Source organism: Denticeps clupeoides, chromosome 17 (assembly GCF_900700375.1).
Source record: "Denticeps clupeoides chromosome 17, fDenClu1.1, whole genome shotgun sequence".
Classification (NCBI taxonomy): domain Eukaryota; kingdom Metazoa; phylum Chordata; class Actinopteri; order Clupeiformes; family Denticipitidae; genus Denticeps; species Denticeps clupeoides.
In genome coordinates, this window is record NC_041723.1 from 1,638,876 (window position 1) to 1,761,432 (window position 122,557).

Consider the following 122,557-nt stretch of genomic DNA (forward strand, 5'->3'; position numbering starts at 1 on the left):
GCAGACTCACTCTACCCTGGAAGGGGGTCCCTCTCTGTATCACTCTTCTGTGCAGAAGAGTCAAGCGTGGGGGGTGTCAACTGTAGGACCTGTCAAAGCCCATTGAGACATACTGTATATAAGAAATAAATGTTGTTGTTGTTATTGTTAATGTCATCCCTACAGTGTTAGTGCCCTACCGGGTGCATTAAACTTAGAAAAGACGATCACGTTTCCTTTAATGTGACTTAGTATGTGCTCTTAAAGAGGAAGAAATATGGCATGGCACCTCTATAACCACCTAAACCTGAAGTTCCCCATGGGTGCCATACAATGTGCCCCTAGGGAAGTTAAGGGTCCCACAGAGTGACTTTTAGCAGTCGTAAACGAAAAAGATGTCCCTCATATGCATTAAGTGCCAGCCAAGCCTTTTACTCTCTACTCTCTATCACACCGCCTCACCAAAACTGGAGGATGAGAATCATATTGTATTTTTTTTATCTATATACTTTCAGCGCAGAAAGTTTTGTACAGAGCAGGTTAGTAGAACCGTTTTTACTGGCACGTCGATGTTTTATAATTACGCCATCGGCCTGTCAGTCAACGGCGTGATGGGGTGTCGTAAAACGAAACGCACGTGCCGCTGGGCTCAGGTGCAGGCCAGCGGTTTCCCAGAGCCGAGCCTCTCTCCATCAAACGCTGTTATGACTCTGGCCCTCCTCCCATCGCTGGGAGCCGAAGTGGGTGAGGTGACTTTCTGGAACGTTCCCTGCGGCGACAGCGATGGGCTGAACTGATGTAATAATGCAGCGTGCAGCGTCCACACCCTCACCTCTCCTTTACACTCCATATGTCAGCCCCTCGCTCCGGACCAGGGAGCACAGAATCATCAAAGAGAAATGAAAAGCATGTTTCAGAACACATCACATGAGATTCCCACCGGCCTTCACACTACAATTCTGGATGAAAAAGTCTTTCAATATAAAATCTGTGCATAAAAATGGCAAAAATCTGGAGGCATCTACCCCACTGTAACCTAAGGAGATCATGATAAGGCTCTTTCGAGTATTTGTGATGAATTTGTAGAGTTCTCTGCCCTTACCTTCATGGCTGCTCTGCACACTGCTGATCATCCACATCAGTGATGGAGAGGAAGTTCTTTCAGGACTGTTGGAGAACGTTCTCCATTGCCTCTCTGAAGGTGGTTCTGAGTAGCAGATAACCTCAGCAGTGTTTTATTGAGGTCATCAATAGTTCATAGAAAATGAAAATAAATAAATAAATAAATCAGTAGGAGTCTACTCATTATGCAGCAGTGTAATAGGGTCACCATTTGAAGGAATGTCCCCAAAGTTCCGAGGCGACCCCACCCAGTTCTTAGGAAGCCAAACCGGCAACACAGGCCAGCTTCACTCTGGTGAGCCCGCTTTTCCGTCGGATTTTCTCCGGATATCGGCGCCAGCGGGAGCGGGTGGCGGCCCATTCTCGGGGTGCAGCGCTGGCATTGTGGGGTAACGGCGTGTATATTTACAGAGTGACTCAGCTTCCTGAGCTCTCCACTTCCCAGCGGGCCCGGACTGTTTACAGAGCAGCACACGACAGCGAAGCGCCCGACTTCAGCCCAGCCCAAAAATTTCCATTTTTATGGAAATGTCTACGGTTTATTTCCTTACTGCCCCTCTGTCGTATTAAATAAAGAAAATGGGAGTTTCCAATTCAAACAAGCATAACCATAAAAACATATGTCATCAGATTTTCTGTTTCTATGTGTTCATGTAGCCTTTTTGCGGAAAACATTCACTTCTGACCTGTAATTGTGAGGGATTCTACTCAAAAGCATCATTTTGTGCTAATATGTTTCATTGGCGTTTGTCGGAGTGACGTTGCTTGTGATGCACTCTTCCGTTTGTGTTTTCTTGCCTTTGTAATAATTTGTGATAATTCAATTTAAAATAATTTTGCATCATTTTGTTTGCCGATCGGCATGTGCTGATATCTGTCATCATCCTTCGTGCAGCCTAATGTGAACCGTTCAACTTCAAACATTTTAATACCAGGCAGATGCTGAAAATGGCGGAAACGTTCCATTAAGTGAGATCGTCAGTGTCAGCTTTCCTCTTTTTACAGCCTCTTCCTCCTCTTATCACAGTCTCTCATCTCTCTTTTAAAGTTTTCTCTGTCTGTCCATCAGTCTCTGTCGGTCTTAACCCTCTTTTTAACTCCCGCTATTAGTCTCGCTCTCTCTTCAAAGTCCGGCCCTCGCTTTACCTCCCCTGTTTGCAGCACGCGGGATGCATGGCGGTGGGTGAGGACAGGGTGGGCCGGGTGGTCCGGGGGAAGAGCGAGGAGGTTTTAATGAAGTCCAGAGGGCCCGAGTCGGGCAACGCGAAGCAGTAACTCTAAGTCCTCGGCCCTAAGGCCTGAAACAACACGCAGATGGGGTGGATTGGGGGTGGGGGGGTCATTTGGCTGGGTTTAGGTGGAGGAGAAGAGCGCCTGTGGTGTTTGGGAACACGGCGCGGCGTGGGCCGGACTGCTGGAGTTGTTGGGATTGGCGGCGGCTACTGGAACGGTTGATTAGTCAGGGCCTGCAGTGGACCAGTTATTAGATCCATTCAATCACACTCAATCAGGGCGTTTCCACAGGCCATCTCCAAATATTCACTCTGCCCGGCAGTCACCCCGATTCACTCCAACACCCCACCACCATCACACCTGATCAGCAGTGGTGCTGGGGACTGGCTGGACAAGGCATTTAGCAGCATAGCTAACGCAGGGTCGAGACGACTAACAGTCCGGGGTCGCGACCTTTCTGTGTACCACGCGCCTCGCGGTCCCCACTTTCAACATCGTCAGAAACCAGACAAGGTGCTGGACGATCACACTGCCCTCGAGGAAGAGAGGAGCAATCAGAGCGCAGATGATGATTGTTTTTCTACTTTTAGTAGAAAACTACTACTTTATTTATGACCAGAGCTTGCATAGACACAGACCGAACATCAAAGGCCTCCTACCGTGCATTTATTAGTTTTGTAATAAACTTCTAGTCACAAGAGAACATCATAACCTAAATACATAAAGAACAAAGATGAACGAAACAAAATTAAAACAGCATTTTTCTGAAAATCTCTCTATTTTTCATACTTTTAATACACTGGATAGCTGACTTACATTTTATACATACAGAAATGCCGTCTTTGTTATGCAATGCAGAGAGAAAGATAAACAATGACCTACAGTCGACAATGATTGTCTCAAGATGTGCGTCTCACATCACTGTGTTCACACATAAATCATTCATTAACATAACCAACACACACAAATTTCCTGCTTTTTTAATTATTGCCACACCCAGGAGGCAAATTAAAAACCAACATTTTTGCTTTGTGTATTTGTTTGCAAATATATATATATATATATATATATATACACACACACACACACACACACACACACACATACATATATATACTGTATATACATATATACATATATATATTCATGCATATGATGTGTTAAACGTAAATGTGTGTATGTGTTGTGTGTGTGCGGGGGACTGACATAAAACAAGACTCCGCTGTGTTTAGGATGAGTATAGACAGAGCAGCGACCTGCCCGGATTAATGGTCGCCTTTCAAAAGAAGCCAGAGCCATGTGGCACATGCCGTGCAGCACGCAAGGTCAGGGGTCATGGGAGAGAGCGGAGTACGGCCACAGCTGGGGTAAATATGTTCCCAACACCTTCTAAATGCACTGCACGACACTCACTACGTCCCAAACACAGCGGCACGTGTAAATAAATAAGGACGGAGACGAAGGATGGGTGGAGCCAGTTAATCGCGTCCCGAGAACGTTCAAGATGGAGATGAGAACATGAAAATCCTCCAAATCTGGGGCATCATATGTAAGACCATCTATTCCAGGGTCCGGCTAACAAAAGCTAATGAAACACTCAGTGGAACGTCTACCTAGCCAACAGATACCAGAGCTAGATTCCTCCAGCAGCCAACAAGAGCAATGGGCTTTACATGCGCATTACTCCAGTCCCCGTCACTTTAAATCAGTAGGAAAAATCTGCCGTAGAAACATTTCCATAAATTTTAAACAATTTCCGCTCACTGAGGGCGATGGGTTAAATGCAGAGGAGACATTTTCACCGTGTGCTGTGCTGCAGTGTATCACAATGACAAAAACAATCACTTTCATTTTCTCCACCAAAAAAAACAAAACATTTTTCATCCAGCACAAAGAAATAAGTTTTATGCTGTATTTCATTTAAATGTACAGGCTGCATGACGTCCTGTAACATCACACTGTACGTAGACCATACATCAGCAAAATGTCACTTTTGTTTAGCCTAAACACCGCTAGTGCTACAGTAAAAAGCTTTTATGAGCTGTGGGTTTAATCCGTCTAGAAAACCCAGTCGTTTATTTATGTGTGCAGCACTAGAATTAAATCAAATTCTTGTCAATTAGAAAATATGCCATAATGCGAATCGTTCCGCGCCCTGCATGCCTCACAAAGACGTAAACAGGACGGCCCTTCGCGAAAACCAAATGACAGATTCCGCCTGTGTGGTATTCCCTCCTCCTAATTTGGGATACAGACCTCTCACAGCGGCCATTTATTCCTCAGAAACCATGAAGGTGCAGCTTAGACATTCAATACGGATAATGGCTTTATTTCTGGGCCTCGGTCGCCGGTGCCGTGCGTTCGCCACATCAGAGCGCGCGTTCCCGCACTGGGGCATGAAAGCATGCCGGGCGAGTTATGGTGGTCCCGGTGGTCCGGGCCTCTCAGCTGGATAAAAGCCTTCCAGTTCAATTTAAAAGTCCCCAGTCCGCCCTGGTGTGGGACTGGTTCTGACGACCAGGACCCGCGCTTGTAATTCTGCAGCAGCCGATCTGGATCAGGTTACTGCGGCATCCTCCTCCACAGCAGGAGAAGCTCAGAACAAGGGAGTCTATTCATGATATTTTCTTTCTCCTAAATTAGCCATGAACATAAATCACTTAAAGTAAATTGTAATGCACTAGGTTATGTGGATCAATCCATTGACCTATAAGAAAGGTAAGATAGGAAAATTAAAATGTTAGCTATGCTAGATGAAATGCTAGATGAGAGATAAACAGATAATTGATCCATTTACATTTACATTTACATTTATAGCATTTAACAGACGCCCTTATCCAGAGCGACTTACAATCAGTAGTTACAGGGACAGTCCCCCCCTGGAGCAACTTAGGGTTAAGTGTCTTGCTCAGGGACACAATGGTAGTAAGTGGGGTTTGAACCTGGGTCTTCTGGTTCACGATGGACACTGAGGGTAGGGAGAAAGGAAGACAGTTTATTCGGAGTGCTGATCACACTTCCCTCGGCTTCTGGCATACGTAGACTCCGTGTGGCTTGCTTGCCACTGCTGCCTGCTTGGCCGATGTCACGAGTCCAACACCTTGCACACGGCCATGAGAACCCTCCAGAACTCCTGCAGGTCAGCAAACCAGGACACACACAGCTCCTGGCAGCGGAAGACACAGGGAACTGTGTCTCGGGCTGCATGTTGGAGAACTGTTCTGCCCCATCGAGGGCGCAGCCTGGTGACATGGAGCCCCAATCACTGTCAGCTGGGCATGATCAGGGCTTGCTCCTCAAGTGTTCCTGCACCCCCAGTGGTGTCCAGGGGGAGCTGAACGTCACACATATCAAATTAAAACTTTATTTGTTACATACACAGTAAAACATGGTATGCATATGCAGTGAAATGCTCAACTGCTGCTGACCTCAATATTAGAAACATATTACAAATATTCAAATATTACAAATATACAAATATTGCAAATATAAACAAATATTACAAATGTATGTTTTCAAACATACATTATACATAACAAGTAGGATAATATTTTTAGTAAAATATTTGTTGCATAGTAAAAATGTGTAAAGTGATGTTGTCAAATGACTTCAATGCTTATACAGAAATATTTGTAGCAAAACATTTGTATTGGCGTTAAGATGTGCAAATGTTCCATATGTCAGTCCAGAAGTTGTTTGAAAAGTGCAGGAGTGTATTAGTGCTCTGTCCTGCGTAGTGTTGCATTAGCATTAACTTGAATAAAATACTCAGAAATATTATTCATTCCTGAGTGAATAAAATGATTTGTATTCACAGTTGGGTCCTAGTGAACCAGAACTGATCACTTCATCCATGGTAACATGGAAGCACGTTGTAAGTCGCTCTGGATACGGGTGTCCGCCAAAAGCCTCACATGTAAATGTGAATGTATTTTTTGTTGATTATAATCCACATTTTAAATTAATAAATAAAACAATTTTGTGAGTCTTCGAATTTTACATATTTGCATGCAATATCACATGAGATAGATTCTAAAAGAAATGTGATAGGAAACTAAATGTAACAACTTCATTTATCAGCTCGGAATTGATTAATTTAGGCCATTAGTTTATGATGGGATTTGTTAATTAACTCATTAAGTGGAAGTAAGTTAGGTTATTTAAAAGACATAAGATATAGCTACAGGCATGGTGAACTGGCAATGCCCTGTTGGGAAAAGAATGTTGGAGTGGATTCCAGCTTCCCCCGCGGGGTTTGGTTAATGTAAGGGTGCATGACTGGGACCACACTTGCAGGTCTGAATGAATTCCTCTCGTCTCCAGGATGATCCATCTCTTGAATTAAAGCCTCTGCTCTTATAGAAAGTTTATAAATTGCCTGCTCCGACCGTGCTAATGCACTGCATTCCCCACATAGCTCTGTGCGGTCTCCCACCGAGTGGCGGCGTGGCAGAAACTCCAGGCTAAACAGACCTCGGGGTAATGCATCCCTTCAGTCGTTTGGAGCAGCGGCGAACTTCGCCCTTCGACAGGCCGTACATCACCACCTTCCATTGCAAACAATTACACAGCCACTCCGAGGGATTAGCCTAGCACTAACCTGTCCCTGGAGGTCGGCCGTTATGGGCTCCGTGGGTCCATAGGGCGCTGAAGGTTTTATCAGATGCTGAGGATCTGGCCTGAGGAGCTCTCTTCGAAGAACTTTCACTGATGTCTGCTTGTCGCTATTTCATTAAGAGTGACAAAGTTAAGTTTTCTAAAAGGTGCTTGAGTGTTGCAGGAATAGCGTTGCAGTGGTCAGAGTCCATTAGTAACCAGGCTTTGGAAGGTGTTAAAAGCACCTTACTGGTCTGTACAATGTAAACAGGGCACGTGAGTTTGGACTTTGTTACAGCCGTACATCAAACGAGGTGACACCTTGGTAGGCATCTCCTTTAAAGTCGAGGCAGAGGGAGCTCTCAGCAGCACCGGAAATCGATCGGGGACAAGGAGACGTTACTGTATCCATGGCGTCAGATGGGTGGGCTCTGCACAGAGACACGGATCGGGCTGCAAGATCAGTGGACCGGCCCGGCAATAATTCCATTAAAAGGCAAAAAAAATGTAAAATAAAAGGAGAAACTGTGAGCCTACTGGCAAATTTCGGGCATATTACTTCACCATCATATCTATAACAGAAACTTGAGTCAAAGTCAACTTCACAACGTGTTTCCCAGAGTGCACTGCAGTCATGCCTAGAAATGTTTGTGTCTCTCTGAGAATCAATTTATTAGTCTTCGGGGGTTTCTCCACGTTCTTCTGGCCTCTACCTCAAGTACAGCAGAGCACATCCACACAAGTTCACCTCTAGAACATATATACCATTCTTGCTGACTTCACTACTTCTATTTTTCATGATGAAACAGGTAAAGTACAGAGGCAAATTTACAAGGCAAATGAACGGAACTGATTGTTTCATGTAAGGGAAGCATGTACGGCCCAAGAACTGATCCTTGGGGGACCCCATAAACAAAAGAAGTTCTTGACCCATTAATGCCAAGAAGAAAATAGTACTTACTCAGCGGCGAGTGGTGGAGACCAAGTGTTCTCAGCCAATCAGGATTAAGATGAGGCAGTGGATACATTTAAATAGATTCTGGATATATATGCACACACAACAAAAACACACAGTATACATGCATACATACCCAAACGTCACTCAAACGCACAAATTCACCTGCATAGAAAACTACTGGTAACCCTGAAGAAAATTTTTTGTTTTTTTGGAAATGCATGGACTGGTTTTTGGAGTATTTGGAAAGTTCTGAGACACTTTTGCAAACGTGATTATCGCTTTTCCCTTCTTACAACAAATCTCACTCCAGGGTAGAGTGTTAACATGGAGCCCCACTGACCAGACACTTCTAGAAACTGCTGGACGATTCAGCTGCTGTTCCTCCAGCTGTTCCCTGACATCTTCACGCAAACAGGTCAACCGGTACACTTGTAAAAAAGCTTGAAGGACACGTCCGTCTCGCTGTGTTACTATGTGTGTGTGTGTTTTTGTGGTGGACATTCTTTAACCTTCTCCAGCTCAGTGCTGACTCTTGGGGACTGGGTGAGTGTTTGAGTCTTCAGTGAAACGTGGGGCAACACAAATACACCTGGATTCATGGTCAGCCTGTCTCGACACACACACACACACACACACACACACACACACACACACACACACACACTTTCATGTGGTTTCTTTTAAGTTTTTGGTAGCCATAATGGCCGGTTCAACATTTTTTTTACAGGAAAAATAACATTCTCCTTATTGGGGTCGCATAGCAAAATATTATCGATATCAGGTCTTCAGATTAGATTTTTATCACGCTTTTGCCACATCTGGTTTGAGGTGGACCGCATAGGCGCTTTCGATTTGATCCGTGAAACAGATATCAGCGCAGATGCAACGTTGCACCACACTGCGGAAACTGCAGCCCTGCACACCATCACGCTTACGGAGGGTAACGCGAGACGCGGGGATTCGAAGCGTACGAGTCCCTAACAAACAGGGCCTTTGGAGGGAAAGAAAACGGGTGTGGTGTTGGTTTCAGTTTCCCGTAATGTCTTCTGCTTTCCGTGGTTATTTCGTTGGAGGACTATAAGTTCACGAGCACCTGTTTGCTCAGTGGGTCTTCTCCTCGTGCTTATGGGACGGGATGTCTGACAGGTGAGCAGACGCCTCGGCCCACGCTGAAACCGCACCGTCGTCCGGTAGCTCCGCCGACTGGGCCGGAGGTGAACCGTGCCTCGGGAACCGCAGCGATGAGGCTGAGCTTTCTTTGGCCAAGTCGGGCCGCTGAAGTCAAGTGTTTGCACAGGACGTGCCGACGCTTAATCTGTTCAATGATAAGGGGCAGCGGCGAGCGGTGGTTCAAGCTCAGATTTACGGGAAATGTGCATTCGGTCGCGATAACAGAGTTTTGTATATCTAGACAGTGTTCATTTATTTCACATTTTAAAACACACAAAGTAGCTTTCTGTACTTTAACTCGACAGATAAACACATTTTGCAACAGATTTCTCGATCCAAAGTGGGATCATTGCAGAAATAGTCCGTTCATGGTGATTTTGTTGTGTTTTGTTGTGCTGTTTTGCCGGTAATAGGTGGCTTGTCAAATTGTACTATTAGTGTGTATTAGTGGTTTTTCTTGGTACATTTATTATGATGGGTGGAGGTATCAGTATGGCCGCATATTTCATGCCAGTGAAAATTTGTATAACCTGAGCAGGTTATACTTTATGAAATAACAGTAATAATTATTATTGCTGCTGTGGTACACATTGTATTGACAGGACTGTGTGTGTGTGTGTGTGTGTGTGTGTGTGTGTGTCCAGATGACGCACACCTGTGTAAACTGTGTGTGTGTCTGACCGAGCTTTCTGAAGTGAAAACAGAGCCGTGTTTGAAGGGGGCTTTTGTTGCCTCTGCAGCAGTACCCCCCTGAGCTGCTGGTTTTGAGCCCCATTCACCGGGATTCCAGTGTGTGTGTCTGTCTGTCTGTGTGTGTGTGTGTGTTAGGACCAGACGGCCCCCTGTGTTCAGTCGGGTGTTAGTCTGCCACTCAGAGACTGCAGCGGATGTAATCCCAGCATTAGCAGAAGGGAAAATATTTTCTCTGCATTATGTGAGCATGAAAGCGAGTTGGTGAGCCCGGCTTGGGGAGGCGGGGTCTTATCGGAGCATTAAAACAAATGTGAGACATTAGCGTCCAATGAAACAGCTGCTCTCTTCTGTGTGTGTGTGTTTCTTACAGGAGGCTGAGTGGAGGCTGCTGGGGGGTATAAATTCATGGCAGCCGGGGCTGAGAGCCGCTCTGATTGGCAGCAGAAAAGAGATTTTAAGTGCAACACTGAAGTACAGTCGGATATTAAAAACATTTGCATATAAATGGGTTTCAGGATTCACAAAATCAATGACATCTGTAATATTTGAAATTTTTGTAATTTGTTTGTCAGAGTTCCTAGTCGTGATTGATGTCATCATGAAAAAAAAAGAAAAATAAGCAGAAACAAAAAGGGAAACAAGGTCAAAATATGGACATTATTTTATAGGCACATATCCAGCTATGCAACATGAAAAAAATACATAAATAAATATATATATACATACACACACACACACACACACACAAGCTGAAGACACAAGTATGAATCTGACCCCGAAATGTAAACGTGGGATACATAGACAGCATACAAAGTTCACACAAGCACTATGCCATACGCTGGGCATATATGGCGCCATGCAGCATCGACCCTGGCAAGTGCTGATCTGGCTGCTTTTGTGTTGGTCGTGGTGACAAGGTGTAGGTGGTGCTGATCAGAACATGGAGGCTCTGCCTATTGTTGTGTATAGGACATGCATTTAACAATAATGTATATTAGTTATTAAAATTTTTTTTGCATGTTGCACTCCCACAAAAATAATAAAAACAGACCCGTATCCTGCAATTAGGAAAGCCGAACTGTTCAGAGTCGCAGACTCTGGCAGATGAAATGAGGTGTTAAAAAGCGACAGCGGGTGCGGCCGCATCACCGCAGGGCTCTTGTCGCTCTTAATTGCATCCATTGCGTTGTGCGACTGGAAACGTTTCATCATTCTTTGGTAGGAGGCGTCGGTGATGGGAGGCCGGCGCTGGAGTTCTCTGGAGGAGAAAATGTCTGACAGGTCTTCTGGCAGGACGCTGCTGGTTCTGCTTTCATCGAGCTCCTGCTTATGTGTGGCATGAAGAGGTTAAAACAACATCAGACAACGTGCATCACAGTACAAACGACTTTGTGGATTACTAGAGCGTAGAAAGATCACGGTGTCGGGGGGGTTATGATGTCAGCATCGAGGCCATCCCTCTCTGCGAGGGACCGTAGATTACAGGGTTGGTTAGTGGGGTTCCTGGCAGCATTTCAGGGGTTTTGAGTGATCACTGTTATTAACAGAGAAAGGGAAATGTGCAAATGGATCATTTGAGGGAGCGGGGGGCTCTGAAGATGGGGGTCTGTGCCTGACAACCACCCCAAAGTGCTGCCATTTACTGTAAATCCGTGTGGTTTTGAGCGCCCGTTTCATGAAACAGAAGTGGCCCATGGAGCCACCAAACAAGAATAGCACCCAAAACCCGTCTTCACTTTACATTTACGCCCTTATCCAGAGTGGCTTACAATCAGTAGTTACAGGGACAGTCTCCCCCTGGACACACTAAGGGTTAAGTGTCTTGCTCAGGGACACAGTTGTAGTAAGTGGGATTTGAACCTGGGTTTAGAGCTGGTTTTTAGAGCTGGCGGGTCAGAGAGAAGGTCTACGGAGGAGCAATGCCATCCAGAAGTCCAAACTAAACCAGACAGCCTCTGCAGGACCTGTCCTGGAACCAGAACTACCTGATCGCTGATTGGCATCAGGGTTTCTTCTGCTCAACCATTGATGGGTGAGACCTCAGACCAGAGACTATTGTCTTTTCCTCGGTCACATTACAAGCACATAGGTGACAGGCTCTTTGCAGTGGCCATCCCACGTCTATGGAATGACCTGCCAATCAGTGTCAGACAGGCTCCATCAATCATTTAGATTAAAACTCGTTTAAAAACTCATTTTAGCACCCTGACTTTTAACCCAGTGTGAGGTGCTTCTTGTACGGTCTTCTTATGCAGTCTTTTATGTGGCTTCTTATGTAGTCCTTTCTTAACTCTTTTAATATGTTGTCTTAAATATTCTCTGTTTTATTCAACCCTTTGTTTAATTTAAATTGCTGCATGTTTTATTTTATTCTGTTTTTCTTTTGTTCTTAATTTTTATTTAACTTTTTGTCCATGTCTGTTTTGTTCCTGGTAATTTAACTTATTTTATTATTCTAATGTCGAGCACTTTGTGAAGTGATTGCCACATGTGATACACAGCAGCACAGCACACGGTGCACACGGTGAAATTTGTCCTCTGCATTTATCCCATCACCCTGAGTGAGCAGTGGGCAGCCATGACAGGTGCCCGGGGAGCAGTGTGTGGGGACGGAGCTTTGCTCATTTGCACTTCAGTGGCACCATGGCGGCTCTGGATTCGAAACGGCAACCTTCTGATTACGGGGACGCTTCCTTAACCGCTAGGCCACCACCGCCCCTGCTAGGCCACCACTGCCTCCTTTGTTGTGTTAAAGTGCTTTATAATTAAATATGGTATGGTATGGTATGGTACATACCAAACAAGGAGAGAAGGGGCTTACAGCGCCACTTAAAGGAGAGGGTTAAAACTGCATTCAGGACGTCCTCTGCATCTCTGTGTGGATCAAAACACTGTTTTTTAGAAGCCGGTTTTAGAGAAACGCGTTCTCTTGTGCCATTCAAGAGGCATTCAAGAGGCATGCCAATCGGTCCCGGTAAACTCGCCGCGTTGTCGAAAGAAAGGTCCGTAGAGCATCAGAGGGAAAGCTAGTCTCTGATTGGCAGTTGTTGAGCAAATTTCCCCTAAACGAATCATCATAATCGGGCCGAAAAGACTAATCGCGATTGTAATGGCCTGGCCCTGGTCTCCTTCATCGTGAGTGTTCGGTTACGTCAGAGAGCGGAAACGTTATACAACCGATGACATTTTTTTATTTTTTACGTAAATATTGACGTTTTCGAGAAGCACATTTCAGTGCATTTGGAGATTTGGCTGAAGCGGGTCCTAATGGAGGTGATTAAATTAGCATGAGGTCATTTCGCCGCTCGGAGATTTCATTACCATTTCCCGCGGACTTACATCGGGGTGAGGAGTCCATCTCTTCCTCGCTTCCACCCCCGCCCAAAACAGCACATTCGCAAACGTGCAGGGATCAGGTTCCGAGTTTCGACCCGTCCGTGACGGCGGGGCCTCGGGGAAGAGATCTCAGTTTCGTGGGCCGCGAGCTGAACGAAGATCTCATGTTCCGACTGCCCCAACTGTTCGCCGAGTGTTTGGCGCCGCGGCCCACCGTTCATCTTGCGCTCAGTTACAATCTTTTTACTCCACCTGTTAGTCAGCAGGCGTCTTCCGTCCATCGAAAATAAATTGGCAAATGTAGGTGACGTTAGGTTTCCTCTGTCACGGCGCCACAGCGACGTCTCGCTTCAATGCAGAAACTTACATATGCGACCTAGACAGAGACCTCATGACCGTTTTGGTACAGTTGACAGATTTAACTGGACTGGTATGTCCTGCTGTACACGTCCTGCTGAAACCACCACCGTGTCCCAGATGCTGCAGAATGAAGATAAGCGCTGAAATCGGATCTTGACTTTTCTCACAATGCATCCGCGCCGCGCTTACACAGCTTCCTCGTTTTCAAGCTGAGCATTTCCACCAGCAGATCTTCTGCAGACCAGATGAAAGAGAGAGAGAGAGAGAGAGAGAGAGAGAGAGAGAGAGAGAGAGAGAGAGTGAGTGGTTGGCCAAGGTCCATCCCAACAGCAGGCGAGAAGGAGGGTGGACTGACCGCCGAGCGGCACGTGGAGCTGCAGTTTTTCACGCCCCCTCCCACTGAAGCAGCGATGCAGCCTTAAAAAGGACAAGAGAGAAAGAACCATTCATGTCCCAAAGTAAACCAGAACCCTCACATGCAGACTCTCTGCTTGTCTCTCTCTCTTTCTTGGCCTCATCAGCAGCAGCTTGTCGTGACATGAGGGACGGTCACCGGACAGCAACTTTTTACTGCCTGCAGTCGTGCCGGCGTGACGTACGTAGCTGTCTTGAGTTGAGGAAGAGGAGGAGGGCGAGGGAAGAGACAGAAATCGAGCGAGGGAGAGGGAGTGGGGGGGGGGGGGGGGGAGAGAGAGAGAGAGAGAGACAGAGAGAGAAGGAGAGAAGAAGAAGAAGTGGAATAAGAGAGAGAGAGAGAGAGAGAGAGAGAGAGAGAAGGAGAGAAGAAGAAGAAGTGGAATAAGAGAGAGAGAGAGAGAGAGAAGGACTAGAATAAGGGGGGGCGAGAAAGAGGAGAGGGAGGGAGAAGGAAGGTGGACGGAGAAAAAGAAGGAGTGGCGCAGAGAGAGAGGGAGGGGATGAGTAGAATAGAGCGAGAGAGAGAGAGAAGGAGAGAAGAAGAAGAAGTGGAATAAGAGAGAGAGATAGAGAGAGAGAAGGACTAGAATAAAGGCCGAGAGGCAGGGCGAGTTTCTCATTAGCCTGAGCGAGGGATGAGCCACACATCCATCTCTCTAATAGCAGCTTACAGCAGCTGAGACACACCCGCACGCTCTCATACACACACACACACACACACACACACACTCGGCGTGGCTCTGGAATGCGTCTGCTGTGTTGTGGAGTGACGGGGGCAGCCAGGCACAACTGATTCACCGCTCCTCTTTTAGAGAAACTCTCGGCGCTCCCTGCAGACAGACACCCTACTGGCAGCTCTGCAGAGCGACAGCTTGCAGCACCCACCCACACACACACACACACACACACACACACACACATCCTCTACAGAAGGAGTTTCTTCAGGAGCTGGCCAGTGCCGAGTAGAAGAGGGAGCTGTGAAGACTTTGAGGATGAGGAGCGTTCCGAGCGCGCGCCCCCTACCGGACCCCCAGTGAGGACGAGCGGATCAAGCAGACAAGTGTGCGACGGTGTGTGAACGTCAACGACACAATGGCCGTGGACACCAGGACGCTGTGGGTGCTGCTGCTGGTGTGTGTGTCTCCATGGAGTCCGGCAGAGGCGACCAAGAACATCCACCCCCGGCTACGTCTGTCCTACAGAGGTAAGGCATCAGGTGTGTGTGTGTGTGTGAGGGGAGTGTAAGGGGTTAATGTAACACAGTGGACCATGTAGCAGTAGTTTTGTAGCAGCCTTTGAACCAGATGACCATAAAGTTGCAGAATCGTGTCTGGAGGTGGGGTGGGGACTGTCCCTCTGGATCAGGGGCATCTGCGAAATGGCAAAAATGTCCGTGACAAAGCGACTGATTGCCTGGCCGAGCGGTTGATAACGCGCCTGCAGGTGCATCCGCGTTCGGCCCCGTGTTTAACCTTTCGCGGTGACCGCGGTACGCGAAACACACACAGACGGGCTCGATCTGTACACCTTGCAAACCACATTCACTACCCACCGAGGTCCGTCTTACCTTCTCCTCCAACAGAAATTTTTTCTTGCACTTTTTTAATTCTATTTTATTTATCTGTGTGTTGGACTGCTAAGACTTTGCAAATAAAAATATTGAAACCTTGAAAGACTTTCCAGTAATATATTGCTTTATACAAAATGTCATGTATTCCGAATACTTTTGGAATACATATGCCATACATATATGATATCTGTGTGTCTAGCTGATAAATTTGTCTTTTTGCATATCATCAGCACCAGCATGGAATGCTATGAATAACCATAAATCACATATAAGTGTGCAAAGCAGATTTAATATGTATATATATTTGTATAGCAGTAGATCTCTTCTACTCATTCTATCAATTTTTTTTCTGGAATCTGAAACCATAATCACCATATACCGTTATATTACAACCCAGCGATCTCCAGATCTCTTCCAAATGGTCCATCCATAAACCCTGGCTTCATACACCCCGTGTGGGACTCTACAGGGACTCATGTCCTCTGGAGCAGTTTGCATGGTGCTCTGTCCACAGCCGAGTGTGTTTGCTGTGGGCACCTTCATTCACGGTGCGGCAATAACCAATTGTAAAAAAAAAAAAAAAAACACGTTTGCATGTCCATCGTGATGCGAGCTCTGTGTCCATCTTCGGATAGACCGTGGAAAGTGTGCGGTGCCTCGTTACCGTCCAGCCACATTTAATGACTCCGTATTTGTCGCCACAACAGAGAAATGCTCCAGATGAAGCTCTCCACGGCGGTTGGCTTTCTACAAAGCGCCTCTTTTTGGTGTGCTGCGGGCTCATTGATGGAATGTGGTCCACTTGGGCTGTTATGGTGGCGTCTCGCTTGATGTTTACAGTAGCGCGGCGGAGGATGAGGGCCGGCTTTGTAGATGACTTCGCCGCGGCCTGTGCTCTGTTTCTTTTCTGACTTGATCGTGGCGCAGTGGTAACAGTGACATTACAAAAAAAGAAATAAATCCCATAATAAGGAGTCTGTGGTTGACAGTGGGCCTGGAACATCTGGGATCTCCTTGGCGATGTTTCCTGCTCCTCATCAGAGAGACTAAATCACCGCCAGGAAACGAGGTCATTATGATTGACGCCGGTGCCGTTCATCGCTCACGGGGAGTCCCGAGAGTCAAGGACGCCTTTCGCATCCCATCATCCCCCTCTACTTCAGCCCTCCATCCGTTTGACACGTTCCTTTTGTTCCTCAGCCTTCCTAATTCTCTTTGTAATTTTCGCTCCTTAGGATTTCTGCTGAAATTGTAATATTCTTCCTTATCTCAGCCTTCATAAAAATAATAACTGGGGACCTTGTTGGCTTTTGACAAGTTTCAGAAAGACTCTTGCAGTTGTTTCTGTAAGTCCTATGACATTCATGTTTCATAATTGTTGGAAAAGTAATTTTATCAGAATTTTTATTTTTTTTTTAAATATTAATTGGATAAGATCAGGGACTTTAGAATTTCCAATGGTGGATGGAATGAAGCTTTTTTAGACAATATTTCAGTTATAACATTGACCATACACTGATGAAAATATGTAATTGCAGAATTGCAGCCTGTTAAAATAGTGCAGCCTGTGAAAGTTTCTTGAGTGAGTTGCATGATTTTTATGATTCTATTATCATGTTGGAACTTACTTGGAACTATGAACTATAATTATTGGTGAACTGAACCATATTCCACCGAGTTCCACCGCAGTGTTTTTGTGGCTGTCTTGGTATTCGCATTAAATGAGAAAATGCATGGGTAATATGAAAGGTACTCAGTGAAATGAAATTGAAGCGTTTTGATCAAATGTTAAGATTAAGTCTACATTTAAGTAGGGAATTTATTTCTGCAGGGGGAGCTATTGAGTGAACCTGCGCCCACATGGGACCCCATGGGTCAGGTGCCCCGCCCCCCCAGAGTACAGAGTGGGTAATGGGACCAGAGTTCTGCCTTCTGGTTGTAATGTTCTCTACGGTAATGAACCTTTTTTTTTGTTTCTGCCACTGACCTGCAGGCTTGTGTTGAATTTGCCTGTGGACGGAGTGGCCCGGTCCACCACCACACCTCATTAGTTTGACTGATGAACATCTCAGCGCACACCTGCTCAGGCTGAAACCTCAATCCTCCGCCCGGCTGTTAATATCCTCAAGATATTAATAGAAATATTTACTCTGCGTGTTACTTGGAGGGTCAGACACAAAAGACATCTATCTATCTACCTACCTACCTACCTACCTACCTACCTACCTACCTACCTACCTACCTACCTACCTACCTACCTACCTACCTACCAACCAACCAACCAACCAACCAACCAACCAACCAACCAACCAACCAACCAACCAACCAACAAAAACAACAGTCGGCTTCTGTTCTCAATCTGCCTTATTCCGTGTGTATGCTGTGGGATTTTTGACTTTTTCCCCATATCTGGCCTGGGTTCACTTAAGTCGGTAGCACTGCTGCAATTAGTCCCAGTCACCGCAGAGAGGGTGTGTGTTTCTCTGTGTGTTTAACTGGAAGAGCCCACTTGAGCAGGTTGATGACAGGGTCCCCATGAAATGTATATTTATCCTAAAATGAAGGCAGCGTGGACCTTCTTTTTTTTAAAAGTGCTTCCACCTGGAGGAGATGTTATGACGGAACGTGCATTAACCTGCGCAAATAAACCACGTCCATTACTCAGTGCCGGTTAAAGGGGAGATATTTCAAACATCTTTAAACAGGGCAGGTACGGCGGTATACGGCCTGGAGAAAGATTACAGGTGGGTGTAATTATCTAAATTGGGAATAAATGGGCAGCCTCTGCAGACTTGAAGGTTCAGTTGGTAATGAGCGGAGCACAACACACACACACACACACACACACACACACTCCCTCTCAAAGATGTAATTTTGAAGCCATACAGTGATCGCGGCTTTGAAATGACTTTGCTCTTGGTCATTTTGGTGGAGAAAATCCCCAGGTAGGGGAAAACCAGAGATGCCTGAGCGGCATCTCCATCCACTCAACAAAAAACCTTTTTATTGTTTACTGGAATTAAATTTTTTTGGGCCACTCGGCCACCTCTGCCTGTGATTGTAGGGCGTGGCCATCCTGGAAGCCTCCCGCAATCATCAGACAGTACTTTCTTTCGATTTATATTAATCTGCAGTGACATTTCACCCCCTACACCTAGTGCAGAAAACATGATTTCAATTCTGATCAAGAGACCAAAATCCCAGATCCCATCGATGGTTGCTCAGAGATCAGTAACAGGCTGACACTGACAAAGAAGTTATATACATTTACATATACATATTACAGTATTAATCAGACGCCCTTATTCAGAGCGACTTACAACCAGTAGTAACAGGGACAGTCCCCCTTGGAGACACAATGGTAGGAAGACGCAATGGTAGGAAGTGGGGTTTGAACCTGTGTCTTCTGGTTCACAGGCGAGTGAACCACTAGGCTACTACCACCCTCTGGAATCTCTACGTGTGAACCAACTCATCCCATCTATGATGGCATGTCTAGCAGGTTAAATATCTTGAATAATCCCCAACCACCTACAGCCAATCAGAACGCAGAACACTGGATCCAAAAAAAAACGGAGGGCGGGGAACTTCAATCTTTGTTTGCCAGTCCATCTCTTCACTCATATCTTGCTTATGACGCATATCAACCGTATCCTAAAAGAGTCGAGTAGAATGTCATGTAGTCTGAATTCATTGTAAGTCATCAAGTGACCCAGAACACTGAGTGATTGAATGAGTTCTGAACACCTTCTCCTTCCAGAACTCTGGCAGCTGCTTCGTATTGCATGGAAGCACAAAGCCATCCGTTCACCCAATAATCTCCTGACTTCCTCTCCGAAGGAGCAGCTGCCCGGTTGCCATGGAAATGATGCCGATGGCACCAGCCGCAATAAAGCCCCCCGGAGTCTCGCGGTCTCCCAATAACTCCCTCAGTGTTACCTAATATTTGCCCCGTACAGTGGAGCTGTGGGAAAGGCGGTAAAACATAAATCGGTTGGAGCACAATGGGCTTTCACATCCACGGAACCCTGAGCAACACCGAGTCGACCTCACAGAGCATGCCGATGCCACGAGGCTGGAGTGTCCTCGGGACCTCATGATGGCCCCTCCACGTCATCGCTGGCACCGCCTCTTTAATTAACCCCGTTCTGTGACATCAGTGACAATCAGAGCGCAGAGCAGAGGGTCCTAATGATGCTGTAATTTTGTGAAGTGAAGTGATACACAGCAGCACAGCACACGGTGCACACAGTGAAATGTGTCCTCTGCATTTAACCATCACCCTTGGTGAGCAGTGGGCAGCCATGGCAGGTGCTCTGCTCAGTGGCGGATCGGGATTCGAACCGGCAGCCTTCTGATTACGGGGCCGCTTCCATAACCGCTAGGCCACCACTGCCCCATGACATCCTCGAGACGTGGAATCGTGTATACATTTACTCAGTCATAGAATAAAACCTCTAGAAATTATCGAATTTGGCGAATCTGGCCTTGTTGTTACTGCCTTTTCAGCACCCCTCACACCTTCACGCCTTCTCCACGCCTTCTCCTGGGAACCCGTCTGCCCATAAAAACAATCCCTCAAGTCTTCTAGTGAGCATTCAGTATGAAATTAAAGAGTTTATTTTTTTGTTCTGTGAAGCAGAATCTCCCTTGCCGTCTTTCAACTCTGGGGCGGCGAGTGTTGAAAGTCTTGTTAGACCTCGACGTCTCCGAGTCGGCTGGGGGCACGGCGGGTTCCTGCACGGCTGAGGACTTTCGATTGTCCCAGACGGGGAAAATGATAGAGTCGCACGAGCAGGAAACTCCCTCAGCGGCCTCTTCAAACGCAGAGCAGGCACCGTGATTTGCTTTTATGGCCCTTTAACGCCAGAGCCACTCAGCGGAGGCGGCGTGAAGGAACACGACCCAGGTCGTGTGATGTGGAAGCGTCGCGGCTCGAGGGTGATTTATCGCAGAGAAGGTGCAGCGTAATTTATGGGTTGAAGTGCTGAGAATAATTTCGACACTTAATATAAAAAAACTGCAGTGAACACAGAGCAGGAATTTACATCTGCTACATTGGGGCAGTGGTGGCCTAGCGGTTAAGGAAGCGGCCCCGTAATCGGAAGGTTGCCGGTTCGAGTCCCGATCCGCCAAGGTGCCACTGAGCAAAGCACCGTCCCCACACACTGCTCCCCGGGCGTCTGTCATGGCTGCCCACTGCTCACCAAGGGTGATGGTTAAAAGCAGAGGACACATTTCATTGTGTATCACTGTGCTGCTGTGTATCACAATGACAATCACTTCATTTTATTCACTAAGGCCTTTAACGAGTAAACAGAACGCCAGCGGCTAGCACGTTTGTGTGTCCACTTCCAGGTTTTACACTGTCCATCGGGAACACAACGATGGCTGAACGGGATTTTTTTGCTAAGTCGATGACTTGCAAAGTTGATGAGGCAGAAATTATCTTTGGTAATTTAAACTCTGTTACCATGGCCACTTAGACCATAGAGAAAGAATACTGCATATCATGTATAAAAGTTTTATATAAAGAAGCTGCAGCCAATTCGCACAACGTTGATGAGTTAAGAACCCAATTGTTGTCCGAGAAACAAGACTTCAATCTGGCAACGTTGTCATCTGCCGTTGAACTTCAGCTTGTTTTAGGACACACGTTGGTGCTGGTGTAGGGTGCCGGGCTGTAGATGCTGTGTGTCAGGGCAGATTTTTGGGCAGGTTTATGCCTTTTAAAAATTGATGTCTGTCAGAGGAGCGAATACGTCACCTCGGATCATCTTCGAGTGAGCGGTCAGTGATGGACGCCGGGTGAAAGGTATTTCATTCCTTTCTGATTGACTGGATGAAGAGTGTGTGAAGTGTTGTGCGATGACAGGCTGCTTGATTAAAGCGCACATGCGTCTCCGTACCGTCTGGCAAGCTGAGTCCTGCATCCTTCTGTCCATCCGACGCACATACCTCTACTTGTTGAATCTGGACAACTACATTTCCTGATGTACATTCTACACACACACACACACACACACACACACACACACACACACACACACAACATTTTCTCTTGATGTATAACAGGGTGTGTGTTTGCCTGACTGTCAGTCACTGCTGGGCGCCTCGTATTTTTCCTTCTCCTCCGAGGTTAATTGAAGTTTATCCTTTTCCTCGGGGGGCTTGGCGGTGCTTTGCTCTCCTTGCGCTGGATGGGTCAGGGGTGGGATGCTTGTCTGTCTGCATTAGCCTCTGAATGATGGAATGAAAAGGCCCTGAGACATTTTGCTGCCATTTGCCCATTAAAACTGAAGATGTGCTTTCCCTGTTTGAAGGCCTCTCCAAGAACATTATTTAAATACAATGTTATTAAACTGTCATAAATTGGTTCATTTCTAACAACAATGCCATTCCCTCATGCTGTGACAGAATTTCTATGAAAAACCGATGATGACACCAATGATGGTGTCACCATCATGACCGAAAAGGCTGTAACGTAACAATAATTATTTGATGCATTTGCAGCCTTACTCTTTATTTGAAGCTATTTGAACCTAAAATGGATCTGTGTACAGCAGGACCTCTTAGCTATTCTTCATAAAAGTGCCCCACAGATAAATAAACATGATATAAAGTCTGTGTTCATATTTGTAACGATTTGAGCTTCAGATTTTGCCGTTCATGTCTCCATGCTTTCGTACTGGTATGTGTGGCGTGGGCTCCAGGTATCTGATATCTGCAGGCCTTTATCATTCCAAGACTAAACATCTCCCAGCACGGCGTTGACATGGTGCGAAGGCCGGCGGTGGATCCCCAGCACGGGAGCGTGGAAGACGCGTCTCTGTTGAGCCGAGCCGCAGCTCGTCATTAAACTGGTCAGAGGTGGAGGCCGACCCCCACCTGTCAAAGCACATCCACTGTCGGCGGAGCTTATTAGCCTCCACCTTGCCCGGTGGTCCCTGCGTAAAGTTGTTCGACGATGTGGCTGTCCATTGTGCATATTTAAGGAAGGAAACCATGCCTGTCTGACTGGGGGATTATGGGTAATTACAGGAACTGGGCCCATGCCTTAGCACAACAACGGTCCGTGGCATTTGTGTCAGAAGCCCACAGCGGTGACAGTGAAAAACAAACTCGGCCATAATTGGACCTCAAATAAAACACGAGCGCACATGAGTCTTATTACGTCTCCATGGCGACCGGAGATGAGGAGGGACGACAAGACGAGCCGCCAAGGCTGAACAGCAGGAAAAAGGTGACGGCTCTAATTTGGCTAAGGGGAACCACACATTCTAACACCTCCACCTACGGCTGGCGAGAGAGAAGAGAGGTTGACCTTCACCCTCAGCACTGAGCCGATAAAGTGATAATGAAAGCTGATTAAACGGCCAGACATGAGCTGTGATGTAAAATACATGCAAAGTTGTCCAAAAAAAAAAAAAACCCTTCCTCCTGGTCCTGTGTGGACTGCATTGCAAAATGAACGTCCGAAAATGACAGTTTATCAGTTTATACAGATTTTCACTGTTAACGTATCTGGCCAACCACTCTTTCAAACTGCTGTGGCCGGCCCAGCTCCGGGACTTATCAAGCAGAATACTGATCTGTGTTTATTACAGTTGGTCGCACACCACCTGATCAGATGATTAATGGAGATGAATGGGTTCATTTGACTTTTTTAGGCAGTAAAAATGTGTTTTTAGATCATTCAGGAATTTGGTTTGACACCACCATGTCTCATGGTATTAGAGATCAATATTTGATCAATTATTTAAATTATTTGCCAGTAGAATTTTTGCAGAACCTAAACAAAGTCAATATTTCAGCACATCGGCACGCAATGTTGTGGCAGTTCACACTGGAAAACAGTCATATTTTCATAGTTCACACTTCCAAAAATCACGCTCCCCTTTTTCCTTTTTTTTTTGTCAAGTCACTGGTCTCTTCATTTGAGTCATAAAACCTATTCAAACGCAAATTTGTCTATAGCTCTTGTGCCAGCAAGCGTCGGTGCACGATCTGTGCCAGCTGCACAGACACACGTCCTTCAAGAGTCGCGAAAATTACACCGACAATACTGACACTAAATTATTTACTCAGTTCAGTGTCCACAATAAATATGAACTTGCCGAATGAGCAGCTGTTTAATTCTCTGCCAGTTTTGCTGCAGAGCTACGAGCAGGTCCTTCAACATCAGGCTTTCAGTCTAAAACAAGAGTGAATACCAATATGGTTGGTCCGTGTGTGTGTGTGTGTGTGTGTGTTACACACAGACTTTAAGCCCCCCAGGCCTTGAGCGATTTCCTGCACGTGAGTAAGTGTTACATGTTGCTGAGTCTTTCGCCGGGCCGCAGTAAAAGCTACGAAGAAGAAACGGAATTTACTGGCCGCGAAGTGCAGAAACCGCTGCGGTCACGGCGCTTCGCAGCAGCGGCCGACCGGAGACGCCGGACGTTTCATAATGGACGAGTGCAGTCATATGTTAATCACGGGGCCGAGGGGTTAACCCAATCAACATGCTGCACAGCGGAGGAAACGAGAGACGCCGCGCTCCGGAGTTAAGACGATTGAACTTACAAATGAGGTAACGTGAACACTTTGTCCTCGGGACAAGGTTGTCCTGTAGATGCTGATGTTTTTTTTCTTTGTACTTATGAGTTTGGGGGGGGGCGGGGGGGGATGGATGTGATGTCTTTGGACCCCGTTCAAGAAACATAACGTGTGAAAGTGTAGGCCGTTGCGGGCCGTTTCCTCGTCTTTCTTTAAATGTGGAACTGCAAACGTGGTCAAACCTTCTCTCGCTGAATCACAAGTGACACTTCAAAGCGGAAAGAAAGACCCCCCCCCTTCGCCCCACGAAACATGAAAGCCTTTCCTTATCGCAGACTCCCTTCAGCGTCCAGAGAGGCTCCCTCTAAATCTGTCCCGTCTTCGCAGAATTAATTTTGGGGCTTTTATGATCTTCGGGGGGACAGGACGGGACTCTGAGCTCCTTCCCGCCTCCCTCTGTGTTAAAGGAACAACCAGCGTGAGCCCAGGCCGGACGTGCTGATGGTAAAAATGATGCGGCGAGTGCGTCTTATTCAGGACAGACGGCGAGGAGTCCGTCTCTAAACTGTTTTTGAAAGGATAATTGTGGCGCCCAATTAAAACATGGCCTCCAGGAAAACCGGGGCGTGCTTTTAGCGCCCCGTCGTTTGGTAAGGGTAAAGGTTTTGGGGTAATTGGTGCCCTGCCCGTGCCCTCTGGCCCCGGGTCCAGAGCCCAGGGGACGGCTCCCGGTGACCCGGCCCCGAGGCCCTCGGTTTACATCCCAGCTTGGCCCGCATGTGATCACCGACCTGCGGCGCAGATCTGGAACACAATAAACAAGGCGGGGGCCGTGGGGGACGTGTTCTGGTTCGAGTTTCGCCGCTGTTATTGAAACCGCGGGCGCGGTCCTGCGGTCCCCGGCGCACCGTCCCAGGGGACATCACAGCGTCCTTTAAAACCGTGCCGAGTTTGAATATGTATGCGCCGTGCCGGGGTTCGAGGGACTGCAGTTAAATGGCTTCCCCGTGTTTGTTTTACTCACATGAAGAAGTCGCCGTGCAGAATCGTTTCAACATGTTACAGCGACAAGACGAATGTACGCTGGAAATAAAAACGACTGTTATGTTCACCGTGCCTGAAGGCGCCTTGGCGATGACCCCGGTGACGGTTTTCCTTCGTCGTATTAATGACTTGTGGACGAGCGTGAAGAGACACGCCGGCGCGAGCTGCTAACAACGCGGAGCCTTGAGGTGTCAGCGCTTAACAAGGCCTACCTGACCGCTACCCGTCGCTTAGCAACAGATGGAGCCCCTTTTCCATTGCTGAAGATGCTTCCAGCCGTACTACAGCCGAGCTTGCGCTTCCATCGGCTCAGGGGTCTTATCATGAATATTCTATATATATACACAATACATACACCTGTATATATATTATGCCACTCGACAGGTAAATGGTGGTGGTGGCCTAGCGGTTAAGGAAGCGGCCCCGTAATCAGAAGGTTGCTGGTTCGAATCCCGATCCGCCAAGGTACCACCGAGGTGCCACTGGCGCCTGTCATGGTGCCCACTGCTCACCAAGGGTGATGGTTAAATGCAGAGGACAAATTTCACTGTGTGTACCGTGTGCTGTGCTGCTGTGTATCACATGTGACAATCACTTCAATGTAAAAAAAAAAAAAATCATCATGATATTCCAACGTAGCCAATTAAATCCCGAATATCAAAAATCTCCAGCAATTAAAATGCGATTCCTTCATATTCATAATTTAAAACCGGCCTCTGAAAGTGCAAAGACGTTAAATGTTTAATCAAAAACACAGCTGCCAAATAAATTATGAAAAAAAAAAATGATCAAAAGATGCTGTCAAAAGCAATTTCATGTAAATTCTGGAACAAATCTGGTCAAGTCAGCACTTTAAAAATGTGTCAGTTGTCACGTTTCAATTTGATGTTTTCTCGGCGAAATCCTCTCATTTCCGTTTCGCAGCATCAGCATTTGTGTTGTTCGGATCTGTCCAGATTTCATCCCGAAATCTGCCGGTTCTCGAGGTCACAATGTGATTACGTTCCTTGCTCCTCCTCGCTCTTCTCTCCCTCAGCATCCTCAGGCCAAACGTCCTCACCGGGCCGCCCTGAGCCTCATCGGATTGTCCCAGACCCAATCCAAAGTAACGCGTACTAGTTCTTTAACCTGACGCATCCGTCCACAGGTGACTTTGCTCGCTTTCCCGCCATCCCCTCAACCCGACACCCCTCCTCCACACCTCTCTCCCGGGACGTCCCGCCCTTTCATTTCGGGCGGCCGAGAGAAAATCGCGAACGCACATTGTGACCGAACGTTCCTGTTCCTGACCGGGGGTGTAGCGTTCGCTCGGAGGAAATGAGGGGGTCGCGACCAAGCGGCCTAAAATACGTGCCCTGCGGGGAACCCTCCACACACACACACACACACACACACACACACACACCCATACAGAGGAAATTAAAGTCTTTTGGAGCAATTGGTGGTTCTGGAACACACGTGCAGAGCAGCTGGGATGTCCTGTTCTCGCTCAGGCCGCAGTAATTAGGTCAGGAACATCCTCGCTGTGCAGCCTTCTGACCGGGCTAATTGTGATCAGGTCACCCATGGATCTTGAGGGAGTCCCATCGTCCCATCAGAAGAAATCGCTGATATCATCAATCACTGAATGATCATTGACCTGATTTGTGTGTGTGTTTTTGCAGAGCTGGTGGAGATGAACAGGACGTGGGTGTTCCAGGGCTCTGATGGAGCTTTGCAGAATCCAGCCCTGCTATTGGACGAGTACCAGGAGAGGCTGTTTGTGGGGGGGAAGAATGTCCTCTATTCCCTCAGCCTGGACAGAGTTAACGCTCAGCATAAAGAGGTGTGTGCGTGTGTGTGTGTGGGTGTGTTTTTAAGTTCTCTGCAGGTCAGAAGATCAACAGGATCTCAAAGGTTGTTTTATTCTGTGTTGCTGGATGATTCTTTACAGTTTTTCATTTAATTATGTGAAAATGGAACACAGAGCACCTATATCACCTCCCAGACGGACACACACACACACACATTCTGCAAAATGACTCAAATTGTATTAAATGATGAAAGTAGATTTTCAGCCTGAACATTGTTGTCTGAGTTCAGCTGCAAGACGTAATATGAGTTCCATGCTCCTCATGCATCTGACCCATCCTGTTTGCTGGACTTTTCAAACATATTCCTGAATCAGTTGGCTTTGTTGTCTGATTTACTTTTGTTAATCATAAAATAATAATAATCACCACACATATAGCGTATTAATTTAATGTTAAATGAAGGAAAATGCAGACCAGTGGGGTGTGAGAGGATGAAAGGCTTGCTGATTGTGGTGATGTGAAACATTCTCCTCGCAGATCCACTGGCCGAGCTCCGATGACCAGGTGGAGGAATGTCTGATGAAGGGACGGGAGAAGGTAGAGCCCTAATCTTCCTGCCACGCCCATTCTATTATTACACATCTGCAGTGGGGAGATGCCAGTAACGGCACTGGGTCGTTTATGGATGTGGATATATTTAGCCAGCTATGGTTGGCTGTGTGACAGAGGTGGACAATAACTGTCCTCATTTTTTGTTTTGCACTCAGTTGTGCTCAGTTGTGCTAAAAAAGGGAAGGTTTCATTTTTATAAATTAAATTAACCACATGGACTCAAACTGATATTTAAACGTTTCCAACGAAAGACGTCACAGTTAAAAGAAAATCATTTGAATATTGTAAGAATATAAAACATGATATTTTGGGTTCAATGTCAATTATGTTTCATCAACTTAAAAGCATTTGTTAGTTAAATAGATTGAAATGGATCATGTGGAACAAATAGGGGCAGTGGTGGTTAAGGAAGCGGCCCCGTAATCAGAAGGTTGCCGGTTCGAATCCCGATCCACCAAGGTACCACTGAGGTGCCACTGAGCAAAGCACCGTCCCCACACACTGCTCCCCGGGCACCTGTCATGGCTGCCCACTGCTCACTCAGGGTGATGGGATAAATGCAGAGGACAAATTTCACTGTGTGCACCGTGTGCTGTGCTGCTGTGTATCACATGTGACAATTACTTCACTTTCACTTTCTTTCAAATGCCCTCTACCCATTGCAACCCAATGATCTGGATATATACAAAATAAAGAAATTCCTGCATCCCTGAAACTTTTAATTACTTCCTCGTGCATTCTGAACTGTGCCCTCGCTGTAAATTCATGATCCCTTCATGTACAACAAAGGATCATTCAGTAATTCATCATTTTAAAGCAAACGCAGTCACATAACCAGCGTTTCTCCCACTCTGCGTCTCTCTCTCTCTCTCTCTCTAAGCCGGAGTGTGCGAACTACATAAAGCTGGTCCAGCCGCACAACCGCACCCATCTGCTGGCGTGTGGAACCGGAGCCTTTAATCCCGTCTGCACCTACGTCAAGGCAGGCCACTGGAAAGAGGTGAGAGAAGCACACCAGCCTTTTAAATAACTAACAGCTGAAATCTGGAAAGTTCTATTTATGTTTCTCACACTTGATTTTACTTAAAGGTCCCCACTTTTTAAGGTTATTTAACATTAATACGAGTTCCCGAGCCTGTCTATGGTCATGCAGTGGCTAGAAATGGCGAAAGGTGTAAAGAGTGCTTTGGTCATTCTGCTTCACGGTTCAGCAAGCAACAGCTCAGACCGTCGGATTTGGAATTTGTCCCCTTAAGACGTCATAAGGGGAAAGTGCCCCTCTCGTTTCTCATGTTTTTTCCCACCCCTCCCCTAAATCATTATCTCCACCGACCCTCATGGCTTCCAAACATGTGAAGCGTTGCAGTTGCTCGGTGACTGGATGTAAAAATGAGCACAAATAAATTTTGCTCCTTCATGCAAGACTCCGAAGAACCAGTGGGTCAATTTTATTTCTCTCTGAGAAAACGTAGACACTTCCTGTCTGCGCCAAACATTGTGTTTGGTGAATGGTGTTGACGGCCACTCTCCTCCCAGTCCCGCCTCTCTCCTCCTCATTAGCATTTAAAGCTAAAGACACTGAAATGTCTGATACCTCAGATACAGTATTAGGGGACACTAAATATCAGGGAACCTTTAACAGCCCAATGGGTAAGTTCAGTGAAAGGAATCAAGAAAATTCACCATAAATATCTCCGTGTCGCAGTTCAGAGGTATTTTCTGTGACTCAAGTTGATGAACCATCATGGTAGTATTGGTCTAAGAGGGCAGTGGCGTCAATGTGACTTGCCGTGACTCATCACATGCCGGCGTTGAGCTGGGAAGCATTGTTTTTGTCCAGACACGTCCAACCACACCACGCCCCACTGTCCATAAAACCGCATTTCCTCTGTCTCACCCTAAAAACTTTTACAGAGCATTCATGCATTCCCAAAAGAAAAGAAAAAGAAAAATTATTGCTGGAGACCACTGCAAACATCACTGGCCACTTCCTGTACCAAAGTCCATAACACAACACAGTGACACTTCACCCAAATGGAGACGGGGTTCCAGTCCCAGCTGCTCCATGGAGGATATGGGATCTTCAAGTTGAGAAAACATCTCACCCTTTGCCTGTGCAACGATGGAGGCTTCATCTGATGAGGAAGTGAGGAACTGGATGTTTATTGGAGTAGCAGACGGCAGATGATGGGCGTAATGGACGAGGGTCCAGCTCCAGACTATTTGACCCTGCTATTTGTTATTGTAAATTCAGAACCGACTCGGTTCTGCACATCTGCATCGTTCGCGTAGCATAGAGCCCTTCAGGTCTCCGGCCGTCGTCAGAATGGTTCCAAGCTGTCTGGGTCTGTGTGTTTATCCCCTCATTTCCTCCCAGGCTTAATGACACTTAACTGAAGCTTCCTGAGCGGGCAGTGCAGACCTTCACACATCCGAGGGACAGAAATCTTATCATTTTCATTGAGAGGAGATCCCAACAGCAGGAAAACAGCGATGAACCCAAACAACCTCGTCCTCTCCAGGGATCCGTGGTCAAATTAGAGAGAAGCAAAATGAGAGAGGAAGGGAGAGGAAGAGGAAGAAGAAGAAAGGAGGCTGCCCACTTCTGCACTGCCAGCCTGAGGCTGTGATTCTTTGTGGTCTTTCTTCTTTTTTCTCCTGGGGACAAATATACTTTCACAAAAAAATGAAAAGCAAAAACAAAACAGAATGAAACACACAATTAAAAGTCTGAAACCTACTTACATTTACTGAAGTATTGTGCTTTAGAATAAGCAAGTTATTGGATATTACTTTTAAAACGCCAGATGGAATGTTCTGGAAATGTTCTGGGAACGTTTAGTTTAGGTTAAGTTGAGGGACTCAAGGCTGCATGTCTCGGGAGTTCAGGGAGGGAGTTCTTCTCTGGGTGAGGACACATAGAGGACAACTGGCTTATACCACAGAGACAGATAATGTAGATAATATGGAGAGGGAGCGCTGGGTCACTGATCACAGCTGCCTCCACACACACACACACACACACACATTCTCTCTCTCTCTCAAAATGTCTGATAGACGCATACAACAGACACATGCAATCGTTCCGACTTTTACATGATCACAAAACTACACATGCATATACACACTCACAGAAATGCATGGCATGCACCACTAATACACACACACACATGCGCAGTTGGGGTGTAGGGGAGAAGCGTGATTCGGACTGGAAACACTGTGCAGAAGTGTGGAGCTGACAGTTCACCATTTGGATGACCCTCATCCAGCAAAGAGACACTCATGGCAGGGTTATACTGAGCAGATACAAACACACACACACACACACACACATACACAAATTCAAACCTTCACTTTACACAGAGACCTCAGATCAGTTTATTGGAGGGATACACTGAACAGGCACTCCTGTACACACTAACACACACACACACACACACACACACACACACATCTTTACAGCCCACAGCATGCAGAGACACTTAAAAATGGTAACTACTGTGGGATTACACTGAACAGAGCATAACTCACACACACACCATACATCACACACACTAATCTCTCGGTTCTCCACCGTAAAGCCCTTTCAGGCCTTCACCCTCAGCCACACCCACCCCGGCCGTGCCACAAACACCCTGCGGAGAGACTCAGATTCTTATATTCAGCCCCCTGGGCTCCAATGCCCCGCCCCTCCATCCCCACTGACCCAACCCCAGAGGGTACCTGGCGATCCCATCGCCTCAAACCACACACACCCGCCACCTAACACAAAACACATTGCCCCCTGAAAAGCTGCTTAGGGGTTCGATGCATGTTGAGCTGACAAAATTCCCAACGCCACATTTGGAATAATCTGGGAATCTGATCTGTTGGGACAGCATGAAACCAGGACCTACAGGAAGTTCGACATGCTCGACACGAAGCACCTCCGACGGCCCATCAAGGTCGTTCAGTCTCATTCGTAATGTGAGGTGTCGGCTGCTGGAATGAAGAACGCCCCTGGGCTCCGTCCCACCATGGTCCCGGTTTCTGACTGGCAGTAAAGTGGGTCACTTGCACCCTTCACCGTCCCTCTGCTCCCGAAACCCCATACCTCGAATTTGGAATACTCATTAAGGCCCACTTTCCTTCTTCCCTTCATTCAGCCTGAGCAGGGGTCTTCTGAAAGGACGTACGTAGACCTGCCTGAGGACTCGATATGAGCCACCACCAGTAGTCATGGTGGGATGAGAGCTGGTCTTCAGATTGGTTCTACAAAGTAGGAACTTCTGGTTCCACATTGGCCTACATTAGAAAATAATCTTACGATGTGAATCCATGAAGATGGTTACACGAGACTCTTGAAATTTCATCTCATGGATGTTCGGAAATTTATTCTCTCACCTTCTTGACTGGTTAAATTTAAGACAAGCTTGTGATGTTGGAATTACTGGGACTGGATTTTCTGTGTGTGTGTGATTCTGATGTTCTAGTTTGAACTGGACGATGACCATGCGGAGAGTGGAAGGGGGAGATGTCCGTACGACCCCAACAGCTCAGTCACGTCCACCGTCTCCCGTAAGTCCTGCTAAACAGCAACATTGTTCCAAGTGTGTGATGCTGCAGCGTTTTCTGCAGTTCTTTTACCACAGCCCTCTCCCTCAACAATTTCAGTTAGGTCTCGTCCTCTCAAATTCCAGCCACTTCAAGCCGAATTTAATCAGAATAGCAGATGAAGCGTCACTCATCAAACTGGCTCATTAATTCACCGCATCCCCGCCGGCACTAAACATGCCCGCATTACTGTTTTCACCGTCAGTGCCTGTCTCAGAAGGCTCATATTCCGTCCAGTTTATGGAATAAAAAACGCATGTTTACTGAAGATGTGCGGCTATTGTAGGCCTCGTCGCTGTTTCTCTCGTGTTCCTTGCTGCCAGGATGTGTAATCTGCTGTTTTTTATTTCACTCTGCTCCCCCCTGGTGGCACCATAACAGGCATTACATGCACCACAGTCCACGTGCAATACTTCAGACAGACTCAAGTGATTGGATAATGGATTTAATTGTTGGATTTAATTGTACAATACCAAGGTGTTTAGAGTTGACTGGGTAAAAATGAGTAACACAGGTTATCATTGGTGTAAAAAAATTAAAAAGTTATTAAAAAAGTTAGAAGAATTATGTGAATATTAAAATGATTACACAGATAATTAGTAATAAGGAATATTTGATACTCATGAACATCATAAGGTTAACTATAAGGAAAAGGGAAAATTACACGATAGTCTGTGACACTAGTGATTGGTTAAGACATGCAAGATCTGTGCCAATCAGAAGCAGAGTCTCTAATTGGAGGGTGGAGCTATGAAGAATTAAAATCCATGGAAATGAGTTCAAGAAGACTTGCTTGTCTGCTCTGATATGAAAAGACTGTCAATTTTTTCCCAGTAGGAGTCAGCATAATAAACGGGATGTAAATGTTTTAACTTTTTTCTCTTCAGGAGGCGAGCTGTATGTTGGTCTTTACACCGATTACTGGGAGAATGATGCATCTGTCTGTCGCCTGGGAAACCAAAGTTACACCAGGACGGAGAGGGATGACCGACAGCAGCTCAACAGTGAGGAAACACACACACACACACACACACACACACATTTATATTCACACTTGGCAGAAACCACACTTTTTCAGCGGCTTCTGACCCTCAGTCTGTACGGTGTGTGTGTGTGTGTGTGTGTGAGATTGTGTGCGTGTGTCGGGGTCACTATCGTTGCCAGGTATGCATGTAATAATTGGTCGGGTAGCGAGAATCCAGGGGCCTTTTCATGGTTCGGGGTAACAGGTCGGGGTCTCTGTTAAACAGATTCAGCCCATTAATCATCAACCAATGGGGAGAGGCGAACCTGACAGGTGTCGTCCATCTCTGCCAGCCACTAACAGGACATTCAGTCTGTGTGTGAATGTGTGTGTTTGTGTGTGTGTGTGTGTGTGTGTGTGTGCTACATGTTGAATAATACACCAAACACCCTGAAAGGTGTTAACAGTTATGGCCTCTTAATGATACCTTCAGTAACGAGCTGCTAATGAGCTCGCTGGCACTCAGCCTGTGTGTGTGTGTGTGTGTGTGTGTGTGTGTGTGTGGGAGGGAGAGTTCAGGCTGTGTTTAAAAAGATGATTTATTTAAAGTCCTATCAGTGATGTGGCGGAGGTCCAATTCAAACTCCCCAGGGCGGCTGAAGTTTTTGAGATATATGCACTAGAACTGGGAATTTATCTAACAGTGCGTGGTGGTGTGTGTGTGTGTGTGTGTGTGTGTGTGTGTGTCAGAACCCAAGTTTGTAGGGTCGGCAGTGATTCCTGACAACGACGACCCCGGCGATGATAAGGTCTACTTCTTTTTCACCGAGCGGGTGTCGGACATGGACGGGGGGAACAGGGCTGTTCACACGCGAGTGGCCAGAGTTTGTGCTGTGCGTTACACACAATTCATCCACCTATCAATATTTAACACCAGAAACGAACCATAATCAGCCATAACTTGGTGATATGCAACGGTCTGTATTCATCAAAATACTGTAAAATTTAATTCTGATTATGATGATGATGAAATTGTTTTACTAATAACCTTAACCCAAAAACAGACTCCTAACTCATAAATAAAACTGTTCATACTATATTACCATACAGACAACAGTGATGATAAATATTAATAATAACTACTTCTAGTACAAGTTCAAATTTATTCATAAAGCACTTAAAAACAACACAGTTGACCAAACTATATTTTACCAAAACATTGTCCAGCTTTACTGTTTGTCTCCTGTAGGCCATGACTGACCTGTAATAAAACAATAAAAAATATTACTGCATGTGTGTACGTCCCTCAGAATGACCTGGGAGGCCAGAGGATGCAGGTGAACAAGTGGAGCTCTTTCCTGAAGACACGTCTGATCTGCTCGGTGGCCGGGCCCAACGGCATCGACACGCACTTTGATGAACTGGGTAACTGATCCAACATCCTAATCTGGCCCCAACAGATTTGGTGCCCATGGCGCCTGCTTGCATCGCAGTAAATTCCACTGCTAGTTAGTGTTGTTTTTCGTCAACAACATTTTTGACTAATGTTTTTCGTCAGCAATAGTGACAGAATAGAGACAGGACACAGTGTAAATATAATGAAATATATCATGTAATTTTGTTGACGAATAAACAAATTTGAATAAACGAAATTTCTCTTCTTTTTCCTTGAGGAAAACTAGATGAGACTTTATTTCTTCTTGTTTAACTGCAGTTGCATTTTAATGCAGTATTTCTGTATTTCAGTATTACCTCTGTCTTTGTTGCAATTTTCCTCCCTTGGGCAACAGATAACTTAGGACGTTTGGAAATGTTGAGCTTGTTGACACGTCGAAATTTACCCACGTAGCAGGTAAATGCTAATTAGATGCGGTGGCCTCATAGGAAATGTATGTATCATTATTATTATTACTACTACTGCTTAATAGGCTTTGCTAAGCAGTTAATTCACGTGGGCTTGTTCTTTTGATTTAATTTAAATGAATACCAATGACTTTTAAGAATAGTGAAATATTAACATTCTTTTCTTACTCTGTTTAACACCCCCTGGATGGATGCCACTCTTGGCATTTGCTTATATAGTCTATGCCACGGGCCGGCCCTGGGTCCAATTATTCCCCTGATCATGACAAAAAAAATCTTGATAAATGCTTTACATAGAGTAGGAAAAAAGGTCTTCTCGCTCTGTTAAGTGTGAAACGAAAGATGGATTAGCCAGACGCGTAAAAGATGGAATCTCACAGGAAGCATCCCAGAACAGGCCTGCGGTGTAGGTGCCGCCATGCAGGCCACACCCTTTCCTGCAGTGGCTGTCAGGATGAAGGGACCCCCGGGCAGCGGGGAAATGTGAACCACCTGCAGCCGCCATGAGACAAATACTGCTTGCTGTTCTGAAGTGTGTGTGTGTGTGTGTGTGTGTGTGTTTGTGTTTCAGAGGATGTGTTTGTGCTGAAGAAAAAGGACGATAAAAACCCAGAGATTTTTGGCCTCTTCAGCACAACCAGGTGAGTGAAACAGAGTTCATGTACATGCACACATAACATCATGATATTGGTAGGCCCAATTAGGTTATATTTGCATATGTTTTGGATGACTATAGGTCTGGGTAGACAATGAGTATGATCGATAAAATTTACAAAACGATGCACTCGTTGTGGTTCAATGGAATTCACAGTTTTAAGTTTACGGCACAATTTTCTCACGAATGAGCAAAAGACAGAAATCTTATGGCAGAAATCTTACAAAATTTTGATCAAAACTGCAACTGAAATAGCATTTCATAACAAAAAATGGATGTTAAGTTACAACTGTGAAAAACATGATGGCGTACCGTTACATCGCTGTGGTCTGATGTGAAAGTGAATATGAAGAACTTTGCAGTGACCATGTGCGCGGTGTCTCTCCCGGTTCCAGTAACGTGTTTAAGGGCTACGCAGTGTGCGTTTACAGCATGGAGGACGTGCGCTCCGCCTTCAACGGCCCGTTTGCCCACCGGGAGCGTCCCGAGCACCACTGGAGCGTTTATGAGGAGAAGGTTCCTTTCCCGCGGCCAGGATCGGTGCGTAGAACCATCACGTTGACAGTACAGTAGTCTGTACAGCGTACCTACACCAAAAACATCTTCTCATGTTACTATTATGAGTAATAATTGCATCGAATGGCATCTCACACACACACTGCATCCCACACTGAAAAAAGTGAACACTGGCTAAACGCACCTAATTATCAACCCTGCGGTAACTTGGTTAATATTATCAATGCTAAAATACTCTGTGTGGCATATGACTTTTTATACTGTAAGTGTTCACTTTTTTCAGTGCAATAAGATCCATTTTAAGCTCTACATCTGAAAATGTGCATTTATGCTAACTGCCTCATGACAAATATCCCACTTGCCTTTACTAAAATAAAAAAAAAATTGAGATATATGCACTATTTGAAACTTAATGATGTTGACTAATAATAATAATAATAATTATACTAATATTTCAGAGTCGTGGTAGAAGTAGCAGCAGTAAATAAATGTAAAGATAAAAGTTTGTTGATACAGAGTTTATGTTAGTATTAGATTATTACATACAGGTAATTACACCTTTATTAGAATACAGAATGTGTGTGTGTGTGTGTGTGTGTGTGTGTGTGTGTGTGTGTGTGTGCGTGTGTGTGTGTGTGTGTGTGTGCGATGTCTGGCCCTGCCTGCCCCCAGTTCCAGTTACGAGTGGGTTGATTGGAGAACGCTCCTCGGTTTATTTTTGGTTCTGGGTGGTTAATGGCTCCCGCACCAGCAGCACAGGAACAGTAGCGCAGAAACCAGATCAGGCCGTATGATCATCTGCAGATGTGGGCTTCTTTCTGCCCTCTTCCACAGACCGACCCCATCCTGCTGGTTATTTGTGTTTCTGGAGCTCGGGCTGAATGCATTCGTCCAGCGCGGCTTATTGCAATTTGAGTGGCAACAGTGTTGTTTCATAAATTCATGACCGGCCTTCTGACAGGTGACCTCAGGAGAGCAAATTTGACGAATTCCCTGAGATCCACATACAGGCCAGAAACCTAACTAAATATGAGCTCATAATTAATATCCTGAAGTACGAGTTCAGACGTATCAATTTAACACCTACATCAGATGATCCAACATTTAGATAAAGGAGTTCTGGGTTTGTTATATAAATGTGCCTCTTTCTGCTCTAATTCTCCCCAATCTTCGTTGCTCTTGTTCCTCCGACCCGCAGTGTGCCAGTAAAATTAACGGAGGACAGTTCTCCAGCTCCAAGGACTTCCCTGATGAGGTTCTACGCTTTGTGCGCTCCCACCCGATGATGTTCCACGCAGTACGGCCTCAGCACAACCGTCCCGTGCTGCTGGAGACGGGCGGTGGCCGGACCCTCACACAGCTCGCTGTGGACCATGTGGAGGCTGAAGACGGCCACTACAACGTTCTCTTCATCGGGACGGGTGAGGACGGAGCATAACTCGCGAGGAGCATTGACAAAATAAAATGAGCTGAAAAATAACCTTTCTTGATTTAAATACGAGTGACTAATGTAATTAGGTTCCTTAGACATAATCAGGTTGGTAGTAGCCTAGTGGATATAAAAGTGAAGTGATTGTCACATGCGATACACAGCAGCACAGCACACGGTGCACACAGTGAAATTTGTCCTCTGCATTTAACCCATCACCCTGAGTGAGCAGTGGGCAGCCATGACAGGCGCCCGGGGAGCAGTGTGTGGGGACGGTGCTTTGCTCGGTGGCACCTCAGTGGCACCTTGGCAGATCGGGATTCGAACGGGCAACCTTCTGATTACGGGGCCACTTCCTTAACCGCTAGGCCACCACTGCCCCATAACACACTCGCCTATGAAGGAGAAGAGTCAGGTTCAAACCCCACTTACTACCATCGTGTCCCTGAGCAAGACACTTAACCCTGAGTGTCTCAAGGAGGGGACTGTACTTGTAACTACTGATTGTAAGTTAAAAATAAGGATAAGGGCGTCTAATAAATGCCATAAATGTAAATGTAAATGATTCAAATATTAGTCTCTGATAAAAAATGTATATGTTTGAGTTGGAAAAAGATTAAGTGGAGTCTGGGTTCATCTACACTTCATATAAGGGACTATCCGCAAACTACTGCAAGCAGTACAAAGAGTTTACAGAGAAGGAAACTGGTCCAATTATCTCCATTGCATAAATTTGCATTAATCAGACAAGATGGGAAATCTGCATCACAGAGATGCAGAAATACATACTGACGCATGGAAATGCTTGCTTTGAGTGCCAAATAATTCAGCAAATCTATTAATCTATTCAGCATATGACACATAGTGGCATTAAACCAAGTTTCTCTTTCCTGTATTTCCATCTCTCACATACTTGTTTTCAGAATTATAGATTTTGTTTACTTTATGCACATTTTTTACTGCCTAGAAATTCAAATAAATTCATGCTGATATGCTGAATTATTGATGTGGTTTATTTGCTGACAAAACTACACTGCCAAATAACCCTAGCAGTCTTAACACAGGACACATGGTTGTGTCAAGCGTGTCTCATATGCCCAGATATTAATAAATCCATGAATCAGGCTAGAACATGTATTGTCTTGAAACGTTGATTTATCACGAAATGTTTGTGCTGGAGACGCATGGAAACTCATCCCGATGCTCTGTGCTCATCATCAGATAACTCTGTGGTGCTGAAAGTCATCACCATATACAACAAAGAGGCCGACAGCATGGAGGAGGTGCTTCTGGAGGAGCTGCAGGTTTTTAAGGTAGTTAATTAGGCACATAGTTGTTGTGTATGTAGGAAAAGTGGCTCACAGTTTCTTATTCAGTTAACAAATTCACCTTTTTCTTTTCATTTACAGATGCCAGTTCCAATCACTGAAATCTTGATCTCATCTAAAAGGGTGAGAACATGCTGCTGTGTGTGTCTGTACTGGGTTCATCTTTATTTTTTATGCACACTGACCACTAGAGGGTGCAAATGAGCCCAAAATTTTGAAACGTAAGACTTTTAAAAACTTCCACAGCAACAGCTGTACGTGGGGTCAGAGGTCGGGGTGACCCAGCTCCGTCTGCACCAGTGTGACCTGTACGGCTCCGCCTGCGCTGACTGCTGCCTGGCCAGAGACCCGTACTGTGCCTGGGACGGGGTCACCTGCTCACGATACTACCCCGCTGGACACTACACCAAGAGCCGGTACTGACACACACACGCACACCCACAACAGCAGCTAGCGACATTTTCATTGGTCCATACTGTGAAATGTGATAATGAACACATACACACCTCCACCAATGCTGCTGCAGTGTTGGGATTCACACGCGAGGCAGTGGTGTGAGAATTCCATCCATTTCCTTCTGCGTTGGGATTCACACGTGTCTGTGGTGGTTATGCAGAATAAGATATTTAGTGTTAGTTGTATCAGGAGAATGATGAAGCTGTTTTTTCAAAGTGGACTCTTTTTACCTTCATTGCTGCTTTGTTCACCGTCATCATCAAAATGTCATCATCAAAAGCTGCTTAATGAGATGCTTATTAACATGAGTGAGTGATAGGAAAGTGTTCAGCATGAACCTTCAAGACTGCTGGTACCCGTCCCCACTGTCCAACTTAAGGTGGTGGAGAGAAGACAAGAAGCCGTGAGATGCTGCCATCACAGCAAAAGCTCTCTGCTTTAGAGACACGCAGATCTTCGACTTTTTACATTTACAACATTTAGCAGCTTTTACCAGACGCCCTTATCCTGAGGGACTTGTAATCAGTATTTACAGGGACAGTCCGCCTGGAGACACTCAGGGTTAAGTGTCTTGCTAAGGGGACACAGTGTCATAAGTGGGGTTTGAACCTGGGTCTTCTGGTTTATTGTTACTTTGTCTCGTACAGACATTTGAAGAAGACAGCACCTCTCAGACTCGCAGCTCGGAGTGGCTGTCAGTCACGCGTCCCGTCACGCAGGGGAGAGTAAAGCTCCTTGTCTTTCTCTCCTTTGCATCCCATCATGCCTTCATTTGTTTGCATTTATGATTGCAGGCGATCCCGGAGGCAGGACGTTCGCCATGGCAACGCCATCCAGCAGTGTAATGGTCTACAAATCAGTGGTGCGTCCCCCTTTGAAAAATTGTGTATGAAAATTGGTGATCACTAGTGACATGACAAAATACAAATATACCTAGTATCGATCTGCATTTTATAATATTTTATTTGATGATTTTGTGTCACTAACATCTAATTCTCGAAATCTCAGCATGTGCTTTATCCTTACGTAGCCAGGTTAATGTAGTCTTGGATAAATTAATTTGTAAGGGGAAGATAAAATAAAAAGTCCACAGCATTTCTTTGGAAGAAGTCTGCAATTGCCCTCAGCCTTATGAACATCAATGAATCATGCGTTGAGAATAGAAGAAAAAAAATCCCTGATTGTTTATTATGGCGGTCATAATAAAAAATGCAGTGATGCAGAGATTGGATCCTTTCAAATGATTAGAGACAGACGTGTGTGTGTGTGTGTGTGTGTGTGTGTGTGTGTGTGTGTGATGTCGATGTCTAATCAATGTGACAAGCATCTTCTAAAGCGCTCCGACAGAAATGCCATTGGATAAGTGTGTGTGTGTGCTATGCTTATATTATATACTCTGTATGTGTAACTGTTGTGTATTTACTCTGTGTGTGTGTGTGTGTGTGTGTGTGTGCTATGCTTGTTATATACTCTGTATGTGTAACTGGCGTGTATTTACTCTGTGTGCGTGTGAGTGTGCACTATGCTTGTTGTATACTCTGTATGTGTAACTGGTGTGTATTTACTCTGTGTGTGTGTGTGTGTGTGTGTGTGCGCTATGCTTGTTGTATACTCTGTATGTGTAACTGTTGTGTATTTACTCTGTGTGTGTGTGTGTGTGTGTGTGTGTGTGTGTGCTATGCTTGTTGTATACTCTGTATGTGTAACTGGTGTGTATTTACTCTGTGTGCGTGTGAGTGTGCACTATGCTTGTTGTATACTCTGTATGTGTAACTGGTGTGTATTTACTTTGTGTGTGTGTGTGTGCTATGCTTGTTGCATACTCTGTATGTGTAACTGGTGTGTATATACTGTGTGTGTGTGTGTAGAGGAGCACCACGGGCGCGTGCAGCAGAAGATGGTGTATGGGGTGGAGAGCAACAGCACCCTGCTGGAGTGCAGCCCCAGATCTCTACAGGCCAGGGTGCTGTGGTTCCTGCTGAGAGGAGGCGACATGGAAGAGGTCAAAGACACACACACACATCCACACACACACACACACACACACACACACACACACACACACACACACACCTATCTAGTGTTCAATGCGTGACGTTCTGCCCCCTCATGTCACCTCTGTTTCCAGGTGACCGATGATGACCACGTGGTCCACACGGCCCACGGCCTGCTGTTCCTGAAGCTGCGCCGGTCGGACGGCGGCCTGTACCTCTGCCAGTCGGTGGAGCACGGCTTCGTCCAGCCACTGGCGCGCATCGCCCTGGAGGTGCTGGAGGAGGAGAGCGTGGAGCTCCTCTTCCACAGGGGCGGAGCCAGGGGCGCGGACGAGGACGAGGGCGAGGCGCCGCCCAGGCCGCCTCTCTGCTCACCTCCCGCGCTCCCACCTGGCCCCGCCTCCACCAAACACTGGTACAAGGACTTCATGCAGCTGATCGGCTACGGCAACATCCAGCGGGTGGAGCAGTACTGCGAGCGGGTGTGGTGCGCCGCCTCCGACAAGAAGCGCAAGAAGCTGAAGGCGCTGCCGCCCAAGTGGAGGTACTCCCAGGGGTCCGAGCGGCGTGGGAAGCAGCGGGCGCCTCGCCACAGTCCCGACTCCTGATGGACACGGATCCATCTCTGCACTGTAAATACCGACAGTAACGATTTCTGGACAAAAGCTGCGCGGACATCGTCATAGCCGTTATTTAAACCAACACGACACATGCATGGGGAATTATTATAATATTAGCGCGTTTTGTTCTGACTATATTTATGACTGGACATTCGACAATGCAGTTAAACGTAGTCTCTGTTCTGGCACATCATGGATCCAACATCAATACCGAATCTGATGCCGATACAGTACAAAGAAAACAGTGTCGTCATCGGGCCCAACAAGCTAAAAAAACACCAGTCCCATGTATGATATGATAACTTGCATCGTTTTTTGGTAAAGTAACTTATTATCGAGCCTTTATGCGTAAATGCTTTCATTAGTGGTGTAGTGAAATTGAACTGGAATTTTTTTTTTTTTAATTTGTTTCTGTATTTTTTATTTATTAGACAAAATAGTCTTTGTTTCATGGTAACTTGTGACGTTGTGTCACCATTGTGTCTAAGAACCACTAAGATTTTTTTTTTTTTAGATTTTTATTTGATTTTTTTATGAAACAATGCAGCCCGTGCTGTTATGGATGATGGGTTATCATAAACCAATAAATGTCTGAAGCTGTCTGGGGTTTGGAGCGTGACGAGGTCTCCGGGAGACTGTCACCTGGATACAAGGCACTGCGGCGTTGGAAAATCCACCCCTTGGGACGGAGCGTGGGACACGTTTTAAAGAGCTGCGATGCAGCAGAGGGGAATCCAGAGATGCCTCACCTGCAGGACACAATAAATTGGAAGGGAAGGGAAGTTGTGAGATTGAACTGAGTACCTACTGCACCAGAGTGAATCATCATTTTGGCTTAGAAACCCCAAATCTTGTTCTTCTATTTCTTCTTTTTGTTATTATTATTATTATTTTCTAGAAAATGTCTAAACTTACCCATCTCCATGACCCTGTCTTTGCGTTCATTATTTTTTATCCCAAGTGGCCACGCCCTCACTCCTCCCTTTCGCCTATTCACTTTTACACTTTTACAGAGCCCTGTCCTCCACTCCTCCTTTTCATCTGTCCATCTTCCCATATAAGCCAATTCATTTTACAGAGCAAGAAAGAAACATCTTCAGTCTTCCAACTAAGATAAATAACATGACAGCATCATTCCCCTGCCCCGTTAGCACTGTTGATGTTGACATGGTAGTATTAACATGCAAATTTTAAAACATGGTTCATACGTCTCCAAAATTCGCATGACGCATCATTCCCCTGCCCCCTTAGCACTGTTGATGTTGACATGGTAGTATTAACATGCAAATTTTTAAAACATGGTTCATACGTCTCCAAAATTCGCATGACGCATCATTCCCCTGCCCCGTTAGCACTGTTGATGTTGACATGGTAGTATTAACATGCAAATTTTTAAAACATGGTTCATACGTCTCCAAAATTCGCATGACAGCATCATTCCCCTGCCCCGTTAGCACTGTTGATGTTGACATGGTAGTATTAACATGCAAATTTTTAAAACATGGTTCATACGTCTCCAAAATTCGCATGACAGCATCATTCCCCTGCCCCGTTAGCACTGTTGATGTTGACATGGTAGTATTAACATGCAAATTTTAAAACATGGTTCATACGTCTCCAAAATTCGCATGACGCATCATTCCCCTGCCCCCTTAGCACTGTTGATGTTGACATGGTAGTATTAACATTTAACTTTCTAGTTTACTATTAAACAAATAAAGACACGCAAAATGAGAATCATCGTACAGAATTGTACAGACATGTATGAGTTTGCTGTTTTTTGGTGTGCACCAAAATGCTGCCCCCAGAATGTGCTGCATTATGAATGCATTAGATTGCATGTGAATGAACGGCTGGCGTGTGTGCAGCTCTGATTGATGGCGGGCGTGTGGGCGGCCCTGCGGTTGGTATTCAGCGCCGCGCGTGGCCGGCAGTCAAGACTCCAGCTCTCCTCGCCGCCTCACCACGCTGCAGATGGAGCTTTTCTGCTGGCTGAAGCGGAACGTACGCTGGTGTCTGAATGTAAATGAAATGAGTTCATAGTCGCAGAGGGCCTGACGCTGCAGTTTGTTTTACTAACATGAAACTGGCATTGGCATCATTCCAGATTATTACATTGTTTACGGACACTATGTCACGTGACCAGCAGTTGCTTCAATGCTGTTGCTTCAGAAAAACATAAATGAGGAAATGTGTCATCACAGGGGTGGAGTCTCAGTCTGTCTGGCCTCCCAGACCTGGTTCTTCCTGGGAATGGAAGCAGACCTGGATGAGCAGTTCTATCGTTTCTTTTTATTAGATGTCTGTCTAAAACATGAATCCTTTAATCCAGCCATTTTACAGAAATGCCAAATGTTACGTCTGTATTTGGTTTTGTTGCTGTTTGTCTACTTTGTTTCTTTTATGTGCAGTTTGGTGGGCTAATAGGTGGCATTACCACATTGGCTGAGACTGAAGCCTGGGCCTTTTAAAGAGGGTAGTTATACAACCTGTGCGGGGAAATGGCATACAGGAAGCGCACTCTTCATCTGTTCGCCACCGCTGCCGACTCCTTCAGAGTTGGGACATTCAACCTGCCTGTTTGTTGTCATTCCTGTGTCTCATTGTGCTTTATTATTTTTTCATTATTTTATAATAAATATGATCAATATTCATAGTCCAATATTACAATATTCCATAGTCCACTACATTTTCGCCTTGCATCTACAGAAGGTAAAGGTGCATTTTAAAAAAGGCAATTTCTATTTTCACAAAGACAGTATCATCTACATGCTTTGTGGTGCAGCTTGATAATAGGAATATAATTACTCCATATATTTCTCTGTGTGTATGCAATAAAAAGTTCACTGAACACTCCAGACCTGCAGGGGGTAGTGTTGCACCTGGACTCGTCCTCATTCTTCTGTGTCAACTGGTTCAATGATTTTAAAGTAAATTCTGCAGAACGTATTATTATTATTACGAAACTACCACATGATGTGACAGAAAGGAGGAGGGTGGTAGTGGCCTAGTGGGTAACACACTCGCCTATGAACCAGAAGACCCAGGTTCAAACCCCACTTACAACTGTCCTATCCGTGAGCAAGACACTTAACCCTAAGTGTCTCCAGGGGGGGACTGTCCCTCTAACTACTGATTGTAAGTCGCATAAGGGCGTCTGATAGATGCTGTAAATGTAATGTAGATGTTAAATGGAACAAAACTGTTGTTTCTCCATGATTTTTGATTACTTTTGAGCATTTATTGCATGAAAGAAGTTGACTCCAGCACGGTCGGAGAGGCAGGTTGGATGGTTGTTTCCAACTGTGTCTCATATTTGGCTGTAAAACTAGTCCAACCTTAAAAAAACAAGCCCCATGTGGCCAGAGTTCAGAAAGCTGAGTGGCCTAGATACATGCAGGTGTAAAGGCTGTATTATGCAGCACATATTTTTTTCTAAAGGGCGCTCGGTTATTTCGAGTAACATGCTGCTGGATCAACGCTCCGGCTTCAAATGCCTTATTCATTCGCAAAACCAGTTCAGTCGCACAGAGCACAGCTCCCACAATGACACTCTCAGCTCGGAAATGAGAGGAGGAAGATTTGGGCACAATACTGGGTGGTAGTAGCCTAGGGGTAACACACTCGCCTATGAACCAGAAGACCCAGGTTCAAACCCCACTTATTACCATCGCGTCCCAGAGCAAGACACTTAACCAGGGGGCTCCAGGGGGGGACTGTCCCTGTAACTACTGATTGAAAGTCGCTCTGGATAAGGGCGTCTGGTAAATGCTGTAAAATGAACCCAGAGATACAGTGTTGATCAGGGGTCAGATGTTGGCCAGGACGGTTTTACAGTAGAACACAGTAGAAAACCTTCCAGGTCCATGTGAGGTGTCTATTCCACTTTTGTGACATTTTCAGATCGCCCGTGTTATACTGGTCCTGGTCCTGGTTCTGTCACGGCCATCTTGCCACCTTTGGGCCCACAGGGGGCGCCTGGATGTCCTAGAGGATGTTTACATGGACGCAGATTTGCCCAGGGTCGGCGTCTCGTATTAAACTCCAGCTGATGTCCTTGAACCACACCGGCCGAACACGACTCAGTCCACGGTAACCCCATTCCATCTCTAGTAGCTCATCTCCCACTATGGAGCTCTCCTCTGGTCTGCTCCACTCCCACAAGCGCCCCTTTCCCATCCCTGCTCTCAGTTTTCTGCTTCGTACCTGCTGAGATCCAAACGCATCTGTCCCTCAGTCTCCTCCTCACATTACGTCTGCAACTGCGCCCCCGACCCCAGCCAGGAGAATTTCAGTGAAAGGCTGACTTTTTTTTTAGGATGAATGATCATTGACCACATCCTGCCGTTTGTAAGACGTTCCTCATTAATTCCTCACTGAGACTTGTTGATGTGCTGGGTGCTGGAACGGGTGCAGAACGGCGATCTTCGTCACGACGCGTTTAAAACGCTCCCCTCAGGCTTGTGTGGGTCATTGGCTAGCATGCAGGCCGCCCTTCCTGCTCCGATCTTGGCCTGATGATGCTGCTGTGTCTGTCAGCGAGCTCTTATTCTCTCACTTGCTCGTGTGTTGCTGCCGGAATGGAATAAACAGTGAAAGCATGAGGAGGAATGAATAAATGCGCCATGTGAAATGGCACCCTGTGATAAGATCAGAGCTCGCAGACGCCGAATCCGGTAGAATTATCAGAGATTATCGGCCAACAGGCACTCGTCACGTTCACATCGGAAATCAACAGGGAGAGGAAGAGACAAGCGACAGCAGCCAGGATCCATCATGCTGGTCTCGAATTTGGTTATGATTTGTAAACATTGCTGAATGTGACCTCAATGCTTTTGCACCTGTGGTCTGAATTCTGCTGTTTAGGAAATAGATTCATACTTACATGCATCTACGATAAAATGAGAACATGGTGAAAACGGTCCATAACTGAGGTACTGTAACCCTCCGAGCTTTCAGTTTAAATCATAAAACATTTCTGTTTGTTCATAAGTGGTATTCTAATAATAAAGCAAAAAAATACAGCTTTTTTTATGTAAAGATATAATATATATATTTAATATTATACATATTATTAAAAGTTAATGTCTTCACTGTTCAGTTTCACACACACACACACTGCAGGTTCACACTCGGCTCGGCTCACATGTGTGGGCCACCCTCCCCCACACTGAGTCACTGCGCGGGACGATGACGGGCGGGGTGTTGAGTAACTGGGGTGGGACGGGCACAAAAAAAAAAACACAAATCCACTCCCCCCGACAGCATGGTGCTTCACCCACACAACCAGCATCACGACTCCGGGATTCTGAGTCACACATACAGGACGACACGGAGGAAGCTGAATAGAAGACAGAGAGAGGGAACGTTCAGTAAGTGCTGGGTCTTCGTCGGCTATGAGGAATGAACTTCACTGCGACTCTTTACAGGAACACGAATAGGGTCCAGAAAAATAGGGTCTTGAAATTAATAATGGCCACAACCTATAGCTGTTCTCAACCTATTTCAAACACAAGCAGAGAAAATAAGTACGGCCCACAAATCATTATCATCCCAAAGAATCTTAATGCAAAGTGCACTCTAGTTGTCATTTGATTCCATTGACAATTGAACAGGGGGGTTTTCTCATGATGAGGTGCAACAAATTACTGTGGAAGGAGGACACGACTTTCCTGATGCAACCCAGCAGATGCGTGAGAGCGAAGTGATTGTCATTAAGATACACAGCAGGCACAGCACACGGTGACACAGTGTAATGTGTCCTCTGCATTTAACCATCACTCTTGGTGAGCAGTGGGCAGCCATGACAGGCGCCGGTGCCTTGGTCAAGGGGACCTCGGTGGAGCTTGAACACGCAACCTTTTGATTACTTGTCTGCTTCTTTAACCGAGTGTGAGTGTGCTTAAGTGTGATGTTTAACCACTGGATATGGGGCTTACCTCATCGTAGCGCATTGCACTTTATGGCTTTACGTGTGAGAGGTTGGCCCCGTCCAATTCAATTATTCTAAATAATTCATCACAACTCTCAACCAGTTTTAATCCTCACATTTATATAGATTTTAGCCAATTCAGTGCATAGCTCTGTACCCAACATTTGAAACATACACCATGCAACAAAGCATGGCCTTTAGTTCTTCAGTCAATACGTCGCTTGTGGTAAGGGACCCACAGAAATTACTGAGCAATGACCAGCAATGTTCTTTTACTGTTTTTTAATAACTTTATCCCATACAAACACTAAAAGAAAGTACAAAATATGAAAATTGTGATTTACCTTGATTAATTGTTGCTGTCACGTCCTTGTCTAGTGGTGGACGGGAACGTGACCAGGATGAAACAGTGTAAACGTGTACATGCAACCAATGAAACATTCACTACAGATATACACACACAAAACAGAGGCCTTGCAAAGGGAGGGCAGTATTAGGGGACAACTAACGACAAAAATAAATAAAATTTGAATTTGAATTTGAATTTGAAATTAACACACAGGCAACAAATCTCATACGCAGAGCAACCTAATCAAAACTATACAGCCAAAAGCACAGGGCAAGATGTCTAGCAGACCTCCCAAAACAAGCAGACAATCATCACACAGCAGGCAGGGTCTGCAGTAGCTCCTCCCACCAGGACAGCCTAAAAGAAACACCGGTGGAAACGTGCGGCCCCACAACAATGGACGTGTTTGAGGCTTGACAAAGCAATACAGTTGAAAACTCTGTGTTCCACCAGAGCAATTCTAAAATAAAATGCCTGGTTCATGAAGGCCAGACATTCTTGCACTGCAGCTCCATCCCATAATCCTGTGAAAGAGAAGTGATTGTCACAGGTGATGCACTGCAGCACAGCACACGGTGCAGTGAAATTTGTCCTCTGCATTTAACCCATCACCCTGAGTGAGCAATGGGCACCATGACAGGCGCCCGGGGAGCAGTGTGTGGGGACGGTGCTTTGCTCAGGGGCACATCAGTGGTACCTTGGCGGATCAGGATTCGAACCAGCAACCTGCTGATTACGGGGCCGCTTCCTTAACCGCTAGGCCACCACTGGCCCAAATCCTGTGTGTGATTTGGCGGGAAATTTCTCAGAGAGCTTGCGTTCTACAGCGTGACGATGGCCTTTCTTATCGCACAGCTGCCATTACACCGCAGGGCTCTGAAAATCCGACCGGATGTTGCGGAAAAACGTTGGTAATCTGAGCGTAATCTGTCCGTTCACGGATCCCCTCTCATCTTGGTTCTGAGGGATAATCTCCGGCGACTGCTACAGAACCACATCCCCAGAGCTATAAGGAAACTGCAGCCGGCCTCTGGGAATTAACCAATAAACGTCGCCTGTAAACACCAGGCCGAAGAGGAAAACTACTTCTGGTCGTGGTCAGCGGGGTCGATGACTCTGATGAGGTTCTTCACCTTCATTAGACAGTGCTGAGGATTAAACGTCTTTCAGTGAGACGCGTACTGTATGGACTGAAAGGAAGGGAAATAAAGGGCATTTGCACTGTGTATGTGTGGATGGCTGCAATCTGATGGTGGATAAGTGCTGATAGTGCCGGGAGATCTTGGGTCAGGTCCCTCAGTTTTGTTTATCTGACTAACGTATTTGATGCTTCTGTTTCATTTATAACCCAAACTGAAATGCTCCAGAAATGTTTCTGGTTTTATTTTTCGGATTATGACCACAAGGAAGACACTGAAGCACCTGAGCAGACACACACTCACACACTGACCAATTTAGCATCACCACCTAACCTACATGTCACTGGACTGTGGGAAGAAACTGGAGAAGCTGGAGGGGAACCACGTGACCGTGCAAAGGGCTTGCAGGAACCAATCTGCTGCGACATCATGCCGTCCCCCTAGAAGACCTTCTCAATGTGGACAATCTAGTTTAGGTGCAGAATCACGGACTGACCGACATTCAGCGAGCTCCTTCGGGAGCCATCATGGTCTTCCCTCAAGGATAACGGGCGCCGGCCTGTTGTCATTCCTCAGGCTTGGAGAACGGCTGTGAAGCCCTGGCCCTTCATGAATAAATGAGTGGAGACCCGATCCCCGGAGTGACAGCGCGAGGGCTACAGTAACACGCCAGTGCTCTCTGCCGCCAGTGAAGGTGATATTGAAGTCCAACGTCCCCCCGCGCAGATGAAAGACACACCAGAAAACGATGCTGTTACTCTTCATGCTCTCCTTCCCACGCCATAATTGGGACATTACAGCTCAAGGTCAAATGAGAAAGGGGGGAGTGGGAGTGTGTGGAGCGTAGATTGGAACCGTAACATCTCTCGTACGAGGGCAATATTGTAAGAGGGCAATATAAAATATACCCAGTAAAGCCCCGTATTGTGGACTAAATGGTGTACGTTAAATACAAATCTTTATTTCTGAGAAGCGTCCATTTTTCTACGATGAGTTGCCGTGCAGTGCAGGGAAAGATCTAGTCCGTAATAAAGAATGAAATCATGTGTGCAGGGGAATAATGTGGCGCCATCTACAGTTTCTTCCATATATGAAGGCCAGGAGCACCTTTTACTGTAAGAAACAGCTGTTTTTTTTCCAGATATTTACTTCATCGCTGGGAAAGTTTAATGAGCTCCTTTTTTTTTTTGCGGCTCTAGAGGAATGTGGTAAGCTCAGGTGACTGAATTTCTTCACCCTTTTTTACCGGCCAGGTCCAGGTGTGCACAGTCGGCTGATACGTGCGGTCGTGCGCCTGTTGGGGCGTGCACAGGCCTGCACAGATTAACGCGGTGAAAAAATAATAAGTCGCCGAGTTCGCCGAGAGACATGTGACGTTTGAGTTGGCCTCAGTGCCATCTTGTTTTACACCTCTTCAATTATAAAGGGCCGACGTCTAGACCTGACTATTGCATTACTTTTCTGAGGACGGTTGGTGGGGAAACCCTCCTGAAGATCTGCTGAAGATCTGCTGAAGATCTCATAAATCAAGCAATGATGGAGGGAACTAAACAAAGCCGATTATTGTCTATCATAAAAACAGTCACGACACCAAAGAAGGGAAGGAGCCAGGCATAGGTTTTATTTCAACTGGACAAACACATAGGGCTCTAAGGAGGTGGAAACGGGAAAAGGAAAGGTTACACTCATACCGGGAAACACACACACACACACACACACACACACTCCACCAACACAAACCTGACACTGGAGGCACACCGACTCCTTCCAAGACCCGTGGGCGAAGTCTGCTCGGGGTCTGCCCGCTGACACACACTCAACTCGCTCACACTGCGTGCACACAGTGACGGACAGGACAATAATACCGGACGTGGACACTGGTGGAGGGAAAAGAGGTATGGGAAATTGGGAATGGGTGGGACAAAGACGGGCAATTTTATTAAAACTGAAAGAAATATAAACGACAACTTGATTGAATAAGAGGATAAATTAACAGCAGTTACCCATCTTTCCATTAGGAAAAGGCTACATACGGTACGGTATACATCTGTTTGGTTGCTAGACCCCTGTGCTAACCACAAGATGTTATGAATTACGGTGATTTTATCTGTCGATCAGTGAAAGCAGTCAGAGCCACCGGCCGCAGATGCTGTGGAATGTCACCACCAGCCACATCCCCCTCATCCCCATCGGCATCACGGACACGGCTTCCTCCCTTAAGCCCCGTAATCCGGCAGCTGCGTGTTCCGGCCAGCGTGGAGAGCCGAGATCACTACTGATTTTCTGACAGCCGGCGATTGGCCAGCCCTGGCAAGTGGGGATACGGGGGGGGGGGCTGGTGCGGCCTCGGCGTGCCGCGCCTCCTCCAGGGCGGCAGGGGCGGCGCTGCTGGCCCTTTAAGAGTATTTTTAGTGCAGGCAGTGAGCAGTGGTCACTGCTCGGGGAGAAATGTGCGTCCACGCCGCACGGACGCAGGGCCGGAGGAGGAGAGGCGGTGATGCTCGGTGGATTTAACCGTATTTTCAGGGCATGCTGGGATAAGTACCGCGACTTTAGCACCGGTGTCGACGCCTGGATTGCAGAATAGAGGTATGTGGCTCTCATTTGTTCCTTATTTGAAGAAAAGTCATGATTAGTCAAAGACTACATCTTCCAACAGTCACATTATACTACTACTAATAACCCTTATTTTATTATTATTATTAGTGGAAGAATGTTTGTATGTGTCTACGTATTTATGTTCTTATTATTGATTCTGCTTCAACATTATGATAAAATGTCGTTTTGCAGCCGACTTCATTTATCCAGCGCAACTCGCTGAAAGTTACTTGCGCTCCTTCCTTCTGCTCCCCTGTGGGTCTTTCTTTCTCTCTTCAGGGCCAGATATGTAAATTTAATGGCGCTGGCAAACAGTGAGCGGTCGGGTTACCGTATTCATTACGCCTGACCCTGCTCTGTACTCACACACACGACGCGGGGAGATATAATCCACGCCGCCTGCCAGCCGCAGGCCAACTCCTTTTATTCCTGCTGTCCCTTCACGTTGTTGTCCCGCCTTTTCCAGGCTTCGTTGCCATTTCCACCAACAGAATGCCACACCGTACAAATGAAAAATCAATAGGATCACGCTGAATGCCGCTGGAGGTGCAGATGACACGTCGCTCTGCTCTGAGGGTGACAAATGTCCCCAGCGTTTGTGTGTTGGGGAGTTCAGTCAGGCAAAGCATCAGAGGCTCCACCCCCCCCCCCTCCACGGAGGGGAATTGGCCACCAAATGCCAGCGTCCTGGATGAGTGGCTTTAAAACGTCCTGCTCCTCTCTGCACCGGGAATCAATCGCTTTCCAAAAAATGCGCCTGGTGGGGGGACAAGGCACGTCGTCTGTGGCGCTGCTGAGAGGATTACGTAACCGTGGTGTGGATAAGAGACGACATGTCGCCGTGCGGCACGATCCTCTGCGAGGCTGAGAGCACCCCAGGGTCCTCTGCGCCGCTGCGGCGGAGCTGCTGATTGTGTGAAGTGCAACGACGCTGATGCACGGACTGAGAGGAGGAATAATTGAGAGGTTCTGCAGGGCGTATTTCAAATCGGCTCACACACACACACACACACACAAAAAAAAAAAAAACACAAAATGGAGACCCTTTATTCCTGTTGGACAGAAATTCAATGTCATCAATAACATGAGATATGTATGCATGGAACAACCCATTGACCAGCCACATCTGAAATTCAATGATGAAATGTCTAGAAAGCTCTAAACTAAAAACCATGTCATCAGTGATCAAGACAACGTTCAATAACAGTGGACGGTTCCGTTCATTTAGCTCTAGGTTACTGTTCTCGTTGGTTTCGTTCAATCTCTTGAGGTTGTTATATAAAACAAGAAGATTTTCAGACAAATACTCACAGACATGCTCAATATCCCATCTCCTGCAGCTCTCACCCACGCAGTGATGGCCCACACACACACACACACACACACACACACACACTCACACTCACCGTTCTGGCAAGGGTGAGGAGCGTGTGACGAGGAGGAAGCGCAGATCCTGCCCCTCTCCATCTTCCCTGTTTGTAGCCGGGTTCTGTCTCGCCAGTTTTCAACCTTCTCAACGCCAAAACTCACTCCAGCTTCATTCACAACCTGCATTCATTAATCACCGAGCAGGCGGAACGTTCCGAGATGTGTTACTTATGCAAACTATCTCAGATGTGTGAGATGTTCGTGAGTAGTGAAAGCCATTTCTGACGGCATGAATCAGACTTGGAGTAATTGTTCAGTTCACTAAAATGATTCAGATCTTTAAATCATTGAACTGTTTAGTTGCTTTGCGATCTTGTCTGATGTGCATTGCAATTCAGTTCAAAACTCATCATGAATGCGTGCACAGGCTGTGCTGTCTCCATACTTGGTGTTGCCAGATTTGGTGGCTGAGACTTTGATATTTTGGAAAAATTCTCATTTTAGGTCCTACAATACTTTATTTTGGCAGTTTCATGTGCGTTTTGGAGCATTTTGGGGTTGAACCAATCATCGATTTGGCAACACTGGCAGGCCCTGGTGCCATTTTCTGAAACATTTTCATTTTACATTTACAGCATTTACCAGATGCCCTTATCCAGAGCGACTTACAATCAGTAGTTAGAGGTACAGTCCCCTCTGGAGACACTCAGGGTTAAGTGTCTTGCTCAGGGACACAATAGTAGTAAGTGGGATTTGAACCTGGATCTTCTGGTTCACAGGCGAGTGTGTTACCCCACTAAGCTACTATTTTACTGTGGCATTGTTACTGCAGCACGTGTGAAATGAAATGGTCACACAACCAACACAAACACAGGCCAAGAATCCTCCTGGTATGAATGAATCGATGAATTGGTTTGTATTCGCCCAGGAAGACGGTTCCTTCTGAGCTCCCAAGTTCAGTGTTCGGGAGAGTCACCGTGATCACAGCAGTGTTGAAGGAGCCGTCCCAACTGGGATTTCATGTGTGTGTGTGTGTGTGTGTGTGTGTGTGTGTACCGTTTCATCTGGGCTTCTTAGCGTCCGCCCATCTGGAGTTGGCCATGTGTCCTGCCTGGAAGCCTGATCTGACCGTCACCTGACTGGACAGGATTTTTATCTGCAGGGCCAGCCAGCGGGCAGCTGGACGCCTTATCCAGCTGACGTTCAGGCCACGCGGAGGACAGCTCCTGGTACGGTCAGTGTCATGCCGCCCGGGACTCACCTTTCCAGACAGGCAGGTTTCGGGTGGGAAGAGACGCCTGCTAAACTTTCCCCCGTCAGTGCTGCTGTCATGTGTCGGGCTGAGTGGTCATGTGACTGCCCAGATGCTCAGGCCCTTTTTCGATACTCTTCCAGAAGGACCGACATCTCCAGCGATAATGACCCGACCTGACGTTAAGGACACACCCTCGCGTCCTGCAGCACCTTTTAAAGGGCCGGTGCGGGGCGGTAATCGCTGGAGAAAACGAGAGCTGATGGTTTTTATAGATCCACCATCATCACTAGAAAAGGTCATTATATTCATCTGATGTCCGTAATGGGCATGAAGCTGAGCAGGAGCTTCAAAACAAAGAGAAAGTAAATGATACCTGCCGATGTGTGTGTGTGTTCTTCCTTATTTTTCAGTAAATCTAGGGACTGATTCCAACTGGAAGGTGAAAGGTCAGGCAGTGTTTGGCATTATGAATAACTACTGCAATGCATGATCCAATACAACATTGGAGGCTACTTCATCGGAGAGTGGCTTATTTGTGGGCGACTTTGTGGCAGATTAAATTCTAATCATTGCTTTCCCACGGTAAAGTGCATCAGCAATTAATCTGCGAGCAGCCTGGACATTTTGTCTCTGACTGCATTTGTATTTGCTCAGAGTCCCATACTGCCTGCCAGTGGGAAGGAGGATATGTGGATTTACATGAATTTCGTTTCTGCTGCTTGGGCAGGAGGGGTCACTTCTAAAATCACTGTTAATGTGGTATACCACATACTATACTATACTATACTATACTATACTGTACTATACTGTACTATCCTACACTATAGTACCATGCTATTTAAACAGATGCACAGTGAATACCCATGTTTTTATGAATGAATACAAGTGTGTATGTGTGTGTGCGTGTGTGTGTGTGTGTGTGTGTGTGTGTGTAAATAACTGATTGGTCATGGTCCATCAGTGTTTATGACTGACCTGGGGCAGGATGGTCAATTTTAGAGCTCCGCCTTCATGGCGCCTGCCACTGCGGAACTTGGAACAGATCAGCAGCAGGAATAAGGGACTCCGCCTTGCGATCCGGAGCCCTATATATTCACATTTTACATTTACGACATATTTATCAGACGCCCTTCTCCAAAGTGACTTCCAATCAGTAGTTACAGGGACAGTCCTCCTCTGGAGACACTCAGGGTTAAATGTCTTGCTCAGGGACACAATGGTATTAAGTGGGGTTTGAACCTGGGACCCTGTGGTCATATGGTTGATAGGCTCTGTGGTTCTTACCAGCCAGGCTACTAACACCCAGAATTCTATTTTATAATGTATACTAATAATTAATAGCAGTAAAACATTATTAAGCATGAGATGATTCTCCTGTCCAACAGGAACAAAAGCTCTTGTCCCCTTCATTATATTACATTATATTACATTACATTATATTATATTGTATTATATGTGTGTGTGTGTTTATGGTGAGGGCGCCGCGCATGCGCAGCTGCGCCAGCGGCTGAACGCACGACCCGCCCCCCTCCTTCTCCTCCTCCTCCTCCTCCTCCTCCTCTTCGCTCCTCGTAACCTCCATCCTCCGCGGAGACGCGAGCGGCCAGCCGCCGACATGGGGGACTGACGCCGGAGCCTGGTCACCCGGAGCGGAGGAGAAACTCCGCCGCGTCGGTCGGGGCTGGACGTCGGTGCGGCGCGTGGAAGGTCAAGGACGCGGTGAAAACGATGTTTTTTTTTTTTTGTTTTTTTTTTTAGTTCTGGTTTTATGCATTTGTCATATGTTGTGCGGTTATGAATATCTGGAGGACGGGTACGGGTACGGGTGCCTTTGACGCCCAGGGGGGTCGTATTATGAGCCCATCGTTATTATCGTTATTTGAAATGATTCGAGCAGATGACGATGCTCTTGATCCTTCCCGTCGGGAATCCCGTCAGGAAATGGTGGCTCGGGAACGGGCGGGTTATTCTCCATGTTACTACGATGCCCGCTCCCGTCGTGGGAACGGAGTCTCCGTGTCGTGGAAATTACCACGCGACTCACGTCCCTCGCTCATCGTGGCCGCGCGTCAGCTGACGCGGCATTCCACCCCCCACCCCCGGCTCTGGAATACCGGGAATGTCGGGAGATGCTGCGTTTTCCCGCAGAGCAGCTGTCCGGGGTGCTGAAATGGGAAACTGTGTGGGAAGCCTGGATTTATTTTTGAATAAAATTAATGAATAATTATACAATAATTTATGTCCCCACTGTCATTGATCCTGATTTTAGGATTATATTAAATTATATTACATTATGTTATAATTTTTTGTTGAGTGGCTGACATTCCAGAGGAGAAATGGAAATGTAATGCAATATTGGCAGAATTGGCCTTCCAAACATTGATTTGTTGATTTGTGGGAATAAGCAGACTTTAATCTCCATTGTCCTAAGACTTTTAGATGTTCTTTTTTATTTTTTTTTCGTTTAATCGATCCGGTGACAAAAATGTTAATCACTTGAAACACTGGCACTGGTACATAATGTTAAAAATAATTTATTCTCTCAGCAATGCTGCAACCTTTCTAATGTGAATTTGATTGTACTGGTTGAGCTTTTTAATGAATGGTTTCCGTCAGATTTAGCCCAAAGAAATTATTACACCTCAGACAAAAAAGAAAATGCATTTTAAATGTCACAGAAACGAAAGGAGAAATTAAATTCGTATGACAGATGAGGAAAAAAAATGTGTAAAGAAGAGATTAAGATGCCGCATGTCTGTACATTTCAGGTTATCCTTCTGCCTGGAAATGGCGCAGAGTTGGCTGAAGCGGACCCTCTGTTGACGCCCCCCGCCCGCAGGCCATGTTCTCCTCTAACTTCCTGAGCGGGGCCAACCCCCTCAGTGCGGTCTCCTCGGCCGTCAACAAGTTCGGCCTGTTTGGGGAGGAAGGCGAGGGTGGACAGAACAAGCAGCAGCAGGGGAACGGCCAGCCGGCCCCTCCCAAGCCTGCCGGACTAGCCAGGACTGGAGCTCAGGCCCAGCAGGGGCCCAGCAGAGGGGTCTCCCCACAGCCCGGGGCGGCTCCGGGGCCCAGTAAAGCCGGACCTCAAGCCAAAAGTGCGAAATCGCTGTGCCCGGTATGCAAAAGCACTGAACTCAACCTCAAGTCCAAGGAGCCTTCAAACTATAACACCTGCACACAGTGCAGAAGTCAGGTGTGCAGCCTGTGCGGCTTCAGTCCTCCCGACTCCGAGGTGAGATCATGCATTGTATAATAATGCTTTAGCATGTACTTGATCGAATGAAATCACCTTGCCTTGAATTAAATGCTAAAACATGCAATTATATTCATCAGGAGCGCGGCTAATTTAGGAATTCTAGCTCAGCTCAGACCCACCTCCGTTTACTCCAAATATCTCCAAATTAGGATAATGGCTGTTATACCTTTTCCACTGGAAAAGGAAAGGAAAAGTAATGCTATGCTATGTTGGAATCTGATCTGAAAGCCACTACTGGTTCCTGGAAAGTCCATGCCTGCATTGTGTGTATGTGACAGTGATCATCTATGACGGTGCACGTGCAGAAAATTAATTTTAGCCTTTTACCAGATGCCCTTATTCAGAGCAACTTACAGTCAGTAGTTACAGGGACAGTCCCCCCGGAGACACTCAGGGTTAAGTGTCCTGCTCAGGGACATGATGGTAGTAAGTGGGGTTTGAACCTGGGTCTTCTGGTTCACAGGCGAGTGTGTTACCCGCTAGGCTACTATCACCCAATCCTAGGTAATTCACCAGCTCTCCCCGCATAGCGTCACATGTTTTCCTGAAGATATGACCCCAGAATCAGGATTAGTTGTATGTAGCGACCTTACGGCACCCTCATATTACTGACAGTAACTGAAGTCGAGCTAATTTAAATGAAAGATGAGACTCAAGCGCTGCCCTTTTCTTTGTCATTGCAGGGTAAGGAATGGCTTTGCTTGAACTGCCAGATGCAGAGGGCGCTTGGCGAAGCGGGACCCAAAACTAAAGCCCCCCCACCAACATCACATCCTGCAAAAAAAGGAGCCCCAGCCTCCGGACCTGCACAGACTGCGCAGCCCCAGCAACAAATGCCAAAGGGTGGAACCCCCCCTGCCAAATCTGCACCTCATCAACAACAGGGCCAGCCCCCAAAACAGGAGTCTGGCCTGTTCGGCTTTGGCCTCGGGGGCCTCCGAGACGCAGCGAGATCCCGGTCTCCGTCGCCCCAACCTGCAGAGTCTGTTTCGGGGAAGGTTCTGGGCTTTGGCTCCTCGATTTTCAGCTCTGCGTCTAACCTGATCACCTCAGCAGCTCAGGAGGAAGCCCCTGTTGCGCCACCCACCGCCCGTAAAGAGTCAGCATCAGCCCAGGCTTCGCCCAAACCAGAGGAGAAGCAGCCAGGTCAAGTCGGACCCGGCGAGGCGGGACGGGCGCGGCAGAGTCAGGCCTCGCCAGCTCCTGCGAGAAAGGCAGAGGCGTCGGCAGGCCCTCAGAAAAAACCCGGGGTCTCCAAAGCCGGGCCACCATCATGCCCCCTCTGCAGTTTGCAGCTCAACGTCGGCTCCGGGGAACCTCCCAACTACAGCATCTGCACCGAATGCAAGAACACCGTGTGCGACCGCTGTGGATTCAATCCCATGCCTCATCTCACCGAGGTAGGAGAGTCAGGCGCGCTTATCGCTTCGCTTAATGCCATTTCTGAAAGGTCTGTGGAAAATTGCTTCGGTGCCGTTTATGCTGTTGATGCTCATTTTGCTACGTGAGCTTCACAGCCTTTTCCTCATAAATTCTGCGTTTATAACCGAAACAAGGGGTTCCACCATGGGCCCGACTCATTAGGCTGGATTCAAGCAGGACACCAGGGTTGTTGAAGCAGCAGCATTCCCTTCGGGGAGGCCGGGGATGTCATGAAGTTTAGATAAAGCCCTCTCTTTGAAGATATTTCCATGTTTGTTATAAATGAATAGTTTTAATAAGAGCCCTAATTATGTATCTGAAGTCTCTTTGCAAAATGCACAATCACAGCCACTTTTAGTCAGTACCGCAATGAGGACAGGTGTCTGTAGCTTTAAATGCTAATGAGGAGGACAGAGGCGGGACGAGGAGGAGAGCGGCCTGTAGGAGTTGGGCAAACATTCACGGAAATGACGTTTTTCCCTTATGATGACATAACTGGACAAATTCCAGATTCGACCGTCTGAGCTACATCATATCATATCTTATCTCAAGCTACCCATATTTTGTAGCTGTTCAATGTTGGCCTTATGTGGCAGCTTAAACAAATGGCCATTTCATTGCCTAGATTGCTTGCATCACGGAGTTGGTTTGCCTGGATTTTTGAGTGTCCACAGCTTCTTGGTCTGATGAGTGAGTGACACAAAAAAATATTTTCTGTAAATGTGAAATGCACTTTTTCCCAAAGTATCTGAGTCCACGAGGGACTGATGCGTTGTCCTCACTTAGACAGGTAGGCACACTGTAGCACCTCAGTCCGTGTCTGAGCTCGAAATGCAGCAAGTGGAACACCAATTGTGGAACCCTGAGGTGAAGAATTTTGAACGACGTATTTTCAAATTAAGCTTTTTTGACAGGTGACCGAATTTAGAAAATTAACAGGGTTTATAAATTATCCACAGTTAGTACAGAGGCCTAGTGAACATTTGCTGACCACATCCCAATTGTCTTCAATTACGGATCAGTAATGATTTACACTGTGATAGGTAGAATAAATACAGCATCTATCCTATTTGTACCCATATTTTTACTAAGAATGCAGTACAAGAATGAATTTCTTAAAAGGGATTGGGAACAGAATAATGTAGTGAGCTTCAAAGAAAAGTTTTTTTTGCAGTCTGACACTCTAGTCTAAAACCTATTTAAAATGTTTTACCTTTGCTTATGGGTTTTGCTGCATGGGTTAGTAGAGACTTTTTAAATAATTTAAATATACATATTAAAAGTTGTGGTATAATTACAGGTAAAATCGTGGCTTTGTTTAAACTGCCAAATGAAACAAGCACTTGGTGGGATTGATCATCCAGGCCCAATGATGAAACCCCAGCTTCAGTCCAAAAAATCGCCGCAGCCCATTAAAAGGAACAACCCTCCACCTTCCTCACCTCAGAAGAAACTGGCCGCTCAGGCTGTGGCTGAGCAGGAGATTAAAACATCTATCCAGCATGCTCCACCCGCACAGCAGCGAACAGAACCGACCCACCTTCAACAGCAGGTTCAAGGTAAACCTCAGAAAACTGATGCCAAAGCTTCTCCTGCAAAACCAGTCCCACCTACTCAAGTGGAGGCTCCTAAACAGGATTCCAGCTTCTTCGGCCTTAGCTTTGGTGGGGCTAAAGATATGGCAAGATCTCCGTCACCTTCACCCCAACCATCTGGATTAGTTTCTGGAAAGGTGTTGGGATTTGGCTCCTCCATCTTTAGCCAAGCCTCCAGTTTTATTTCCTCTGCTATTCAAGATGAGGCCTCAGCTGGGCACAAAGATTCTGTATCAAACCAGGACTCCTCTAAAGCACCATCAAAAATTGGAGACAAGCAGTCTGCAGAACAAACTCCAGAAGAAAGCAAACTTAAAGAAAGAGGTCCAGAGAAGATGACTGGACACACAAAATCAGGGCTTAAGGAGGCTGCTGAGTCAAAAAAAGTTAAACAAATGATAAAATCCGAGTTACAATCAGAAGACGTGTCTCCTGTGACACTTGGAGCTACTGTAGGGCCAGTTGATCACTTGGTCACCTCACCTGTCCAGAAAGATTTACAAACAGAGGCAAAAAATACTGAAGGCCAGAAAAAAACTGACCACCCCACAATTAGGCAGACTAATGCTAAACTGTCTACAGATCAAAAATCACGTCAAGGGCAAGTTTATCAAAATACTCAAAAGCCAAGTTCAAAAGCAGACACTTCTTCTTTAGAACCTGAACAGGGACCTGCAACTGAAACGCTGAAGCAAGAATCTAGCTTTTTTGGCTTTGGATTTATGGGAGCAAAAGATAGATCGAGATCTCAATCCCCTTCAAGTAAACCGGCAGACACTGACTCTGGGAAGGTTTTTAGTTTTGGCTCCTCCATTTTCAGCACAGCATCAAATTTGATTGGCTCTGTTGTTCCTAATGAGGTGTCAAAGGCAACAGAAGCTGAGACACATGCAGGACTATCAAAAAGGTCCTCAAATTCCCAAATTCAAACGCAGGAAACATCTTTACAGGATTCTTCTCAAGTGAAAGATGCTACAAAAGCCAATTTACATTCATCAGTACAACCAAACAAGAAAGCTGGTTCTTCTCAAAAGACAACACCTGGTGAGCAGAAACCTGCTGCATCTGCAAAAGCAAAAGACCAGACCAGCACTACCGATCTAGCTCACTCAGCTGCAACACCACCAAATAACCAGCGTGCAGAGTCAGAACCTCTTCATCAGAGGGCCTCTGGCCAACCTGACCTGCAGAGAGCAAAAGCTGATGCCTGTCCTGCCAAGCCAGACCCACAGCCACAACCTGTTCCACACAAACAAGAATCTAAAGAGGCGTCTAGACCACAGCCTCATACTGCATCGGTATCTGGGAAGGTTTTGGGCTTTGGTTCCTCGCTCTTCAGCTCTGCATCAAATTTAATTACATCTAATCAAGATCCCATCTCCTCCTCTCCTCAAGTCACAGCTCAAACGGGCTTGGAGCCCACCAATATATTGTCCAAAACTGTCTCAGAAGAAACCAGAGCCGCTTATACTAGTAAAACCGCTGAAAATCTGGAAGAAAATTTTATTTGTGAAAATAAGCTAGAACCAGTAAAACAGCAAGCAAAACTGAATGTAAAAACTGAAGAACTACATAAAGTCAAAGCAACCTCAAACCCAAAGAGGTCAGATGATTCATCAAATCAGCAAAGCAAAGAAGCCAATTTACAAAAGAAGGACTCCCCACAACAAAAACTAAAAGCTACACCTCCAGTAGAGAGTACCACAACTAATCCAGCAGAACCTACACAACCCGTTCCACTTCGAAAAACCTCTGGCCAAAAGCAGACAGAACATTTTCAGGATGTAAAGTCTTCTCCTGCAAAACCAACCCAGAATGATCCTGTCAAACAGGAGTCAAGCTTCTTTGGTTTTGGTATTGGAAGTGTGTCTCGTCCTCGGTCACCCTCACCCCAACCAGCTGGCTCAGTCTCTGATAAGGTGTTAGGCATTGGATCCTCTATATTTAGTTCAGCATCAAATTTTATTTCATCTGCTGTGCAAGACGACCCAAACGTTGCTCAGTCCACTGGTCTGAAACGATCTGAAAAACTGGAGTCCTCTAAAATACCAACAGATATAAGACAGAAGCTAGCAAAAGAACAACCAAAAAAAGAGTATGTGCAAAAGGAGATAACAACAGAGGCAATGAAAGTAGAGAGAAAAAAACAAGACGTCAAATTAGAAGATAGCAGAAACGTTCCTCAGAGTACAGCTACTTTGATTTCCACAACAATTGTCCATGATGAAATTCCACGTTCATCATTGGAGAAGGACGAATCACACAAAATATCACCTCAACATGGCCAAAATCAGAAAGCAAAAGATCAACCAAAGGACAAGCAGCCTAAAAGTGTTCCACACAAGTCTTCACATCAGATGCAACAAGGTGAATTGCCTGTGAAATGTGAAGCACAGCAAGAAATGGAGGAATCCACAAAGAAAGAATCTAGTCATTTTGGATTTGGGTTTGGAATCACTAAAGGAGTTTCCAAAACCCAGTCAGCTTTACCTCAGGCTGCTGGGCCAGTCCCTGGAAAGGTTCTAGACTTTGGCACCTCCATTTTCAATTCAGCATCCACTTTTATTGCATCCACTGTACAGGATGAGCTCCTTGAGGTCCAGAAAGTTGCAGCAGATACCAAACAAGAGTCAAGTAACATTGAAAAACAGACGGACGTGACTAGAAAACCAGTACAAAGAAATAATGAAGGGTTGAAATTGGAAGACACCTCAGAGAAGACAGAAGCGGAAAAGTCTAGGGGAGTCATGGGCATTAATGCTATTTCTTCAACTGAAGGAGTCTCATCACAGCCGCAAAAGACTGCAGCTCCCAGTTCACAGATTATCCAGAAGGACGTAAATGAGTCTAAAGAGACAAAGCAGTCTGAGCCACCATTAGCAAGCAGCAAGACAGCACCTGGCAGACATGCCAGCTCAAAATCAGCATTTGCAAAGCCATCTACCCAAGATCTCCCAGGCAAAAAAGCAGGTCAGCAGACACTCCCAGGGGAGCTGTCACAACAGATTCAGAAAGGCAATGTTTCTCCTGCAAGAAATGTGCAGCCACGTTCAGAACCTCCAAAACAAGAGTCAAGCTTTTTTGGGTTCAGTTTTGGTGGGGTGAAAGATGCATCTAGATCTCAGTCCCTGTCAAGTCAACCAGGAGCATCGGTCTCTGGAAAGGTGTTGGGCTTTGGCTCATCTATTCTCAGCTCAGCATCCGGTTTTATTACACCTTCTTCCCAGGATGAGCCTTCTGCTTCCAAGGCCTCACCGAAGAAAGGCATTGCACAGAAGCAAGACGCAACGCTGGGTGTGAAGAAAGCGGATGGAAATAAACAAGGGGTTCAAAAAGAAGAAGTGAGTAAAAAAGGTACATTTGAAACAAGGGTAGGTAATACAGTGGAAATAAAGAACAGAGAACTGGAAAAGAATGACCCAAGAGAATCAGCCATGGTTACGATGGTGAAATCTGAGAACAAGAATTTAAAGGATGTGAAACATCCAGAAATAAAGCAATTAGCAGAAGACTCCAGAAAGGACATTGGCTCGTCTGGGTCCCTACCATCTAAGTCATGTCCTGCACCCACACTAGCACTTCAAAAAGATCAGGACATTAAAAAATTTGGGAAAGATCAGGTCGGTCCATCAGGAGCAAAAGAGCCTAGTGGTGTGAAACCCAAGCAAGAATCAGTGCAGCAAACCTCTGGTGAAAAAGTTGTGAAAATGCAGCAGCCCAGGCAGGAAAACACAGTAAGATCTACATCACAACCACAAACTGAGCACAATAAGCAGGAATCCAGTTTCTTTGGTTTTGGCTTTGGGGCAGCTAAAGAAACATTGAAATCCCAGGCTCCTGCTCCAAAGTCTTCAGAGTCGGTCTCTGGGAAAGTTTTCGGTTTTGGTTCCTCAATCCTGAGCTCAGCCACGAATTTAATGTCTTCAGCCGTTCAAGATGAGGCTTCCACCAAATCTCACCCATCAATTCAACAATCTCTCATGAAACCTCTGGCAGCGGAGAACAGAACACAGAAAAATGAAGAAAGGGAACTGGAGCAGCACCAGGTACCAAGACAAACAGACCCACTCAGATCAGCCAAGACATCCTGTCCAATGTGCAAGATGGATCTCAACGTTGGTTCCCAAGAGGCTCCGAACTTCAGCACCTGCACCTCCTGCAAGACTATTGTGTGTAACCGCTGCGGATTCAATCCTATGCCACATATAACTGAAGTAAGAGAAATTTATGAAACAACTGAAAGAAGACATTTTGTTTTGCATTGTGCATTCATATAGCAAAAAATTAATTACACGCCCCTCTCATCACCACTAATCGGACGGTTTTTTTTGTTTAATTTTTTGTTTATTGGTTCAGTTTGGTTGTGCTTTGTGGATGCATGTGTTCATTTTTATCGATGCTCGTACTCTTTGTATTTTGTCCTTTTGATTGTTGTTTGATGTAAAATATTAGATATCAACACAGCAGGCTGCACACAGACAAGGCAGATGTGTCTAAATGCAACAGTGCTGCTGGGAAGAGATTTTGATATTTTAAAATAAAATATTCATAAGATATTCATGTCTCTTAGTACATTGCAGCATGTCAGGCTGTTGGCTGTTGTCCTGAGACACATTTGGTTTGCTGGTATCTTCGGGATGCATTTCTATGTGTAGCCAGCTTAATGTTTATGGGTGATGTTTTTTATTTATTTTACTTTATTTATTTAGTTTATTTTATTTCAGATTTGCTACAGTAAATCCTGTTATTTCTATACTCATTTGATTTGGGGGTTTTAAGGGTAACAAAATGTCTGTCGTTGTACTTTAAAGTAGAATACAATTTTACTTAAAAAGGCATTTTGAATTGACTACTGGCAATTAAATAGTTTCACCAAAAGCATTTAAAGTAGACAATCATGAAATAATTTTGCGGTTATGAAATATAAAATACATTTACATTGTTTCAGGAGGTCAAGTAAAAGAAAAATATTGCCTTTTACTTTCTGATCCTAGAATTGTCTTTCCTGCTCTTAAAAAGGACAAGCAAAATTTCTAAAGCCAGACTCAGACCCTTTTCAAACCTTCCTATTTACTCCTTTTTGCATTTATTTTGTAATTTTGTAATTGTAGTTTTGTAATTGTAATGAAGACTTTATTTTACCTATGCATTGAAAAGCACTTTGAAAATGTATGAGAAGCGCTTCAAAAATGCAACTTAACATTGTGGTACTTGTGTTTTCTTGGTGGTGGTGATTTGTGTTGGTGGTGTTTTTATTTGGACTGGTGATTTTCTTTCTTTTTTTTTTAACTAAATCCGTCACTTACTAAGTCATACAAATACTTATTCATTTTAATTGCTAAAAATAAAAGCATGGTTGTCCAAATGTATGGCCATTATGGGCAAATAAAGTTATCTAATTTCTTTTATTCATTTCAGGCAAAGGAATGGCTGTGTTTGAACTGTCAGACAAAACGAGCTCTGGGCGGAACGGAACAACAAAGGCCTCCAAAACACCCTGCACAATCCCAGGAGTTCAAGACTGAAGGCTCTGTGCCAGGTTCCCCAAAGAAGAAAGCAGACGATGCCCAGACGAAGACTGGCCCAGAACAGATGCCAAAAGGTGAAGCAACTCCTGCCAAATCTGCACCAGTGCAACAAGTGCAATCATCAAAACAAGAATCTAGCTTATTTGGCTTTGGTCTTGGTGGTCTCCGAGACAGACCAAGATCTCCATCACCATCACCTCAACCTGTGGAGTCTGTCTCTGGCAAGGTTTTGGGCCTTGGTTCTTCCATTTTCAGCTCAGCATCGAGTCTGATCACCTCTGCAGTCACAGATGAGACCCCTGTAACACCACCCACTGCTCGGAAAGAGTCAGTCTCAGCCCAGGGTTCGTCTAAACTTCCGGCTGCACAAAAAGCTGAGGAAAAGAAAGCAGAAGACAAGAAGCCTCAAGACACATCTAAGGCTAAGACGCTGACTGAACCCCCGAAGAAAGAGTTGCAGCCCATGCCACCGGGCATACCATCCTCATGTCCACTATGCAAAGTAGAGCTCAATGTTGGATCCAAAGATTCCCCCAATTACAGCACATGCACTTCATGCAGAAACATTGTGTGCAATCGCTGTGGTTTTAACCCTACACCTCACTTGACTGAGGTAAGTAAAACAGATTCACTGTCTTTATTCTGTTTACATTTACAACATCTCTATGCAAATTACAATGCTTGCAGTCTTTTCTAATCAATGTTGTTTTCTGTTGCTACAGGCTAAAGAATGGCTTTGCCTGAATTGCCAGATGCAGCGAGCTTCAGAACCCTCTATGATGAGGCCAGAGCCAAGCAAATTACCCACACCATCACAAGCCGATCAACAAAAAAAGCCCACCTCTCTACAAACAAAAGGGGCCAAACCTTCCGATGGTGACAAACCAAAACCTGTTCAAGAGTCTCAGCAAAAGAAGCCTGCTCAGCTACAGGAGCCTCAAAAACCTCAAGTTATACCAAATGCTGCACCATCACCTAGCAAAACAGCACCACCAACAGAGGCTGAGCCACCAAAGCAAGAGTCTGGGTTATTTGGCTTTGGCTTAAGTGGAATCACAAATACAGTTAGATCAAGATCACCCTCTCCTCAGTCGGCTGCTTCTGTTTCAGGGAAAGTTTTGGGGTTTGGTTCCTCTATTTTCAGTACAGCGTCCAATTTGATGACCTCAGCTGCTCAAGAAGAAGTTCCTATCACTCCACCCACTTCCCGTAAGGAATCTTTATCAGCTCAGGCTTCCCCTAAAGTACGTCCTGCTGAACTAAACAAACCTGCTGTTCAAAAACTAGAACAAAAGGTAACACAGGATGCACACAAGCCATCAACAGAATCCCATAAGAAAGCAGGAGCCCCAGATGCCAAGCCAGTGTTACCATCAGAAAAAATGCACGAGACCCTTGCTAAGTCCAAAGATGTCACAGATTCGACCCAACCAGCTCCAAAAGGAAAGTCCTTGTGCCCTCTCTGCAAAGTGGAACTTAATATGGGTTCAAAGGATCCTCCCAACTACAACACCTGTACCGAATGCAAAAAAACTGTGTGCAACCTCTGTGGTAATAATCCCATGCCTCACATGACTGAGGTAATTAAAGAAAATAAAATTCTAGTCATCTTCTCACCTGTTCTCATTATGCAGTAAATATGTTAAGCGAGTAAGATCTTATTGTTTATTATACTGAAATATATTTATTTGCTGTTGCAGGTTAAGGAATGGCTTTGCTTAAACTGCCAGACACAGAGAGCTCTGGGAGCTATGGAACCATCAGGACCTCCAACATCGAAGACACAGCCCCACACCAACAAAACCCAGCAGAAACAAACAGTGTCTCCAGCACCTATTTCACCAAAGGACAAGAAAAAAACAGATGTCCAGAAACCAAATAATAAACCACAAACCGATATAATGCAGAAGACCCAAGAGACTGTAAAACCTCAACAGTCCATGTTGAAAGCAGACATTTCTAAATCTGCACAACCCACAAAAGCAGAACCGTCTAAGCAGGAGTCTGGCTTTTTTGGGTTTGGATTTGGCGGGAGTAAAGACATAGCCCGATCCCGATCACCCTCTCCAAAAACTGCGGAATCAGTTTCAGGGAAAGTCGTGGGTTTTGGTTTCTCCATATTCAGCTCAGCCTCCAATCTCATCACATCATCAGTACAAGATGAGCCTCCCGCTGAACCTCCCTCTTCTCATAAAGGCTCCGTACAAGGCCAGGCGGTTCCTAAGGTTCCCCCTGAATCAGATGGGAAACCCAGGACTGCACAAAAGCCTGAAGACGGGAATTCAACAGCGAAGAAAGTGGAGCAGATTGAACAGCCTAAGACGCCACTGTCCAAAGCTAAAAATGAAACATCTGCCAAAGCACCCCAATCTTCATGTCCACTCTGTAAGGTGGAGCTTAATGTGGGCTCGAAGGATCCTCCTAATTACAACGCTTGCACTCAGTGCAAGAACACTGTGTGTAATCTTTGTGGATTCAACCCAACACCCAATCTCACAGATGTAAGTTTGCTTAATTCACAAAATATTAATGTTAGCTATTATTATGTAGACTGACCGCATCATGCATGTAGAAATAATTTTCATGTTTAGTAACTTCTTCTGTAAAACTTGCAGGTTAAGGACTGGATTTGCCTCACTTGCCAGATGCAGAGACCGCTTGAGGGTATGGAGCCATCTGGACCTCCAGTGGTAACACCACAGACCACCAAGGTGCCTACAGATTTAGAACCACAAAAGAATGCAAGCCCTACTCCTGTTTCAGAACAGCGGAAAGACACCCCAAATGTTCCTGCTGGACAGACAACAGACTCTGAAACTCCTAAGACCAAAGTAGCGCTAGCTGCAAGCACATTGAAAACAAAAGATCCTGCTCCACCTTCTCAGGACTCTCTCTCTCAGGTGCAAAGCCCTGCACCTGGATCACCAATACTCAAGGAAGCTCCACTACCGTCCTTGCCTGGAAAGAAATTTACCCCATCTTCACCTATGAAAAAAGATACTATACAGTCAGGTTCCCCTCAGAGACGACAGTCGTCTTCCTCTCCAACTCCAGGATCACCCCAGATAAAGGAAGCTCCTCATGTAGGTTCTCCTCGGAGACAGTCTTCTCCATCTGTTACAGCAACACCTGGATCACCATTAACAGGGTCAACACATAGAAGGCCATCTTCTCCAGCTGTTGCAATTCCAGCATCACCGTTAAAGAAAGAAGTCGTGGAATCAGCTTCACCACAGCGCCGACTTTCCTCTGCTGGTGTTTTGCCCACACCAGGATCACCAGTAATGAAAGGGGCTGTGCCTGGAGGCTACTCCCCAAAAAGACAGTCTGTTTCTGGGACTCCAGGGTCCCCACATACTGGGTCCCAAAATAGGAGGCAGTCATCTCCAGCAGTGAACCCAGCTCCAGGATCGCCGAAAAGTAAGCAGGTACCAGCTCCAGGGTCACCAAAACTTAAAGAGTTCCCAACAACTGGGTCACCAAAAGGAAAGGATGCCTCAGCTCCTGCATCACCAAAACTTAAAGGGGCCCCAACTACTATGCCACCTTCACCCAAAATGAAAGAGTTTCCAACACCAACATCACCGGTGAGAAAGGAAGTTCCTGATTCAGCTTCTCAAAATAGGAGGCAGTCTATTCCTACGGTGGCACAAAAAAAGATTGACGTGGAAATGATTACTAGTGGGAAGCAGGACGAACAGAAATTAGATGAAACTCCGAGGCAACCACTTGCTTCTGAAGTGAAAGATGGAGTCACCACAGACAACAGACAGCTAGAAACCAAACAAAGTTCTCAGAGAAAATCAGATCAGAAGTCCTCAGACCAGTTACTGAAGGAAACATCACAAAACCAGCCCCATGTTGGTGCATCCAAAACTGATGTGAACCAAACAGCCCAGGAACAGGCTCAAAAAAAGGACTCTGGATTTTTGGGGTTTGGTTTTGGTACTTCTAAAGAGACCAAATCCCAATCACTGTTTGGCCTAGGAGGGCTCACAAATACACCAAGGTCACGCTCGCCTTCTCCCCAGTCAGTGGGTGCTGTTTCCGGAAAGGTTATGGGCTTTGGCTCTTCCATTTTTAGCTCTGCATCCAATCTGATAACATCTGCTGTTCAGGATGATCCATCCTCTACGCCTCCTTCTTCTCGTAAAGGGTCATTATCCACACAGGCCACAAGCAAGATGCCAGAAGTGACACAAACAAAGTCAGCAGTTGTGCAAAAACCATTGGAAAAAAAAACAGAGGAATCCCAAGACAACAAGCAGTCACCTCCACAAACAAAAGAAGGTCCTTCAGTTGGATCATCACAGATGTTTACCAAGTCTGAAGCTTGCCCTCTATGCAAGGTGGAGCTCAATGTCAGCTCCAAGGATCCTCCCAACTACAACACCTGCACTGAGTGCAAGAAGGTTGTTTGCAACCAGTGTGGATTTCACACTGTACCTCGAACTACAGAGGTTAGTTTTTTTTATTTATTGATGTTATTGAAGCTAAATAAAATTGTAGTCCAACATATTGGTGTATTTGATCATTAAAAATAAAAGGTCCTTGAAATGATTTGTTTTCCTTTTTTTTGGTTAATCTCATTCTTATGGTGTTTTTAGCATCAATTCTTGCTAAAAGTCATTAATCTTTGCAGGTTAAGGAATGGCTTTGCTTGAACTGCCAGATGCAGAGAGCACTAGGAGGTACTGAGGCACCTGCACCTCCAATGATGAAACCACAGGCGCAACCCAGTAAAGCCTCTGTTTCACCATCACCAGAGAAAGACTCCCAACCTCATGTATCTCTAAATAAGAAAGAGGTTACAGGTGCAGCAGTTTCATTACAGAAAGCTGTGGTGGCTCAGACACCACCAGAGCAACCTTCTGTAGATGCTTCTAATCTCCCCACTGCAACAACTGTCCATCAGGTCCCATCACAAAACAGACCTGAAATGGCTGAACCTGAAAAACCACAGGTCACAAAAGCTGAAGCCATTCCTGCTAAATCAGTCCCACAGCCACAGGCTGAACCTCCAAAACAAGACTCTGGAATATTTGGATTTTCTTTCGGTGGTGGGAAAGATACTTCCAAAACTCAGACTGCTGCCTCAAAGCCAGCAGAGTCTGTAAGTGGGAAACTGTTTGGCCTTGCAGGTCTAAAAGACACAGCTCGATCTCGGTCACCATCTCCTCAGCCAGCAGAATCTGTTTCTGGAAAGGTTATGGGCTTTGGCTCTTCCTTTTTCAGCTCTGCATCCAATTTGATCACATCTGCTGTTCAGGATGATCCATCCTCTACACCTACTTCTTCTCGTAAAGCATCATTATCCACACAGGCCACAAACAAGGTGGCAGAAACAACACAAACCAAGTCAGTAGTTGTGCAAAAACCATTGGAAAAGAAACCAGAGGAGTCCCAAGAAAACAAGCAGTCACCTCCACAAACAAAAGAAGGTCCTTCAGTTGGATCATCAGAGATGTTTACCAAGTCTGAAGCTTGCCCTCTATGCAAGGTGGAGCTCAATGTCGGCTCCAAGGATCCTCCCAACTACAACACTTGCACTGAGTGCAAGAAGATTGTTTGCAACCAGTGTGGATTCCACACTGTACCTCGAATTGCAGAGGTGAGTTTTTTTATTTCCTGATTTTATTAAAGTTCAATAAAATTGTAGTTCACCACATTGGTTTATTTGATCATAAAAATAAAATGACCTTGAAATTCATTGGGTTTTTCTTCTTACTTTTTGGTTAATCTTGTCCATCTTGTTTTGATGTTTTAGCATAAATTTTTCTAAAAATCAATTAATCTTTGCAGGTTAAGGAATGGCTTTGCTTGAACTGCCAGATGCAGAGAGCACTAGGAGGTACGGAGGCACCAGCACCTCCAATGATGAAACCACAGGCACATCCCAGTAAAGCCTCTGTTTCACCATCACCAGAGAAAGACTCACAACCTCCGATATCTCCACATAAGAAAGAGGTTACAGGTGCAGCAGATTCATTACAGAAAGCTGTGGTGGCTCAGAAACCACCGGAGCAACCTCCTGTAGATGCTGCTAATCTCCAAACAGCAACAACTGTCCATCAGGTCCCATCACAAAACAGACCTGAAATGGCTGAACCTGAAAAACCACAGGTAACAAAAGCTGAAGCCATTCCTGTTAAATCAGTTCCACAGCCACAGGCTGAACCTCCAAAACAAGACTCTGGAATCTTTGGATTTTCTTTCAGTGGTGGGAAAGACACTTTCAAAACTCAGCCTGCTGCCTCAAAGCCAGCAGAGTCTGTAAGTGGGAAACTGTTTGGTCTTGCAGGTCTAAAAGACACAGCTCGATCTCGGTCACCATCTCCTCAGCCAGCAGAATCTGTTTCTGGAAAGGTTATGGGCTTTGGCTCTTCATTTTTCAGTTCTGCAACAAACTTAATAGCATCTACAGTTCAGGATGATCCATCCTCTACGCCTCCTTCTTCTCGTAAAGCATCATTATCCACACAGGCCACAAACAAGGTGCCAGAAACCACACAAATCAAGTCAGCAGTTGTGCAAAAACCATTGGAAAAGAAACCAGAGGAGTCCCAAGACAACAAGCAGTCACCTCCACAAACAAAAAGGGATCCTTCAGTTGGATCATCACAGATGTTTACCAAGTCTGAAGCTTGCCCTCTATGCAAGGTGGATCTCAATGTCGGCTCCAAGGATCCTCCCAACTACAACACCTGCACTGAGTGCAAGAAGATTGTTTGCAACCAGTGTGGATTCCACACTGTACCTCGAATTGCAGAGGTGAGTTTTTTATTTTCTTGATTTTATTAAAGCTCAACAAATTTGTATTCCACCACATTGGTTTATTTGATCATGAAAAATAAATGCCTTTGAAATGTATTGTATTTTTTCCTGTTTTTTGGTTAATCTTGTCCATGTTGTTATGATGTTTTAGCATCAATTCTTGCTAAAATTTCATTAATCTTTGCAGGTTAAGGAATGGCTTTGCTTGAACTGCCAGATGCAGAGAGCACTAGGAGGTACGGAGGCACCTGCACCTCCAATTATGAAACCTGAAGTACAACCCAGTAAACTCTCTGTTTCACCATCACCAGAGAAAGACTCCCAACCTCCTGTATCTCCGCATAAGAAAGAGGTTACAGGTGCAGCAGTTTCATTACAGAAAGCTGTGGTGGCTCAGAAACCACCAGAGCAACCTTCTGTAGATGCTGCTGATCTCCCCACTGCAAGAAGTGTCCATCAGGTCCCATCACAAAACAGACCTGAAATGGCTGAACCTGAAAAACCACAAGTCACAAAAGCTGAAGCCATTCCTGCTAAATCAGTTCCACAGCCACAAATGGAACCACCAAAACAAGACTCTGGAATTTTTGGATTTTCTTTCGGTGGTGGGAAAGATACTTCCAAAACTCAACCTGTTGCCTCAAAGCCAGCAGAGTCTGTAAGTGGGAAACTGTTTGGCCTTGCAGGTCTAAAAGACACAGCTCGATCTCGGTCACCATCTCCTCAGCCAGCAGAATCTGTTTCTGGAAAGGTTATGGGCTTTGGCTCTTCCTTTTTCAGTTCTGCAACAAACTTAATAGCATCTACAGTTCAGGATGATCCATCCTCTACGCCTCCTTCTTCTCGTAAAGCGTCATTATCCACACAGGCCACAAACAAGGTGCCAGAAACGACACAAACCAAGTCAGTAGTTGTGCAAAAACCATTGGAAAAGAAACCAGAGGAGCCCCAAGACAACAAGCAGTCACCTCCACAAACAAAAGAAGATCCTTCAGTTGGATCATCACAGATGTTTACCAAGTCTGAAGCTTGCCCTCTATGCAAGGTGGAGCTCAATGTCGGCTCCAAGGATCCTCCCAACTACAACACTTGCACTGAGTGCAAGAAGATTGTTTGCAACCAGTGTGGATTTCACACTGTACCTCGAATTGCAGAGGTGAGTTTTTTTATTTCCTGATTTTATTAAAGTTCAATAAAATTGTAGTTCACCACACTGGTTTATTTGATGACGAAAGTTCATGAACCTTGACATGTATTGTGCTTTCTTATTTTTTAGAGTTAATCTCACCCATGTTAATATTGTTATGATGTTTTTAGAATCAATTTATTCTAAAAAATGATTTAATCTTTGCAGGTTAAGGAATGGCTTTGCTTGAACTGCCAGATGCAGAGAGCACTAGGAGGAACGGAGGCACCAGCACCTCCAATGATGAAACCACAAGTGCAACCCAGTAAAGTGTCTGTTTCACCATCACCAGAGAAAGACTTGCAACCTCCTGTATCTCCTTATAAGAAAGAGGTTGCAGGTGCAGCAGTTTCATTACAGAAAGCTGTGGTGGCTCAGAAACCACCAGAGCAACCTTCTGTAGATGCTGCTAATCTCCAAACAGCAACAACTGTCCATCAGGTCCCATCACAAAATAGACCTGAAATGGCTGAACCTGAAAAACCACAGGTCACAAAAGCTGAAGCCATTCCTGCTAAATCAGTCCCACAGCCACAGGCTGAACCTCCAAAACAAGACTCTGGAATCTTTGGATTTTCTTTCGGTGGTGGGAAAGACACTTCCAAAACTCAGCCTGCTGCCTCAAAGCCAGCAGAGTCTGTAAGTGGGAAACTGTTTGGCCTTGCAGGTCTAAAAGATACAGCTCGATCTCGGTCACCATCTCCTCAGCCAGCAGAATCTGTTTCTGGAAAGGTTATGGGCTTTGGCTCTTCCTTTTTCAGTTCTGCAACAAACTTAATAGCATCTACAGTTCAGGATGATCCATCCTCTACGCCTCCTTCTTCTCGTAAAGCATCATTATCCACACAGGCCACAAACAAGGTGCCAGAAACGACACAAACCAAGTCAGCAGTTGTGCAAAAACCATTAGAAAAGAAACCAGAGGAGTCCCAAGAAAACAAGCAGTCACCTCCACATACAAAAGAAGGTCCTTCAGTTGGATCATCAGAGATGTTTACCAAGTCTGAAGCTTGCCCTCTATGCAAGGTGGAGCTCAATGTCGGCTCCAAGGATCCTCCCAACTACAACACCTGCACTGAGTGTAAGAAGATTGTTTGCAACCAGTGTGGATTCCACACTGTACCTCGAATTGCAGAAGTGAGTTTTTTATTTCCTGATGTTAAAAATGTAATGACCTTGAAATTTATTGGGTTTTTCTTCTTATTTTTTGGTTAATCTTGTCCATGTTGTTATGATGTTTTAGCATCAATTCTTGCTAAAATTTCATTAATCTTTGCAGGTTAAGGAATGGCTTTGCTTGAACTGCCAGATGCAGAGAGCACTAGGAGGTACGGAGGCACCTGCACCTCCAATGATGAAACCTGAAATACAACCCAGTAAACTCTCTGTTTCACCATCACCAGAGAAAGACTCCCAACCTCCTGTATCTCCACATAAGAAAGAGGTTACAGGTGCAGCATTTTCATCACAGAAAGCTGTGGTGGCTCAGAAACCACCAGAGCAACCTCCTGTAGATGCTGATAATCTCCCCTCGGCAACAACTCTCCATCAGGTCCCATCACATAAAAGACCTGATATGTCTGAACCTGAAAAACCACAGGTCACAAAAGCTGAAGCCATTCCTGCTAAATCAGTTCCACAGCCACAGGCTGAACCTCCAAAACAAGGTTCTGGAATCTTTGGTTTTTCTTTCGGTGGTGGGAAAGATACTTCCAAAACTCAACCTGTTGCCTCAAAGCCAGCAGAGTCTGTAAGTGGGAAACTGTTTGGCCTTGCAGGTCTAAAAGACACAGCTCGATCTCGGTCACCATCTCCTCAGCCAGCAGAATCTGTTTCTGGAAAGGTTATGGGCTTTGGCTCTTCATTTTTCAGTTCTGCAACAAACTTAATAACATCTACAGTTCAGGATGAGGCTTCTGTCATCCCACCCACTGCCCGTAAGGAGTCAATATCGTCCAATAAGGTACCTACTGCAGAAGAGATCAAACCACCTCCAGAGCACAAAGAAGAAAAGAAACCACTGACTACTGCACCATCAGTTCTTCCAAAGAAGAATGATTCCCCACCAGCCATTTCAGATGTTCCAGTGTCCATTCAAGCAGTTCAGTCTTCCTGTCCTCTCTGCAAAACAGAGCTCAACGTGGGCTCAAAGGATCCTCCCAACTATAAAACCTGCACTGGATGCAAGAACATCTTCTGTCATCTCTGTGGATTCAACCCAGTTCCACATCTCACTGAGGTAATGCTTTAAAACTCATCTGGGAGAACTGGTTTAATAGTCAAATGTGAACATGCACGGTATTGTTTATATGATGTTGGCATCAGTACCACAATGCTTCTGGTATTATTCCATATTAAATCTGTCTGTTGTGAAGTTGTGAAGCATTTGAGAGTTACCTCAACTTCATGCGCATATGAAAATTCTTTTGCAGCTGTTTTTTTTTTTTTTACAGTGTGGGTGTGCAGTTAGGAAGAGATGTGTAGCCTGTGGTTTTGAGTTGGCTCGTGATCCGCAAGGATGTTGTGCTTTGAGGGACTATGCTATGCTATTGCCTTTGGAATCAGAATCAGAATATTTTTATTGTCATTGTAACAAGTACAGTCCCTGAGCCGGAAGGGGTCTTAAATACTGTGTGTATTTTATCTTATTTTGTCTTTATTTTGCCTTTCTGTACACTGTATTGTCAGCTCTGACCAATTTTTTTAATGGCCGGTGAAAAAAGCCTTTTATTACACACCCTGTGGCTGTGGAGCTGTAATGAGGGAATGCGTCCAATAAAAGCATTAGCCTTCATCGGGAACCAGTGAGCAACTGGCAGTGTTCCCATTACCGATCAATACAATACGGTGTCTACACAACCAACAAAAAAACTCACTCCTGCAGTGGAGAGATTTAAATGTGGCCCATGAGGAGAAAGTGACTGGGGAAAAACTACACTGCTCAACAGAGGAATGACATCCTAGATCTGAATGAATGAAATATTCGTATTAAATACTTTGTTCTTTAAATAGTTGAATATTCTGATGACAAAATCACACAAAAAATTATCGATGAAAATCAAATTTATCAACCCATGGAGATCTGTATTTGGAGTCACACTCAAAATTAAAGTGAAAAAACACTACAGGCTGATCCAACGTTGATTTAATGTCCTTAAAGCAGGTCGAAATGAGGCTCAGTAGTGTGTGTATGGCCTTCACGTGCCTCCCTACAACACCTGGGCATGATCCTGATGAGGTGGCGGATGGTCTCCTGAGGGACTTCCTCCCAGACCTGGACTAAAGCATCCACCAACTCAACAGTCTCTGGTGCAGCGTGGCGTTGGTGGATGGGGCGAGACATCATGTCCCAAATTTGCTCAGTTGGATTCAGGTGTGGGGAATGGGTGGGCCAGGAACTGCTGACACATTCCAGCCCCATGAGGTCTAGCATTTTCTTGCATTAGGAGGACCCCAGGGCCAAACGCACCAGCATATGCTGTGACAAGGGGTCTGAGGATCTCATCTTAGTACCTAATGGCAGTCAGTCTACCTGGAGCACATGGAGGGTTGTGCAGCCCCCAAAGAAATGCCGGCTCAATGAGAAATGACCCACTGACCCACTGTCAAACCAGTCATGCTGGAGGATGTTGCAGGCAGCAGAACGTTCTCCATGGCATCTCTAGACACTGTCATGTCTCAAATGTGCTCAGTGTCAAATGTGTCTGTCAAATGTGCTCAGTGAACCTGTGCTCAGTGTGAACCTGCTTTCATCTGTGAAGAGCACAATTCCCCAGTGGCAAATTTGCCAATCTGTTGTCTGGCAAATGCCAAACATGTTGCACACTGTTGGGCTGTAAGAACAACCCCCTTGTATGTCAGGTTCTCACACCACTGTTTGACTGTTTGAGCAGACACATGCACATTGGTGGTCATTTTGCGGGGTTCTGGCAGTGCTCCTCCTTTTACTCCTTGCACAAAGGTGGAGGTAGCAGTCCTGCTGCTGGGTTGTTGCCACAACTTGCGTTGATGTGCCATCTTGAATGAGCTGCACTACCTGAGCCACTTGTGTGGGTTGTAAACTTCATCTCATGCTACCACTAGACTGAAAGCACCGTCAAATGCATTCAAAAGTGACCAAAACATCTGCCCGAAATCATAGGAACGAAGACATGGTCTGTGGTCACCACATGCAGAGCCATGCCTTTATGGGGGATGTCTTGCTAAGTGCCTATAATTTCCACCTGTTGTCTATTCTATTTGCACATCATGTGAAATTGATTGTCAATCAATGTTGCTTCCTAAGAGGACAGTTTGATTTCAAAGAAGTGTGACATTGTGTTGTGTTCCTTTTATTTTTATGAGCAGTGTATATTATGTGCGGTGTATATACGGCTACACATTCCTCTTTTTTTGATATTCCAAAATTGCTCTTCCTTCCTGTTTGTATGGACGTTCTGAACATTTTGTGTTAAACTATTGCACCTTCCTCTGATTTGGATCATGTGAAGATATCATGTGAACTCAGCTGATGTGGAATTACATAAGAGCCATTTGAAGATCATTGCAGGACTTCCTGCAGGCTAGAACTGTTAAAGTGATTGAAGGTTATACAACAGCATTAATGCAGTAGTGTGTGTGTGTGTAGCTGGGTGGATTCTTTGTCAGTAAGCCGAGGCACAGGCGTATCTGCCACTGCTGTCACTAAAACACCATATATCACCTCAGATGCTTAGCTCTGGTTGTCATACCAGTACGTGATCAGAGCCATGTGACCAGCTTCTCCTCTGCTTTTGTAGTTTTCACCACAGGCTTGTGACGTTTTACTGCAACCCCCTTACATCTGTCTTACGGCTGCACGGTATAAAGGTATAAAGGGCATGCGATATAAATTGGGTAATGGAAATGGAAATGACCTGGGCCGGGCCTAGCCTGTTTGGTACCCTGTGCAAAGAAGTCATTATGATTTTAAAAATCACTAAATAATTTTTTTTTTAAATGATAAAATGTGAACAAGCATTTCCTGACATTTTTAATATAAACTCTACAGTTGAATGCAGAAAATCCTAAAATGTTATATTATCACTTGCCTCATACAAACACCTGCTGTTTCACTGGCCTTATGGGTGTGACAGGAAGTCCACTTTCAGTAGAATTGGCCAGATATTGTTTTATCTGGTATATGGTTATGCTATATGTTGATGTGTCTGTAAAGATTTTAATACACAACTTCCTGCTGCACTGTCTTTTCTTTGGACACGTTACCCTTTCAAAAACAGTAACATTTAAATTTACTTATAGAAAATGGTTACATTTTGATCACTATATGAATAGTATGCCATATCGCTGAATCAAAAGATGAAAGGTCATAATTTATGTTAATATGCGTATACAGCATAGGAAGACATAAACCTTTATGCACCAACAAGCCATAGCTTGTTAATGTTTCATCTCCCCTTCAGACGTTCCTTTCCATGTCCTGATGCTATGGGCTTTTAAAGATTTTGCATTCATATTTTCTAGTGAAAGCTTGTCCAAAACAAATAATACCATGATTAATTTTTGGAGATAGTTTAGTTTTAAAAATCACGAATAAATATCACACCATTCACAAATATGTTTCTTGATTCAGCAACAAATGTAACAAGATAATTTATGACTTACAAGTAAATATAACGCATTTATCGATTAAAAGAATAATGTAGAGTTTGATTTAATGTTGACAACATTCCAGCGCTTCGTTTCTGACTTGGGAGTCATATCTGAATACAACTGAACTACTCGTTTAGTTGGACGTAGTTGTACGTTTGAAAAGTTATCATCCAGGTCCAGTTGTTACAGATCAACTGATTCCAAGAGATGACGACAATGGTGTTACATTTTTATTGTAAGTCATATATATTTTTGGTGAATCTTGTTACATTTGTTGCTGAATCAAAATAAATATTTTGAATTTTGAAACTAAAATATCTCCATATTAACCCTGTAAAGCCCACTGTTGCAGAATCACTTTTAACAATTCTAAAAAAAAGGCCAGCAAATGTTTTTTTTCTCAAAACCACATTTATATATTTAATGGGTCCTATTGTTTGTACTCATGATGCTATTGGATGGAAAAAGTGTTTATAGCAAAAAAAAATTAGCAAATTTTTTTCTATATTTGGGTCTTACAGGGTTAAGCTTGAGAATGTGAGACCATCTCACTCTCTGCCAAATATGCTTTGTCTGGTCTGTGTACAGGAAGATACAATATGCACTGATTTCCATTAAACTAGTTGGTCAGGCTTATTGTGGGCCTAGGAGAAACTTAAATTTGAACGTTTTTTAAAGGGCTTTCATTTTTGTATGTCGGCATATTGCCTCCATGAAATTTAACCTACCATTCAGGCAAAGTTCAAACGTGATGAGGCGTGAAGACTGTCAGAACCACGAAAATGCCAAGTCACAATCCATATTCATATGGAAGGAACACATGCAGAGCTCTCCTGAAAAAGCTCTTCTCATCATTCCATTCACATGCTGTCAGGAACAGCACAGAACCAAAACAGCACTTTTTAAGCTCTTTTTCCTACCCTGTAGGAATTTAATAAGGCTTTAAAAAGGTTTAAAAAATGACAGGCATTATGAAGGTGTTATAAGCAAAAAAAACATCACCCAGATAATGGTCCCAATTTACCATGAAACACTTTTGACAGGGAGGAGAAACTGCCTTCAGCAACTTCCTAAGAATCGAGTGGCTCAAGTATTTGTAAAAATTATAATAATAAAATGAATTTTGAAAAAAGCAACTTGACTTTTAAACGAAGCCTGAAGGCACCCACAGTGAAATGTCAAGACTTATTCCAGTCGTCGTCTGAGATGCTGCTATTTTCTGTCTCGTTCTTCACTGCGTCTCGACTCATCCGAAGGTTGAGACTTCGAGGACTAATGGCATAAGCCTGGCTTCTGAGGCACTGAACCAGGATATTGAAGGACAACCGACAAGAAATAACTCTCTTGAAGGAGGGATGACCTCCGTCGCAGCCTTTTCAGCCACGAGCTTCGCCCAGTTTTGTCTTTGCTCCTCTGAGGGACTGACACACTCTTTTGTTGGCCAGTCACTTGATATGTTTAGATGGAAAGGAACAGGAATATCAGCACCAAAATGATGTTCCTCAGCCAATCGTAGCTCGGAACGTGGCGAGTCTCTCTCACATACGTTTAGCATTAGCACGTCCTGAAACACGAGCAGAGCTGTCAGTCGGGCCGCCCCTCCTTGTGTCTGCTGATGGGGAGAGGGATGGTTGTGTGGGCTGCTGCATAATGTAAGAGATCAGTTAATGGCACTATAACCCAGGTGAACCAGGCTAATCTCGTGTCATCACCACGTTAACCCCACTCATCACAGGCTGTAGAGATTCTTCTCAAGTTGTATGTGTTCAGCTTACAATGATCATTTCTCATTTGGCATGTATGACAGTGAGCATCAGTGAGTTAACTGCTATATTTTTTTAATTATCTTTATTTTTTATCTTTCTGACAAAATGCCTGTCAAAAACCAAAGTACCAATGAAAACTACAGAAAAAAATACATGCTTTCCAATTTACATTTACAGTATTTACCAGGTGTCCTTATCCAGAGCGACTTACAGTCAGTAGTTACAGGGACTGTCCCCCCCTGGACTCAGGGTTAAGTGTCTTACTCAGGGACACAATGGTAGTAAGTGGGATTTGAACCTGGGTCTTCTGGTTCATAGGCGAGTGTGTTACCCACTAGGCTACTACCATACTACCTATGTAGTATGTATATTGTGTTGAAGATTATCCACATCTTTTGGAGTTTCTGTTCCGGACGTGTTGTACATATATACAAAATATACATTTGTACATATATACAGATACATATTTACGTTATTTTTGTGATGCTATTACCTTCTGCTTCTGTCCACTTTCTGCCGTGACAAGTGAAAATTTCCCACTTGTGGGACTAATAAAGGTTTATCATATCTTATCTTATCTTATCTTATCTTGTTGGTACCATGGATTGGCCCGTTTGAATTGGGGGCGTATCCGCCAGTGCCTCCTCCACTAGATAGCACCGCGTCGCTCGCAGTTCACTTGGCCACGTACTTTGCAGCACGTTTTTGAACCTGTTGATTGCATTAAGACAGCGTATATTTTCCATTCTTCTTTTATTTTATGGTCGGTAACACCAAAAGCTGTGCACAGGTGGCTTATTAAAAAGCAGACATCTTCAACCCCATTCCATCCCAGCCCATTTTATTTGTAATTTTTTGTTATAATGGTTCTGCACGAGCTGGTGTCAGTCTTGTCTTGACCGTGTCTTGAGTATTCAGTTGTCTGTGATGCCAGCTTTGCCTTTTCAGCTATTAAATGAACATTAGAAGTTCATTTTTCTGGCCCCTAAATCCATGGCTCCTGCTACTTCACCGCTCGGGAAGGTTTTTACATTAACGGGCTCCTGTGCTGACTGGACATTAGTTCGATTGCGAGACCCATGGCGCCGCTCTTTTCCTCGGAACAGAGCACTCTGCTTATTGCAGATTAGTAGGTCAAGATTCTCCATTATAATACTGGCAGATTTATCAGGCGCACGACTCTGCGGAGGCCGTTGAAAGGACTTTATATTAGCCAGCAACATCTGTTGCCAGCGGGCGCTGCCAGGAAATCAATAAGGTGCCAGGCATGATTATGCTGCAATGGTGGAGCGATGGGAAACCTGAGCCGGGCTTTTATTCAATTTAACCCCTCGGATGATATTCCAGGCAAATCTTCTGACGGCTCTTGAGGGTTTCTGCATAAGCACCTTATATCCAGTGGAGAATGTTCGGTATTTACCCGTACGTTAAGCCTGAGATGAGCTGTATTGTGCATTCATCTCCTTTACGGATGAGGTTAATGCAGTCACTCGTCTACTGACAACGGGAACTCAAGCGGGCAAAACTTGCTCTCCAGTTTCGAAAGCCACGCCTCTGGGAGCAGAACACAATAGTGTAGGGCAGGGCTGTCAGGAGCAGTTGAACGCGTAATCGCGACGAGTAAATCAATCGTGCGGCATGGCTGACCGTGGGCTTACCGCTCGGTGGCAGGGTTAATCACGCTGGATCGGTGCTACCGCAGGCCCCGCCGCGGGCTTTTAATTAAGCAGAGATTTGGCGGCAGGCAGCCAGGTAGCGCAGGAAATCCACTTCTCATCATGCCAGGATACCAGGGTGGAGAAGGGAGAGAGCGAGACGGACATTTTAGGTGTTTTTGTTGGTCAAGCCATCCATAGGCTGTGCTATACCATACGAGAAGGAACTTTTCTTCTTCTTCCATTCTTTCTTTTTTTTTTGACCTATCACAATGCATACATAAAAATGGAAGAATTAAGTGCAGATAATAGTAACACAGTGCAGAAACGTTTGGAGCCATTTTGAAAATTGTCTACAGTGATGTTCTGCTCCATTGCCGGAACAGCAGCACAGCACATGGTGCACACAACGAAATGTGTCCTCTGCTTTTTACCCATCACCCTGAGTGAGCAGTGGGCAGCCATGACAGGCGCCCAGGGAGCAGTGTGTGGGGGCGGTGCTCTGCTCATTCACACATACACTGGTTCACTCAGCTGAAAGGAGTGAGCAGCTGTAATCGGCCTGGGCAGTATAATGACCCAGAGGGTACGAAAATTTCATCTGTGGGATTATATCCGTTTTAGGGAGGATCACAGCCACCTACACTCACTGCAGCGGTCATCTGAGAGGTGTTTTATTTAACTTTTTTCTTTTCTTTTAACCGAAGGAGCAGTTTCACATTGTGTAGCACAAAAAAGAGCTGGATTTGACATCAGTCTGATTATTCATTCGGATCCACTGTATTTACGTTTCGTGTAATGTTAACTCCTCTCGGGACGGCCCGACACCCATCTGTGAGGAGGATGCAATATCAATAAGAATAACAAGGGTGGAGGAGAGGACAACGCCCTCCACTGGTGACTAACTGGCAGTGGTGTGGCTAGCTCTTCTGGATCCCATGTTTTATGGAGCTGTTGACGATGAAATGTATACCTTCCTTTTTCTACTTATTTCTAGTGACGACACAAAACTATGAAGTGAGATGAGATTATGTAGTAAACCAAAACACTCCATTTTTTTTTGCAGTGAACACTTGATGGCAGAAATCTACACCTTTGGTGATGGTTCCTTTCTTTGGTCGTGAAACCATTCCACTTGTTGCTGTGGTAGTAGGTGGGTGGGTACTGGGTGGTAGTAGCCTAGTGGATAACACACTCGCCTATGAACCAGAAGACCCGGGTTCGAATCCCACTAACTACCATTGTGTCCCTGAGCAAGACACTTAACCCTAAGTTGCTCCAGGGAGACTGTCCCTGTAACTACTGATTGTAAGTCGCTCTGGATAAGGGCGTCTGATAAATGCTGTAAATGTAAATGTAATGTTTTTGTATCCACAATTCAAAAATCTGATTCATGGAACAGGCCAAAATATGTTTCCCATATTGGATCTTGTATTATATTATTTAAAATAAACACCATCAAAGTCTTCTTAGCTACCAAATTTACTGGTGAATTGTAATTAAATAAGTACTTTTAGAAAAGCATTTAGGGGCTTTTTGTGTGATTTTTCAGCAGCTGGCCACCGCGTTATCAGTGTAAAAAGGCTCAGGCTTCGTCAGACCACTTCTTTAACACATCAAGGAGCCCAAATGCATGTATGCATGCTGCCAAGTTCAACCCTGCTGCACAAACACGACTTTGTTCCATCTCACATGAGCAGCAGTGTGTAGATCCGGAGCAGCGGCTGTGAACAGCGAACACGCTCTGCGTGGCCGTGATTGATGGGAGCGCAGAGAGGATGAGGTCTCATTAAGATTCTCTGTCTCAAGGATTTTTTATCCCCCGCGGCGTCAGCCCTCACTTTCAAGCCGATCAAAGTGGTGCACAACGCTGTTCTCCAAACATTCCCCTAGGTCCGAATATGGAATGCTTCGCATGCTCGTTCAGTGGAGTTGGTCTGAATGCATGTATATTGATGGTTTTGTTGGTTTACAATGCACGGAGTGTTTTCATTGATCGCAATGTTCTCAAGCCCATAGCTCAATGCTTTTTACACTCTCTCACACATTGTTCTAATTGGGAGAACCACGTCAAAATGCCAGAACCTTAAGGAAAACGTAATGTCTGCTTCCGGGTAAAAAAAAAAATTGGCTGCCAGTGAGCCTCAGGGATTATTTTTTCAGATTTTATATCGATTTTAGTGGTTCCCCTAATACTATTTCTGAAGTCTTTTTCCAAAAATCAGCCTTGGGGCAGATTTACAGCCAGGATTTCCCCAGGATGCACCATCTTAGTGCCTGTAGCTTTAAATGCTAATGAGGAGGAGAAATTCTCACATTGTGTTTTTGGTCCAGAGGTGACCCAGGCTCATGCAAGAATGATTGAGCAATTATACGGACTGTCATTTTCCAGCTTTTATCAGAAATGCCAGACAGATATGTTGCAATTATGGCTGAAGTTCAATTTTGGTGCAGCACACTAGACATTTTACCGATATGTTCAATCCTCTGTGCCACAGACAGAGATGTTGATGTTACTGTGAAAGAAATTGTCAAAATTACTCAAAAATGTGAAATGTCAAGTGTTAAGGATCAAAGTGCACAGCAAATTTCAAAGGATAACCTGTATATTTCAATAGAGCCCGAATATGTTTTACATCTGTTCCAATGAAATGAAATGTCAGCTTCGAGGAGGAGCATTTCACTAAAGCACAGAGGCTTGAACATATCTGTGAACTTGGCATTAAATGTGGTCCCTTTTTATCTCATGCTGTTTACAGTGTGATCTATTTCTGGGAAGGATCAGAGGTCCTACGACTACAGCAGGAATTAGAATAAGCGTTTGTGAGTGGGCCTACTGACAGAGGGGGGGGGTTACATCACAGCTGATGGACTACCACACGTGCCTGTGACATATTGTTTTGCTTGCGTCATTTTGAGCTTTCAGTAAAACGTGGCCCATGTGTGCATTATTTTCGATTTTTATCTTGTGCTTCATCATGGTGTCAAGGAATCATCCAATATTTACTAATCTGGACGTTTTCAGATCTTAAGTTCTTCTTTGGAATGTATGTGGCAGAGTTTGCATTTTTTAGAAGATTATGCATTTCAGTAGGTGTAAACATGGCAACGTGGTTAGGGCAATAAGTGAAACTACGTTAGCAAACCAAGGGATTTTTTGAGGGATATTAAGAATGCAAATATTGTGAAAGCAGTCACTAATCTCTGCTGTATTGTGTTTGCAGAATGAGTGGCTTTGCTTGAACTGTCAAAACCAAAGAGCACTCTCTGGTCAGCTAGAAGACATGGGCAAGATCACAGCGCCTGCGGTTACAACGACGGTGGAACAACAGTCCACAGCATCGTCTAAAATGCAGCCCTCTCCTATGAAAACACCGACATCTCCAAAGCCAGCAATGGCTATCAAGGAATCTGAGCCAGTCAAGTCTGAGACCCTTCCTCCTGCGCCAGCACCCATTACTCCACCCATTAAAGCCCCTGTCACTGCTGTTGAAGGTCCCATGTTGGAAAAAGTTGCAGACAAGATGCCAATAAAAGCTGAGATTAATCTAAAGGAAAACGTTCCACAGCCAGCCATAGAACAAAAGGAGGGTTTTATACAGCCAGGCCAAGACAATCTAACAAGCAAACTTGACCCAAAGGTTGAAAAGGTAGTGCATGCTGTGTCTGGTGTCAGTGTTGGTGTCAGTGTCGGTGTTGGTGTCAGTGTCAGTGGTGATGTTGATGTTACTGTGAAAGAAATTGTGGAAATTACTCAAAAATGTGAAATGTCAAGTGTTAAGGATCAAAGTTCACAGCAAATTTCAAAGGATAACCTGTCAGTATCCTTGGAGGAACATGCAGAGCTCATTGAGAAATCTACAGCAGATTTTATAAGAGCAGATATTTTAGAAAATGAGCCACCTGAACCTGAAGAATCATCCAGAAGGACATTTGGCATTGGAAGAGATAGTTCTCATGAAAAAAATCACACAGACATACTTGCAGGCTCACCTACAACAGAATATGAGTCTGTAGGGATCCCAAAAGGGGAAATCATAGAAACAAAAAGTGATAACAATGAAATTGGTTCTTTGGAAAAAAGATCTGAGATGCAAGCAGATCCAAACACAGAGGAAATATCTAAAGGGCAACATAGTTTCACTGAGGCTTCAGCTGAGAACATTTCTAAAGTAGAAGAAGATCATGCTGAACCGATGGTCATATACTCAGGACAGTCATTCTCTATAGAGAACATGTCAAAGGTTCAGGATCAAAGTGTTGAACAAATTTCAAAGGATCTACCAGACAACCTGTCAGGAGCTTTGGAGGAACCTGCAAAGCTCACTGAGAAATCTGCAATAGACATTATAAGATCAGATGTTTTAGAAAACAAAGCACTTAAATATCCTTCAGAAACATCCAGGAATTCAGATAGCATTGGAAGAAATAGTTTTGAAGAACATGTTCTTGTTGAGCAAAGATCAGTAGATTTGAATGCATCTGCTAGAGACGTTGTGTTTGCAGAAACTGCAGTGAATTATTTGTCAGACACTGGGCCAGACAGACTACAAATTGTGAGCTCACCTACAACAGAATCCGTAGGGATCCCAAAAGAAATCTTACAAGTAATAGAGGATGACAGTGAAATATCTGAGACACAAACAGATCCAAACACTGAGGAAATATCTAAAGGACAACATAGTTCCACTGAAGCTACAACAGAGAACATTTCTAATGTAGAAGAGGAACTTGCTGAACCAATGGTCATATACTCAGGACAGTCATTCTCTATAGAAAACATGTCAAAGGTTCAGGATCAAAGTGTTGAACAAATTTCAAAGGATCTACCAGACAACCTGTTAGGAGCCTTGGAGGAACCTGCAAAGCTCACAGAGAAATCTGCAGTAGACATTATAAGATCAGATGTTTTAGAAAACAAAGCACTTAAATATCCTTTAGAAACATCCAGGAATTCAGATAGCATTGGAATAAATAGTTTTGAAGAACAGGTTCTTCTTGAGCAAAGATCAGTAGATTTGAATGCATCTGCTAGAGACGTTGTGTTTGCAGAAACTGCAGTGAATTATTTGTCAGACACTGGGCCAGACAGACTACAAATTGTGAGCTCACCTACAAGAGAATCCGTAGTAATAGAGGATGACAGTGAAATATCTGAGACACAAACAGATCCAAACACTGAGGAAATATCTAAAGGGCAACATAGTTCCACGGAGGCTACAACAGAGAACATTTCTAATGTAGAAGAGGAACTCGCTGAAACAATGGTCATATACTCAGGACAGTCATTCTCTATAGAAAACATGTCAAAGGTTCAGGATCAAAGTGTTGAACAAATTTCAAAGGATCTACCAGACAACCTGTCAGGAGCCTTGGAGGAAACTGCAAAGCTCGATGAGAAATCTGCAGTAGACATTATAAGATCAGATGTTTTAGAAAACAAAGCACTTAAATATCCTTTAGAAACATCCAGGAATTCAGATAGCATTGGAAGAAATAGTTTTGAAGAACAGGTTCTTGTTGAGCAAAGATCAGTAGATTTGAATGCATCTGCTAGAGACGTTGTGTTTGCAGAAACTGCAGTGAATTATTTGTCAGACACTGGGCCAGACAGACTACAAATTGTGAGCTCACCTACAACAGAATCCGTAGTAATAGAGGATGACAGTGAAATATCTGAGACACAAACAGATCCAAACACTGAGGAAATATCTAAAGGGCAACATAGTTCCACGGAGGCTACAACAGAGAACATTTCTAATGTAGAAGAGGAACTCGCTGAACCAGTGGTCAAATACTCAGGACAATCATTATCTACAGAGGACACTCTAGAAGACTTGAACACTGTGAACAGTGCTGCATGCCATGTGGAAAGATCTGAGTCCAGAGTAACTGCTGGAGAGCAAGAGAATGCAGAAGTGATTTCAGAGCCTCAAATAGAACTACTGGACACAACTAAGAACGATACACAGGCTGCACAGGAAGCATTTTATGTGCATGAAGCTGACATTGTTCCTGCACATCCTAAGACAACATCTCCTGGAGAGTTTGTATCTGTAGCTGGTGCAGTAGAGGAAGCATTTATCACAAAGGAGGAAAATGTAGAACCTGTGGATTCATCCACAGATCAGTCTGACTTGAAGGTAATGCACGCATGCTGTAGACTACAGAGCTCTATGATAAAAGGGTTTCTTTGCCATGCACAAGGTAGTAATCTATATGGTTATTATTGCTGTTAAATTAATTCACTTCAGATTCATTCAAAACAAATAATCTGGCCATCCTGTTTAAGCCTATGCCAAGTTGGAGGTATATGTATTAGGGGTTTTTATATAGCATATAGATTCAGAGTCATTAAAATAATTGTTAATTTGTCTTTGTCTTGTCTTGTTCTTCTAAATGTTTTCCTTTTAATTAGATTTTGTGTGTTGAAAAAAATAATTCTCATCATGATTTCTTACTTCTTATAGGACGAGAAAAAATCCAAAATAGAGGCATCTTTATTACTAGAAAAAATTCCGTCTAATGGTGAGGGGGCAGCTGAAAGTGGTCCCACCAGTGAGGTACTGCTATCTGACACTAAGGAAGATCACTTAAACGTGACAGACTTAAAGGACCGAAAAGACAAGGAGCTGAGGCAGGACATATTGCGGACCTCACCAGAGTCCTACAGCTCAGCAGAAGAGGAACTCAGAGCCATACAAAAAGCAAGTGAGGCAGCAGACAAATACACAGAAACACTTAAGCCACAGGTTGTGGTTGCCAGGAAGCAGAACTATGATTCAATGGAGGACAGCAGTGAGAGTGAACCCTCACCTTTACTGCAAAGGCGGAAGATCAGTTCTGATTCATCCAGCAGTGGAGACTACAAAGCAAATAGTCCAGAATCTGTAGATGATGAAGAATTCATTCGGAGACAACTTGTGGAAATGGGAGAAGATGGCGAAATGGACAGTGCAACAGAAAAGCCCAAATTGCTTCTTAAAAATCTCACTATTGACCTCAATGCAAGCCCTAAACACAGTCCATCGCTTGAAGATCTTGCTGAAGCCACTCATGTAATACCTCTCTCACAGACTGTTAGCAGAGAGGAAATGTGTGTATCAAATGACAATGAAATAATTACAACTGAGGGTTTCAACACTGCAGATGATTCAGCTCATGAGAGAGTCCATGGGCAGAAAAGTACAGATGAATGTAAAGTATCGATGGAAAGTCTAATTGATTCTCCAGAAGAACAATCCAAAGGATCTTCAAGTGTCCATGTATCCAGCTTCACACCAGGGACAGCTTCATCTACATCAGTGTCCTCATTTGATGAAGATACTGACAGCAGTCCTAGTCATAAGAAGAAGAGTTTAGATAGCAAACACAGGAAGGCCAAACACAGACCACATGGCCAAATATTACCCACAATTGTGGACTCATCTGAAGAAGACGACCAGCATAGGGAAGAAGACAACCTAAAAGAACAGGAAAAGACAAGAGAAGAACAGTACAGTAAGAAGAGCTCAAAAAAATACAAGAAAGACAATGATGAGCTCAGAGCACAGAGGAAACATGAGCATCCAATACAGACTAGTAATATTTCTTCAATTGAGGATACCTCTAATACAGAAGATTTAGAGCAGGCTGCAGAGATTGATTTTATCAGTAAGACATCGGGCTCAGAACTCTCCAAGAGCATTGAGTCAGAAACCGATGAAATTGCTGCCAGGCCAAAGCCTGTACTGATGATTGAGGAAACATGCTCAGTTCCATCAATTTCTCCATATTTCCCGACTGAGTCCGACAGAGAGAGTCAGGCCTCAGAAAAGCCCCTGAAGACTGCAGATGAGGCTTATGAAGAGCTTATGATGAAGGCTGAGACTGTGAAATCTATGAGAGAAAAGCAAAGAACACCTGACATTGAGCCACTTTATGGGGGCATGACAATTGAAGATTATGCATATGAATCTTTGGTGGAAGAACCACCTTTTGAAAACCAATCCAGGTTACATGATACACATGTGCTAGACCAAAGTAGAATTTCAGTGCTAGACTATGTGCAAAAACTCAGAAAACCTGAGGATGTATATGAGGAAATGCTGCAAAAAAGGGAAGATCTCATACCTACTGAACAGCAAACACTGCAAGATGCAACTCCTCCTGTTGTACCTGAGACTTGCTATGTAAGTATTTTGGGTAGTGAAAGCATGTCATATGATGAACTATCAAGACAACAGAAAGAAGTACTAACACCTGGAACAAGTCCTACACAACCAAGTCCTATTTCACCAGCATCTGGTTCACTGTCTTATGATTCTCCAGAGGTAATACTTATTCCCTCAAGCAGTGATGAGGAAGACCTGAAGGGTGAGGGAAAGAAAGACATTGATGACAGTGCTACCAGAAGAGATCTCTACCCAATTCCAGATCTTAAGATCACCCAGTGTTCTTCAAATGAGGAGGACCAAGAGGAAGAAGAGCATGAAGATGTAATGCCTACAGATAAAGGTAGCACTATAGATGAGCAGGCAACAACTGTTAATGAACCTGCATCAACACAATCTACTGAGCCCATCTCAGTCATCTGCGTAATGCCCCCTATGCCTAAGGTAAAGCCTAAGGTTCCTCCAAGACCACAAATCCATGCAAAGCCTCAGATTCCTCAAAAGCCTCAGCTATATTCAATTCCTGCAGATCCTTCAAAGTTTGGATGTGGGCCAGAAATTGTAGACCAGAACTCATCGATGCCTGCTGCACCTCTACATCATGTTCCAGTTCTATTTGATCCCGCCATACCTACTGCATTGGAAACCAATGCCACTGTTGTAATTCCAATACCAGACACTGAATCACTTGGCCCGGTAGAATCAACTGCATCAGCAGTCCCACCACCTTTTCAACATGTACCAGGAACTGCAGCAGTACTTTCAACCATTTCTGTCTCAATAAAATCATTTCCTGTAACTGAAGTCAAAGTTGTAAAAGCCCAAATAGCAGTTTCAGATCCAATATCAGCAGCAACTCCACTGCATGAACCAGTCATCGTTAAAATTCCAGATGTAGTGTCTCCTCTCTCTATTGTGCCGGAACCAAAGCTGGTAGAAACAGCTAAGATTCCAGCAAACCCTCCATGCCGAATAGCAGAGCAAACATCTCATCCTGCAGAGAACTCTACTCTGGCAGCTACAGGAAAGGGTCCCACTGTTCCATTTTCAGTTCCAGGTTCAGTATCAAGAGATCAAATCACAACATTACCATCACTTCCAGTTACCATTCAAATGCCAGATCTTGTTACATCACCAGTATCTACTCCAGATCAAGAACTTTCAACTGCCGTTGCTGTTCCAGCCTCTATTATAAATAGATCTCCAGATGTAAGCAATGCTCGCTTCTCATCAATAGAACCAGTTCAGGCTGCAGTTCCATCACCAATCCCAGTTCCAATTCAAAAAGCAGTAATATCTCCTCTTCCAGAGCCATCACCAGTTATTGTACAAATGCCAGATTTGGTTTCATCTCCATCACAGGTTCCAATCTGTGCGTTCAGTTCTGCATCAGTTCTGGCTTCTGAAATCACACTTATTCCAAATGAGACAAGGAATCAGATTCCTGTTGTAGAACCCACACCCCACCCAGGACCATCTCCAGTCCTTATTGAAGTTGTAAAACCAAGGCTGAATCTCACAGCTGAATCCGCAGCTTTGCCCCCCCAAACTGGTCCTTCCATTCCTTGTCCAACTCTTGTTGCAGATATACAACCTCCTTCTCGACCACCAATCACAGTCCACACTTCATCCACCATTTCAGCAGTTCCACCACCTCCACCACCTCCACCACCTCCAGTTCCATTAACAGCTTATATTCCTCAAGCCCCAACCACCACTGTAGCTGTTGTCTCACCAACCATTCCTGCAGTGTCTTCAACAGTAGCGTCTTCTGCAGCTTTAAGAACATTGCCCTGTCAGCCCATTCAGTCTGTACTGGCAGACATTCAGCCAAGGATAGAGGGGGTATTCCCAACATCAGATGCTGGGCCACTTAACGTTTCAACTATAACTTCCTCTCCACAAATCCTGCCTACACTACAAACAAGGCAAGGTCATGTGGTAATTATCTTGCCTAGAGGAAGCTCTTTTGAAAACATTTCAGTTATTAATCAGGCTGCACAAGATGTGACAAACTCTGTCACTGTAGCAGCTACCGGCTCATCAGTGCAAGCCAGTTCACAGATACCCTCAGTTGTTCCTCCTTTGTTCAGCACTCCTCATGTTATTCCACACAGCTTTTCCGAGTCTGTCAGTACCTCCATTGTGCCGAGCACTGTTACATCTACGATTACTACAACTACTGTGGCATCACTGGTCTGCCACAAACAACAAAGTCTAACAAGCATTGGCTCACAGGAAACAGCAGATGTCACTGCAATTCCTCCACCACCCATTCAACCTATTTTTAAAGCCCCCCCAATCAAGAAACCACCAGTGCTGTCACAAGAAACTCCTACAACTGGCATAAAAGACTCTCCAAAGTTAGAACCAAGTGTTACAGAAATGCACACAGCGTCTTCTACCCTAAAACACAGTACACCTCCACCAGTTCCACCCAAGCCAACCTGCATTCCAGCAGGACTCAAATTCAGCCACAAGCCTGGAGAAATCATCAGACCACCACTTTCTCCACAGCCTACTGCAGCTTATAGGATTCCATTTGATCAACCTAAAGCTGCAACGCTACCTCGAATCAGAGAGCCTCCAAATGTCCTGTCACTCAGTCTGACCACCCCTGTTGAGTCTAAGCTGAGTGCAACCTCTCCTAAATCTCCATTGTCACCCAGATTTGCTAAAACCCTAGAAACCTATGTTGTTATTACATTACCATCAGAGCCAGGAACACCAGTTGAGAGCATAACAACTCAGGCCCCTGTACGAAGAGCATCACTTCCAACGTCAAAGATACAAACAGTGTCAGTGTCAGCAGTCCCACCACCAAAACCGATTCCTCAAGCAGAACCACTGCCAACATCACCGAAGGATGTAGCAGGTATCCATTCTCTAACACAAGAGACATTGTGTGCTCCACCACTACCCCCTCCAAGACAAGAGGTAACAGTTCCTCTGCCGCCATTGCCAGTTTCAATTCAAATAGAACCAATTGTAACCTTGGCAGCCATACCTACGTTATTTCAGGAAGTACCAAGTATAGTGGAAATGTCAGCATTACAGAATCCAGTTGCTCCCCTGCCTGTGTCTCACCTTGATCAAGAATCTATAATTCCAGAACCATATTCTACACGTCCTGTTTCATTACATAGTCAAGAAATGTCAAGGTTGGAGCAACACGTTCCTGTTCCTGAGTGCACTGAAACAAAATCCTCTGTCCTACAGCAACAACTACCTTTAGAAACCCCTGCTGTCCTCTCTGGAAAACAAGAACCAGATATTTCTATTGGTTTGGCTCTAGGATCTACTTCAGAACCCATTCCCTCTGTTTGGGTTAGCGAAGAAAGACAAGAAATAAAAATGCCCACCGTGGCTCCTTTTGGAATTCCCCAGTTTGCAAAGTCTATGGAAAGTAAAGATGTTTATATACCAGAAATACAAGAGGCAATCCCAGGATCTGGGTCACCAATTGCTTATACTCAGTTCACACAGGCTGTAGAGGGCCAACAGGCTAGAGGCCCTGAGAATCAACAAAGGGCAACAATGCCAACTGGACCAGTTAAAATTACACAGTTCTCAAAGTCAATAGAAAGTCAAGAAATCCGAGGGCCTGAGAAAGTTGTTTCAAGTGTTAGTCAAGTATTCTCCGCCATTTCTACAACAGGACAGCAACCCGAAACCTTACCCAAAGTGGTAACTCAGGTTGTCACAACAGAGGTTCAAAGAACCACTACAGTCTCTGTGGTCCAGGAAAGGTTACAAGAGGAGCCTGTTCCAGAGTCACACAATGTTGCTGTTACCATTACCCCTGATATCATTCCATTCAAAATCCAACCAGAGCCAAAACAAAATGGACGAATACACTACCCTGGAGATGTCATTGATCTTCGAACTTTGAAAGTCAATGTGACAATGACGGACAAAGGGATGGATCTAACAGCTCCTGAATCTAGTCGACAGTCTGTCTCAAGTGATTCCAGTGGACGACAATCAACAGCGGTTCAACCAGAAGTAGTAAACCTTTGCAATGAAATTGTACCTGCTACTACTCTTTCTGTGGTCACTGATAGCATTACAATTGTAACCTGCTCAGCCACAATTGCTTCATTCAAGAATACTGATAAGCCTTTGGATTTGGGGAGTGCAATGTCTACTCCACTTCCACTGACAACATACAAACCATTTGAGCCTCTTGCACAAATTGTATATAGACCTGTTAATTCCCAACCAATGACTAGAGCAAGCACAGAAACTCCCATCAATCTTTCTCATATAGCTATGGAAAGCAAAACATATACAAACGTACCTGTGACAATTGCACCAGGAATTTTAACCAGTGGCAGTATTTATACTCCACCGCTTGTTCCTGCTTATACTGATTCGTTTGCCAATGATGCTGTGGATCTCACCACTTCCAAACCTGTTAAAGCTATCGTAGCCCTGTCCTCAGCAGGGCCAGTCACCTCAATTGTGGAAGATGATGGTACTCCTGTGGATCTTACTGCAGGTAGACAAACAGTCTGCTGTGATGTCATCTACAATCTGCCATTTGCCAGAAGTTGCAGAACACAGCCACCATCCACTTCATTACCAGACAATTATTTTGGCTTCACAGAGGACCAGATGAACTACCAAAATGCCACAACGTCCGTCATCACAGATCTGAGTAATATAAAAAAATCTGTTTCAGATAATAATTTCACTCAGGCTGAATTGTTCTATTATGAGGGCAAAAATGGGTTCAGCTATCAGAACGGAGCTTCAGACCATGCAATAGACTTGACATCATCAAGAATGTCCACAGGTGAGTATGAAAATATTTGGAACAAAATGTATGTGTTTCGTTTTTTTAAATGTAAATGCCTGTTTCGATCATTTAAGTTATGTGTGTTTTATCTCTTTTGTTTTTTACACAGATGCATGCATGTGCCTCCGTGTTCTCCCACAATGTTTTGGCTTCGCTTCCTGCTAACCAGACAAGATCTTTGCATGCTTTTTTTTTTCTTTTTTCTTTTTGCATGCTCAATGTTCTGTTTTTTTTTTCTTCTTTTAATATTTTTTTCAACTGCTAATTACTAAGACAAGCATATAATTTTCTTTCAGCTGATGAAGCATTGGACTACTCAAACAAAAGCTCCAGAGCTTTTAGTAGCATTGAAACTTCCCTGTATTCACATGGAGTGATAAGATCCTCAAGTGGAATAGTTTATTCATCTGTAGCAGAACCTGTTCCTTCAACTTATGTTATCACATCCCAGCCAGGGTCAATATTTAGTACCACATATGAGCATTTAACTGGAACTAATATCAACAATTCAATGCAAACCTACTCAGCTCTACAAGATCAGCCATCTCCATACAGCTTATTGCCTGCAACTGTTGCAGATCAAATAGAACTTTCAAAAGAAATTTTGCCATCAGCTTTCACTAACCTCATTCCTAGTTTGACCGCTTTCCCTAATTTGTATTCTGATGCTACCCTTGAAGCTATAGCAGCATCATTAGATGCCCTGATCTCACCAAACCTCAGTGGTTTAGATGACAGCAAAACTCAGCAGTTCCAGGCAGAGCGTGAATTCCTTGAGCTGGAGAAGATGAAGCAGCTGTGTCTTGCAGAAGAGCTGGAATGGGAAAGACAGGAGATCCTGAGGTATCGAGAACAGGAGCAGCTAATTGTCCAGAAAGAACTTGAAGAGCTTCACAGCATGAAACACCAGCTTTTACTTCAACAGGAAGAAGAGCGCCAGGCCCACCTTATTTTGCAGCAGGAGACTTTTGCTCAACAGCAACTTCAACTTGAACAGATCCATCAGCTGCAGCAACAACTTCAGCAGCAGTTAGAGGAGCAAAAGTGCTATCCATTTGGCTTTGAGCAGCTGGAGGGAATATCCCCTCCCAGAAACACACACATTAAGCATATAGAAACGGAGTATCCAGGGGGTGATAATGGCCATTACTGGCCAGTGAAAGATGATACCTCAATATCCTCTGCAGTAGTGACTGGCCAACAGTCGAATCAAAAATGGGGAACTGTCCCTTCAGATGGATTTAATAAAGAGCCACCAGAGCTACTCTCTAAAACGTTGCCATCTTTTATCAAAAACGAGGTGGTTTTCTCTGTAGGTGGCAAGAAAATTGTTGAAAGTTGCGTGCAGACAGATGATGAAGATGGAATTGAAAGGCCATGTACTGGACGCAGGAGGCGTAGTAAAAGGAGTGTAGATAGCTGTATACAAACTGACGATGAAGACCAAGATGACTGGGATGTGCCTGTCAGGAGCAGACGCAGATCTCGCTCGAGTAAATATGTAGATGGTGAAAAAGGAAAGGGTTCCAAAGTGTCTAGCATTGCTATCCAAACTGTAGCAGAGATATCAGTACAGACAGACCATTCGGGAACGATAAGAAGATCACCGGTTCGAGCTCAGTTAGATACAAAGGTAGAAATTGCTGATCAAAAGCAGAGGGCAGAAAGCTGTCAAACAGAAACCGACTCTGATGGAGCCTCATCTCAGAAAGACAAAAGACGACCAACTCCAATTGAAATAGGTGTGAGCACCCACCTGAAAGCAGATGCCACCGGAATCCCATCAATCCCAAAATCCCCAAAAGTACTGTATTCCCCAGTTTCCCCTGTATCTCCAAATAAATCTATAGAGTTTGGTAAATCAGCAAAAAGTGGGCAGAAGATGCTCACTCCTGAACCTTCAAGACATTCTCCAGGTAGTCCCAGATCACTAAAGACTTCACAGAGGTCTCTGTCTGACCCCAAATCACTGAGCCCAAACACTGATGACAGATTGATGTCCACGTACCACTATTCAGAAAGCTACTCGGTAAGTAATTCAACTGAGAAAATATCCATCATGAAAAGTATGAAAATATTTTTCATTGGATTTTTACATTTTATTACATTATTATACTTATTTAAATTCACAGAGCAAAGGATCACAAAGTGGAACTCCTTATGGATCACAGAAAAAAGTCAAACGGACCCTACCACATCCACCACCAGAAGAAGACACCATCATTGGGCCATCTGGGTACAGTACTGGTTCTGCCCGAAGACGCATGTGCAGGAATACCACGATGGCACGAGCTAAGATCCTGCAAGACATTGACAAAGAGCTTGACCTAGTTGAGAGGGAGTCCTCCAAGCTCCGCAAGAAACAGGCAGAACTTGACGAGGAAGAGAAAGAGATAGATGCCAAACTCAGGTATCTGGAGATGGGGATAAATCGCAGGAAAGAGGCCTTGCTGAAGGAGAGGGAGAAGAGGGAACGAGCTTATCTACAAGGTGTGGCCGAGGAAAGAGACTACATGTCAGACAGTGAGGTCAGCAATATCAGGGAGGCGCGAGGAAATGGCCACGGTCTTGAACGGCCAAGAACTGCACCACAATCAGAATTCAATCAGTTCATACCTCCACAAACAGAGACAGGTACGCAGTACGGAGATCTCAGTGGCCCATACTCCCATTACCAGTACGCCCCCCAAACCCAGGCTGCCACTCATTATCCCCAGCAGACTTTGTACCAGCAGCAATCCATGTATCACCAACAGGTTTCCCCTTACCAGACCCAGTCCATCTACTCTTCTGTTCCAACTCGCCAGCAGTCGCAGGGGAGTGGCTATCAACATGCCTCACAGCTCCTCCTGATGCAACAAAAACCACGGCAGGCTACACTGTCAGACCTGGAACCAAAGATCACAACCAATTATGAGGTCATAAGAAACCAGCCCCTGTTAATGGTCCCTACATCCACAGACAATACATATGGTGTCTCACATCTTGGGGGCAAATACAGCAGCCTGGATCTTAGGATGGGTTTGGAGGAGAGAAGTAGCATGGCTAGTAGTCCAATGTCCAGCATATCAGCTGAGTCATTCTATGCAGACCTAGACCATCACAATGCGAGGAACTATGTTCTAATTGATGATATTGGAGAGCTTACCAAGGGCTCCACTGGATTAGGTTCCAGCTTCAACATTCCAGATAAAGACATGACTAAAGCTGACCGCCTTCTCCGTGCTGCTGAAGTGCGCCGAACAGCTGAGGTAGCAGACTTCCTTGGACCACTGCAAACCTCTGGCAGACTTCACTCATATGGGAAAACCGAAGAGGATTCTATGGAAGAACCATATGAACTGAAGCTCCTTAAGCAACAAATTAAGCAAGAATTTCGACGTGGAACAGAGGGCCTTGACCCCCTCACCGGACTGCCCCATTATTTGGCTGGCGACAGCAGCTACAGGCACTTTCCCAAAGCGGAGAAATACAGTATCAGCAGGCTTACCTTGGAAAAGCAGGCTGCCAAGCAACTGCCGGCATCGGTGATATATCAGAAGCAAGTGAAGCAGAAAAAAGCAGCACTCATGGACCCAAAGATAACGAAATTCTCCCCAATCCAAGAGAACAGAGACCTGGAGCCGGATTACAGCAGTTTTTTAGCATCTACTGGGTCCTCTGTGGCTGGGCTGTCTACAAGGGCCCGACTATTGCAAGATGAAATTACGTTTGGCTTGAGGAAGAATATAGCTGAGCAGCAGAAATATCTTGGGTCTACTCTTGGTGCTAACTTAGCCCAGTCTTTGAACTTGGGCCAGTCTCTAAACCTCAGCCCCAACATGAGATCAGCATTACAAGATGATGGGACTTACCCTAGTGGCAGTCGCTCGAGACCTTCATCTCGTCCTTCGTCTGTTTATGGACTCGATCTGTCCATGAAAAGAGACTTATCAAGCTCTTCACTTAGGCTTAAATCTGAGGGTGAAGGCACAGATGCCACTTTTGGTTCAGCTAGAGCTAAACCAACTAGCTTACCTATAAGCCAGAGCAGGGGTCGCATCCCCATCGTGGCTCAGAACTCTGAAGAGGAGAGTCCCCTGAGCCCAGTTGGTCAGCCGATGGGCATGGCACGGGCATCGGCCGGCCCTCTACCTCCAATTTCAGCTGACTCTCGGGACCAGTATGGCTCCAGCCACTCCCTCCCTGAGGTCCAGCAACATATGCGGGAGGAGTCCAGGACCCGGGGCTATGACCGTGACATAGCCTTCATGATGGATGACCTGCAAGGTGCAATGTCAGACAGTGAAGGTAAATTTGCAATGAGACTGTCTGCAAACTTTGACTTAGTGAATATGCACTTTCTCCACGGCCCTGATTGTCTTCAATCACTGATTCTTTAACTCCGTGTGAATGTTTCTGTTCCTTCTGTACATCTGCACATTTCAGTTCATCTTGTTTAACTGAAACCTATTTTCTTTTGTTCCGTGATACATAAGTTGAGAAAATTTATGTATGATTTGATTTGCCTTGTGTTTGTGTGTGATCTCAGTCTGTTAATCTTGTTTATTTGGTCAAATGTATTTACCTGTAGAATCTTTCAGTGAGGGTGTAACTGGCAAAGTTGGCACATCATCTGTCAGATTTACCTATGCAAAAAAATTCCATCTTAATTCAGAAAAGTAGTTACATGTTTTAAACCATGGATTTATGGATCTCAGGTCATTCTGCCAAAGGTATTTTGCTGAGTCACACAGCTCTGTGCCAATGGTCTGAAAGAAAGTTAGAATATTTATTTTAACCTTATTTATTATAGTGTCTGGATCACTTTAGAAGAATGTCATAAATCTTCACAACTACAGCAAAACTGTAAAGCAGTGCTGACACAAACTTTGTACAAATTTATAAAGCTATTTTGTTCATTGTGTAATAGGTCAGGGTTGGATTGAATTACTTAATAACATCAGTCAATCTAAAATATTAGCTGTACTGGGTTTACCAGGTCTGTTGATACTTTAGATAACTGTGCATATTTTAATATGTTTTAGATAAAAAAAATTACTGATGCATATTGGAATATAAATATATATTTAGCTCATCACACATTTTTGTCCTTGTATTGTTCTGCACCTTTGCATGTTTTTTGTGTGTCTATGTGTATTACACTACTAATGGGGATTCAATTTAAGATTACTAATGACCAAGAGCCATTAAAGGTTCTTTAAGAAACCAGGAGTTTTAAACTCTTCTGAACAAAATGTATGAAATAATGTATATTTTTTTCTGAAGATAGTGTTAGCTAGTTGTCCAAAATGAGTTCATTATGTCAAGCAATTATGATGCCCCGTCCCCACGAACAGAGTAATACAACATTTGTTTGTGTGTGTGTGTGTTTGCCTGGGTGAAAATCAGAAAATCTTTTAATTTCAATAAACTAAATGAATTGCATGATTTTGTTGTTGCATGTTCTGTGGTGCTCAAAATAGCATTAACTTTTTTTCCATTCCTTTCTTAAGCCTAGTTATATAGCATTTTGAAATGTTTTCAACCAAACACAATTCAATAATAAAAATAAAAAATTCCAAAAAATAATGGACATATTCTAATTTATGGTTTTAATGGGATATGAATAATAGAAGAATTTATACCATATTGCTGGAAAAAAAAATTATTTATTTGCATCAAATAAATAAGTATATAGAAGTATATAGTGGTGATGATTGCAGTAATGCAGATCCGCACTGTAATGTGCCTTGTTTGCAGCACTAAGTGACCCCCTGCTGATATTGAGCAGAGATGATCCCAGACTCTTTCATGAAAGTTTCAGACACGGTACAGTATTAGAACCACACTTCTAAGCCCTAAGTCTCTTAGACTTAGACCGCACTTAGAATGCAGCCCTCTCTCTCTCACTGCTGACGTTGTTGCTGACTAATGCCCATTAGTCACGGAGATGCCTGTTTAGTGCAATGCTTTTACGAGTAGAGAATAGAATCATGCCTTGTTCAGGTACATTAACATGCCCTGAAAGCTGGCTGAGGGTATTTCTCGTGAGAAATACAAGTACTTTGAAGGTTATCAAAGTAAGCTGCATGCTCTAATAGATTTAACATTGCTTAATGTAGGTTTTAGTTTATTCCCCTTAGACCGTGTTTATTTTTTTCTTTTAAACAAGTTGGGGTTGTGATCATCGGTCCTAATGCTTTTTCAGATTTAGTTCCCACTGTGAGACCAGAGCTGCACTGTTTTTTTTTATTCTGCATTTTACATTAATGAAGGAATGGACCACTGTGAAGAAGTACCAGTAATGTGTATTCCAACAAAGCATGTGACACACAGAAATGTGCATGGTGCTCATCAGGACTGCGCCTCAGACCACTGATTCCTCATGGACCATTAAAGCCATAGACCCAAGAGCTGACTATTTCTTGTTCACACCTGTATGGCCGAGTCTAAACTGTAACTTTGCATCACAGCAGGAGGTCCTATCTGGAATGTGGAAGGTGAGAGACCACCACTTCAAGTATGAAAGGACATTCCCAGTGCCCATTAAACATGAACACATAACGCTGACAGAGCCATACATGCCATAGTCTGTAGTTCTGGGCATTTCTCAGTGGTTCCAACCCATCCTGGCATTCATCTCCATGCTCTCCTGTGCAGTTTCTTCAGACATGACTCAATCAAACGTGCATACACATACATACATAAATGCATATGTGCGTCACCACGAGAGCGATATGTCTGAATGACAAGCCCCCCTGTGCTGGAGTAAAGTCATCTCCCATTGAGACTCGGTCCACCCATATCTCAAGTCCTTGCTATGACTGAATGGACTGAGCACATTGGAGATGTAACGTGACACTTACTAATGTAGAGAATTCAGGTCCTTTGTTGCATTGAGCAAAAAAAATCTTCCTCTTCCTGTCAGAACAAGAGGAAGAGGCCAGAAGGCAGCATTTCCCGCAATTTTCTGCAAACATGCATGCTATATTTGAGAATCACGGGAAACTAAACGTCTTGTTCCACCAGACACCCAGAGGGTGTCTCTGTAGCGGTAAAAGAATGTGGAAAATCCAGCTTACCTCTGCAGTAGTGCAGTCAGCTGTTGTGAGACAGGTCAAGGTGACCAGGGCATCTCATGGAGATCTGGAGCTCAGCAGGACCTCAGCAGAGCAGTCCAGAATATTTGTGACATGTATGTTTAAAGAACTTGATAAAAGTACCATGTTTGCAGATTCAAATCCATATTGCAGTATGGAAGGCGTATCTCTCTTCTTTCATCCTCACAGAGAGAGTGTGTGTGTGTGTGGGTGTGTGTTTGGTGGGAATCTGGAGGGCTTGCGTCTCAGTTCCAGCGCATGTTGACCAGGGCGTCTGGGTGGTGGTATCAGACCGTGCATGTCCAGGCATGCATGTCTCGTCTGCTCAGTAGCTGCTTTTATTTGTGTTAAAAAAGAAAAGAAATGAACAGTTTCCATCTCCCCCCCCGTTCAAGCCTACCACCTGAGGCAGGAGGAGAGCGACTGGTTCGATAAACCCCGCGAGGGGCGGGGCGCTGCACATAGCGGCCAGATCCTGGAGAGAAGACAGGTAGTTCATTAAAAAGAAAAAAAGTTTAACGTTTAAAAGTGAACGTTTAAGTAAGTCCTTTCTTCTCTGTTTCAGAAATCTCTGCATTATCCTTTCCCACACACTCGTATTAAAGTCCTGAGGGACCTTAAAGACCACAGCGTGTCAGGTAAACTGTTCATTTTGAATGGCTGCTTCTATTTGACCTATTTAGTTGAAGTATTTGAGGTTCTATCATGTATCCACGTGACTTTTCCAGGCAACGGTTTGGGGATCAGGATTGTTGGAGGAAAGGAAGTCCCTGGGACAAATGGAGAAATCGGGGCCTACGTCGCTAAGGTTTCTCCTGGTGGCCAGGCTGAGCAGTCCGGCAAGATTGTGGAAGGTGGGTCCAGCTTGGTGCTCTGTCTGTCGAATCCATGTCATGCTTTTTCTGTGGATGAGTGTAGATGTTGTCTGCAGAAGTACGGATTACTGCATCTTCTGGCCAGGCGGAAAGGGCTTCTGCTGCCGTAGACACTTTTTGGTTGGCTGGCTGTCTGGAAATAGATGTTCCCTGTGCTCAGTGGGAGTATTTTCCTCAGCATCTTGTGTCTCATTTCAGAAGTCATTCCTCATCGTGGGGGGAGTACTCCCTCTCTGAGTCCTGCGCAAAAAGCACGTCCTCCTCCGACATCCTATTGGACAAAACGTCCTCCTAATAGCCAAACTGTACATTCCAGGCCTGTCAGCATGTAGAGAAATGAACGAAGGTGACAGGTTGTCATGATGAAGTGACGCTCAGCCAATGCGTTTATCTTAGAGAGGAGGGACCACTTCAAAATACTGAATAAAAACTGATAAAAAAAATTAAATGTAACTGCTTGTCAATCAGGATTAATTTACATTTGCATTTGCATTTACAGCATTTACAGACGCCCTTATTCAGAGCGTCTTACAATCAGTAGTTACAGGGACAGTCCCCCCTGGAGACACTCAGGGTTAAGTGTCTTGCTCAGGGACACGATGGTAGTGGGATTTGAACCTGGGTCTTCTGGCTCATAGGCGAGTGTGTTACCCACTAGACTACTACCATCCCATAATAAAAAAAAAATGTTTGTAGATCTAGAAAAGTCATATGGGTAGGACACTTAAGTACCAGGTTCAAACCTCACTTACTACCATTGCGTCCCTGCGCGTCTCCAAGGGGTCCGTCCCTGATACTGATTAAAAAGTGCTCTGGATAATCTGATGGCGTTTGATGAATGCATTTGAAAGATTCGAACTTTGGCAGGAAGCAGCTCCCGCAGTCAGGCTTCAGCCTTTGGAAATCTGGTGATCGCAAATTTTCTTCACACAGCATGCTGGTCGATAATACTCCCATCGTTCCCTGCAGTGAATTGAATTGCTTTTATGTCCATTGGTCTAATGTGACTGGACAATCAACAATGTGGCCTTTCATGTCCGTGCCCGCTCCTACGGCTTTGCCGACTTTACAGGAACCAAGGTGCCGGAAGAGTTCTGCAGCAGGCAATGGTGGAGAGATGACATGCTTCTGCAGCTGGAGCTCCATTCACCTCATATTCAAAGCCTCAATCAGAAAACTGTTAAAGGTTGACAAGGAGTGCAGGAATGTCTCGTTATTTTCATGAAATACCACGGCGCCGGTTCACTATTTTTCATTTGTCTCACTTTCGTGATCATTATCAAGCTCGTTGGGTCTTAAACCTCTGTGATATTACGCCGATTCGGTCCTTCTTCCTTACTAGTCACTGCGTAGCACCTGCTGCGTTTATATCCACCAGATTTGCAGCCGGAACCTGGAAAAAAAAGCGCATGCACACACCACAAAGACGTAGAAATGCTAAAGGCGGGAATTAGAATGGAAGCCCGTCTGCGGGGAAAACTGAGAAAAAGAACCTTTGCTTACAATGCTGAATGTGTTCTGTCATTGCTGCAGCCCACGAAACGCTCCGTAAGCAAAAGGCCTATCTGAAGACTCGCTTTCATTTGTGTAAGTGGCGGCGTGCCGTTCCTGGGTGGCTTGCTGTGCTGTTCTGAGGAGCCGTTTCTCCTTCTCGCATGCATCTGTCTCCCTGTGTGTGTTGAGCCACACACAGAACCAACTACACACTACAGACCACTATTCTTCCATAATGCAATAAGAATCGTGCAAAATGCCATTTCAGAGGCAGAGGGCCGCGCCCTCGTACCTGTGTGCCATCTCCAGTCATGTGTTCTAACGGCCTGTGTGAAGGAATAATTTGTGCTGTTGTGTGCATTGCAGGAATGCAGGTCCTGGAGTGGAACGGGATCACCCTGGCCGGTAAAACCTACGAGCAGGTGCAGAGCATCGTGGGTCAGCAGTCTGCAGAAACTGAGCTGTGCGTGCGACTGTAAGTCTGCGCGCGGTGACCATGGACAACTGGTGAGAAGTACGCTTGCGTCCAATTAAAATGCTTGTTCTGTTTTCTCTCCCATGTTCTGCGTTGGTTTATATGCTACCAGGGACCTGAACATGCTCTCAGACGTAGAGCACCCACAACAACTGGAGCTCCACCCACAGATGAAGGCTGGTACGACTCATCAACATGTCTGCATAGTGTATGCCTTTGTTTTGCTCTGGAAACGTAGTTTCAGTATGAATATCTCACTTTTCTAATATTCATTTGAAATTTAATTTGTGATCTGTTCACTGGATTTTCTGGCCTAAGAATTAAAATGTCAATCATGTGGGCTCTCACTCAAGAAAAGATGTGCCAGGAGACTTTTCTGGATGTGTGGGGGGAGCAGAGCTGTGACTGGGCAGAGAAGCGAACCTCCAAAATGAAGTACATGCTGTTTTTTTACAATAACATTAGGATTCATACTCAATAGTTACAATATAGTAATTTACTACATCGTATGTGGAACAAGCAACAAGTAAATTCCACATATTGCCCACCACTGGCTGCAATTCACAGGATTTTTTTTTATAAGACTGACCATACTTCAGCTTGTGAAAAAGAGGACAACTTAGTGTGACGGGAGGGAGGACTTGGTTACATGTGAAATCGATCCACTTGCACGAGTTGAAGCGAATGGGCTTGTGCCCATGCCCATAATGTGATGAATGTCCTGAAGTAGAGAGCTGATTGTTGACTTCAGAAGAGAACAGGGGGACCACTTTTGCTGAACATTGATGGATCTTGAGTGGAAATCATCAAGAACACAACGTTGCTCAGTGTTCATGTAGAGGAGAACCTCTCCTGGGCTCTCAGCCCCAGCTCAACAGTTTTACTTCCTGCGGAGGCTGAGGAAACCCCATATCACACCATCCATTCTCACCACCTTCTATTGAGGGACTTTTGAGAGCATTCTAATCAGCTGCATCACTGTCTGGGAACTGCACCTCATCGGACTGCAAGACCCTACAGCAGATAGTGAGGACAGCTGACAAGATCATCGGCCCTCACTGCCAGACTGTGCAACAGCTTCTTTCCACAGATCGTCAGATACAGGAACACTCAGGGACTTTCATCTTTGGACTGACACTGACACACACACTACTTCTGTCATATTGAGTATTTTTATCTATTGTTGCAGTGTTCCATTTTGCGCAGCAGTATTTGCACTATTTTACTTCACACATTTATTATTCATTTCGCCTGTTTAGCGCTGTCTGTCTCACTGTTGTCTAAGTGTTTTTTTGTCCCCCGTTTGCACTTTATGTAGCCCAGTTTGTGTCGCACACGTGCACTTTATGTCAGTTTATCTGATCATTCAAATGTTTCATGTAGCACCAGGTTCTGGAGAAACATTTACATTTACATTTACATTTACATTTACATTTATGGCATTTATCAGACGCCCTTATCCAGAGCGACTTACAATCAGTAGTTACAGGGGGACAGTCCCCCTGGAGCAACTTAGGGTTAAGTGTCTTGCTCAGGGACACAATGGTAGTAGGTTGGATTTGAACCTGGGTCTTCTGGTTCATAGGCGAGTGTGTTACCCACTAATATAAACGTTGCATATAGCTGAAATTACAATAAACCACAACTTCAATTCTAAAAACCCTGCCAGACACAGTTTCCAGGTCTCAAACAGAGGACATAGCCAAAGAAAATAGGACATGTGGTCACCCTTGCTGAAAAATGTAACATCTTGGAGACACTGACAGTCCTTGTTTCTTTGTTCGCCTCCTCTGTGCAGGGGACCGACAGCGCTCTCCCGGCGTCGACCCCAAGCAGCTGGCGGCGGAGCTGCAGAAGGTGTCCCAGCAGCAGACCCCGGCCGCCATGCTGGCCGCCCTGGAGAAAGGAGGACACATCCACTCAGGCCCCGCCTCCGCATCCTCCAGCGCCGTGCCCAGCCCAGGGCAGCCAGGGTCACCCTCCGTCAACAAGAAACGCCACAGCAGCAAGGTATGATGGGAGCCACGGGACTCGTTCATCACAGCACTGCATCTAAGAACATGACTGTTAATTAAGGGCTGTGTGTGTGTGTGTGAGAGATGGGAAATGATTTACCGGAACCTTGTGCTTGTTTGACAGTCTACAGAAGCTCTGAAGTCTCAGCCTCACCCCATCACTGGAGAAATTCAGGTACGGTCCTCCACCTACCTCAGGATGCACCATTGTACAAAGCAATTCTGTCTCCATAGTGGAAGCAACCAGTAACCAGGCATCTGCTCTCTTTCAGCTTCAAATCAATTATGACAAAAATATGGGCAACCTGATCGTACACGTCCTGCAAGCCAGAAATCTGGCACCAAGGGACAACAACGGATACTCTGACCCTTTTGTTAAAGTTTACCTCCTTCCAGGCAGAGGGTAAGGTTCACTTTCTGTCCGTCCGTCTGTCTCTCTGTCTGTCTTATTCCAGCTCCAGTTTCATTTCATGTATAATGAACGTTGTGGGGTTAACCTGTTAACTTTTCAGCGGATCGTTGGAGGTTCTGTTCCTGCAGGTGGTCAAATTGATCGAAACGCGTGTTTTTTGGCTGTTCCTTTCAGGACGTTTGATCTTTTCCTCCTTGGTGCCTCCCTGAGCCCCGATTAAGTGGAATGACATTCTATGTGCAGTCAGTGGTGATTTGATTAAGCTCTACTCAGATTGTGCGAGCGGCAAAATCGATTTGTCCTCCTCTGCCGTCAGGCGCGTGAGGGTATCTCCTATCTGCTAATGGCAGCTCTGTGCTGTTTATCTGGCCTGTAGATGTGATTATGAGCTCCGCCTGTCCGATACAGAGAGCACTTCTGGGTTATGTGACTGCTTCCACACTTTATTTCCCATTTGTCGTCCTCTGTCTCTGTGCATTCTGACTATCTTTAAATGTATTTGTTTGCTTTCCCCTAAACCTCTGGAATGGTTCAGCCAAGTCATGGTTGTCCAGAACGCCAGGTAGTGTGGACTTATCCTTTTTATCTGGATATTTGGCGGTTTATATTTTCATGTATTCATTTGATTTGTTCATTCAGTTTGACCATCAGTCATGTGGTCTCACAACCCTTAATGAAAGGGTTAAAATGAATGAATGCCATCCCACTAGTGCAGCAGCATGGTCGTCCGAATGTCTCATAAACAGATAAACCAGAGTTGGAATGACAAGTGCCTTCATCTCTTCTTGCATCGTAAGTGAACGGCTCAACGCCACCAACAGAAGACGGCATTAAGAACTTCCCATTCCATTCAGGGAGTGGCATTCCCAGGACTTCATTATTTCCTTTGCATTATCGCCACGTGGCATGGGTGTGGCTCCGTCAGCTTCAGTAGACGTGAACGTTCCCCGAGTGCAGCAGGCATGCACACAGCATCTACATTCTCATGTTTGCTGCCATTCCAATGTTCCTGTTCATAATGCCGTGTGTGAGGAGGGGGACGTTCTGCTTTCCTCGCGGCATCATGTCTCTTTTCTCCTGTCTCGGCATCACAGTGCTGAAAATAAGAGAAGGACGAAGTGTGCGCAGAAGACTCAGAATCCAGAGTGGAATCAGACAGTCATCTACAAGAACATCCACCTGGAACAGGTAAACACCTCTGTGTAGTAAACCCCTGCATATAGTGGTTGTAAAACCTCCACACACCCCTGTTAATATATATATATATATATATATATATATATATATATATATATATATATATAGAGAGAGAGAGAGAGAGAGAGAGAGAGAGAGAGAGAGAGAGAGATATGCCACTGTCATTGTGCCCACTGCTCACCAAGGGTGATGGGGTAAATACAGAGGACACATTTTGTTGTGTCACCGTGTGCTGTGCTGCAGTGTTTCAAAATAACAATCACTTCACTCTCCACTCCACTCCACAAAAAAGTGGCATGAATCACCCTTCTGTTCTAGTGCTAAAAATAATTTTTGTAATTAGAACTGAATTAGATGTCCATGAATCAGCATGAAAAATTATAATCCCCCCTACAGATTTAATAGTCCACTGGTTGAGACTTTTTATTTCAGTGTTGAGCTGAACCTTTTTACTATTAAATACATGTATTAAGCATGAACCTGTGTATTTGTGTCTCCTTATTTTTCCCAGCTGAAGAGGAAGACCTTGGAGGTGACAGTTTGGGATTATGACAGATACTCATCCAACGACTTCCTTGGCGAAGTAAGGATGATGTGTTAAGATCTTTGCACTGTTCGTCCTCCTGTTCTTCCTTCTGACAGTTGGTGTGCCTGCAGGTGCTGATAGACCTGTCCAACACCACTCAGCTCGACAACGTTCCTCGCTGGCACCCTCTGAAGGAGCAGAGTGAGAGCATCCACCATGGAAGAGCCCAACCTCCACAGGGCCTTGGGGGATCAGGAGAGCAGGGTGGATCTGGACATGGGGACCCAGGTGGACCAGGGTGTCCTGGTGGCCCTGGAGGGTCTGGAGACCCAGGGAACCAGCAGACCCCCAAGAACTCAGTCATAAAGAGCCGGAGTCATGGGATCTTCCCGGACCCATCCAAAGGTAGGTGACTGCTGCACATAGACCAAAGACCTTTTTTCGGTCCATAGGGGATGTTTATATCACTGGTCTTATTTTACTTTCCAAAAAACAAGGGAATTCTGTAAAAAAAATAAAGGGCCCAGCTTTGCATTTCAATTCTGGGAAGTGAGGGCAATGGTGGCCTAGTTGGTAAGGAAGCGGTCCCGTAATCAGAAGGTTGCTGGTTTGAATCCTGAACCAGTGAGTTGCCACTGAACATTACATTGTCTCTGGTGATTGTCTTTACAATGACAATCACTTCACTTTCAGTAATAACACACATCACCATTACACTCTCAGGAGCCCGAAATCCACCTTAGGATGCCACCTGTACACTAAATCCATTCGTGAAATTTTCTTGCTATTAAGAATTTGTATTATAACAAAGTGGAAGCAATTGAAAACATCAGCAGCTCATTCATTGACATTTCCATGTGTAAAGGTGCAGGTGCCCCAGTACTTTTGGGAATAAAGTGTATCTACGAGAGTTGTGTTGTGATTTTCCATGCAGATTCACAGATGCCGACCATTGAAAAATCCCACAGCAGCCCTGGCAGCTCAAAGTCCTCCTCCGAAAGCCATCTGCGCTCCCACGGGCCGTCCCGTAGTCAGAGCAAAAGCAGCGTCACCCAGGCTCACCTGGAGGATGCTGGGAATGCAATCGCCGCCGCAGAGGCCGCAGTGCAACAGTCCCGCCTCCAGCCAAGTAACCTCTTCCCCTGCACATGAACATGCAGCTTATCGCTTACCTCTTCTGCTCCTGTTCCTCCGTTTCTATCTATCTATCTATCTATCTATCTATCTATCTATCTATCTATCTATCTATCTATCTATCTATCTATCTATCTATCTATCTATCTATCTATCTATCTATCTAACTATCCTGATGTTCTCTCACAATCCTTTTACTTATTCTGTTCCTCATGTATCCACCCAAATGACTGCTGCCTTATTTTCTATTCTTATACTTTTCTCATTCAGAACAAATTTCCCTTTAAACTTAACTTAACCAGAACTAAAATATTAAAGTAAAATAAATGTAGATAAATCTCATAATAGTCACATTCAGCGCAGAGAGATCATTTAAAAGTTGAGTGGAACTAATGTCTTTAATTCTGCCTAAAATGAAGTAATTTAAATGATAATGCATATAACCATAATGCAACCTTTAAAAAAAGAGCTCCCATTTGAAATGTCTGAAATTCTGGTTCCATCCTGATCCATCCAACACTTCCCATCAGCAGCCATTCATCAGTCCTGCAGAAAAGTGTCATAATTGCTGATGTCCTCATCTGTGGAAATCACCACTGGTGCATCTCAGGGTGTGTGTGTGTGTGTGTGTGTGTGTGTGTTGTGAGTGAGTGTAGTAAGTGTGTTTAGGCAGACAGAGCTGCTCAGTTGGTATATTACGGCCAGATCAGTGGAGACTCCTCATGCGCCCCACCCACCTGTGTGAAACACAGGCCCACTTTTCCTTTGAGCGTCTCCCCCATGTCTGTCTGCATGACTGTCCAATCATAAGCTGGCTCCATGTGAGGGGACACACACTCCCAAACACGCTTCCGCCTCGCAGATGACCTCCTGTGTAGAAGTAGTTCAAAGAAAACACACGAACACACACACAAGATACACAAAAAAAAAGCCGTCCACTCTGGCCCCCCAATCGACCAATGAGAACGCACCCTCGAGTCCAGCAGGGACCAGCAGGGAAGGAAAGACCACAGAGTGAAAGGAGGTGAGAGACTCACCGCTTCGTCCTCAGTGTGTAAACCGAATCCAGTAAACAGCCTCCGTAGTCATACATAATGTAAATATGACATTTTGCCACCTTAGATTTTGACAAAATAAATCAGCGTTTCAAAGAACCAGATGTACAACAGTGTACATTTTGTAATCATTTTGCTGATGCTTTTGAGATGAGAACAACTGGTATGTCCGTACAAGATGATCACATTCTTTTTTATCATTAGAATCAGGTCAAATCTACCACGCTTTCACAAATTATGATGACCAGTTTCATCATAACACTCACATGTCATCTTTCCAGTCACCCATTCATCATCACTCCTGAGACTGCATTAAATGAATGAAAATAATAATATAAAGCCAGAAAAAGAGAAGAGACCATTTATCTGTGAGCACAGGGTAGCATGATGTACCTGTCAGATAATTTCACATAAAACTCTTTCAAACAATTCATTGACTCTTCAATTTGTATGAAATGAAAAAAAGATTGAAATAAAAAGCAATGCTCCTCCCATCAAATATGAAGGTCAATTACAGACAATTCCACCGCCTTGGATCAAATACATAACATATGTCCGCATCCAGCTCAGGAATCAAATAGGACACATCAGCAGCATTTTGTGACATTTGTCAAAAAAAACAAAAAAAAAAAACAATATTGTTTTACTTATCCTAAATACCTAACTAAACAACTTTGTACAATGAGATTTCCCAGGACGCTCCGTGTCTGTAGCTTTAAATGCTAATGAGGAGGAGAGAGGCGGGACAAGGAGGAGAGCGGCCTATAGAGCGTCATCAACACCATCCACCAACCACAATGTTTGGTGCAGACAGGAAGTCGTGTCGGCGTTTTGTACAGTAAAAATCCCATTGTGATAAAAAAATTCCAGATCTGACAGTCTATCACCATTTCTAGCCACTGCAGGACCATAGACAGGCTCGGGAAACTCATATTAATGTTAAATAATCTCACAAAGTCACATTTTCATGATGGGGGACCTTTAAATAATATATATTAATAATAACACTTCGATCTTCCGTAGGCAATGTTCATTACTTATTTTAACAGTCAAAAATTTTTATTCCTTTTTTGACTTTACATGTTCATATTTTTATGTTTATGCATCACAAACACACAACCACATCCAGCCCTAACCCTTGGTCCACTGTGTGTGTGTGTGTGTGTGTGTGTGTGTGTGTGTGTGTGTGCAGACCGGACTGGCATCAGGATTACAGACGGCTCCTCAGTGCTTGATGATGGATACACCCTGGACTCTGAGGACGGGCTGGGCACCAACGCCATCGACAGCGCCATCTTTCACGTGCCTCAGATGTGAGTCCTGGGTGGGAACTCTGCCCTCTTTCCCCTCACTGTGACTTTTCTACAGAGGTGGACAAAGTTCTCACATTCATTTCTTAAGTACTACTACTAAGTAATACTGAACTACTTGCTTTTAAAAATACTCAAGTATTAAAAGTACATTTTCTTTCACTGCATTTTTGCATTATTGCCACAACACAAACAACACCTAATTCCTCGGACCAGCTTGTAGAAGAAGGAATTGGTCAAATGTTGCGGAATGAAATGCAACCAAGCCAACAAAGAAGTAATCTGTTTCAGTCTAATTGTACCACTACACACCCCACGAAACAGCATGGCACGTTTTCTGACATAATGTACAAAGTTCATGCATCAAGGACCGTTACTTTCCACCTCTGTTCTTCTAACCATTATTTCTCCATCAGATGAGTCCCGTCACTTCATTTCCGGAGGGTGTCAAGGGTGGCAAATTCCTGCCTCGTGGGCCACATCCCGCGAGATCATTTTATATAGATCTATTATTATGTCCCGGATAACTCTCAAACTACAGATCCCATAATGCAGTGCGTCAGTTGCCTTGCCAAATGCGATCGTTACCCTGCAGCTGAATTTGTACAGGAGCAGTTTCCACGTCGATGGCAAATGGCTTGTGGAGCAGTTTCAAATTCTTTTGTCATGCTTTTTTTATGGGATCTGTAGTTTGTGTGTTGTCAGTGCATCATAGCACCGGCCCATAATAGCAGATCTATGTAAAGTGATCTGGGATGTGGCAGAGTTTGACACACATGTGAAACTAGTATAGAGCTGGTGTGTTCTCAGTTTGGATCTGGAAGTCCAGTGGGAGGTAGTACCCTAGTGGGTAACACACCTGGCTATGAACCAGAAGACTCAATTCCCACTTAATACCATTGTGTCCCTGAGCAAGACACTTAACCCTGAGTGTCTCCAGGGGGGACTGTCCCTGTAAGTACTGATTCGAAGTCGCTCTGAATAAGGGCTTCTGGTAAATGCTGTAAATGTAAATGTAAAATGTAAAGTGTGTGTATGCAGAATAGAAGTAGATGCCATAACATATATGTATATCTATTTTTTTATTTTTATGATCAGGAAAACCATCCCCAATGGCACGGATAAGAATAGAGGAAATGACACTCTTAACTCAGAGGGTAAGAGCCTCTCACACACACCACCCACACACACACACACACACACACACCATTTGTGCCAGGGACAGCCTGTCCCATAGTGAAAAAGTAAAACGGAAACTTGACCACGGCGCACAAGTATGTAACCCGAAGCCGCTGCTCCCTCTCGGTTCTACGTGCGTGGACATCAGGAGGGTTTCAGGAGCTGTGGGCTTGGATTACGGGCGTGGGCCGGGTCACCTGCAGTTCACCAAATCGCTTAAACAAACCACTTCTTACACCAGCAATGCCGAGATATGCCCTCCAGGGCCCACAGTACTATATTACAATATTAATATTTATTTAAAGTTCATCTTGAACCGGCGGGAATCTTACGCTGCCACTTGTTCGGTCGTCATGTACATACCAGAAACGGATCATGTTACCAGGTTACGGTGGACCAGAGTAAATAAAGGTGTACCATCACCAGCATGATTGTTTAAATGTAATTCCACCGTTCCTCTCAGTCTAATTTCTTAAACATTTCATAATCGCGAGTCCTGACTGATAAACACCTCCTATGCATGTTTAGTTACCGTTATTTCTAGTTTCACTCGGTAGGAATGGTTTACGGATTAAAACACACTTCAGTACCGCGTCAGTGACTGGAAAGGTTAACAAAAAGACTGATGTTTACGGATCGGTTTTCCAGTTTGGAATGCAGGAGTTCCACGAGCACTGATGCAGTTTGACACGTTTGACCTCAGAGCGCTCCACTCAGACACACTGATGCCTGGATCCCACCCAGAACTAATTATTCCGCTGGTCCAGTATCTCAGAGGACTGATGTGTGACAGGCGTCCACAATAACCTCTACACGTCCTGAAAATTGTAGAGCATGAAGCTGAAATATTTATCTTGAACAGGGCACTGTGTGTGTCCGTGTTTCTGTGCACAATGCAGTAGTGACCACTAGGTGGCAGTAAGATTTTGTTTCCCACTCTGAACACAGAATAAGAAAAAATAGAAGGTGCTACGGTGTTTTTATTGCTCAAATTTTCTGTGTAATTTTTGAAACATTATGAATATTTTTCACAAGTGAAGTGGTCTGTACAAGTTAAAGAGCCATTTCACAGAAGGGCTGCTGCTATTGGGAAATAAATATTTGTTGGCTAATTATTCCTTGGTTCTAATTTACTTTCTGCATAGTAATTGAACTGTATTTTGGAGTGTGTGTTTTTTGCCAGGTTCTTCTTAGTTTTAACTTTCTTTTTTTTTGTGAAAAGCACAGCAAATGGTGAGCAGTGGGCAGCCATGAAAGGTGCCTTGCTCAGTGGAACCGCAGTGGCTCCTTGGCGGTGTGGGATTTGAACCGGCAACCTTCTGATTTGGGGTCCGTTTCCGTACCCACCAATGCCTGAGGTTGCAAGTTAAAAAAAGACTCAACCTGCAGAGTAGGATAAAGACAAACTAGCTTTTTTCCAGGCATGTTTTTTACTAAATAAAGCTGATGAGTTTAAAAGATGCACATCAGGCCTGTCGCCACAAGAGGGCACAAGGGAAAGCTAATCCAAATCCTTACAAAATGATGCAAAATATTGGCCAAGATAAAAACGTCACATGGATTGACAGTAAAACATAATTAAGTGTGATCCATTCTGCCTTTCTGGCACCATTTCTGCATTGGTTTTACGAAAGATTGAGCTACAAAGTTGATACGTGGCCCAACTGTAAGACACGTTACTGTGCAAAATTACGCTTGAATAGTTGAAATATATTACTGTATTATTCATCCCATGAGTCTGTCTCCATCTGTAGGTAAGACTCAGGTGATGGGGGAGATTAAGGTGGCCCTGAAGAAAGAGATGAAGACGGAAGGCGAGCAGCTGGTCCTGGAGATTCTGCAGTGCAGGAACATCACTTACAAATTCAAGTCTCCGGACCACCTGCCAGGTAACACACACACGCATCCATTCTTGCTTTTAACGTTCAACTGCTATGCTGTGCATGGCCAGATTGCGGGAGTAACCATGGCAACGGTTGGTGTGCTGCAGACCTGTATGTGAAACTGTACGTGGTAAACGTGGCCACGCAGAAGAGGATCATTAAGAAGAAGACCAGGGTGTGTCGCCACGACCGCGAGCCGTCGTTCAATGAGACGTTCCGCTTCAGCCTCAACCCCGTGGGTCACTCCGTCCAGGTCAGACGCTGTCCTGTACTCTGCATGAGTGCTGCTCTTCATTTGCACGCAGCGCTTGATACAAACTGTACATGAAAAGTTCCTTTTTTGTGTGTGAGGGGGTGCGTTCTCCACTAAATCAGGTGGGTCCAAGCTTTCTTTAATGAGGGTCACATATAGAGAAAAATACGAATGGCTGGCCCACCCTCCAAATCTGATTCAGCCGCTATAACTCTCCATATAATCACATCATTCCGACGAATTAATATGTGAATTTTCTTGCATGAATAACTTCACCATTTTACTTATTCATTTGATTCGCTATGAAAGAAACTACATGTTTAATCATCTGGTAATGTTACTTGTTCCCCTGCTGGATACTTGGTATTACCATCCCGTTAATCGGAGGAGCGTTTTTAACGTATTTATCACCCCTCCATCCCCTTATTCTGCACGATGAAGCTTTGCTGTATTATTTTCCCACCGTGTGGGGAATTTTCTTGCTCGCCCTTAGCTAATTCTATGTTTGGTTTCGCTTGCTTTGTGAAGAAGTTGCCTTGATCAGTGCAATAGCCCCACCTTGTGTTGAAAATAAGAAGTACATTTTATCTTCATAATTAGCTACGGGCCAATTAAAAATGGATCCCAGTTGGCCCGCATGCGGTAGTTTGGACGCCCCTGCTCTAAATGCAAATCGCACGGCCACCGCAGGTCACTCAGCAAAAGATTTAAGGCCTGCAAAAGTTGGAATAATGATGGCTATGGCTTATATCAAGAAATGTAGAATGCGAAACACTGGCTGATGCTGCACAATTGAAATGCCTGCATGTTAAGACCAAACCAAAAGCGTTGTCTATTAACCCTCCTGTTATGTTCGTTTCTTAGGAACACCAATAATGTTCCTGGGTCAATTTGACCCGGGACATGTTTACTTATCCAAAAGTGTCAGAAACCAAAAAATCCCAATAAACATCATTTATATTTAATTATTAACTCCATTACTAACCATTTCAATCAATATCATGGTTCAATGAGGATAATTCACTTGTTTTTCATAAAAACTGCATTTTTAAACTTTTTAAATGTATGTTGGAAATACCTACATATAAAACAAAATAGTTTTACATGACATTGATGATTTAAAAAAATTATTTTTATGCATGTTTAATGCATAGCTGGTGTTTGCATCACATGCTGCCCAGATTTGTATGCCATATTTGGCTGGTTTGGAAGGCATATATTGCCTAAAAGGGCAGCGACCTCTGAATGCCACTAGCCTTTCTGTGGGATGCAGAGATAGGCAGGGCTATATTTCGTGCCACAATGTCTCTGGAGACTTTTCACAGAATGATTTTCTGTATTGAGTTGGTCATGACAAGCTCAAAAGCTGACTTGATGTCTGTTACACGAGTCACTGCCATCCTAGTGGGCCCTGGCACTGTCTTTATTATGTTTTCTGCAGACAGTTTTGCCTGACACATATTTGGGGATGAAGACCACTGTATTTCACAATTTTTTGATGTAAATTCCTTGGTAGGAGGAATATGAATAGAAGCTTCCTCAGTTGGCTCATAATCAGAATCATCAGACTCAGAATTGACCTCAAGATGGTCTTCATCAAGATGGACACATCCTCCTCTATTTCACTGTCGTGATCAAAGATTAGTTCCAGAGCCTCCTGTGCTGTCATCTGTTTATTTATGCTGCTCATTTTCTAAAGCTCTGACAGAGACTAGATCATATGTAGCTGCAGAGTGTAATGTTGTAGGACCCCCTTGCAGAGAATCTTTATATGTTTGGCTCTTCCCCTACTAAGTGCCCACTCAGTGTGGGTGGAGTTTGCCTACGGGAACTTTTTCTGTTCCCGTGGGCAAACTCTATTGAGTGTGGGTGGAGTTTACCCACAGGAACAGAAAAGGTTCCCGTCAAAAGTCATAACACCTGCATTCTTGCACTTACAGATGAGGTCACTTTAACCTCCACTTTGACTGCCGGGTCAAATTGACCCGAACAGTATCTGTGTAATAGTAACATGTAGGGGGGGGTTGCACATATGTGAAATGAACCATTTTTATTTTATATGTTGATTACTGTTATTAAGCCAAGCACAAGTAGTTTCATACTGAAAAAATACTTTTAACTATTTTTTTTAAATATTTGAAATTTAAAATGGGTCAATTTGACCCGCAACATAACAGATGGGTTAAACCGTTCTTTTTTTGTCTATTTTAACACCAGTAGACCTTTTATTAATGATTAATAACCTTGCACTCTTGTGCAGCTCTTCCTGGTGTCCAACGGAGGGAAGTTTATGAAGAAGACTCTGATCGGCGAGGCCTACATCTGGCTGGACAAGGTGGACATGCGGAAGCGCACGGTCAGCTGGCACAAGCTGCTGGTCAGCTCCCCACAGACCCAGCCCTGAAGCGGGCGTGAGCCGGTGAGGCCAGAGGACGAGGAGGACTAAAGGGCGCGTCACGCTGCTGTCGCCACGCGTTTTCCGTGCCAGGAAACGACCTGTGGCAAAGAAAACTCTTCTCTCTGTGTGTGTGTGTGTGTGTGTGTGCGCGTGGGTGTACATTCACTTACATCCAAGGTCAATCCATTCATCAGACGAATCTATATATCTGTATATGTAAAGACAGAGAATAATGAGTATTTTTAAGCGAAACCAGAACCACGTGAACCACGTTAAACATGCACATCTATATTTTATATGTCAGAATATGAATTCTAGAGTCTCTAGATCTATAATCTATACCGTACAGATTATACAGAGTTTTGGTATAAAAGAGACAATCTGGGCAGCTGCTGGAATGTGAGGCCAAATCCGAGGCTGTCCGTCTTTCCGGTAGGACCACGTAGCCGTGAGTGAGATGTGGGAGAGTTTCCTGCAGCATCACCGTGTGTATGATCAGGGTGTGTGTGTGTGTGTGTGTGAGTGTGTGTCTAACGCACTGCCACATGCATCTTAACTGTCGGCCATCTTTTCCGTTCGTCACATGGTTCCGAGTTTTTGTGGGGTGACTGAAGGGGGTAAATGTTCTGTACAGTGTTGTCCTCGTTGAGTATTTCAGTTTCTGTACTTGTGGAGATAAAATTATGCAAAGAAAAACAACAACAACACAAAAAAAGAAAACAGAAGCACACGATTTGTACAGTTTTGTGATGCCCATGTTTCGGTGGAACCTCGTTCTGAAAGTTTGTGTCTTTTTTTAATCTTATCATTAAGATGTCGATGTAAAATGTCTGTTTCGTCATGATTTGTAAGTGGGCGGAGCCTCCGCACCAGGCGAAGCCCCGCCCACCTTGTGTCGTCGTCTGCGCAGTCCCAGCACGTGACATCCTCCGAAAAAGTCGTGCCAACCTGTCGAACAAGCCCATTGGTTTTGTTGGGGTAATTTCTATGCAACGCATTAGGATGAGTTTTACTGCATTTTCTTAACATGAGTGCTTTTCATTTGTTAAATACTAAAAAATTATAAATATATGACTATGTATATTGTTGTTGTTTTTTTTTCCTTTTTTGAATTCTGAAATATGTTGCTGTTATTATGTACATGACTCTTATGCACTTTAGTTCAACATTACTGAACCTGCTGATTTAAATCCCGTTCAGCGCCAGAGTCAGGATTCAGGACGCGCACCACCATCATTCCCATCTCACCACCTTTATAGCAATTCATACTTTAATGAAGATGACATCACCATATTTTCCTCCGAATTCAGCTTATTGGGAATCTTGTCCTAATCGAGTCTACTGGGTCGTGTTGCAGTGAACCGTGCGAATGTGGCTAATTTATTTTTATTGGTGTAAATACATAGTGTATTTTCTATGAAAAAAGAGAGAGATGGAGAAAAAAAAAAAAACCACTGGAGCATGTGTGTGAGTGTGTGTGTGAAGCCCCGCCCCTCTGTGTATATATTGTCCGTGCTGTTCCCGTGCGTGGGCGGACCGTCCGTTGATTGGCTAAAAGCGTCTGTACTGTCAACTCATCCAGCAAATCGAAAATGTCTGGCAGAATCACGACCATTGTCAAAAAAAAAAATTAAAAAGCCAGTTTCTGTGTTTCCACGTGGATGTTGCATGGTCTGTTGGTTGTCTTTTTTTGCCTCCAGATTCTGTTGAAAAGTGTAAGAGATATTGTAAAAAAAATACAAATAATAATAAGTAAAGATTCGAAGATGTATGCAGATTGTAAAAAAGAGATATGCTTGTATGATGAGTCTTGTTTTTTCACTCCGTGTAAAAAGTTGAATTCAAATGTTCTGGTTTTGTGGTTGTCCACAGGATGTATTGAGATTATGCAAATTGTGCTGTAAAAAAAAAAAAACGACTGTTTCCCCGAGACGAAATATTAAATATTAAAAAAAGATTCTATTCCACAATTGAAATTGCCCCTGGTGTGTTTTATTATCAGTGTAAAATTCATGAATCAATCCAGATACATTTTTATCACATTTAGATGAAAACAGAGTTCCTCATTTTGAATAAATCCCATCCAGGTCGCTGTTGGATGCTCAACTGGTTTATGATGTCATAAGAAAATGACAATAACAAAAATAAATGGCTTAACATGACAAATTTAAGCAACTCTAAACATTTAGACTATTTGAGTCATTAAAAATGGGATGTGTGGAATCAGATTTGATAATATCAAATATGAAAGTTTTGTTGCAAATTTTTGACACAAATCTGATTCCAAATTGGGGCCTCAAGTTCATATTTTAGAATTTTGAGAATTGGTTGTTTAAACCGGCGGTTGCAGTTTCCTTTGGCAGGCAGCAGAGGGCGATGGAGATCAGGATGGACCCAAAGCTGCAGTTAATGCAGGATTGAAATCTTTACAGATTTACCCGTGTTCTAAATGCTTGGTGGGTCTATAATGTGCTTCTCATGTGACCAGTGGGTTCACCAATATGCTCCTCCATCTTTTAAGGCACTTCTCCACTTCTGGGCTAAAGTGGCACCTCAGTATAACTAATTCGAACCGACAACTTTCTGACCACGGGTCTGTTATCTTTACCCGCTTACTGTAATTTTCAGTTTTATAAATAGTTATATTCTGTTAGATTTCTTCCACAGTGACAAAACATCCAGCCACTTTGACCAGCAGTGCTTGCACAATGCCAAAGGGACGCTGAATTTGGGGGCACGGACTACTTACAGGAGAAAGGAATTTAGTTTTCTCATATAAGTGAACTGTTTTGGGAGAGATGCGACTTTTTGCAGGTCGCCCATGGTGTTGTGCTGAACCATTTTGGCAAAGTTAGCCAAAGATATTGAGAAAGATCTTGATAAAATATTGATGGTACAGACTCTTTATATAGGAAAGCAATCCAGTTTTGAAGCATGTGTGAGCAGTTTTGGTAGAGATATGAACTGTAAAAAAACTGTAAGCCTGACCATGAGTTGTGGAGCAGTGTTGACAGACATA

At 44.6% G+C, this 122,557-nt stretch overlaps 2 protein-coding genes across 10 annotated transcripts; both read left to right on the forward strand.

The window, feature by feature from the left end:
- The first annotated feature begins 14,374 nt into the window (after window positions 1-14,374).
- sema3e (sema domain, immunoglobulin domain (Ig), short basic domain, secreted, (semaphorin) 3E) lies at window positions 14,375-44,697 on the forward strand. Its single transcript, XM_028958630.1, has 17 exons — window positions 14,375-15,068; window positions 26,681-26,841; window positions 27,347-27,406; window positions 28,302-28,421; window positions 31,894-31,978; window positions 32,902-33,018; window positions 33,729-33,871; window positions 34,289-34,403; window positions 35,413-35,482; window positions 35,892-36,036; window positions 37,211-37,433; window positions 38,663-38,754; window positions 38,851-38,892; window positions 39,016-39,185; window positions 40,020-40,087; window positions 41,094-41,227; window positions 41,354-44,697. The coding sequence occupies exons 1-17, from the start codon at window positions 14,957-14,959 to the stop codon at window positions 41,825-41,827; spliced, it is 2,331 nt and encodes a 776-aa protein (XP_028814463.1). The 5' UTR covers window positions 14,375-14,956; the 3' UTR covers window positions 41,828-44,697.
- Window positions 44,698-51,697: 7,000 nt separating this feature from the next.
- On the forward strand, window positions 51,698-121,517 carry pclob (piccolo presynaptic cytomatrix protein b). Of its 9 annotated transcripts, none has more exons than XM_028958536.1 (37): window positions 51,699-51,848; window positions 57,249-57,715; window positions 58,423-59,139; window positions 60,462-64,970; window positions 66,175-66,897; window positions 67,007-67,864; window positions 67,985-68,785; window positions 68,900-70,744; window positions 70,927-71,895; window positions 72,087-73,055; window positions 73,246-74,214; window positions 74,413-75,381; window positions 75,524-76,483; window positions 86,521-86,946; window positions 89,767-96,247; window positions 96,547-98,279; window positions 98,383-100,540; window positions 101,993-102,061; window positions 102,706-102,732; window positions 103,728-103,822; window positions 103,898-103,970; window positions 104,061-104,186; window positions 106,068-106,176; window positions 106,289-106,356; window positions 107,975-108,186; window positions 108,316-108,366; window positions 108,464-108,594; window positions 109,139-109,165; window positions 109,698-109,791; window positions 110,312-110,383; window positions 110,458-110,731; window positions 111,261-111,455; window positions 113,708-113,828; window positions 114,924-114,982; window positions 116,759-116,893; window positions 116,995-117,140; window positions 119,401-121,517. In XM_028958536.1, exons 2-37 carry the CDS (start codon window positions 57,323-57,325, stop codon window positions 119,542-119,544), a joined length of 27,708 nt encoding a protein of 9,235 aa, XP_028814369.1. In that variant the 5' UTR covers window positions 51,699-51,848; window positions 57,249-57,322; the 3' UTR covers window positions 119,545-121,517. The 9 variants fall into 9 exon arrangements, with proteins under 9 accessions (XP_028814376.1, XP_028814369.1, XP_028814372.1 ...); XM_028958537.1 differs by lacking the exon at window positions 51,699-51,848 and adding an exon at window positions 56,092-56,199; XM_028958539.1 differs by lacking the exon at window positions 109,139-109,165.
- Window positions 121,518-122,557: the final 1,040 nt, after the last annotated feature.

What these genes read in the sequence shown, in the direction of transcription:
- sema3e (XM_028958630.1), top strand. Translation starts at nt 14,957, where the DNA reads ATGGCCGTGGACACCAGGACGCTGTGGGTGCTGCTGCTGGTGTGTGTG. An exon ending in TGATGAAGGGACGGGAGAAG is followed by an intron (nt 27,407 to 28,301) that starts GTAGAGCCCTAA and finishes TCTCTCTCTAAG; the next exon opens with CCGGAGTGTGCGAACTACAT. An exon ending in TCTTGATCTCATCTAAAAGG is followed by an intron (nt 38,893 to 39,015) that starts GTGAGAACATGC and finishes AAACTTCCACAG; the next exon opens with CAACAGCTGTACGTGGGGTC.
- pclob (XM_028958536.1), top strand. Translation starts at nt 57,323, where the DNA reads ATGTTCTCCTCTAACTTCCTGAGCGGGGCCAACCCCCTCAGTGCGGTC. An exon ending in CTATGCCACATATAACTGAA is followed by an intron (nt 64,971 to 66,174) that starts GTAAGAGAAATT and finishes TATTCATTTCAG; the next exon opens with GCAAAGGAATGGCTGTGTTT. An exon ending in ATCATCAAGAATGTCCACAG is followed by an intron (nt 96,248 to 96,546) that starts GTGAGTATGAAA and finishes ATTTTCTTTCAG; the next exon opens with CTGATGAAGCATTGGACTAC.